Here is a 144,179-nt window from a genome sequence, read left to right as displayed (position 1 = left end):
GATTTTCACATTATAACAAAACTAAGAATATGACGGATGAATTTATAGTTAGCTGTTTAATGTCCAGTGGCAACTATTATATGTATCATTAGGAGGACATTTACAATGTTATACTAACACTAGATGTATGTGTCATTATATGTTGTGTCACATACTATAAATATGTAGTTTTATGGCAATAAAGATTTGAATTGAATTATAATACGTTATTCTGATTGGCTACACTGCAGTCTTGCGTTATTCCTTAATCAATTTCATTACACAATAAAATGTATCATTCAAGATTACACGAGGTCCCAAAATAGAGTGCACAGGTAAATTAAATAAATACTTGATAAAAATCGTCTTTTGATAATCCTAACTAAAAAAATGTATTTATAAGTATTGAATGCTTCTTTTTGACCTATAGACCTATAGACCGTGTGTATCATATGTATATTAAGGGTGGGTTGCTCCGAATTAAGGAGGTATAAATACAGGAAAATAAAGAAAAAAAATTACAAAATTAGAATAGTCTAAGAGTATAACGGGCAAAATAAAGAACAGAGGAAAATGATAAAAGGAAATTAAGGAAAATGGTATAAGAAAAATCAGGAATAGAAGGAAATGGTCTAGTTTTTTGCCGGACAATTGTTGAATGATGATTGTTTAAAGTAAAGGGCATTATAGGTAAAATAACACTCAATCGTTTGTACATTGGTAGGGATTTATGTTTGGAGTTGATGAGGCACATAATCAGTTATTGTTTTTGTTTGAAATTTCTCGAATATTTTGGCTTTTTTTGTCTGATTTTAAAATGAATAAACAAATCTATGATACAAAACTAAATGGTTTAATTACGACATATATAGATAAAACTGCTATTCAGTCGATTTTAAAAGTATGCTCTAAAAGAGAATACATAAAAAATATTTAACAATCTTTTTGAACAAAAAATCAACCTTAAGACACGGAATATATTTTTGTAAGAACATTATTTAATTTCGACTTCCATCTAAAATAACTTGAACTGTTCATTTGAAAACAAAGGGTGATACTATAGGCTATTTTCAAAAAAATGTTGATTGATCCGAATTTTACGCATATTATCACCTATATAAAAAGATTTAACAGAATACAATTCATGTTTTATATTTAAAAAAAAACATATACGCTAAACGAAACTATGAACGCCAAGAAACGGTGTACGCTAAACGATACGATATACGCTAAACAAAACGATGTACGCTATACGATACGGTATTACGATTAACGCAAAACCATAGGATATACGATAAAAGGGCGCTTATGATATCGTTTATGGTATGGTTTATGGTACATGGTTTCGTTCGTACATCATTCGTTCAGCGTCCGTACAACGTTCGGTCAGCGTTTCGTTTGCATTCGTACACCGTTCGGGAAGCGTACGTACATCGTTCGGGCATCGTACGTACGTGGTTCGGGCATCGTTCGTATTGTTAACTTTTACGTTACACGGACTGTAATAGTAAGGTCAACGACATAATTGTTATTGTTGTCAACAAATAAAGCTTGAAGTTAAATATATCACTACTCACCTTTCAAGTCTCTTTTGCCTGAAATCATAAAAAGTATTTTCCACAATTAATAAATAATATAATCATGTTACTTTGGTCTACAGTATGATTCATTATATGAGTTCAATAATAACATGTCACTAAATACAGATATGTAATTCCCTAAATATCATTACTTTAATGATGTTTAAAATACATAGACAATACAAAGAGAATAAACAAATCCTTCTGTGATACATCACGTACAATTGTATAATACCGATTGGTTTTATTTGGACATCGCTGAAAACATCTCACCAGACACAATGATCTCATATATTCATGTAATATTGCTCAAGCTACTAACTACAGCCGTAGAGAAATATGAAGCTAATGTGCATGGTGACGTAAACGAAGATAAGGGCGTTAAATAGATAGAAAAGCTCCGTTGCTTTCAACATATTAGATATTTCAATAATGAAATTTTATTTTAGAGTATACTTAACAGTTTTATTGACGATGGATGAATGGAAATATATCACTCTCAATATATTCTTGAATGGCCATGTTTACGTAGGTCGAAGGTGTGTAATACGTTTAAACTTTATTAGTTGTTATATTGCAGACGCGAGTCATATATATTAAAGTCAATTACAGAATGTTTAGCAATGTCATCGAATAAAGCTTAAATTTGAAAATATCACTACTGATATTTGTTCAAATCTGAAATCATAAAAAGGATAATCGGTGATTAATAAATTATATATCGTATCTTGATCTATAGTATGATGCATAACATGAGTAGCATGTTAACATGTTACTAAATACAGATACGTGATTCCTTGGACAGTATGACTCTTTTGATTTAAAAAAAAAAGATAGAAAAGAATAACTTAATCTTACTATGATATATCACGTACAATTTTAAAATAGCAATTTTTCTATGTCTGTTTGATTTAATATCATAGATTTAAAAAATAAGTACATTATCGTTTCATCTGTATTTAAAGGATTATTGTATTACAAAAAATCCAACACAAAGGTCTTCCCGGTGGCTTGCGTATCTCACTGCTGACACTATTTCCTTATCAATAATTAAACATGCTTATCCCATCCCCATGTAGGTTTTAATTAAAGTTCGCATGAATACCGATTCAAAAGAGTTGAATTATTGACTCCAAATCAATAAACCATCATCGATGTTTAAGGCTGAATTTGACAAAGTTCTATAACTAACTTTTTATAGTGGAAGTTTATTTCATAATTCGGATGTGTTATATATGTTTGAAAGAACAAAAGCGCAGAGAATAAGAATAAAGCTTCACATCGTATTGAAACTCTATTATATATATAAATATATATATACGTAAAAAATCTGAGAATCTGCTTATCGTATTTTAACATTGTATTTTTCTACCTCCTATGACAGTTTTACACTAAACAAAAAAGCTTGATAACGTTTTCTTTTACATTGTATCTGTCTAGCTCTTGTGTCAGTTTTACACATGACGTAACATCTTCTTATTTAATCTAATTTCGCTGATATCTTCTCCACAGACATAATGACGTCACTGATTCATGTAATACCGTTATATTACTCACGCAAGTAAAAGCCGTACTTAATTATGTACCGACTGTGAATTGGAATGTATATAAATAAACTCATCATAGATACCTGGATTAAATTCTGTATGTACGCCAGACGCGCGTTTCGTATACAAAAAGACTAATCAGTGACGCTCGATTCCAAAAAACAGTTGAAAAGGTATACGAAGGTAAAGGGCATTAAATAAATAGAAAAAAAATTGTTGCTTTAAATAAATTATATATTTCAAAAGTACAATTTTGTTTTTAAGTATTCTGACCTACATTCTCGCGGATGGAGGACTAAACAAGAGAACACTTTCATAAGTTCCTTATGGGTCATGTTTGCCTAGAATGGATGAGTGTAATGTGTGGACAATTTCACATGTGTAACAGGTAACACTGTAGGTATTATAATATCCAAAAGGTGATCGGATAGGCACAGTAACATATCAGAGACGTGATTCCCTGAACATCATTACTTTAATGATGTTTAAAATAATCAAAAGGATAATAAACCAATCCTTCTACGATATATCACGTACAATTGTATAATACTGATTGGTTTTGTTTGGACATCGCTAAAACCTTTTCCACAGACATAATGATCTCTCATATTCATGAAATACCGTTATATCACTGAAGCTAATAACAGCCGTAGAGTAATATGAAACTTATGTGCATGGTAACGCAAACGAAGATAAAGGCATTAAATAGATAGGAAAGCTCAGTTGCTTTCAACAAATTATATATTTTAATAATAAAATTTTATTTTAGACTATACAAGTACCTAACAGTATTCTTGAAGTGGAAGATTGGAAATATATCATTCTCAAAAAATTGTTGAATGGCAAGGTTTACCTAGGTCGAAGGAGTGTAATGCGTTTGAACTTAAATAGTTGTTCCAGTCTGAAATCGTCAAAAAGATATAATAAGTGAATGATAAATTATATATGTTATCTTGATCTACAGTATGATATATTATATGAGTAGCAAGAAGAAAAACTAATTAAGGAAAGTAATTTTTTTGTGCACTTAAAGTGAAAGTCAATATTACATAAGCATTCTCTGTCTGTTTACTTGTTTACTTGTTTACTATAAAAAAAAATTGTATTGACAATGATGAACTGTAAAGTTCAAGGTAATAAAGAATTTGAATTTGAATTTGAATTTTATAATAATTATTTTTCTATGTCTGTCAGATTTAAAATTATAGATTTAAAAGATAGATAAACCATCGTTTTAACTGTATTGACAGAATTATTTTATTACAAAAAAAGTCAACACAAAGGTCTTCCCGTTGGCTGCCGTATCTCACTGTTGACATTATTTTCTTATCAATAATTAAATATGCTTAACCCATCCCCGTTTAGGTTTCAACTGTAGCTCACATATATACCGATTCACATGAGTTGAATTATTGACTTCAAACCAATAATAAATCATAAGGTGAATTTGAAAAAGTTCTTTAACTAACTTTTAATAGCGAGTAGGTTCAGTAAGACCCCTTTTTGGCCCCAAAATTAAGCAGTTTTGCAAAATTGTGAAAATGTAATCTTTTAGCTATTTTTTGGAAAGTAGAATGCTTCTGCTACATAAATATGTGCTGTTTTTGACAATACAATACACATATATCGTGTACTAGCATCATAAAGTCATGCTAAATTACTGAAATCTTCACAATTATAGCATTTCAGTTAAATTTTAGACAGTTTCCGTCTTAAATGAAAGTGGCCGCATTCGTGTTCATTCATAATATTGAAATGTAAGTTGTATTTGATGATAATAAAGAACATATATAAAGGTTGAGGATGAACACGGATGCGGCCACTTTCATTTTTGACGAAAACCATCTGAAAAGTGACGTTTTTTGGCATATGTGATAGATTTTTCATATTTAAGCTTCAATCGGAGCGTTTTTAATGACTGAAGTAGTTAAAATCTTTTACATAAACTAATTGAATCAATTGAAATAGACCCTTAAGTGTTTGAAAAGTGTCCTAAATATCTCGTTAGATGAAACTGAAATTTGGGGCCAAAATCGGCCCTTACCGGACCTACTCCTTTGAAAAAGTTCTATAATTAACTTCTAATAGTGTTCATAATTGGAATGTTTTATAAATAGTTAAAACAACAAAAGCGCAGAGAAACCGAAAAGAAGCTTCACATTGTATCTACACTCCATTGTATCTATACGTAGAAAATCTAAGAATCCGCTTATCATTCTTTCACATTGTATATTTCTACTTCTTGTAATAGTTTTGCACATGACGAAAACAACCATTATAACATCTTCTTATATATTTTAACGTCGCTAATATCTTCTCAAAAGACATAATGATCTCACTGACTAAGGTAATACTGTTATAATGCTCACGCAAGTATAAGCCATAGGAAAATATGTAGCGACTGTGCATGATAATGTATACGAAGGTAAAGTCGTTAAATAGATAGCAAAAAATTGTTGCTTAAAAAAAAATGATATGTTTCAATAGTGTTATTTTGTTTTTAAAGATTTTTAACAATATTCTCGAGGATAGAAGATTAAAAAGGATAACACCATCATTAGAATCTAGAATGGCCAGGTTTCCTATGACCAGAGAAGTGTAATATGTGGACACTTTCACAAGTTTTTTTCATTTCAGACGCGATTAGTTTATATTTTGGTTAATTACAGAATCGTTATCGTTGTCAACAAATAAAGCTTTAAATTAAATATATATCTACTCACTATTGATAATCTATCCGACTGAGATTATATACAAGTATTTTCAACGAATTATAAATTATATAATCATGTTACCTTGATTTACAGTATGATTCATTACATGCGTTAAATGTTAACACATCACTAAATACAGATATTTAATCCCCTGAACATTATTACTCTAATGATGTGTAAAATAATAAAAAGAGAATAAATAAACCCTTCTATGATATATATTACGTGCTATTGTATAATACGATTGGTTTTATTTGGACATCGCTAAAAACTTCTCCACAAACATAACATTTTGCATAATGATCTCACATATTCATGAAATACCGTTATATCACTAAAGCTAATAACAGCCCTAAAAGTATATAAAACTTAGGTGCATGGTGACTCAAACGAAGATAAAGGCGTTAAATAAATAGCAAAGTTCAGTTGCTTTCAACAAATTATATATTTCAATAATGAAATTTTATTTTAGAGTATACCTAATAGTATTCATAAAGGGGAAGATTGGAAATATATCACTCTCAATATATTTTTCAATGGCCATGTTAAACTAGGTCGAAGGAGTGAAATGCGTTTGAACTTTAATAGTGTTATATTGCTGACGCGATTTATTTATATTACAGTCAAATACAGAATGTTTATAAATGTCATCAAATAAAGCTTAAATTTAAAAACATAACTAATTATTCTTGTTTCCGTCTGAAATCATAAAAATGGTAATCGGTGATTAAAAAATTATATATGTTATCTTGATCTACAGTATGATGCATAATATGAGTAGCATGTTAACCAGTAGGACAACCGGAAGCGCCTGAGTAAGGATTTCGGTGCTCAGTGATACGGTTCACTGGACGACGTTGTCAACACGTAATGGCGGCCATTATTTGACGTTGGATTTGGCATTCCACGCTGAAAAGTTGCATTTATGACATTCTTGGATGCTTAAACTTTATGCTAAGTAACACAAAAGGTAAAGGTTTATTCCAGATATTTCAGTTAATTATTATCAAAAAAGTCGGATCCAAAGAAATGATTTAAACGGCAAAAATAAAATGTGAAATTATATCAAACATGAAAATTAAAATCCAATATATCATCATTTCCTTTTCATATACTAGTATTGAATGAATAACATTCGGATTTCGAACCTAAGGTATCCGCACTTGTCTCCGAAAATATTACACCCACACAAGTTGTCAACATCCGTTTTTAAACTGGTCAAGGTGTTCTTCGTTCTTCACGATCTCCATGGAAAATATTCACGCTTTCACTTTTTGCTCAGATAATAGAACATTGTAAACCTCTAACTGCAAATACTGACCAAAATGAATCAAATTCGAAAGCACGTATGATCCCGTTTCATGCCGATTGTAAGTTCTCTAAAAAAGGGGGGGGTAATTTCCAGGCCCCAAAAATTGCAAAATATAGGCTACTTAGGCTAAACGAATTTTGCTGAACGTCGTGGGTTCAACTCAAAAGTGGACCCACTTTTACTGTTGGATATTTTATACCTGGTATAATATTTCATTTGGAAAACAAATATTTGTGTCCCTAATTTCATATAATATGTACAACAAAATGTACATGTAATATTCATAAAAATTAAATCTTTCATAAACATAAAATACAAAGGGAAAGCGATTACAGGCACAGACTCCTCTTTCCCATATAAAAAAAAAGACAGCCATCATGATACATGTACATCCTCTAAATTCATATCTCATATTTTAAAAGAAATTTACACATTGAAATAACCACTGAATTTCCATCCCATTTCAGAGCTTACACATGCATTAAAATGTATCCCCATGACCAGGAACTATTACAAATTTACGGTCTCACTAATTAGCGATAAGAAGAATTTTAGCGACAAGAATTATTTTAGCGACAAGAAACTATTTAGCAACAAGAAAACATTTTTTTTCCTTAAAATTACTTATTCCAAATAAGTATTAAAAGAATATGCAAAAGAAAACAGTTTTAGCAACAAAAAATTTAATATTGATACAAAAAAATTGATAAATGTATTTACATGATATTTTATCATTTATTATGTTTAACAGTATTACGTTTACCCTGTTTATTATGATATTACTTTTACTTGTTTTAGAACAATAATATATTTATCTTATAATTTGTTTTTTTAAAATTCTCTTTGTACAATTTATAATAAACTTGCAGAAAATACAGACACAAATTGTGAAATACAAAGAACTGAAATCAGAGACTTATATATGTCTCTGCTGAAATAAAAAAAAATATCAATTTATTTCTGCCAGTATATTAAAAAAAAATTGAATGTATATATTTCTTTATATTTAATTAAAAAAAGTGTGTTCTTGTCGCTTCTTGTCGCTAATTAGTGAGACCCCAAATTTAATATGCCTGTACAGATTCTTTATATCCATTATGTTATATTATTCCTATAGGCTATAGTCATATATATATATACAAACTAATTATGCTAATTAGAAATGATAATCCATTGATAATATTAATTACTTTCAAAAAATGTACTCTAACTACATTAATATCATAATATTATCAAATTACAAATGTAATGGTGTTATGACAGTGGTGGTTCATGGATTTAAATTAAAACTAGGTTGTGAGTTTCCCCAAAATCAAGGATTTGTATACAAATCCTTGCCAAAATGTATAAAATTTCAGCTTGCATTTATTTATGTACACTATTATAATATGTTTTCTTTGCCTGTAACTTTTATGTATTGAGCAGAAATGCTAGAGGCATAATCATTTATAATACATTATAAATATATAAAATTGAGAATGGAAATGGGTAATGTGTCAAAGAAACCAAAGAGCGGACAACAGCTGACGGCCACCAATGGGTCTTCATTGGAGCAAGAAAATATGTTTTTTTCTTGGTAATTTATTTGGCAAATTTTTATTCGTGTGTTGATAATAACAATGCAAAATTAATTTTGCTTAATTTTGCTTTGAATAATTTAGTATAATTGATTTAGTAGATGCATGTACATTTGCTGTATATTTACAGGATGGAGAAGGATGTTCACTATGAATCAAAAATTCAAAACAGAGGACTTTTTATATATCAACAAAAACACTTGCAGAACATGCACATATATGATATACATACATTTTTTTTGTACAGCAAGAAAACAGTAATCAAATGGAATGTCAAAGACAAGTAATGCTGAAAGCAAAATTATTTTGTTTAAAATAGAAAACAATATGACTAGAATATATTTAGGGTAAGTAATCCAAATGTGTCTGTTCAGGGTAACATCAGTGGGTTATTTACAATGCGCTATGATTTCAATCCCACAAATATGAAACAAACATGATAGACATTATGAATTAACACTATTTTGATAACTGAAAATATTTTACATTTAACAGTCAGATAAGAAAATTGGCAATGGAATAATTTTGGAATGGAAGTTAAAATTTATAGTTTATAGGTTCAAGAATTATACACAGACTTTAAGGCCAAATGGTATACTTTAATAGTTTAAAGATTTTATACTACATGTATTATCTAATCTGTATAATTTCAAGATAGTTTCATTTGGATTTAAAACCTAATTTCAAGAATGAAGGGTACAGTAATTTAAAATTAATTTATAAAGATAAAACACAATATAAGGGAGTTAACTCTTACAAGATGTGCATCATATCCATGAGAATATCAGAAGTGTTTTTTAATAAACTTTACCATTTTTTCAGATAAGAGAATGTTAAGGATGTCTCTTGTCATGTTTTAGTAATTTTGTCAGATCTTCGGAATCTTCTGATTTTATCCATTTGAATGCCTTAAAAAAAATTTGGGTCAAAGATGCCCATAACAATGAAATATAATATATTAAATTATCATTCATCATTACTTTTCAATTGAATCAACAAACTTTATTTAATAACAAAATATTTTTTTTATTTTCAGTACACAACACATCCTGTCAGAAGAATAATTTTACTGGAGGATTAAAATGTTGATACCTGGAATCAGCAATGTATATGAAATTTGTTATGAGAGATATATTCATGTACAGAATGGTAACCGAGGTGCTTCAAGTGTTTATTAGCAGACATTTTTGTTGAATTTATGCAGAATGGAATAAATGAAACTTAAGCTGACTATGGGCTCAATGTGTAGTAAAAAGAGGATTTTGAAATATGCGAGACTCATCAACATTAAATGTGCATAAGTGAAATGTCACCATATTTAGTAAAAAAAATCAGATTATTGACTCAGCTGTTTTTGTGAAAAAAAAGTTTAAAGGCAATATCACTGTTGTATAGTTAATAACTATAAGATTCATCATTTTTGTCGAGTCTGCGACTTTGGTTGCAGAAAGCTCAACAAAGGGAAAGTGATCCAGCCGCTACAGCGACGGCGTTAGATAACTACTTAAAAGCTTTATATTTTAGAAGGTTAAAGACCTGGATGCTTCATACTTGGTATATGGATGCCTCATGTTACGAAGTTTCCGTCAGTCACATGTCCAATGTCCTTGACCTCATTTTCATGGTTCAGTGACTTCTTGAAAAAGTTAAGATTTTTTGTAATGTTAAATTCTCTCCCATTATAAGTAATAGGATAACTATATTTGGTATGTCATACCTTGCAAGGTCCTCATGCCCGTCAGACAGTTTTCACTTGACCTCGACCTCATTTCATGGATCAGTGAACAAGGTGAAGTTTTGGTGGTCAAGTCCATATCTCAGATACTATAAGCAATATGTCTAGGATATTTGGTGTATGGAAGGACTGTAAGGTGTACATGTCCAACTGGCTGGTGTCATTTGACCTTGACCTCATTTTCATGGTTCAGTGGTTACAGTTAACTTTTTGTGTTTTGGTCTGTTTTTCTGATACTGTATGCAATAGGTCTACTGTATTTGGTGTATGGAATGATTGTAAGGTGTACATGTCTAGCTGGCAGGTGTCATCTAACCTTGACCTTATTTTCATGGTTCAGTGGTCAAAGTTAAGTTTTTGAGTTTTGGTCTTTTTTTCTAATACTATATGCAATTGGTCAACTATATTTGGTATATGGAAATATTTTATGATCTATATGTCAGTCACACAGGTTTTATTTGACCTTGACCTCAATTTTCACAGTTTGCTGCTCAATGTTAAGTTTTTGTTTTGTGTTTTCTTAAACTATGAGCAATAGGTCAACTATATTTGTTGTATGGAAGATTTTTTTGTTGTACATGACTACCTTAAACAGTTCATCTGACCTTGACCTCATTTTCATGTTTCATTGGTCAATGTTTAGTTTACTTGGTTAATGTTAAGTTTGTGTGACAGTTGTAATAAAGCTTTATAATTAGGACTATCAACATAATATCAATGATTAGTAAAGAAGGCGAGACATGTTAGCGTGTGCACTCTTGTATTGTATACTTCTGAAAAACAAATATATCTTCCCTCTGAACTCAAGTGTTTCCCTTTTATTTTGCATGTGTTTAATTTAAAGAAAGCTCACTTTAACTTTTGGGCTTATTCAAGTTTTACCATTCCAGAATTATTTGACTTTTTTCATGGTAAATTAAGACTTTTACCTTTCACCCATATGTTGTAAAACTCAATTTTGCTTTGATATTTTTTCAAGAATTGAAATACAAGGCTGAATTTGATCAAATAAGCTCACTTTTCGATATTTATCACATATCACATACTTAAATAATCTATTAAATTGAAAATGGAAATGGGCAAGGTGTTAAAGAGACAACCCAACCAAAGAGCAGAAAACATGTCTGACAGAGCGGAACCAATAGTGTGCTTAGATTGATTTCCTTCACTTTTGCCCTATTATTGAGATTTAGTGAAAGAATTTAATTATTTTATCCCTATCAATTTAGGGAGAGGGGAATCAGTATTCAACACTGCATTACTACATGTATATCCTATCACCAGTTACAAATGTATGATACAACCAACCGTACAACATAGCCCCTGTGACTGAAAGGAGAAAAGAGATGCCATATCATTTTAAATATTTCATTGATTTTTTTAAGTGGAACAGGTTTTTGTAAGAAGTTATTTATTAAAGGTACTACAGTTCCCTTTCAGTTTGCCTGCTTGGATCTGCTTGAGGCTTGATTACAATTCTAATATGAAAATAAGAAGTTGGTGTATGGTTGCCAATGAGACAACTCTTCACCAGATACCAAATGACTAAATATATATCTCTGACAGGCTTCAACATTTATTTTAGCAGAACCAATAATGTATAGTAAGCTACATATACAAAAGACCCCTAAATAACATGACACAAGACGACCTGAAAAGGAATAGTCTGCGTCTGTATGCATAATTGAAAAATATTTAGAAATAAAAGCATATGATGCAATGGATGCAAATTAATAAATAGTCAATCCAGAAAAAGATCCTACTATAGATCTCCAATGTTATGGTTTATGCGGTTTATTAAAAAAGTTGGCAACAAACTTTTACATACTTCATTCAAATAATTTACATTAAACAAAATAACAAAAAAAAAAATATGAACAGGTACCGTTGAATGGATATAAAGGTAAAGCACCTAGGACAGACAAGTACTAGTACAGACAAGTACTAGTACAAACACACCAGGACTCTCTTCGAATTACCACCACCTAGTCATACCTAGAAACGCAAATGGTCGCCCCCTCCCTCTATGCATAGTCGTAGGAAGGCGTCCCAGAAAAGAAATTAAAATAGCCTTGCCAGACGTCATAATTATTTGGACTAGATGTCAACAAGTCAATCTCATGATGATGATGTAGGCCTTAACTGTTAGTTTACCAAGTAAGGCCTGTTTTGGTATAACGTTGATATGGATTCAACATATTGCATGACTTTCTTGACATTAAGATAAACAAAATTTATACAAAGAAGAAAAGATTCCAACTTTTAATCACATGACATTTTCACGTTGACATTTTCGGCGCCGGAAATTGACAACGTTGATCTATGTATTGACACAACATCGGATGGGGTCGATTCCGGCATATTCTGTTTAAAAAATCAGTAGCACTTAAAATTTATTGATGTCTTAAAATATATTCATTTTGTTTCAATGATATTTAATTGATAATTAATTTCGAGAGATGAATAGCTATCGTGTACTTCAGAAACAAGTGAAAGGAGGACCACGCCCCCATAGTGGGGACATACAAAATAAAGATGACCGTTCTCCATTTCTACTCGATAGAAGTGCCTAATTTTTTCATAACATCTGCGTTATGTACCAAAGATTCTAAAATGAAAGTATAAAAAAAATCGAGGCGGAGATTTTTTAGAATCATCTAATAATTATAGCAGACCAATAGACGTAATAGAGAAATAGGCGAAAATGGCGCCTTCTTCAATTTCGAAAAAAAACTATAATTTTACAATTAATTGACACATATTGATATTTGTATAGGGGTTATATATATAAGGATTCAGCTATTTTTGTTAGTTGAATGAATAATTACTTTAATAATAGAATATTTTCCAATTTCTAATTCTACCGGCCATGCAAGGAAAAACCTTCAAAAAAAATGAGACCCCTACTTTAAAATGGGTACAATTTTTTGCCCTACTTTGGACACCCCTTTTCTTTACGGATTTTGATGTGACAACCTAGCGAAATTACACTGTAAAAATTTTAGGGTAATTGAAGGATATGCTTTTTTTTGTACCCCTTTTTAATATCGCTATTTAATTCAACAGTGCAGAAAATCGAAATCCAAAATTCTATGTTCAGATGTGAAAAAATAAGATTTTCTTTTATTTTTTTGTTCAAACATGAAAATAATAAGTAAACTCATATATTTTTCTCTTATAAATGTGCTTACAATCAACAGCATTTACCGCCGGTACTTTGCTGTAAACAAATGAATTTTTTTTACAAAAGCGCGCCATTTTTTAGCTGACGTCGGCCGATGCAAAAAAGTCCAATTTTCGGCGTAGGACTACTGAGCGCCGCCGAATCACATTTTGGCCAAAAAGGCACATCCGGTTGTCCTACTGAACATGTTACTAAAGACAGATATGTGATTCCATGGACAGTATGACTCTTCTGATTTAAAAGAAAGATAGAAAAGAATAACTTAACCTTACTATGATATATCACGTACAATTTTATAATAGCAATTTTTCTATGTCTGTTTGATTTAATATCATAAATTTTAAAAATAAGTAAATCATCGTTTCATCTGTATTTAAAGGATTATTTTATTACAAAAAAATCCAACACAAAGGTCTTCCCGATGGCTGCCGTAGCTCACTGTTGACATTACTTTCTTATCAATAACTAAGCATGCTTAACCCATCCCCGTTTAGGTTTCAACTGTAGTTCGCATAGATACCGATTCAAATGAGTTGATTTATTGACTTCAAACCAATAATAGATCGATGTAAGCTGAATTTGAAAAAAAGTTCTATAGCTAACTTTTAATAGCGTTCATAATTCGGATGTTTAATAAATAACTAAAACAACAAAAGCGCAGAGAAAGATAAAAGAAGCTTCACATTGTATCGACACTCCATTGTATCTATACGTAGAAAATCTAAGAATCCGCTTATCATTCTTTCACATTGTATATTTCTACTTTTTGTAATAGTTTTACAAATGATGACAACGAGCATTATAACATCTTCTTATACATTTTTACGTCGCTAATATCTTCTCAAAAGACATAATGATTTCACTGACTAAGGTAATACTGTTATATTGCTCACGCAAGTACAACCGTAGGGAAATATGTAGCGACCGTGCATGATGATGTATACGAAGGTAAAGGCGTTAAATAGATAGAAAAAACTCGTTGCTTAAAAAAAAATGATGTATTTTAATAGTGTTATTTTGTTTCTAAATATTCTTAACAATATTCTCAAGGATATAAGATTGAAAAGATAACACTATCATTGTATTCTTAAATGGCTATGTTTGCTAAGAAGTAGGAATTGAATGTGTGAACACTTTCACATATTGTGCATTTCAGATGCGATAGGTTACAGTCCCTGTAACGTAAAAGTTAACACTTATTTCGTTCGGGAATCGTACGTACAGCGTTCGGTAATCGTTCGTATATAGTTCGGTCATCGTTCGTACATCATTCGTATAGCGTCCGTACAACGTTCTGTCAGCGTTCGTTCATCGTTCGTTCATCGTATGGTAATTGTCACCGTTGATGGTTTTGTATAACGTATGGTTCATGGTATCGTTAATCGTTTTATTTGTCGCATGGTTTATGGTACGGTTTAGCGTTTAGGGTTTCGTTTATCGTATGGTATGTGACATCGTTTAGCGTTTCACCAATCGTATGGTATATCGTTTTGTTAAGCGTCTGATATACACGTATGTTAGGGTTTTATTTCAAAAAGTTATTTCAATTATTATAGTTATGAGTTAAAGTGATTTAATATAAAAAGATGCGGGCTAAAAAAAAAACAATTATTAGTTTGGATTGGATTAAATATAAAACGAATGGGAAACGTTTCCTCCAATAACATTTTGACATGAATAACATGAGACCAAATACCGCGATATAAGTCAGGCTCTCTATGTCTCTCTCTCTCTCCTCCGCCAAACATTTCTCGGATCCAAATATTTCCTTGACACAATAAATTATAAAGAATGTTATATAAATGAGGCTTTATATGAAGTACATGTTTCATATCTAAATGTATTAAAAAAAGACAACACATCCATGGTATTTGTTCTCCTCAATGTGAGAGTCTGATATAAACCGAAAACTGCCAGGGGTATATAAAAATTCATTGGAAATATCTATGGAACCAGCGTTGCTTGTGATTCCTGCTGTCGGTGTTAAAACTGTTTTTTTTACTGAACAAAGTGTTTAAGTCCATTATGATTAAAATACAGAATTAAAAAATAACTCTATACCCTTTTTATATTTCTTTATTTTAGAGGTAAGGTTCTGGCCAAGTTCCATTTATTCTGTCGCAAATCATTTACCTAAATAACCAATCAATTGTATTCTAAAAGAAGTTGATTTGTTCTTTGTACGAATACATGAAATATTTCTCACTGGACGTTATGTTTGCAATCGATGATCAAATACAAATCTACAGTATTTATATGAAAGAGACTAAATAATATATTTTTTTATTACTATTCTACACATATTTGAAGGATCGAAATAATCAGTTCTACAAATGGATGTAATTTAAAGACTTGACATTTTACAATTATCACATGCATCCATGAAATTTTTTATCGACGCACCAAACTTTTCCCTTTCATCGTGCATAACTCATTTTCCAATTCACTTAAGGTTTCTAACTATCTTCTTACTTGTTCATTAAATTCTAAAATTAAAATCCTGCACAAATTGCAAAAAACTTTTATTCTCCGGCTAGACTGCGTAAAAGATGAATACTGTTTTGTTTGTGTACACACAATGTTTTGAAAACCGATATCCAGTTTCGCTAAAAAAGAATTAATTTGCGCCACAAGTTAATTACGCCAATTCCTTTTTCTTTTGCATCACTTTATTGTAAAAACTGCAACATTCATTTGCGCCAATAAAACAATCATTTTTAATTGCGCAAATATTATAGACTTGTTTTCAAATGTTTCTTCTTAGTGCACTGAGGAGGTCCTTTTCCGGTATTTACAGGTACAGATACCGTAAACTGAAAGGGCCTCCTTAGTGCACTTAGAACAAAATAGTGCACTAGGGACCTGATGGAAAGATAGAATTGACACACAAAAAAACATGGCATACGGAAGGAGAAGTACATAATTTCAAATTTTAGTAATTTTAGTAATTATAAAGTTATTTAACAGTTGAAGTCAGTATTCTAATGTTACATGTACGTGTATTAAAATAGATTAATCGTTGGAGTTTAAATTGACACAATTAATAAAATTGAGAATGGAAATGAGGAATGTGTCAAGTTCCATTTATTGGCGCATTTCATATTATAAAAAAGAAGAGATGAGCGCTATTCAAACCTTTACAATATGACAAATTACACCTAACCGTTTTGACAAACAAGTTAAATCTTCGCCCGGGGATATACACCTGACAGTAATCTTCATTCAGTAACTTTAAAATACCCAGCCGTATCATTTCCGTATATTGTACATGTAGATAACACGTGTGATACATGTATATACACCAGAAATACCCATTCAAGTGATTTTAATTTTAGAAGAACTCCATATCGGGAACATAAACATAAATTACAATAATATGTAAAAATTGTATTAATAATTTCAAATTGTTTATTAAATGCTCCTAGGTATGTATTTGTAAACTTATGTTAATTCTTTTTTTAATGTATTTTTTTTTTTGCTTCAATTACTTTTTTATCTTATTGACTTATTCGTAAATCGAAAAACGCACAAATCTGAATACTGTGTAATCTTTTGTTTTACATTGTTTACCGGTTAAAGGTCGTATTCATTTAAAGAGCTACTGTATATATTAGCACTTCAACGCAAAGCTAGATACATGATTAATGTTAGTTTACGCCGTATTTTATTTTTCTCAAGAAACCATTTTTTTTCCTTCATCTTTCTCAAGTAAAACCAGACTTTGAGTTTTCTATCCTGAATGACAAAATCTCGGAAAAGTTTGTGTTGCATTCTAATGCAATAATAAATCATTGCGCATTTGCTCTCGTTGTTATCTACTGTAATGAAGATTTTTAATAAAACGGAAACTTAAGTGAGTATGGTCAAGATAATTGCAGTTCATTTATAATAGACCAAGAGGACAAAGATATCTTTTAAGTTTTGAGTTCTAGTTCTGTTAATATACTGTATCATATGAGTTTTTTGCCGATTCCCGCCGTACCCTTTCCTTTGAGGAAAGAAATCACCCTTTCCACACGTTTATTATGACGTCGTTGAAACACCGTGAAATTACGGGAAACAATAGACGACGGTTACGTTTGTTATTACCTCCCCTGAAACTGTTGGATATGCCCTTAAATTATATTTTTCTCGTTGGGTTCTGGTCCATTAATTGACGTTTACGCTAATTAAGAATCGTGCATAGTCATATGGGGACCTTACTTTAACCAAACTTCACAGAAACAATAAATTCAGGATCTTTTGGAATCATAGATAAAGCCAATAATGATTGGCCCCACTATTTACCTTACATGCAATTCATAGGCAGAACTACAAAAGAGAGAAACATCCCCCCTCCTACCCAAATTCCTTTAGAATATTAGAATAAAAATAAATCTGAATCAAATGTATAGTTTTTTTGTTCTTTTTATTAGAATAAGTTCTTTTTCATAAAACGATGTTAGACAATATAATTATTTTAAAACAACTCGTGCTTTATTTAAAACCTTCAAAACACAATGCTATATCTTCATCATTAAAATGCTATTTGTCCGACTTGCCGGATGAATAGACATTTTTTTACTCTTGGTCCGGCTAGCCGGACGAATAGCCACTGCCTTAAAAGAAGGGGGACAATATACCTCTAAGTAGTAAAACTTTAAGATTGATATTCTTTAATTGTATAACTTTTTTATTCTGGCTTTCTCCTCAATTTTTAAATTATATTAAGAATCACGTTTTTACGCCAGATCTTTTATCATTTGTTAAATCAAAGACATGTAGTACATGTATTCTATTTTCCGGGATAAATTATTCACAATGATAAAGAAATAAGGGATGATTTAGAAATTGGCATTTTGTGTATACACAGGTCTATCTATTGGTGAACACTATAATAATATGTGACCCACTAGCTGTCCTTATGTGTTTTTGTTGTTTGATTGCTGGCTCGTTGTTGTTAAACCCACTATGATCTCCTACAGTTTCAATATATATTTCACTTAAGACTTTGATCAGAGGAAAGTGATAGAATAGGTTTGTATATACATTTTAGCGTTTCACTTTTCAATTTTTAACTCCCCAAAATTTTATTTTAAACTATTAATTTTGAAGACGTGTGTTATCTAAACGAAGTCTAAATGGTCACCAACTTACCAGTTTATTGTTTCCATATTTGGCACAGACCTAAATATAAACCTCATTATAAATACAATTTAATTGGTCGCAGTAAGTTCTATTGATCACAAAACAAATCCACGTTTTTTTTTAAACATGAAAAAAAATAATATTTATTTTTTTTACTTTGAAACAAGGAAATAACACTTTAAATTACATTGTGCAAAATATGTTATAAAATCTTCCTACAAATTAGAAACTCTTTTCTTCATAAAAATGTTTGACATAGTTTACCCTGGACATAAAACAACTTACAATCAATCAACTAAAATATATTTAAGGGATTATTATTATGCATGTATGTATATATGCCGTATACCATATACATATATTGTCAGTTAATTATTTTAAGCATAAAGTTCATAAATCGATCTCTGCAACAAATTATATATATATAGAATAAAGTAAAAGTAAAGATTAAACTTATGCATGGCGAAAAAGAAATATATGAAAACGATAGATGCAATGGGCATGCAGCCTTGCAAATGATATTTAAAAAAATATATATTTACTTTATTAAACTTAGGACTTTAATTTAAGTATTATTGATGGGATGTTGAAGTTTCCAGAACATAGAAAATACACAAGAAAATTTATCAGTACACTATTCTATCAAAATGTGTTTGGTGTCCATTTTACAATATATTTGTTTAAGAATTTAGTGTTTTCTTATTCATTCTGACATCTGTGTCCATGGGTCTGAACATGAAATTGCGAAGACGTTATGCTTACCTGTTTACCTTTTATTTAAAAAAAATGATGAAAACATGTTTCAACAGAATATTTTATATATATAAAATTATTTAATTTTTGTTTGTCTTTGCGAAAAAAAATGGCCCTAAAGATAAATGTCATCGTCAGCATGTATAATGGAAGGCGATAAACACTTTAGAATATACACCACCTGCTGGATCTTTTTACCTGGGCCCAGATCTTGTTACGTAACAAGTACGAATGTAAAATACTCGATATGGTATATTCATTCGAATATACACGATATCTCTGGACTGGGGTATTTAAGGTATTTTGATCTCATAATGTAACATGTAAATTTATTTGTGCTTTATGTAAATAAAATGCATTTGACCATTTTATTTTCAAAACTTCTTTAAAATGAGTTGTCTTTGAGCATTTATTTATTTTCAAAACCCGGTACAAATCACTGATTTTCAATTTTAGACCAATCTCGTTATTATCAGTAGTGGGCAAAGTATTTGAAAAAAAAATTGTATTTAAAAACGTATTTAATCACTTAATTAGTTATACACTGTATTTCAAATGCGTTTCTGTTTCAAGTTCATATTTGCCTTTTGAGAATACTAATGCAGGAGTTCCACAAGGCTCTGTATTAAGTTCCCTACTATTCCTTATTCATGTATATGACAAAGCTGGTAATTTGATAAGTCTAACTCGATTGTGTGCTGATGAAAAATCCTTTTCTTATTCAAATACTAGTCCTAACAAATTAGCGAATGTCTTAAATAGCGATTTAGAACAAATTTTAGTATGGTCTAAGGATTCATTTGGTTTAATGATTTTAATCGGAACAAGACTATTACTATGCTATTCTCCTGTAATCCTTCTCCAGATGATATTAAAATAGATCAAGATTCCAACAATCTGGAACATGTCGTTCAGTTGGAAGCAGGAAGATTAGTAACTGGGTTGCCTGTGTTCGCTAGTCCGGAATTTATATATATTTTCAGTGGTACAAACAGACATTTGCTAATGAACAGAAGAAAATCTAAAAAGCTGAATACGTTCTATTCTTCACATGAAGTGGGACTGCCTGTACGATTTAATGTCAATTTTTCAGTTATAGATAGAATATCAGAAAATCCTTTTTTATGTCCCACCTACATGTACGATAGTAGAGGGGCATTATGTTTTCTGGTCTGTGCCTCCGTTCGTGCGTCCGTTCGCTTCAGGTTAAAGTTTTTGGTCAAAGTAATTTTTGAAGAAGTTGAAGTCCAATCAACTTGAAACTTAGTACACATGTTCCCCATGATATGATCTTTCTAATTTTAATGCCAAATTATAGTTTTGACCCCAATTTCGTGGTCAACTGAACATAGAAAATGATAGTGCGAAGTTCAGGTTAAAGTTTGTGGTCAAGGTAGTTTTTGATGAAGTTAAAGTTACATCAACTTGAAACTTAGTACACATGTTCCCTATGATATATTTTTTCTAATTTTAATTCCAAATTAAAGGTTTAACCCCAATTTTCACGGTCCACTGAACATAGAAAATGATAGTGCGAGTGGGGCATCCGTGTACTATGGACACATTCTTGTTTTCATCTACTACTATCGAATGAAATAGCCTAAACTCTGATATATGTACGTCCAGAAACACGAATAATTATATTTATCTGACTTGACACAGACACAATTGCACGTCATTCTTTATTATTAAGGACAGTTGATTGGATAAAAGTGATGGATTGCCACTCCTATATTAAGACTGAGATCCTATGAACAGACTTCAGATAGCTCCTAGTATTCAAATTTGATAAAAAAAATATTTATATCCTGTATTGTTTCAATATTAAAAGTGTTGGGTAACGTAGTTGAATTTTAGATTAAATTTGGGAAGTCGTGTATACATGTATCCCCATTTGTTAGGTTATTTAACATGAAGAAATAAAAAAAATATCAGCTGGTGTTAAGAGTTGCAAATATTAACAAATTAAGTTTATGATACAGAATTATTTTTTTATTTGTGTTCCTCAACAGTGTTTGCTAAATGTTTTTTCCTCGAATCCCGAAAAGTGAATTCACACAAACGACGTGCATAAATGATCTGTTCAAGAGTTTAATTTCACTTTTCAAAATATTTCAGACACGTTAATAATATATGTTATTAGTAAGAGAAAAAAAATGTTTGATGAAAATCTTCGATAACATTTATTTATTTTTGTTCGTCGTACCATGATTGTAATTCATGTTTAAAGTGACTTATAGACCCAAAGGGTCGGGTGTTCTAATTATTGTTTTTATATCTCACTGTATTATATAATATTTTGTGAAAAACACATGTCACTATAATAAATAATTTACTTACTTACTTACTAACTTACTTATTAGTGCTAGCTTCACAAAGAAAATATCCACTGACATGCATAATATTTAATATTTTATTTTGTCACGCATGGACTGTCTTATTTTATAGGGATGCCAATATGGCACATCAAAGATAAGATTGATCGAACCATTGTAATTGCAACCGATCTTAAATTCACTTGAATACATTAACCTGTTATCTTGTCGACTTTACAGCTAATTTCCCAATGCTTGTAGAGTAAAGCTTTGATATGCTTCCTTGCTTAATTTGTATAAACATGGATTCAAGCTTTGTAAATAACATTGACATCTTCAAACAATATAGAGGTATACTTTAATCTGTATATATTATATTTAAATTTGATTGGACATTATCCCAATTACAATTGTAAAATATACAAACTAAGCAAGCAAGCTAACCAAAGTTTCGCTTTACATGCATAAGGAAATTAGCTGTAAAGCCAACATACAAATAGCCGCTATATCATGAGAAGAGACCACGATAAAATTTGAAAGTTAAACAAATCTTAGTTTTCACGAGAACGATTTTTTTTTAAAGCGTTGTAGTGATCAGATCATCAATGACACAATTTTAAAAATAAGACGACAAGGTTGAAAATAGTTCTAGACGTCTTATAGCAAGAAAGTCTCCTCACTCAGCTTGTGGTTTTGTGTTGGTGGAGGATAGAGGCACATCGACTTACAATTGACTATTTCTCTGCGGTTACAATTAAAGTTTGAGGTCGAAATCAACACTAGGGAGATACCATTAATTTTTTACAGGGTAGGGGTGGGGGAGTTGTGGCCAAGATGAAATATGCTGTCAGACAAACTTTTTCGTGCATGTGACTTCATATTTGAATAGGGATAAGAAATGTCTTACTTTATAAGTTCTGCATTGCATTTAAAACATCCATTGCAAGAATATCGTATAATTAGAAATCATTGTCCGCTGTTGGAAGTTTAGTTTTGCCATGTTTCGTGCTTGTCATAAGACGACATTGCAGGGGTTTCGATTGTTAAACTCGTTAAATCAAATAACGAACATATTCCATCTCAACCTGAGAAAGAGTGGCTCATTTACATTAATTTTATCAATGATTATCGTTTATAAGATGTTGTACTTTCAAAGCTATTTATAAACGCCGAGTAAAATTTTAAATGTTTGGTATAAAAATTTTAAATTGTTCATCTTAAAAAGTATTCAGAAGACAATGGGACACATCGAAGAATCTTTGAGTTCTGACGAAAATTATAGTGTTTTTTCTATCTTTCCACAAAGTATATAAAAGTACCAAGCGTTTTTCTCAATTTTGACAACCTTATTCTGTAACAGATCTTGGCAGAATTTTTCAACGGCAATTTTCAAAGCGCTTAGACTATTACAGTGCACCGTTACGATTCAAATACTATTTAATGGTATAGAAAAACCTTGCAGCTGACTAACTAATGACAAAAACATGCTACATTTGAGAAAAATGGCTGTAAAGATTTTTCATATATCTGCCGTCGCCATATTGGGATAGTCGTAATGCCAGTTACGGTTATCAGTTTAATACCAGTGCAGTTGAGTAAAATGGTGCCGTTATTCAAATGCAGATTTAAATATTATCAATATTAAACCCAATACCGCAAGCAGCTATGGTCATCTTGGTGAGGATAGTATTCACTATTTTGTAATTGCCCTTTTATCAACGAAGCAAGTGAAATATTGTTTTCAAAATTAGAAAGATCTACTATATAAAAAAGAAGATATGGTATGATTGCCAATGACACAACTATCCACATAAGACCAAAATGACACAGACATTAACAACTATAGGTCACCGTACGGCCTTCAACAATGAGCAAAGCCCATACCGCATAGTCAGCTATAAAAGGCCCCGATAAGACAATGTAAAACAATTCAAACGAGAAAACTAACGGCCTTATTTATGTAAAAAAAAATTAACGAAAAACAAATATGTAACACATAAGCAAACGACAATCACTGAATTACAGGCTCCTGATTTGGGACAGGCACACACATAAATAATGTTTATCCATTTTGCTTTTATAAGCTGGTGACGGTGACATATATCAGAAATACACTAAGATTTAGAACATTCAATTAAATTTCGGAATTTCTACTTCTCAACTCTTCACTCTAGTTCAGTTTTATGTATTACTCTTATACGTTTTGTTTTTGAAACAATGCTATATTTTGTCAAAAGACAAGCACAATAACCCCAAAGCGAATTGCGAGAAGTGGTTTCGTATTTCGTTTTCGTTAAAGAAAAAAAATACTAATAGTTTATGTAAAATAACGACTCTTGTACGGTGTTGCGTTTATATCTTTTGAATGCATTGGTGCAATTGGATGCAAACAATAATGACCATAAAATGTCAGATTTCCGAGATCAGAAAGTAACCTAACAACTAAATAATTGAAAACCTAGAGATCAATGTTTAACATTAACAAGCAATGAGCATTTTTCATAAATAAAACATGATTTAGGTGAATACTTTGCGAGTGAAGAAAAAGAGACGACTGTCCATAGATTTTTTATTAACCCCAGATGCTTGATTGGTACAAATTAGTATTCAGGAATTACCACTTTGCATTACACCACATTACAACAGAAATTAGAAAATACATGTAGGGACTCAAAGTATTTCTGAGACATTGCTATTTTCCTGTTCTATGTGGTTTTTTTTTCTGGCAAAAACGGTTTTATAAATGCTGACAGACACTGAACATTGAAAAACAATCGATCTGTTTAAAATAAGAAATGAAAATAATTGGTTTTTTTTATGGCAAATAAGAAAAATGACCGTTTGATTTGAAATTGTTTAAAACTATTCAGAATAGATTGAAATAGATAAAAATAACGTATTTTAATGTGAAAAGGCTAGACTTTAATTTGTGTCGTAGGGATGTGATTGAGTGGTTTTGTTTACAATTATTTCCCATTATTTACCTAGTGAAAATCTGCAATAATTATTGTTTCATCATGTTGTTTGATTTTCACATTATAACAAAACTAAGAATATGACGGATGAATTTATAGTTAGCTGTTTAATGTCCAGTGGCAACTATTATATGTATCATTAGGAGGACATTTACAATGTTATACTAACACTAGATGTATGTGTCATTATATGTTGTGTCACATACTATAAATATGTAGTTTTATGGCAATAAAGATTTGAATTGAATTATAATACGTTATTCTGATTGGCTACACTGCAGTCTTGCGTTATTCCTTAATCAATTTCATTACACAATAAAATGTATCATTCAAGATTACACGAGGTCCCAAAATAGAGTGCACAGGTAAATTAAATAAATACTTGATAAAAATCGTCTTTTGATAATCCTAACTAAAAAAATGTATTTATAAGTATTGAATGCTTCTTTTTGACCTATAGACCTATAGACCGTGTGTATCATATGTATATTAAGGGTGGGTTGCTCCGAATTAAGGAGGTATAAATACAGGAAAATAAAGAAAAAAAATTACAAAATTAGAATAGTCTAAGAGTATAACGGGCAAAATAAAGAACAGAGGAAAATGATAAAAGGAAATTAAGGAAAATGGTATAAGAAAAATCAGGAATAGAAGGAAATGGTCTAGTTTTTTGCCGGACAATTGTTGAATGATGATTGTTTAAAGTAAAGGGCATTATAGGTAAAATAACACTCAATCGTTTGTACATTGGTAGGGATTTATGTTTGGAGTTGATGAGGCACATAATCAGTTATTGTTTTTGTTTGAAATTTCTCGAATATTTTGGCTTTTTTTGTCTGATTTTAAAATGAATAAACAAATCTATGATACAAAACTAAATGGTTTAATTACGACATATATAGATAAAACTGCTATTCAGTCGATTTTAAAAGTATGCTCTAAAAGAGAATACATAAAAAATATTTAACAATCTTTTTGAACAAAAAATCAACCTTAAGACACGGAATATATTTTTGTAAGAACATTATTTAATTTCGACTTCCATCTAAAATAACTTGAATTGTTCATTTGAAAACAAAGGGTGATACTATAGGCTATTTTCAAAAAAATGTTGATTGATCCGAATTTTACGCATATTATCACCTATATAAAAAGATTTAACAGAATACAATTCATGTTTTATATTTAAAAAAAAACATATACGCTAAACGAAACTATGAACGCCAAGAAACGGTGTACGCTAAACGATACGATATACGCTAAACGAAACGATGTACGCTATACGATACGGTATTACGATTAACGCAAAACCATAGGATATACGATAAAAGGGCGCTTATGATATCGTTTATGGTATGGTTTATGGTACATGGTTTCGTTCGTACATCATTCGTTCAGCGTCCGTACAACGTTCGGTCAGCGTTTCGTTTGCATTCGTACACCGTTCGGGAAGCGTACGTACATCGTTCGGGCATCGTACGTACGTGGTTCGGGCATCGTTCGTATTGTTAACTTTTACGTTACACGGACTGTAATAGTAAGGTCAACGACATAATTGTTATTGTTGTCAACAAATAAAGCTTGAAATTAAACATATCACTACTCACTCTTCCTCTTCTCTCCGCCTGAAATCATAAAAAGTATTTTCCACAATTAATAAATAATATAATCATGTTACTTTGGTCTACAGTATGATTCATTATATGAGTTCAATAATAACATGTCACTAAATACAGATATGTAATTCCCTAAATATCATTACTTTAATGATGTTTAAAATACATAGACAATACAAAGAGAATAAACAAATCCTTCTGTGATACATCACGTACAATTGTATAATACCGATTGGTTTTATTTGGACATCGCTGAAAACATCTCACCAGACACAATGATCTCATATATTCATGTAATATTGCTCAAGCTACTAACTACAGCCGTAGAGAAATATGAAGCTAATGTGCATGGTGACGTAAACGAAGATAAGGGCGTTAAATAGATAGAAAAGCTCCGTTGCTTTCAACATATTAGATATTTCAATAATGAAATTTTATTTTAGAGTATACTTAACAGTTTTATTGACGATGGATGAATGGAAATATATCACTCTCAATATATTCTTGAATGGCCATGTTTACGTAGGTCGAAGGTGTGTAATACGTTTAAACTTTATTAGTTGTTATATTGCAGACGCGAGTCATATATATTAAAGTCAATTACAGAATGTTTAGCAATGTCATCGAATAAAGCTTAAATTTGAAAATATCACTACTGATATTTGTTCAAATCTGAAATCATAAAAAGGATAATCGGTGATTAATAAATTATATATCGTATCTTGATCTATAGTATGATGCATAACATGAGTAGCATGTTAACATGTTACTAAATACAGATACGTGATTCCTTGGACAGTATGACTCTTTTGATTTAAAAAAAAAAGATAGAAAAGAATAACTTAATCTTACTATGATATATCACGTACAATTTTAAAATAGCAATTTTTCTATGTCTGTTTGATTTAATATCATAGATTTAAAAAATAAGTACATTATCGTTTCATCTGTATTTAAAGGATTATTGTATTACAAAAAATCCAACACAAAGGTCTTCCCGGTGGCTTGCGTATCTCACTGCTGACACTATTTCCTTATCAATAATTAAACATGCTTATCCCATCCCCATGTAGGTTTTAATTAAAGTTCGCATGAATACCGATTCAAAAGAGTTGAATTATTGACTCCAAATCAATAAACCATCATCGATGTTTAAGGCTGAATTTGACAAAGTTCTATAACTAACTTTTTATAGTGGAAGTTTATTTCATAATTCGGATGTGTTATATATGTTTGAAAGAACAAAAGCGCAGAGAATAAGAATAAAGCTTCACATCGTATTGAAACTCTATTATATATATAAATATATATATACGTAAAAAATCTGAGAATCTGCTTATCGTATTTTAACATTGTATTTTTCTACCTCCTATGACAGTTTTACACTAAACAAAAAAGCTTGATAACGTTTTCTTTTACATTGTATCTGTCTAGCTCTTGTGTCAGTTTTACACATGACGTAACATCTTCTTATTTAATCTAATTTCGCTGATATCTTCTCCACAGACATAATGACGTCACTGATTCATGTAATACCGTTATATTACTCACGCAAGTAAAAGCCGTACTTAATTATGTACCGACTGTGAATTGGAATGTATATAAATAAACTCATCATAGATACCTGGATTAAATTCTGTATGTACGCCAGACGCGCGTTTCGTATACAAAAAGACTAATCAGTGACGCTCGATTCCAAAAAACAGTTGAAAAGGTATACGAAGGTAAAGGGCATTAAATAAATAGAAAAAAAATTGTTGCTTTAAATAAATTATATATTTCAAAAGTACAATTTTGTTTTTAAGTATTCTGACCTACATTCTCGCGGATGGAGGACTAAACAAGAGAACACTTTCATAAGTTCCTTATGGGTCATGTTTGCCTAGAATGGATGAGTGTAATGTGTGGACAATTTCACATGTGTAACAGGTAACACTGTAGGTATTATAATATCCAAAAGGTGATCGGATAGGCACAGTAACATATCAGAGACGTGATTCCCTGAACATCATTACTTTAATGATGTTTAAAATAATCAAAAGGATAATAAACCAATCCTTCTACGATATATCACGTACAATTGTATAATACTGATTGGTTTTGTTTGGACATCGCTAAAACCTTTTCCACAGACATAATGATCTCTCATATTCATGAAATACCGTTATATCACTGAAGCTAATAACAGCCGTAGAGTAATATGAAACTTATGTGCATGGTAACGCAAACGAAGATAAAGGCATTAAATAGATAGGAAAGCTCAGTTGCTTTCAACAAATTATATATTTTAATAATAAAATTTTATTTTAGACTATACAAGTACCTAACAGTATTCTTGAAGTGGAAGATTGGAAATATATCATTCTCAAAAAATTGTTGAATGGCAAGGTTTACCTAGGTCGAAGGAGTGTAATGCGTTTGAACTTAAATAGTTGTTCCAGTCTGAAATCGTCAAAAAGATATAATAAGTGAATGATAAATTATATATGTTATCTTGATCTACAGTATGATATATTATATGAGTAGCAAGAAGAAAAACTAATTAAGGAAAGTAATTTTTTTGTGCACTTAAAGTGAAAGTCAATATTACATAAGCATTCTCTGTCTGTTTACTTGTTTACTTGTTTACTATAAAAAAAAATTGTATTGACAATGATGAACTGTAAAGTTCAAGGTAATAAAGAATTTGAATTTGAATTTGAATTTTATAATAATTATTTTTCTATGTCTGTCAGATTTAAAATTATAGATTTAAAAGATAGATAAACCATCGTTTTAACTGTATTGACAGAATTATTTTATTACAAAAAAAGTCAACACAAAGGTCTTCCCGTTGGCTGCCGTATCTCACTGTTGACATTATTTTCTTATCAATAATTAAATATGCTTAACCCATCCCCGTTTAGGTTTCAACTGTAGCTCACATATATACCGATTCACATGAGTTGAATTATTGACTTCAAACCAATAATAAATCATAAGGTGAATTTGAAAAAGTTCTTTAACTAACTTTTAATAGCGAGTAGGTTCAGTAAGACCCCTTTTTGGCCCCAAAATTAAGCAGTTTTGCAAAATTGTGAAAATGTAATCTTTTAGCTATTTTTTGGAAAGTAGAATGCTTCTGCTACATAAATATGTGCTGTTTTTGACAATACAATACACATATAGCGTGTACTAGCATCATAAAGTCATGCTAAATTACTGAAATCTTCACAATTATAGCATTTCAGTTAAATTTTAGACAGTTTCCGTCTTAAATGAAAGTGGCCGCATTCGTGTTCATTCATAATATTGAAATGTAAGTTGTATTTGATGATAATAAAGAACATATATAAAGGTTGAGGATGAACACGGATGCGGCCACTTTCATTTTTGACGAAAACCATCTGAAAAGTGACGTTTTTTGGCATATGTGATAGATTTTTCATATTTAAGCTTCAATCGGAGCGTTTTTAATGACTGAAGTAGTTAAAATCTTTTACATAAACTAATTGAATCAATTGAAATAGACCCTTAAGTGTTTGAAAAGTGTCCTAAATATCTCGTTAGATGAAACTGAAATTTGGGGCCAAAATCGGCCCTTACCGGACCTACTCCTTTGAAAAAGTTCTATAATTAACTTCTAATAGTGTTCATAATTGGAATGTTTTATAAATAGTTAAAACAACAAAAGCGCAGAGAAACCGAAAAGAAGCTTCACATTGTATCTACACTCCATTGTATCTATACGTAGAAAATCTAAGAATCCGCTTATCATTCTTTCACATTGTATATTTCTACTTCTTGTAATAGTTTTGCACATGACGAAAACAACCATTATAACATCTTCTTATATATTTTAACGTCGCTAATATCTTCTCAAAAGACATAATGATCTCACTGACTAAGGTAATACTGTTATAATGCTCACGCAAGTATAAGCCATAGGAAAATATGTAGCGACTGTGCATGATAATGTATACGAAGGTAAAGTCGTTAAATAGATAGCAAAAAATTGTTGCTTAAAAAAAAATGATATGTTTCAATAGTGTTATTTTGTTTTTAAAGATTTTTAACAATATTCTCGAGGATAGAAGATTAAAAAGGATAACACCATCATTAGAATCTAGAATGGCCAGGTTTCCTATGACCAGAGAAGTGTAATATGTGGACACTTTCACAAGTTTTTTTCATTTCAGACGCGATTAGTTTATATTTTGGTTAATTACAGAATCGTTATCGTTGTCAACAAATAAAGCTTTAAATTAAATATATATCTACTCACTATTGATAATCTATCCGACTGAGATTATATACAAGTATTTTCAACGAATTATAAATTATATAATCATGTTACCTTGATTTACAGTATGATTCATTACATGCGTTAAATGTTAACACATCACTAAATACAGATATTTAATCCCCTGAACATTATTACTCTAATGATGTGTAAAATAATAAAAAGAGAATAAATAAACCCTTCTATGATATATATTACGTGCTATTGTATAATACGATTGGTTTTATTTGGACATCGCTAAAAACTTCTCCACAAACATAACATTTTGCATAATGATCTCACATATTCATGAAATACCGTTATATCATTAAAGCTAATAACAGCCCTAAAAGTATATAAAACTTAGGTGCATGGTGACTCAAACGAAGATAAAGGCGTTAAATAAATAGCAAAGTTCAGTTGCTTTCAACAAATTATATATTTCAATAATGAAATTTTATTTTAGAGTATACCTAATAGTATTCATAAAGTGGAAGATTGGAAATATATCACTCTCAATATATTTTTCAATGGCCATGTTAAACTAGGTCGAAGGAGTGAAATGCGTTTGAACTTTAATAGTGTTATATTGCTGACGCGATTTATTTATATTACAGTCAAATACAGAATGTTTATAAATGTCATCAAATAAAGCTTAAATTTAAAAACATAACTAATTATTCTTGTTTCCGTCTGAAATCATAAAAATGGTAATCGGTGATTAAAAAATTATATATGTTATCTTGATCTACAGTATGATGCATAATATGAGTAGCATGTTAACCAGTAGGACAACCGGAAGCGCCTGAGTAAGGATTTCGGTGCTCAGTGATACGGTTCACTGGACGACGTTGTCAACACGTAATGGCGGCCATTATTTGACGTTGGATTTGGCATTCCACGCTGAAAAGTTGCATTTATGACATTCTTGGATGCTTAAACTTTATGCTAAGTAACACAAAAGGTAAAGGTTTATTCCAGATATTTCAGTTAATTATTATCAAATAAGTCGGATCCAAAGAAATGATTTAAACGGCAAAAATAAAATTTGAAATTATATCAAACATGAAAATTAAAATCCAATATATCATCATTTCCTTTTCATATACTAGTATTGAATGAATAACATTCGGATTTCGATCTAAGGTATCCGCACTTGTCTCCGAAAATATTACACCCACACAAGTTGTCAACATCCGTTTTTAAACTGGTCAAGGTGTTCTTCGTTCTTCACGATCTCCATGGAAAATATTCACGCTTTCACTTTTTGCTCAGATAATAGAACATTGTAAACCTCTAACTGCAAATACTGACCAAAATGAATCAAATTCGAAAGCACGTATGATCCCGTTTCATGCCGATTGTAAGTTCTCTAAAAAGGGGGGGGGGTAATTTCCAGGCCCCAAAAATTGCAAAATATAGGCTACTTAGGCTAAACGAATTTTGCTGAACGTCGTGGGTTCAACTCAAAAGTGGACCCACTTTTACTGTTGGATATTTTATACCTGGTATAATATTTCATTTGGAAAACAAATATTTGTGTCCCTAATTTCATATAATATGTACAACAAAATGTACATGTAATATTCATAAAAATTAAATCTTTCATAAACATAAAATACAAAGGGAAAGCGATTACAGGCACAGACTCCTCTTTCCCATATAAAAAAAAGACAGCCATCATGATACATGTACATCCTCTAAATTCATATCTCATATTTTAAAAGAAATTTACACATTGAAATAACCACTGAATTTCCATCCCATTTCAGAGCTTACACATGCATTAAAATGTATCCCCATGACCAGGAACTATTACAAATTTACGGTCTCACTAATTAGCGATAAGAAGAATTTTAGCGACAAGAATTATTTTAGCGACAAGAAACTATTTAGCAACAAGAAAACATTTTTTTTCCTTAAAATTACTTATTCCAAATAAGTATTAAAAGAATATGCAAAAGAAAACAGTTTTAGCAACAAAAAATTTAATATTGATACAAAAAAATTGATAAATGTATTTACATGATATTTTATCATTTATTATGTTTAACAGTATTACGTTTACCCTGTTTATTATGATATTACTTTTACTTGTTTTAGAACAATAATATATTTATCTTATAATTTGTTTTTTAAAATTCTCTTTGTACAATTTATAATAAACTTGCAGAAAATACAGACACAAATTGTGAAATACAAAGAACTGAAATCAGAGACTTATATATGTCTCTGCTGAAATAAAAAAAAATATCAATTTATTTCTGCCAGTATATTAAAAAAAAATTGAATGTATATATTTCTTTATATTTAATTAAAAAAAGTGTGTTCTTGTCGCTTCTTGTCGCTAATTAGTGAGACCCCAAATTTAATATGCCTGTACAGATTCTTTATATCCATTATGTTATATTATTCCTATAGGCTATAGTCATATATATATATACAAACTAATTATGCTAATTAGAAATGATAATCCATTGATAATATTAATTACTTTCAAAAAATGTACTCTAACTACATTAATATCATAATATTATCAAATTACAAATGTAATGGTGTTATGACAGTGGTGGTTCATGGATTTAAATTAAAACTAGGTTGTGAGTTTCCCCAAAATCAAGGATTTGTATACAAATCCTTGCCAAAATGTATAAAATTTCAGCTTGCATTTATTTATGTACACTATTATAATATGTTTTCTTTGCCTGTAACTTTTATGTATTGAGCAGAAATGCTAGAGGCATAATCATTTATAATACATTATAAATATATAAAATTGAGAATGGAAATGGGTAATGTGTCAAAGAAACCAAAGAGCGGACAACAGCTGACGGCCACCAATGGGTCTTCATTGGAGCAAGAAAATATGTTTTTTTCTTGGTAATTTATTTGGCAAATTTTTATTCGTGTGTTGATAATAACAATGCAAAATTAATTTTGCTTAATTTTGCTTTGAATAATTTAGTATAATTGATTTAGTAGATGCATGTACATTTGCTGTATATTTACAGGATGGAGAAGGATGTTCACTATGAATCAAAAATTCAAAACAGAGGACTTTTTATATATCAACAAAAACACTTGCAGAACATGCACATATATGATATACATACATTTTTTTTGTACAGCAAGAAAACAGTAATCAAATCACTAGTAACCCGAATTTAGCTTGAACGGACAAAAACGTGTTAACGCTATTTAAATGAGATTAATTGTTATTTGATAAAGATTGACAAAAATTAAAAAATATTTTTAATTCATTTCAATTCATTTCAATTCATTTTAACGCCAGTCAAATAGATTTCTTTGCGGTGAATCAATTAAAATCAAGTTGCTGGTAATGTACGTTAAACTATTAGGCCACGCCCCCGTTAAACTATTTCAAACTGGCATCAATTCGTTTTAAACATCGTTGAGACCCGAGCTTTGTACAGGTAAATCACTCAAGCAAGACAAACTTCATTTATTTATCTTTTTTTTCATCAAATTTAAGCGAATTTAGTTATATGCGTGTATTCTCAGTTAAGGCGCATGCTTCACAATTTTTAACAAATGAATAAAAGAAATTTAGATAAACACATTAAAATAGTGATGCACGGTTTAAGAAATGTGAATCTGTTGAAAATAAAATAGTAGTATAACATAATTTGAATTTGCCAAAATGCAGTAGATCTTTATCTCACATATTCGTTTTAAAAATTGCTAATTGCTATGAAAACTCCTGGAATCTAAGTAACGTGTGATACCTTGCAATTGCTTACGAAACTTTAGGTATTCCTGAATATTTATCGTTTCTATTTTTCTGTTTTACTATTTTGTACTCGTAAATTAGATATGTAACGGAAATAAAAGTAACATCACAGAAATTATTGATTGCGTATATAATTTAAATCTTATATTTTCGGTAGACAACAAATATTCACTAGATGTATATTAATATATGAAATTGCTTGTAATGAAAAACAATGTTTTGTTAAATAATAAAATAGATGAAGATAATGTTGACATTTGTTGAATTTTAATAATAAACAGTTAAGTCTTGCTCAAAATTGTAAATAAAGAAACAGATCAATGAGCTTTTAAACTATGTTAAACTGTAATACCGGTCGCTGGAGCAAAACAGGCGTAAATTGTGGAAGAGCATATAGTAGACGAGCATATTGAAGCGTTGTTACGATTCGTATATTATCGTGCTATCATACACCTTGACGTACAAAAATTCTTGTAATAAATGAACATGTATCCTGTATATATGAGATAAATTTTAGTTTGCGATAACAACGGGTAGGTTTAGTTAAACGATCTTGACTGGCTATTAGTCGGCATTCTCTTACGCCTTTTGATATGCTCTAGCGTTAAATCCAGTCTGTTAAGACTGTTTTGGACAAACCTAGACAAATCATAAAAAGTAACGTTTAAAAGTTTCAGATCGGGTCAAGATCCGTTAAGTGTGTCAGAATGATATTAGGAGTTACGCCCTTTTATGTGGAAGATACATTGTATTATAAATGCTAAAATAAAAAAGTATAGTATTTTTAATTATGAAACATAAAATCATTCGTTGATATTATTTAAAAAAAAAAAGGAATTCATTCATTTGATTGTATAGCTCAAATTTTGGGCACCTTGATTGGTTAATAAAATTATCTTATCTTATCTTATAAATTTCATACGTCCAATTCACGTTTCTGGATTTTACTTCATCAGGAACGATCAATAACGCAAAATACAAATATTTTATATGTAAGATCATTTATATAGTTAATTTCGTTATCCTCTTTAGGCCGCATCAAGGAACCGTGTCTCCGTTTGAACTAAGCTTCTGAAACTGCTCTTAGGCCGTGAAGTGAGAGTGATAAAACTATAATAAAAACAGAAATGAAGGACCCCGTCAAGATCCTCATAGATTTAAACAATACATATGTATGACCTAAATTTAAGTGTAGCATTGAGTATATGTACATTTGTTTGTAAATGCGCTTATCCTATCTTTCATTTGAATAAAAAACTTGTTTAATATAAATATAAATATGTATTTATTTATTTGCTTGTTCAGATTGCACTATTATAAACAATTCTTCTTCGTCTTCTAACTCTAAACTGTAAAATTAGCGTATGTATGCGTTGAATATACGGTCTATATAAAGATTAAGTTCGATGGCACTTGTTAATAATCTAAAGGTAATAAAATGAACGATCCATAAAATAACGTGGCAATTACAATGGCTATTTCACATTTATATCATACGTTCACTCGTAATGGTATCATACATGTACCTCCGTATGTGGTGTATACGGTTTTAAATCATGTTTTATAGCTTCTTTCAAACACTATTGACGACGTTGTTCAAACTACATGCACATATCACAAAACCGCAAATTTAATATAGTTAAAAAGATTATACGATATTGAAAATGCATTTTTTTCAATCAAAAATGTAGGGTCGTGTATGTGTAACTCTAAGTGTTTACCTAAAATGCATTGAATTGAAAAAGAATAGATTTGTTCTCAAATATTTGACAAATGAAACATTTATCGAACAAAAATCCACATAATAACGTTTTGTCCTTTAATTCTTTTTTGGGGTGTCCGTTAAAATACCGAAAAAGTCCCCCTTAGTGCACTTAGAACAAAAAATTGCACTAAAGGACCTGATGGAATGATACAATTGACACAAAAGGCATTGCATATATAAGTCAACGTTTTAAAAATAAACAATTTTATAATCACATTTAGAAAGTTATTTTATATTTTATCGACACGCGCCACACTCAGTTGACAGTAATATATAGAAATTCATGTTCATTCAACCTTGACCCGTTTTCAATACACTAGTATACTTATAAAGAATGTATATATTATGTTATTTCATGTTGTTCTTGGTTTTTTTATGGTATAGTTATTACTGTCATGTCTATTTTGCTTTTCTGACTGTTATAGTTTTTACTTCTATGTAAAAGTGTATTTTCTTCTTATTTTTGTTTCTTTTAAGTTCGTTTGCTTGTTCCGTAAGTTCACGTTTTTAAGTTCTGTTGAAATGTTTTATAAAGATATTTTGAAATAGTAAAAAATGTATAGAGATTTTATTTTAACCAACACATACTGATATAATAGAAGATACACATATTTCAAAAAGTATAATAGTTTATTACATTTTTGTTGAGCCTTCCGACTTTTGTTGCAATAGCTATCTACAAACCACAAAAAATTACTCTGTGGGTAAAGTGTTTGAAACTTAAATTACTTTCTTAACTATCCTGGATTTCTAATAAACTAGGACAGAAGCTTGTTTATGATTAAGATAGCTTAAAAAAAATGTTTATCCGTATTTTTATTTATAACTGATTTTTTTGGTTTTCAAGTTTTGTAAGCTGATAAACATGCACTCTGGTTAGAGTTTTAAAAAAATCACATTTTCCAGTCGGGGCCTTTTAGTGATCGGTCGACTATATGGAAGGGGTTTTCTCGTTTTTAAAGGCCGGATTGTTGCCTATAATTGCTTACATCCACTTCAGTTTAGGAGGTTGAGCGTACACACACATGCATGCTTATCACGTCATCTTCTTTCTGTGAAAATCCCAAGTCAGTGGCTTGTAGTTCAGTGGTTGCCGTTGGTTCATGTCTGACATATTATTTTATTTTTGGTTTTTGTAAATTGTTGTTTTTTCTAGATAATGCCGTTAGTTTTCGAATTTAATTGTTCAAAACTTGTTTATGTTGGGACCTTTTATATATATATATATATATAGCCGATTATAAGGTATGGTCGCCTAATATAGCTTACATGTTTACATCCAATTAATTTGATGGATAGTTGTATAATTGCAAATTATATCACATCATTATTGAATATAAGCTTTGATAAGTAGGACAAGCGATTGTACAGGAAAGGCCCAAGTGATAGTACAGTAAACTCGTAAGCGATTGTACAGTCAATTAATTTATCCGATATTGAAAAAAATATAATTTGTGAATCTCTACTGGTGCAATGGCTTTCAAACTTTCAGACAGGTAAGACCATACATCAGAAATAGTACTTTTAAAATTTCTGGACTCAACGATGTGTATTTCAATGATTATTGACATTTTTATCGCTGTTGTGTGACAGTTCTGATCGATATATTAAAAGCTCCTCCATTCGACGAAACACGTTTGTATGCATACGTCGTTTATTATTTGATTGGTTCATATATACATATAGAATGTTTTGAATGTCTAGAAGAAACGTTATATTGTATCATTTGATTCACTATTGGAAAACTTTCCATGTTGCAACTTGTTATATTTTCGAATGTCGAAAATGTAGAAACCGTACAGTTCCGTTCCCACACAATATAATAATGATGTAATCGGGTTTTTAAGATCCCCACGAATGCCACATTTTCCCATCTTAATGTCTATCAATCTCTTATGAAAGTATGTACAAATGTAAACTCCTGTGTTGTTAAGATGGACATAAAATAAAATTATTCTTTCATCGAGTTGAAAATAAACTACGCTAAATCATTAAGTTTATTCTACAACTATCATAAACTTATCAATTAGTAACGATCAAATGACAATTGTTTATTGGATAAGGTTGACTGAACATTGATGTTTGGGAATTTGCAATAAGCCTTCGGTCACATGGCATGCGCTGATAAAAAAGAAAGTCAATTTCAAAATTATGATATATATTGATACCCAAATTTATATTTATGAGTTATATACTTATATCTTCTCATATCCATGTTTGTGGTCTAATAACATCGTTTTAATGTCCTTAGTGCAAAAACTTTGTTCTTAATGCACCAATGATTTGTATAGTCCTTCAGTGCACTAAGAAGTCCTTTGCGGTATTTCTACACACCGTACAAAATTTAGCTGTGATCAAAATGTTAAAAAAAAATACCCATTTATTATAACAATTTTTAAATATTTAAGATTAAATTATGCAAGGAAAAGTGTCTTTGTTTTCTGTCAAAATGATTTACCTTTTTTGACATAAAGTTGTCGATAAATAAATTGGATATGCATTTCAATAGCATATTATCAAATTGCTGAAAGATCACCTACATTTTCTTAACAGGGAATCCGTTAGTATTGAAACCCCCTGTCCTTTAGGGTGAATGGGGTATAGAAATATGGTCACTTGGCCAGTCTTCTCCCGACCGGCAGTAAAACACTTGCCGAAATGGGGCGTCCATTTGGCTGTGCGGGATGTATCAAGTTCGCAGTCACGTCCGGTCAGAAGGGGGACGTGAAATTTGATGCCTCGTGTAAAGAGACTGCAACGCTCTTTGCTCTTTGCACGTTAAGAATCCTTGCAACAACTCTTTTGAGGGGTCCGTAGGTGGCCTGTTGCAAGACAAAATTTCTGTCCCTATACAAGGTATCCTCATTTTCCAGTGGCAGTCCAAATTTCCCTGACCATCATCCCAGATGGCCTCTATCGTATCAACATACCTAGTGTATATATTGTGAACTTGTTCTCGTCCTGAATATGCATGAAATATTTGCCACTGGACGTTAAGCAACAAACAATCAATCAATCATTCAATCAATCCCTGTCCTTAATAATTCAATTTGTCGTTCTGCATTATTTTGGCGTAAGAAAGACGCACACATTCTGGCTGACGCCCTTAAGGTGTATAGAAAATAGATATAGGAAGATGTGGTGTGAGTGCCAATGAGACAATTCTCCATCCAAATTACAATTAATGAAAGTAAACCATGGTAGGCTTATGTACAGCCTTCAACACGGAGCCTTGGCTAGCAACGAACAACAAGCTATAAAGGGCCCCATGATTACTAGTGTAAAATCATTCAAACGGGGAAAACAACAGTTTAATAGTTTTGTATTTTATATAACTTTCCTGCCCTTACACCCACACTAATATAAGCTGTGATTTCTGTGTGAATAAATTTTTTTAAAGTTTCAAATGAAGTGCATGGATGTAAGTAATGATAGGCAACCGCAATGCCTTCAATAATGAGAAAAAAACATAACGTATAATCGGCTTTAAATTGTCCCGCTTGATCATTATACGTTGTTGTTTCCTATAGAGAAATAAATTATCGATTTAAATTATTTTTTACATCATAAAAAAGGGTACAATATCATAAAATCAATTTTGTGAAAAGCGATGAAAATTTAGTGACCCCAATATAAATTTACACCCCTCTTAATCTTTCCTGTGTTTACGAGCACAAAATTCAAGGATCCCTAAATTTTTTAACTGTCTTTATGAAAGTTAGCACCGACTGTTAGCTTTACACTAGTAAGTTTGTCTTAAAGATAATTGGCTTTGTGTTAAAACTATCGTTACGTTGCTGTCTTGCGGACGAATACCCGAAATCTCTGTGTCATCAGCAATCATACAGAAATGACTTTATATCGGGTTATTTGGTTATTTAATACTCTGTTCTTTGCATAGAAATAATTCTTCGTTAATCTGAGCATTGAAAGAATACTTCATATCACAAGATATAAATATGGATACAAAAAAAAATCTAAGCGAAATTGATAATACCGCAAAGCATGAATAAATGTGCTGTATTTCATTAAATAACACTTGTTTTCGTTTGATTGTAAACATGTTGTAGCCCATCATGCATTGTTTCTTGTTTAGTGGATTGGTAAAAAAAGCGCCCAAAAAAAAAGAGTTCAAAATAAATTACGTCACACGTTAATACATTATAACAAATGCTCGGACATACGTATGGTAATTCATGCATATCCTAAAAGGTCGTGTTCTCGATCTATTAAAACGGAAATGACACGGCCGGGTATTGTAAAGGTTTGAGGGACTTTTAATGTCAAATTCATATCCCTGGGCAACGAAATTATCGATTTGTTAAAAAAAAACACCGTGTTTACGCTGGCGTCTTCCTCGAATGCCAACATTTTATATCTTACCTATTCCTTGAATGCCAACAAAAATATTTCTGTTTTTATAAGTATTTAACTTTAAAAAATAATTAGTGAACTTGATGAAATTGTAACATTTTATCCCATTTTGATAAGAAAAGTAGCAAAATTTAAGGGTTAAATAATTATGAATATAAAGATAGAAAGAAAATGATTTTTGTTACTATTTATTAAAAAATAAATAAATTTGGGAATGAACAAGTTTTATTAACATAAGACATATATATATAAATATAACATTTATATTTAGTTAAATATAATTATTTCAAACTAAAAGAGGATATTAGAGATTTATTTTGTTCCATATTATTATAAATATTTATTTGTTACGTATATATACATGAATTATATGAATATTTTAATTAAACAATTAACCATAAAATAGGGTAACAAGTCTATAGCGGATTGATTTTTTTAGTTGTTTGTGGCTTTGAACTAGCTGCCAGTAACTGCAAGTTTTCTCAGAGGATGTACTTTACAAGTGTTTTTTGTTTGTTTGGATATACAAGAACCTGACCACGTCTATTCTGTGTAGTATTTCTATTTATTTACATCTGATAAGTTAAACCTGTTTCATCTGATGTGTATAGTTAGTTCCACTATGTGGTATGGGCTTTGCTCATAGTTGAAGACTGTACGGTGGCCTATACTTGTGAATTTCTGTGTCATTTGGTCTCTTGTGGAAATTTGTCTCAATTCCAATCAAACTACATTACTTTGTTTTATAAGAACACCGATGATTTGCGAACACGATAAACCATTTACCAGTATCATTTTATGAATCACTTGCAAAAAAGTGTGTAGTATTATTACCAAGAAAAATATCCTGAACAAACTGAATATAATACATCAATAGTATTCTAACACGTGATACAAAGTTTCAAGAAATTTAATCAAGTAATATGGTAGGATGTTACAGCACACACAACTATAGAAATATTGAAAACAACCTTCAAAGTCCAAAGAGGCTTCACATTTGTGTAAACTGGAATTTCTCACAATATGCACATGTGATGCAACACTTTTCAAAGTTTCATTTTAAGAGAATCCATATTCGTTCAAGTAGTATCATCAGAAAAAAAATTCAACAACGTAACAAACATGAATTAGATTTTAACTATCTGTTTAATTATGCCTCGTTCACACGGACATTTAATTCGAATAAAAAAGAAGCGTGTATGTACGCGATTAGCGAATTCGATTCGCATTCGATTCGAATTCAATTCGAATTAAATAAAATTGAGAATGGAAATGGGGAATGTGTCAAAGAGACAACAACCCGACCAAATAAAAAAACAGCAAAAGGTCACCAACAGGTCTTCAATGTAGCGAGAAATTCCCGCACCGGAGGCGTCCTTCAGCTGGCTCCTAAACAAATGTAATGGTAATGCGCGCAAACGTAATGCACCGACAAATATATACTAGTTCAGTGATAATGAACGCCATACTAATTTCCAAATTGTACACAAGAAACTAAAATAAAATAATACAAGACTAAGAAAGGCCAGAGGCTCCTGACTTGGGACAGGCGCAAAAATGCGGCGGGGTTAAACATGTTTGTGAGATCTCAACCCTCCCCCTATACCTCTAAATGTCCATTTTTGATAAGCATGCTCTCGTGTTGTGATAACTTTTTGCACCTATTCCTCGAAAGCCAACATTATTTATAGGTAAATTGTCGGTAGATCAAAGGATGTTGGCATTCAAGGAATAAACCTATACGCTGACTTATAAAAGTGTTTTAAAATTAGTCTTTCATGCTGTCTAGTCTGAGCAATGTTTGTAGGACGTTATAAATAAAAAAGGAAAACCGTCAAAACATTATGTGAACGGAAAATACATGGGCGTTGCATACGTGTCTCAAACGATTTAGAAAATCTAGAATATGTGTGAATAATGAATATTTATATTATTTAGACTTTAATATTGTTGTTTTTTGAATATTGTATCTACAAGTTCACGACGATTTAGAGCTTGGCATTTCGTGTAGACACATGTTTCTTGTTGAAGACTAAACATGCGGTCTTGATTTATCTATAGTGTTTTTGTCGTTTGGTTGCCGTCAAATTGAATTATATCCAATATCTCTTATATTATGAGCTTTAACATCAGCTTATAAGAATTCATTATTGAAAGGTTTATTTGTAATTTTATATGAATATGCCGTAATATATTTATCGGTGTGAGCTGTACCACATCATGACTTATATATGAACTTTATTAATTTCGATCTAAAAAAAGTTCCTAGAAATAGATATTTTAAAAAGTCTTAATAAATTCCAATGATCACAAATCTAATCTAAATCCATTTTTTTCCTGATTCTAACATACGTTGTTCCTTTTTTTTTGGTTTAATTTTGTAGTAATTTGCTAGTCAGTCAGATTCGGATTCCGGGTGACATTGCGTACGCTTTGTCCTTTGATTTAAAAATACATAATTTTAGCATTATTATTTTTTTTATCTTTGCTTCGCTCGATGTTTTTGCTTCCGCTGTATCAAAGCTAGTGAATTAGTCAAAATGTCCGTACAATGTATAGTAATATTTCTTTTCATGACTTGTTTATTCTTCAATATAAGCGTTGGCTATTTTTATCTGACAATATCAAATTTGTCTAGAAAGTTCGCTGTAGTGTTCCATAAATGTCTTAGGGCTTAGTGCACCAAAGCGGCCTGGGTGGGTTTTAGACGTACCGGCAAGTCCCTGGACCACAATTGCACAACCGTCCTTTTGATGATCAATTTGTTAAATTGCTGGGACTATCATACTAATAACATAGTAGTCCCCGTTAATTTCAGAGCTCTACCGTTAGATAGTAATTATTATTAATGTTATTATTTTATTTTTACGCTGTCTTAATTTGTAAATAATTATTAAGTATAATATGTATAGTATAGCGTCGTGTAAGTCATTTTTGGGCTAGACATTGTTTGCTTTATAGTGTATTGAATAATTTTTATTGCAATCAATTTATAATTCATTACAAGGAAAAAGTGGACCGTATGTCATCGCACACAAGACAGCTGATTGGATAAATATGATAGGCTGTTACGCCTACATTGATACTGATGTCCAATCGAATACCAGCAAACACCTGTCAGTAAAAACAAATTTCAAGCGTGGATAAATTAGAGAATTATTTGTGTATTCGATATTTGAAAAGTAAGTTAAACTATTCGTTTAATCTTTTTTAGGTGAATTTCAAAAACTGTTTTTTTCACTTTCTTATAGGAAGGTATTCAAATAAGAGAGTACCACATGTAACGGAATTTTACAAGCATTTTATATAGCGAATTGTGTTTTCCGGAACCAGAGACACTGCCGGAACGTACTATTTTCAATATTTCACAAACCTCTGAAAAAATTAGATCATACAGGTTTCATCTACCATGTGCATAAAAAGCACTATCAAATTTTATTTGTAAATTGTAAAAGATTAAGAATATTTTTGTATATGTACTAAATAATCTGAAATAAAACAAAACATATTTCTCTCGGCCTGAATTCAATCGTAATCTGAAATAAAACAAAACATATTTCTCTCGGCCTGAATTCAGTCGTGAGCAAATTTTCATACTTTTTTTTTTATCTATTGCAAATGACGAAGAATTCTCCTTAAACTGTGATTCATTAATATTTAATATTACTTCCATGATTAAACCGACAGACTAACTTTAAAGGACAAAATACAAGCGTGTACTACCAGCCAAGGAAATGAGTTTAATTAAAGTAACTAATCTAAGTGGTCATCGATGTGTAATATTTGACACTGGGCATTATTTGTGGACCAATGCAATAAAAATAATGTATACTATCAATCAAAATTAAATACTTTTGAATGTAACAATATGCTACAAATTCATTTGATTCACTGAATTTTTATATTTTTTTTTTATCTAAATGAAAATGTAATAAACTGCTCCCGTTTAATATAAATAAGAAGATGTGGTATGTGTGCCAATGAAACAACTCTCCGTCAAGTCACATGGTATAATTTAATTAGAGGTCAAAAGTACGGCCTCAACACGGAGCTTTGGTCCTCATTGAACAGCAAGCTATAACGGTCCCTAAAATGACAATACAATTAAGATGGAAAACAAAAGTATAATCTATAAGTACGGTAATTTCTCTACGTTTATTCGTCAATTCCGAATTACAAGTAAGCGTCTCACTGTTTATCAAAATGAGTAGTAACACTTGTGCCTAAAAAAATCTGATTCGAAACTGAAATATAAACCATTAGATTTTATCCATCGTGTCTTAACTAACGTTGTTTGATATTTTTTCTATGATATGATTAACTCCTGTATTTATTTCGTGCTAAAAATATAACGATAAAAAGATCAATGGAGTTATCGACATCGGTCTTTATATGTATATAATGGTCAATATAAACTGTCAATTAAATTTTTAAAATATACTTATATTGTTGTTGAATTTATTTTAAAAATAAAATGATGTTTTTTTGTAAATGTAATAATTAAACCCGGTTGAACCTTTTAAATTTTATATAAAAGATAAAACATGGAACTTCATTCATCATACGTCCATTACGTTCACGAATGGGTAACTGATATTAGAGTATAAGGCAGCATATCATTCGTTAATAAACTTCAGAAAAAAAACGCAATTTGTAATCTGTGGTTTGAATTTTCGTCAGATGTGCCACTGACATAATGGCTGTATTATGGGTGAAATATTTGCCACTAGACGTTTAGTAAAACCCATTCAAATCCAAATCAAACCGCTCTATTTGATGCAAAAGAAACGTGACAGGCAGTGCTATCGAGGTATATGATCAGATTTTTTTCAGCCATCAGTGCACATGATAAATAAGTGATGCACGAAAAAAAAGGAGATGTAAGATATACGCCAATGAGACAGCAACCGAACTACGGAAATAACCGAAAGCCATCTAAAGGGAGACGTGTCGACTTCAACAAAAGACAAATATTCCAACATTATGTCTTATAAGTGCTATCAATTATTTATTTTGGACAGAACTCGGACATGGTAGAGTCTATACATTTGTAACATATTGGACTTTCATGTTACGTATCGCATTGAAACATGAACGCGGACCTCGATGAGAACAAATGGATTGAAAGTTTGCAAGTTTACTATTTTATTTTCAACAGAATCACATTTTTAAACCGTGCATCAATATTTTAATTTTTTTTATTTAAATTTCTTTTAAAAATGTCACATCTATTGTTCATTCATTTGTTAACAATTGTGAAGCATGCGACTTTACTAAGAATACACACCTTTAAATGAATTCGATAAAATTGGATGAAAAAAAACCCGATAAATAAATAAAGTTTGAGTGATTTACCTGTACAAAGCTCGGGTCTCAACGATGTTTAAAACGAATTGATGCCTGTTTGAAATAGTTTAACGGGGGCGTGGCCTAATAGTTGGACGTACATTACCAGCAACTTGATTTCAATTGATTCACCGCAAAGAAATCTATTTGACTGACGTTAAAATGAATTGAAATGAATTGAAATGAAGTAAAAATATTTTTTAATTTTTGTCAATCTTTATCAAATAACAATTAATCTCATTTAAATAGCGTTAACACGTTTTTGTCCGTTCAAGCTAAATTCGGGTTACTAGTGAATGGAATGTCAAAGACAAGTAATGCTGAAAGCAAAATTATTTTGTTTAAAATAGAAAACAATATGACTAGAATATATTTAGGGTAAGTAATCCAAATGTGTCTGTTCAGGGTAACATCAGTGGGTTATTTACAATGCGCTATGATTTCAATCCCACAAATATGAAACAAACATGATAGACATTATGAATTAACACTATTTTGATAACTGAAAATATTTTACATTTAACAGTCAGATAAGAAAATTGGCAATGGAATAATTTTGGAATGGAAGTTAAAATTTATAGTTTATAGGTTCAAGAATTATACACAGACTTTAAGGCCAAATGGTATACTTTAATAGTTTAAAGATTTTATACTACATGTATTATCTAATCTGTATAATTTCAAGATAGTTTCATTTGGATTTAAAACCTAATTTCAAGAATGAAGGGTACAGTAATTTAAAATTAATTTATAAAGATAAAACACAATATAAGGGAGTTAACTCTTACAAGATGTGCATCATATCCATGAGAATATCAGAAGTGTTTTTTAATAAACTTTACCATTTTTTCAGATAAGAGAATGTTAAGGATGTCTCTTGTCATGTTTTAGTAATTTTGTCAGATCTTCGGAATCTTCTGATTTTATCCATTTGAATGCCTTAAAAAAATTTGGGTCAAAGATGCCCATAACAATGAAATATATTAAATTATCATTCATCATTACTTTTCAATTGAATCAACAAACTTTATTTAATAACAAAATATTTTTTTTATTTTCAGTACACAACACATCCTGTCAGAAGAATAATTTTACTGGAGGATTAAAATGTTGATACCTGGAATCAGCAATGTATATGAAATTTGTTATGAGAGATATATTCATGTACAGAATGGTAACCGAGGTGCTTCAAGTGTTTATTAGCAGACATTTTTGTTGAATTTATGCAGAATGGAATAAATGAAACTTAAGCTGACTATGGGCTCAATGTGTAGTAAAAAGAGGATTTTGAAATATGCGAGACTCATCAACATTAAATGTGCATAAGTGAAATGTCACCATATTTAGTAAAAAAAATCAGATTATTGACTCAGCTGTTTTTGTGAAAAAAAAGTTTAAAGGCAATATCACTGTTGTATAGTTAATAACTATAAGATTCATCATTTTTGTCGAGTCTGCGACTTTGGTTGCAGAAAGCTCAACAAAGGGAAAGTGATCCAGCCGCTACAGCGACGGCGTTAGATAACTACTTAAAAGCTTTATATTTTAGAAGGTTAAAGACCTGGATGCTTCATACTTGGTATATGGATGCCTCATGTTACGAAGTTTCCGTCAGTCACATGTCCAATGTCCTTGACCTCATTTTCATGGTTCAGTGACTTCTTGAAAAAGTTAAGATTTTTTGTAATGTTAAATTCTCTCCCATTATAAGTAATAGGATAACTATATTTGGTATGTCATACCTTGCAAGGTCCTCATGCCCGTCAGACAGTTTTCACTTGACCTCGACCTCATTTCATGGATCAGTGAACAAGGTGAAGTTTTGGTGGTCAAGTCCATATCTCAGATACTATAAGCAATATGTCTAGGATATTTGGTGTATGGAAGGACTGTAAGGTGTACATGTCCAACTGGCTGGTGTCATTTGACCTTGACCTCATTTTCATGGTTCAGTGGTTACAGTTAACTTTTTGTGTTTTGGTCTGTTTTTCTGATACTGTATGCAATAGGTCTACTGTATTTGGTGTATGGAATGATTGTAAGGTGTACATGTCTAGCTGGCAGGTGTCATCTAACCTTGACCTTATTTTCATGGTTCAGTGGTCAAAGTTAAGTTTTTGAGTTTTGGTCTTTTTTTCTAATACTATATGCAATTGGTCAACTATATTTGGTATATGGAAATATTTTATGATCTATATGTCAGTCACACAGGTTTTATTTGACCTTGACCTCAATTTTCACAGTTTACTGCTCAATGTTAAGTTTTTGTTTTGTGTTTTCTTAAACTATGAGCAATAGGTCAACTATATTTGTTGTATGGAAGATTTTTTTGTTGTACATGACTACCTTAAACAGTTCATCTGACCTTGACCTCATTTTCATGTTTCATTGGTCAATGTTTAGTTTACTTGGTTAATGTTAAGTTTGTGTGACAGTTGTAATAAAGCTTTATAATTAGGACTATCAACATAATATCAATGATTAGTAAAGAAGGCGAGACATGTTAGCGTGTGCACTCTTGTATTGTATACTTCTGAAAAACAAATATATCTTCCCTCTGAACTCAAGTGTTTCCCTTTTATTTTGCATGTGTTTAATTTAAAGAAAGCTCACTTTAACTTTTGGGCTTATTCAAGTTTTACCATTCCAGAATTATTTGACTTTTTTCATGGTAAATTAAGACTTTTACCTTTCACCCATATGTTGTAAAACTCAATTTTGCTTTGATATTTTTTCAAGAATTGAAATACAAGGCTGAATTTGATCAAATAAGCTCACTTTTCGATATTTATCACATATCACATACTTAAATAATCTATTAAATTGAAAATGGAAATGGGCAAGGTGTTAAAGAGACAACCCAACCAAAGAGCAGAAAACATGTCTGACAGAGCGGAACCAATAGTGTGCTTAGATTGATTTCCTTCACTTTTGCCCTATTATTGAGATTTAGTGAAAGAATTTAATTATTTTATCCCTATCAATTTAGGGAGAGGGGAATCAGTATTCAACACTGCATTACTACATGTATATCCTATCACCAGTTACAAATGTATGATACAACCAACCGTACAACATAGCCCCTGTGACTGAAAGGAGAAAAGAGATGCCATATCATTTTAAATATTTCATTGATTTTTTTAAGTGGAACAGGTTTTTGTAAGAAGTTATTTATTAAAGGTACTACAGTTCCCTTTCAGTTTGCCTGCTTGGATCTGCTTGAGGCTTGATTACAATTCTAATATGAAAATAAGAAGTTGGTGTATGGTTGCCAATGAGACAACTCTTCACCAGATACCAAATGACTAAATATATATCTCTGACAGGCTTCAACATTTATTTTAGCAGAACCAATAATGTATAGTAAGCTACATATACAAAAGACCCCTAAATAACATGACACAAGACGACCTGAAAAGGAATAGTCTGCGTCTGTATGCATAATTGAAAAATATTTAGAAATAAAAGCATATGATGCAATGGATGCAAATTAATAAATAGTCAATCCAGAAAAAGATCCTACTATAGATCTCCAATGTTATGGTTTATGCGGTTTATTAAAAAAGTTGGCAACAAACTTTTACATACTTCATTCAAATAATTTACATTAAACAAAATAACAAAAAAAAAAATATGAACAGGTACCGTTGAATGGATATAAAGGTAAAGCACCTAGGACAGACAAGTACTAGTACAGACAAGTACTAGTACAAACACACCAGGACTCTCTTCGAATTACCACCACCTAGTCATACCTAGAAACGCAAATGGTCGCCCCCTCCCTCTATGCATAGTCGTAGGAAGGCGTCCCAGAAAAGAAATTAAAATAGCCTTGCCAGACGTCATAATTATTTGGACTAGATGTCAACAAGTCAATCTCATGATGATGATGTAGGCCTTAACTGTTAGTTTACCAAGTAAGGCCTGTTTTGGTATAACGTTGATATGGATTCAACATATTGCATGACTTTCTTGACATTAAGATAAACAAAATTTATACAAAGAAGAAAAGATTCCAACTTTTAATCACATGACATTTTCACGTTGACATTTTCGGCGCCGGAAATTGACAACGTTGATCTATGTATTGACACAACATCGGATGGGGTCGATTCCGGCATATTCTGTTTAAAAAATCAGTAGCACTTAAAATTTATTGATGTCTTAAAATATATTCATTTTGTTTCAATGATATTTAATTGATAATTAATTTCGAGAGATGAATAGCTATCGTGTACTTCAGAAACAAGTGAAAGGAGGACCACGCCCCCATAGTGGGGACATACAAAATAAAGATGACCGTTCTCCATTTCTACTCGATAGAAGTGCCTAATTTTTTCATAACATCTGCGTTATGTACCAAAGATTCTAAAATGAAAGTATAAAAAAAATCGAGGCGGAGATTTTTTAGAATCATCTAATAATTATAGCAGACCAATAGACGTAATAGAGAAATAGGCGAAAATGGCGCCTTCTTCAATTTCGAAAAAAAACTATAATTTTACAATTAATTGACACATATTGATATTTGTATAGGGGTTATATATATAAGGATTCAGCTATTTTTGTTAGTTGAATGAATAATTACTTTAATAATAGAATATTTTCCAATTTCTAATTCTACCGGCCATGCAAGGAAAAACCTTCAAAAAAAATGAGACCCCTACTTTAAAATGGGTACAATTTTTTGCCCTACTTTGGACACCCCTTTTCTTTACGGATTTTGATGTGACAACCTAGCGAAATTACACTGTAAAAATTTTAGGGTAATTGAAGGATATGCTTTTTTTTTGTACCCCTTTTTAATATCGCTATTTAATTCAACAGTGCAGAAAATCGAAATCCAAAATTCTATGTTCAGATGTGAAAAAATAAGATTTTCTTTTATTTTTTTGTTCAAACATGAAAATAATAAGTAAACTCATATATTTTTCTCTTATAAATGTGCTTACAATCAACAGCATTTACCGCCGGTAGTTTGCTGTAAACAAATGAATTTTTTTTACAAAAGCGCGCCATTTTTTAGCTGACGTCGGCCGATGCAAAAAAGTCCAATTTTCGGCGTAGGACTACTGAGCGCCGCCGAATCACATTTTGGCCAAAAAGGCACATCCGGTTGTCCTACTGAACATGTTACTAAAGACAGATATGTGATTCCATGGACAGTATGACTCTTCTGATTTAAAAGAAAGATAGAAAAGAATAACTTAACCTTACTATGATATATCACGTACAATTTTATAATAGCAATTTTTCTATGTCTGTTTGATTTAATATCATAAATTTTAAAAATAAGTAAATCATCGTTTCATCTGTATTTAAAGGATTATTTTATTACAAAAAAATCCAACACAAAGGTCTTCCCGATGGCTGCCGTAGCTCACTGTTGACATTACTTTCTTATCAATAACTAAGCATGCTTAACCCATCCCCGTTTAGGTTTCAACTGTAGTTCGCATAGATACCGATTCAAATGAGTTGATTTATTGACTTCAAACCAATAATAGATCGATGTAAGCTGAATTTGAAAAAAAGTTCTATAGCTAACTTTTAATAGCGTTCATAATTCGGATGTTTAATAAATAACTAAAACAACAAAAGCGCAGAGAAAGATAAAAGAAGCTTCACATTGTATCGACACTCCATTGTATCTATACGTAGAAAATCTAAGAATCCGCTTATCATTCTTTCACATTGTATATTTCTACTTTTTGTAATAGTTTTACAAATGATGACAACGAGCATTATAACATCTTCTTATACATTTTTACGTCGCTAATATCTTCTCAAAAGACATAATGATTTCACTGACTAAGGTAATACTGTTATATTGCTCACGCAAGTACAACCGTAGGGAAATATGTAGCGACCGTGCATGATGATGTATACGAAGGTAAAGGCGTTAAATAGATAGAAAAAACTCGTTGCTTAAAAAAAAATGATGTATTTTAATAGTGTTATTTTGTTTCTAAATATTCTTAACAATATTCTCAAGGATATAACATGTATAAGATTGAAAAGATAACACTATCATTGTATTCTTAAATGGCTATGTTTGCTAAGAAGTAGGAATTGAATGTGTGAACACTTTCACATATTGTGCATTTCAGATGCGATAGGTTACAGTCCCTGTAACGTAAAAGTTAACACTTATTTCGTTCGGGAATCGTACGTACAGCGTTCGGTAATCGTTCGTATATAGTTCGGTCATCGTTCGTACATCATTCGTATAGCGTCCGTACAACGTTCTGTCAGCGTTCGTTCATCGTTCGTTCATCGTATGGTAATTGTCACCGTTGATGGTTTTGTATAACGTATGGTTCATGGTATCGTTAATCGTTTTATTTGTCGCATGGTTTATGGTACGGTTTAGCGTTTAGGGTTTCGTTTATCGTATGGTATGTGACATCGTTTAGCGTTTCACCAATCGTATGGTATATCGTTTTGTTAAGCGTCTGATATACACGTATGTTAGGGTTTTATTTCAAAAAGTTATTTCAATTATTATAGTTATGAGTTAAAGTGATTTAATATAAAAAGATGCGGGCTAAAAAAAAAACAATTATTAGTTTGGATTGGATTAAATATAAAACGAATGGGAAACGTTTCCTCCAATAACATTTTGACATGAATAACATGAGACCAAATACCGCGATATAAGTCAGGCTCTCTATGTCTCTCTCTCTCCTCCGCCAAACATTTCTCGGATCCAAATATTTCCTTGACACAATAAATTATAAAGAATGTTATATAAATGAGGCTTTATATGAAGTACATGTTTCATATCTAAATGTATTAAAAAAAGACAACACATCCATGGTATTTGTTCTCCTCAATGTGAGAGTCTGATATAAACCGAAAACTGCCAGGGGTATATAAAAATTCATTGGAAATATCTATGGAACCAGCTTTGCTTGTGATTCCTGCTGTCGGTGTTAAAACTGTTTTTTTTACTGAACAAAGTGTTTAAGTCCATTATGATTAAAATACAGAATTAAAAAATAACTCTATACCCTTTTTATATTTCTTTATTTTAGAGGTAAGGTTCTGGCCAAGTTCCATTTATTCTGTCGCAAATCATTTACCTAAATAACCAATCAATTGTATTCTAAAAGAAGTTGATTTGTTCTTTGTACGAATACATGAAATATTTCTCACTGGACGTTATGTTTGCAATCGATGATCAAATACAAATCTACAGTATTTATATGAAAGAGACTAAATAATATATTTTTTTATTACTATTCTACACATATTTGAAGGATCGAAATAATCAGTTCTACAAATGGATGTAATTTAAAGACTTGACATTTTACAATTATCACATGCATCCATGAAATTTTTTATCGACGCACCAAACTTTTCCCTTTCATCGTGCATAACTCATTTTCCAATTCACTTAAGGTTTCTAACTATCTTCTTACTTGTTCATTAAATTCTAAAATTAAAATCCTGCACAAATTGCAAAAAACTTTTATTCTCCGGCTAGACTGCGTAAAAGATGAATACTGTTTTGTTTGTGTACACACAATGTTTTGAAAACCGATATCCAGTTTCGCTAAAAAAGAATTAATTTGCGCCACAAGTTAATTACGCCAATTCCTTTTTCTTTTGCATCACTTTATTGTAAAAACTGCAACATTCATTTGCGCCAATAAAACAATCATTTTTAATTGCGCAAATATTATAGACTTGTTTTCAAATGTTTCTTCTTAGTGCACTGAGGAGGTCCTTTTCCGGTATTTACAGGTACAGATACCGTAAACTGAAAGGGCCTCCTTAGTGCACTTAGAACAAAATAGTGCACTAGGGACCTGATGGAAAGATAGAATTGACACACAAAAAAACATGGCATACGGAAGGAGAAGTACATAATTTCAAATTTTAGTAATTTTAGTAATTATAAAGTTATTTAACAGTTGAAGTCAGTATTCTAATGTTACATGTACGTGTATTAAAATAGATTAATCGTTGGAGTTTAAATTGACACAATTAATAAAATTGAGAATGGAAATGAGGAATGTGTCAAGTTCCATTTATTGGCGCATTTCATATTATAAAAAAGAAGAGATGAGCGCTATTCAAACCTTTACAATATGACAAATTACACCTAACCGTTTTGACAAACCAGTTAAATCTTCGCCCGGGGATATACACCTGACAGTAATCTTCATTCAGTAACTTTAAAATACCCAGCCGTATCATTTCCGTATATTGTACATGTAGATAACACGTGTGATACATGTATATACACCAGAAATACCCATTCAAGTGATTTTAATTTTAGAAGAACTCCATATCGGGAACATAAACATAAATTACAATAATATGTAAAAATTGTATTAATAATTTCAAATTGTTTATTAAATGCTCCTAGGTATGTATTTGTAAACTTATGTTAATTCTTTTTTTAATGTATTTTTTTTTTTGCTTCAATTACTTTTTTATCTTATTGACTTATTCGTAAATCGAAAAACGCACAAATCTGAATACTGTGTAATCTTTTGTTTTACATTGTTTACCGGTTAAAGGTCGTATTCATTTAAAGAGCTACTGTATATATTAGCACTTCAACGCAAAGCTAGATACATGATTAATGTTAGTTTACGCCGTATTTTATTTTTCTCAAGAAACCATTTTTTTTCCTTCATCTTTCTCAAGTAAAACCAGACTTTGAGTTTTCTATCCTGAATGACAAAATCTCGGAAAAGTTTGTGTTGCATTCTAATGCAATAATAAATCATTGCGCATTTGCTCTCGTTGTTATCTACTGTAATGAAGATTTTTAATAAAACGGAAACTTAAGTGAGTATGGTCAAGATAATTGCAGTTCATTTATAATAGACCAAGAGGACAAAGATATCTTTTAAGTTTTGAGTTCTAGTTCTGTTAATATACTGTATCATATGAGTTTTTTGCCGATTCCCGCCGTACCCTTTCCTTTGAGGAAAGAAATCACCCTTTCCAGACGTTTATTATGACGTCGTTGAAACACCGTGAAATTACGGGAAACAATAGACGACGGTTACGTTTGTTATTACCTCCCCTGAAACTGTTGGATATGCCCTTAAATTATATTTTTCTCGTTGGGTTCTGGTCCATTAATTGACGTTTACGCTAATTAAGAATCGTGCATAGTCATATGGGGACCTTACTTTAACCAAACTTCACAGAAACAATAAATTCAGGATCTTTTGGAATCATAGATAAAGCCAATAATGATTGGCCCCACTATTTACCTTACATGCAATTCATAGGCAGAACTACAAAAGAGAGAAACATCCCCCCTCCTACCCAAATTCCTTTAGAATATTAGAATAAAAATAAATCTGAATCAAATGTATAGTTTTTTTGTTCTTTTTATTAGAATAAGTTCTTTTTCATAAAACGATGTTAGACAATATAATTATTTTAAAACAACTCGTGCTTTATTTAAAACCTTCAAAACACAATGCTATATCTTCATCATTAAAATGCTATTTGTCCGACTTGCCGGATGAATAGACATTTTTTTACTCTTGGTCCGGCTAGCCGGACGAATAGCCACTGCCTTAAAAGAAGGGGGACAATATACCTCTAAGTAGTAAAACTTTAAGATTGATATTCTTTAATTGTATAACTTTTTTATTCTGGCTTTCTCCTCAATTTTTAAATTATATTAAGAATCACGTTTTTACGCCAGATCTTTTATCATTTGTTAAATCAAAGACATGTAGTACATGTATTCTATTTTCCGGGATAAATTATTCACAATGATAAAGAAATAAGGGATGATTTAGAAATTGGCATTTTGTGTATACACAGGTCTATCTATTGGTGAACACTATAATAATATGTGACCCACTAGCTGTCCTTATGTGTTTTTGTTGTTTGATTGCTGGCTCGTTGTTGTTAAACCCACTATGATCTCCTACAGTTTCAATATATATTTCACTTAAGACTTTGATCAGAGGAAAGTGATAGAATAGGTTTGTATATACATTTTAGCGTTTCACTTTTCAATTTTTAACTCCCCAAAATTTTATTTTAAACTATTAATTTTGAAGACGTGTGTTATCTAAACGAAGTCTAAATGGTCACCAACTTACCAGTTTATTGTTTCCATATTTGGCACAGACCTAAATATAAACCTCATTATAAATACAATTTAATTGGTCGCAGTAAGTTCTATTGATCACAAAACAAATCCACGTTTTTTTTTAAACATGAAAAAAAATAATATTTATTTTTTTTACTTTGAAACAAGGAAATAACACTTTAAATTACATTGTGCAAAATATGTTATAAAATCTTCCTACAAATTAGAAACTCTTTTCTTCATAAAAATGTTTGACATAGTTTACCCTGGACATAAAACAACTTACAATCAATCAACTAAAATATATTTAAGGGATTATTATTATGCATGTATGTATATATGCCGTATACCATATACATATATTGTCAGTTAATTATTTTAAGCATAAAGTTCATAAATCGATCTCTGCAACAAATTATATATATATAGAATAAAGTAAAAGTAAAGATTAAACTTATGCATGGCGAAAAAGAAATATATGAAAACGATAGATGCAATGGGCATGCAGCCTTGCAAATGATATTTAAAAAATATATATATTTACTTTATTAAACTTAGGACTTTAATTTAAGTATTATTGATGGGATGTTGAAGTTTCCAGAACATAGAAAATACACAAGAAAATTTATCAGTACACTATTCTATCAAAATGTGTTTGGTGTCCATTTTACAATATATTTGTTTAAGAATTTAGTGTTTTCTTATTCATTCTGACATCTGTGTCCATGGGTCTGAACAAGAAATTGCGAAGACGTTATGCTTACCTGTTTACCTTTTATTTAAAAAAAATGATGAAAACATGTTTCAACAGAATATTTTATATATATAAAATTATTTAATTTTTGTTTGTCTTTGCGAAAAAAAATGGCCCTAAAGATAAATGTCATCGTCAGCATGTATAATGGAAGGCGATAAACACTTTAGAATATACACCACCTGCTGGATCTTTTTACCTGGGCCCAAATCTTGTTACGTAACAAGTACGAATGTAAAATACTCGATATGGTATATTCATTCGAATATACACGATATCTCTGGACTGGGGTATTTAAGGTATTTTGATCTCATAATGTAACATGTAAATTTATTTGTGCTTTATGTAAATAAAATGCATTTGACCATTTTATTTTCAAAACTTCTTTAAAATGAGTTGTCTTTGAGCATTTATTTATTTTCAAAACCCGGTACAAATCACTGATTTTCAATTTTAGACCAATCTCGTTATTATCAGTAGTGGGCAAAGTATTTGAAAAAAAAATTGTATTTAAAAACGTATTTAATCACTTAATTAGTTATACACTGTATTTCAAATGCGTTTCTGTTTCAAGTTCATATTTGCCTTTTGAGAATACTAATGCAGGAGTTCCACAAGGCTCTGTATTAAGTTCCCTACTATTCCTTATTCATGTATATGACAAAGCTGGTAATTTGATAAGTCTAACTCGATTGTGTGCTGATGAAAAATCCTTTTCTTATTCAAATACTAGTCCTAACAAATTAGCGAATGTCTTAAATAGCGATTTAGAACAAATTTTAGTATGGTCTAAGGATTCATTTGGTTTAATGATTTTAATCGGAACAAGACTATTACTATGCTATTCTCCTGTAATCCTTCTCCAGATGATATTAAAATAGATCAAGATTCCAACAATCTGGAACATGTCGTTCAGTTGGAAGCAGGAAGATTAGTAACTGGGTTGCCTGTGTTCGCTAGTCCGGAATTTATATATATTTTCAGTGGTACAAACAGACATTTGCTAATGAACAGAAGAAAATCTAAAAAGCTGAATACGTTCTATTCTTCACATGAAGTGGGACTGCCTGTACGATTTAATGTCAATTTTTCAGTTATAGATAGAATATCAGAAAATCCTTTTTTATGTCCCACCTACATGTACGATAGTAGAGGGGCATTATGTTTTCTGGTCTGTGCCTCCGTTCGTGCGTCCGTTCGCTTCAGGTTAAAGTTTTTGGTCAAAGTAATTTTTGAAGAAGTTGAAGTCCAATCAACTTGAAACTTAGTACACATGTTCCCCATGATATGATCTTTCTAATTTTAATGCCAAATTATAGTTTTGACCCCAATTTCGTGGTCAACTGAACATAGAAAATGATAGTGCGAAGTTCAGGTTAAAGTTTGTGGTCAAGGTAGTTTTTGATGAAGTTAAAGTTACATCAACTTGAAACTTAGTACACATGTTCCCTATGATATATTTTTTTCTAATTTTAATTCCAAATTAAAGGTTTAACCCCAATTTTCACGGTCCACTGAACATAGAAAATGATAGTGCGAGTGGGGCATCCGTGTACTATGGACACATTCTTGTTTTCATCTACTACTATCGAATGAAATAGCCTAAACTCTGATATATGTACGTCCAGAAACACGAATAATTATATTTATCTGACTTGACACAGACACAATTGCACGTCATTCTTTATTATTAAGGACAGTTGATTGGATAAAAGTGATGGATTGCCACTCCTATATTAAGACTGAGATCCTATGAACAGACTTCAGATAGCTCCTAGTATTCAAATTTGATAAAAAAAAATATTTATATCCTGTATTGTTTCAATATTAAAAGTGTTGGGTAACGTAGTTGAATTTTAGATTAAATTTGGGAAGTCGTGTATACATGTATCCCCATTTGTTAGGTTATTTAACATGAAGAAATAAAAAAAATATCAGCTGGTGTTAAGAGTTGCAAATATTAACAAATTAAGTTTATGATACAGAATTATTTTTTTATTTGTGTTCCTCAACAGTGTTTGCTAAATGTTTTTTCCTCGAATCCCGAAAAGTGAATTCACACAAACGACGTGCATAAATGATCTGTTCAAGAGTTTAATTTCACTTTTCAAAATATTTCAGACACGTTAATAATATATGTTATTAGTAAGAGAAAAAAAATGTTTGATGAAAATCTTCGATAACATTTATTTATTTTTGTTCGTCGTACCATGATTGTAATTCATGTTTAAAGTGACTTATAGACCCAAAGGGTCGGGTGTTCTAATTATTGTTTTTATATCTCACTGTATTATATAATATTTTGTGAAAAACACATGTCACTATAATAAATAATTTACTTACTTACTTACTAACTTACTTATTAGTGCTAGCTTCACAAAGAAAATATCCACTGACATGCATAATATTTAATATTTTATTTTGTCACGCATGGACTGTCTTATTTTATAGGGATGCCAATATGGCACATCAAAGATAAGATTGATCGAACCATTGTAATTGCAACCGATCTTAAATTCACTTGAATACATTAACCTGTTATCTTGTCGACTTTACAGCTAATTTCCCAATGCTTGTAGAGTAAAGCTTTGATATGCTTCCTTGCTTAATTTGTATAAACATGGATTCAAGCTTTGTAAATAACATTGACATCTTCAAACAATATAGAGGTATACTTTAATCTGTATATATTATATTTAAATTTGATTGGACATTATCCCAATTACAATTGTAAAATATACAAACTAAGCAAGCAAGCTAACCAAAGTTTCGCTTTACATGCATAAGGAAATTAGCTGTAAAGCCAACATACAAATAGCCGCTATATCATGAGAAGAGACCACGATAAAATTTGAAAGTTAAACAAATCTTAGTTTTCACGAGAACGATTTTTTTTAAAGCGTTGTAGTGATCAGATCATCAATGACACAATTTTAAAAATAAGACGACAAGGTTGAAAATAGTTCTAGACGTCTTATAGCAAGAAAGTCTCCTCACTCAGCTTGTGGTTTTGTGTTGGTGGAGGATAGAGGCACATCGACTTACAATTGACTATTTCTCTGCGGTTACAATTAAAGTTTGAGGTCGAAATCAACACTAGGGAGATACCATTAATTTTTTACAGGGTAGGGGTGGGGGAGTTGTGGCCAAGATGAAATATGCTGTCAGACAAACTTTTTCGTGCATGTGACTTCATATTTGAATAGGGATAAGAAATGTCTTACTTTATAAGTTCTGCATTGCATTTAAAACATCCATTGCAAGAATATCGTATAATTAGAAATCATTGTCCGCTGTTGGAAGTTTAGTTTTGCCATGTTTCGTGCTTGTCATAAGACGACATTGCAGGGGTTTCGATTGTTAAACTCGTTAAATCAAATAACGAACATATTCCATCTCAACCTGAGAAAGAGTGGCTCATTTACATTAATTTTATCAATGATTATCGTTTATAAGATGTTGTACTTTCAAAGCTATTTATAAACGCCGAGTAAAATTTTAAATGTTTGGTATAAAAATTTTAAATTGTTCATCTTAAAAAGTATTCAGAAGACAATGGGACACATCGAAGAATCTTTGAGTTCTGACGAAAATTATAGTGTTTTTTCTATCTTTCCACAAAGTATATAAAAGTACCAAGCGTTTTTCTCAATTTTGACAACCTTATTCTGTAACAGATCTTGGCAGAATTTTTCAACGGCAATTTTCAAAGCGCTTAGACTATTACAGTGCACCGTTACGATTCAAATACTATTTAATGGTATAGAAAAACCTTGCAGCTGACTAACTAATGACAAAAACATGCTACATTTGAGAAAAATGGCTGTAAAGATTTTTCATATATCTGCCGTCGCCATATTGGGATAGTCGTAATGCCAGTTACGGTTATCAGTTTAATACCAGTGCAGTTGAGTAAAATGGTGCCGTTATTCAAATGCAGATTTAAATATTATCAATATTAAACCCAATACCGCAAGCAGCTATGGTCATCTTGGTGAGGATAGTATTCACTATTTTGTAATTGCCCTTTTATCAACGAAGCAAGTGAAATATTGTTTTCAAAATTAGAAAGATCTACTATATAAAAAAGAAGATATGGTATGATTGCCAATGACACAACTATCCACATAAGACCAAAATGACACAGACATTAACAACTATAGGTCACCGTACGGCCTTCAACAATGAGCAAAGCCCATACCGCATAGTCAGCTATAAAAGGCCCCGATAAGACAATGTAAAACAATTCAAACGAGAAAACTAACGGCCTTATTTATGTAAAAAAAAATTAACGAAAAACAAATATGTAACACATAAGCAAACGACAATCACTGAATTACAGGCTCCTGATTTGGGACAGGCACACACATAAATAATGTTTATCCATTTTGCTTTTATAAGCTGGTGACGGTGACATATATCAGAAATACACTAAGATTTAGAACATTCAATTAAATTTCGGAATTTCTACTTCTCAACTCTTCACTCTAGTTCAGTTTTATGTATTACTCTTATACGTTTTGTTTTTGAAACAATGCTATATTTTGTCAAAAGACAAGCACAATAACCCCAAAGCGAATTGCGAGAAGTGGTTTCGTATTTCGTTTTCGTTAAAGAAAAAAAATACTAATAGTTTATGTAAAATAACGACTCTTGTACGGTGTTGCGTTTATATCTTTTGAATGCATTGGTGCAATTGGATGCAAACAATAATGACCATAAAATGTCAGATTTCCGAGATCAGAAAGTAACCTAACAACTAAATAATTGAAAACCTAGAGATCAATGTTTAACATTCGCAAGCAATGAGCATTTTTCATAAATAAAACATGATTTAGGTGAATACTTTGCGAGTGAAGAAAAAGAGACGACTGTCCATAGATTTTTTATTAACCCCAGATGCTTGATTGGTACAAATTAGTATTCAGGAATTACCACTTTGCATTACACCACATTACAACAGAAATTAGAAAATACATGTAGGGACTCAAAGTATTTCTGAGACATTGCTATTTTCCTGTTCTATGTGGTTTTTTTTCTGGCAAAAACGGTTTTATAAATGCTGACAGACACTGAACATTGAAAAACAATCGATCTGTTTAAAATAAGAAATGAAAATAATTGGTTTTTTTTATGGCAAATAAGAAAAATGACCGTTTGATTTGAAATTGTTTAAAACTATTCAGAATAGATTGAAATAGATAAAAATAACGTATTTTAATGTGAAAAGGCTAGACTTTAATTTGTGTCGTAGGGATGTGATTGAGTGGTTTTGTTTACAATTATTTCCCATTATTTACCTAGTGAAAATCTGCAATAATTATTGTTTCATCATGTTGTTTGATTTTCACATTATAACAAAACTAAGAATATGACGGATGAATTTATAGTTAGCTGTTTAATGTCCAGTGGCAACTATTATATGTATCATTAGGAGGACATTTACAATGTTATACTAACACTAGATGTATGTGTCATTATATGTTGTGTCACATACTATAAATATGTAGTTTTATGGCAATAAAGATTTGAATTGAATTATAATACGTTATTCTGATTGGCTACACTGCAGTCTTGCGTTATTCCTTAATCAATTTCATTACACAATAAAATGTATCATTCAAGATTACACGAGGTCCCAAAATAGAGTGCACAGGTAAATTAAATAAATACTTGATAAAAATCGTCTTTTGATAATCCTAACTAAAAAAATGTATTTATAAGTATTGAATGCTTCTTTTTGACCTATAGACCTATAGACCGTGTGTATCATATGTATATTAAGGGTGGGTTGCTCCGAATTAAGGAGGTATAAATACAGGAAAATAAAGAAAAAAAATTACAAAATTAGAATAGTCTAAGAGTATAACGGGCAAAATAAAGAACAGAGGAAAATGATAAAAGGAAATTAAGGAAAATGGTATAAGAAAAATCAGGAATAGAAGGAAATGGTCTAGTTTTTTGCCGGACAATTGTTGAATGATGATTGTTTAAAGTAAAGGGCATTATAGGTAAAATAACACTCAATCGTTTGTACATTGGTAGGGATTTATGTTTGGAGTTGATGAGGCACATAATCAGTTATTGTTTTTGTTTGAAATTTCTCGAATATTTTGGCTTTTTTTGTCTGATTTTAAAATGAATAAACAAATCTATGATACAAAACTAAATGGTTTAATTACGACATATATAGATAAAACTGCTATTCAGTCGATTTTAAAAGTATGCTCTAAAAGAGAATACATAAAAAATATTTAACAATCTTTTTGAACAAAAAATCAACCTTAAGACACGGAATATATTTTTGTAAGAACATTATTTAATTTCGACTTCCATCTAAAATAACTTGAATTGTTCATTTGAAAACAAAGGGTGATACTATAGGCTATTTTCAAAAAAATGTTGATTGATCCGAATTTTACGCATATTATCACCTATATAAAAAGATTTAACAGAATACAATTCATGTTTTATATTTAAAAAAAAACATATACGCTAAACGAAACTATGAACGCCAAGAAACGGTGTACGCTAAACGATACGATATACGCTAAACGAAACGATGTACGCTATACGATACGGTATTACGATTAACGCAAAACCATAGGATATACGATAAAAGGGCGCTTATGATATCGTTTATGGTATGGTTTATGGTACATGGTTTCGTTCGTACATCATTCGTTCAGCGTCCGTACAACGTTCGGTCAGCGTTTCGTTTGCATTCGTACACCGTTCGGGAAGCGTACGTACATCGTTCGGGCATCGTACGTACGTGGTTCGGGCATCGTTCGTATTGTTAACTTTTACGTTACACGGACTGTAATAGTAAGGTCAACGACATAATTGTTATTGTTGTCAACAAATAAAGCTTGAAGTTAAATATATCACTACTCACCTTTCAAGTCTCTTTTGCCTGAAATCATAAAAAGTATTTTCCACAATTAATAAATAATATAATCATGTTACTTTGGTCTACAGTATGATTCATTATATGAGTTCAATAATAACATGTCACTAAATACAGATATGTAATTCCCTAAATATCATTACTTTAATGATGTTTAAAATACATAGACAATACAAAGAGAATAAACAAATCCTTCTGTGATACATCACGTACAATTGTATAATACCGATTGGTTTTATTTGGACATCGCTGAAAACATCTCACCAGACACAATGATCTCATATATTCATGTAATATTGCTCAAGCTACTAACTACAGCCGTAGAGAAATATGAAGCTAATGTGCATGGTGACGTAAACGAAGATAAGGGCGTTAAATAGATAGAAAAGCTCCGTTGCTTTCAACATATTAGATATTTCAATAATGAAATTTTATTTTAGAGTATACTTAACAGTTTTATTGACGATGGATGAATGGAAATATATCACTCTCAATATATTCTTGAATGGCCATGTTTACGTAGGTCGAAGGTGTGTAATATGTTTAAACTTTATTAGTTGTTATATTGCAGACGCGAGTCATATATATTAAAGTCAATTACAGAATGTTTAGCAATGTCATCGAATAAAGCTTAAATTTGAAAATATCACTACTGATATTTGTTCAAATCTGAAATCATAAAAAGGATAATCGGTGATTAATAAATTATATATCGTATCTTGATCTATAGTATGATGCATAACATGAGTAGCATGTTAACATGTTACTAAATACAGATACGTGATTCCTTGGACAGTATGACTCTTTTGATTTAAAAAAAAAAGATAGAAAAGAATAACTTAATCTTACTATGATATATCACGTACAATTTTAAAATAGCAATTTTTCTATGTCTGTTTGATTTAATATCATAGATTTAAAAAATAAGTACATTATCGTTTCATCTGTATTTAAAGGATTATTGTATTACAAAAAATCCAACACAAAGGTCTTCCCGGTGGCTTGCGTATCTCACTGCTGACACTATTTCCTTATCAATAATTAAACATGCTTATCCCATCCCCATGTAGGTTTTAATTAAAGTTCGCATGAATACCGATTCAAAAGAGTTGAATTATTGACTCCAAATCAATAAACCATCATCGATGTTTAAGGCTGAATTTGACAAAGTTCTATAACTAACTTTTTATAGTGGAAGTTTATTTCATAATTCGGATGTGTTATATATGTTTGAAAGAACAAAAGCGCAGAGAATAAGAATAAAGCTTCACATCGTATTGAAACTCTATTATATATATAAATATATATATACGTAAAAAATCTGAGAATCTGCTTATCGTATTTTAACATTGTATTTTTCTACCTCCTATGACAGTTTTACACTAAACAAAAAAGCTTGATAACGTTTTCTTTTACATTGTATCTGTCTAGCTCTTGTGTCAGTTTTACACATGACGTAACATCTTCTTACTTAATCTAATTTCGCTGATATCTTCTCCACAGACATAATGACGTCACTGATTCATGTAATACCGTTATATTACTCACGCAAGTAAAAGCCGTACTTAATTATGTACCGACTGTGAATTGGAATGTATATAAATAAACTCATCATAGATACTTGGATTAAATTCTGTATGTACGCCAGACGCGCGTTTCGTATACAAAAAGACTAATCAGTGACGCTCGATTCCAAAAAAAACAGTTGAAAAGGTATACGAAGGTAAAGGGCATTAAATAAATAGAAAAAAAATTGTTGCTTTAAATAAATTATATATTTCAAAAGTACAATTTTGTTTTTAAGTATTCTGACCTACATTCTCGCGGATGGAGGACTAAACAAGAGAACACTTTCATAAGTTCCTTATGGGTCATGTTTGCCTAGAATGGATGAGTGTAATGTGTGGACAATTTCACATGTGTTGCATTTCAGACGCTATTGGTTTATATTAAGGTCAATTACAGAATCGATATAGTTGTCAACAAATAAAGCTTGAATAAAACATATCACTACTCACTCTTGATCTATTATCTCCCTGAAATCATAAAAAAGCATTTTTACGATCAATAAATCATATAATCATCATGATCATGTTACCTTGATTAACAGTATGAATCATTACATTAGTTCAATGTTAAAATGTCACTACTAATACATGTAATACAGACATGTACTTCCCTGAATACCATTACTTTAATGATGTTAAAAATAATAAAAAGAGAATAAACTAATCCTTCTATGATATATCACATACAATTGTATAATACTGATTGGTTTCATTTGGACATCGCTAGTAACTTCTCCAAAGGCATAATGACATCACTGATTCATGTTATATCGTTATATTGCTCAAGCTAATAACAGTCGTACATTATTATGAAGCTAATGTGCATGGTGACGTAAACGAAGGTAAGGGCGTTAGATAGATAGAAAAGCTCAGTTGCTTTCAACAAATTATATATTTAAATAATGAAATTTAATTTTAGAGTATACATAACAGTTTTCTTGAGGATGAAATGTTGGAAATATATCACTCTCAATATATTCTTGAATGGCCATGTTTACTTAGGTCGAAGGAGTGTAATGTGTTTTAACTTTAATAGTCATTATATTGCAGACGCGATTCATTCATATTAAAGTAAATTACATTACTTTTATAATAGATATTTTTCTATGCCTGTTTGATTTAATATCATAGATTAAAAAATAAGTATACCATCGTTTCATCTGTATTTAGACGATTATTTTAATACAAAAAAAGTCAACATAAACGTCTTCCCGATTGTTGCAGTATCTCACATATGACATTACTTTCTTATCAATAACTTAACATGTTATCCAATCCCTGTTTCGGTTTCAACTAAAGTTCGCATGGATACCGATTCAAATGACTTTTAATTATTGACGGCAAACCAATAATACATCATCGGTGTTTAGCTTATTTTCACAAAATTAAATCAAAACTGACTGCTGATAACCAAATATTATTTCATAATTCGGTTTTCATAAATGTTTGAAACAAACAAAATCATAATTTAATTTTTTTTTTCACTTCATCGATTATTCCTTTTTAAAGATATCTACACTAAATTCAGTTAAATCTGTTTTTTCGATACCATGTTTATTCCAATAAATATAACAAAGCAAACACACTAGTTGATCTTCATAGTTAGAAAGCATTGTTAAATATCAGCCACAAGTCACAATGTGTAACATTTTCGCAAGTGATCGCAACGAACGAGAAATGAAGCTTCATATGGTATGAAGAAACTCATGATAGATACCAGGACTAAATTTTATATATAGGCCAGACGCGCGTTTCGTCTACAAAAGACACATCAGTGACGCTCGAATACAAAAAAAAAAGATTCAAGAAGCCAAATAAAGTAGGAAGTTGAAGAGCATTGAGATCCAAAATTCTTAAAAGTGTTGCCAATTACAACTAAGGTAATCTATGCCTGAGGTAGTGATTGATACTCTTCTATATCTATAGGTAGAACATCCGACACTTTTTTTTCGTATGAAACCAGATGTGACGTACTATAATTTGGTGGTGTTACACCTTAAGACTTCAAATGTATGCATTAACTGGGTAACATGTTTTAATGTAGAAATATACAGAAGAGTAATTTCCTGAACGTTATAACTCCTCGGGTGATAGAAATAGATAATAAGACAACTAAATTATTCTTGATATAATATGTAAACTCCAACTCTGTTAGGTGATAAAAACAATAAACATAAACAAATCATGTTCTCTACATTGTTTGCTTTCATGTGACTTGATAAATAATGTTAGAAGTAAGCATAGTTTAGAACTAATAAATACCTTGGACACGTTTTGCCTATCATAATTAATGAACTTTCAATTATATTACGCTGAGGCACATACCTGATCAAGGGTAGTAGTTAACAAATACGAAAATGTAATATGATTTGTCAATTAGACCAACTGATAGAGGCTCATACAGTTTCGTATACGGATGTTTAAAATAAGCGCATCCAATTATAAGCTTTAACATCCCAGATATGACAAAACAAACATTTATATTATAACAAGAAAATCAATCGATGACGAAGTCGTTAACGACAGAGTACAACACCATATTTGCAATGAACACACAGACCACTGAGCCAATTAAGCTGTTATTATAAAATAACCATATTCCAATGGTACCGTTCTGTTACAAAATATATAAACCGTAGCTAATAATATAATGATACATCATTTCAGTTATTGTTGTACTTACTGTAAATCATCGATGAATCCCCAAGGCTGTACTAAATCGGCAGACACGTGATTGGTTGAATGTTCAAGACAACGATACTTTTCAGTGATTAACTCATGCATTCTCCTTCGATTTATATTAAAGTCACCATTTTTACATTTGAATGATTTTGTATATGATATCTGTAAACTGTATCTTTTTTCAATTTTATTAACGAATTCAAATAGTTTTTTGGCTAAATTTCCAAATTGTTGACCGGCCATTAGTGTATCCCATACCTGAATGGCAATGACATTTGGTCCTTCACAAACCACTAGTTGTTGACAACGAGAATGATCTAAATCAAATACACCAATCTGACGATAAAGTGCTTTCCTGTTGGTACGAGTCCCTTTTTCAAATATAGCACTCACAGGATAATTCTTGATGTACCACGCAAGAATGTGATTGAAAAAAGCTGGGGGAAGAAACTCAAACTCTAAGCATAACCAACTAGTAATGTTTACGATTTGATTTGTGTTCATTAACTTTTTCTTAATTTTGTTAAAAGAGCAGGAGTCCATCATGCATGGCATGTATAATGCGTTTGCATCCAACAGCTTCACAATAATATCGAACCGTTTCATAACTTCAAGTAAATGTTTTTCGTTCTCCAAAAACTTCAATTTTGGTTCTTTCCGAAACAAAAGACATATTAGTTCGGAAGTCAGTTCTCCAGTTTCTCTTAGTGTTTGCCAGTCATTTGAAAGTTCGATAGAAAATTCTATTTTATCAGATACAAGACATCTAAAAGCATCAATCAGCCATTTTGAGTCCAAAATAACATGATCTTTTAAATTTTCCTCATCAAAGTAAATAACTGTTCCGATGTCATTAAAGTATTGCAAACATCGTTTAAATTCATCATCATTGTGTATGCCAATGCTGTCATGTTTTGCAATTGTAAGTAAATTCGTAGTTGTGGCAATGGGCACTTGACTGTCTTTCAACCTTGCTATAACTTGCTGAAATAAAAGCCATTTAAGTGGACAGTTTCTACCCCAATCTTTCATAGTCATAGCATGGCTTGATATTTCTTTTCGTATCTCTTCAAACACAAGGTCGTCATCTTCAATATTCGAAACAAAATAAATGTTTCTCAAATGTTCTTTTTGTTGTTGTTTCAGAATCTTGAATAAATTCTTTTTGAATTTGTTTTGACGCTTTGTACGTTTGTGCGGATCCTGTAATATACATATGTGATAACTAATATACAATTGTCTTTACTAATATTGGCAAATATGTCATTTAATACCACAAATCTAGTAATTACAGTTTGTCAGAGTGTTTACTATACAATACGCATTAAATTAGCTATGACGCTAGTAGCTTGATGCTCTAATGACTTTTAGCAAACAAACAATAACTGTACACGTGTAATTTCCTTTAAATTAAGGCTAATTGTATTGTCTTTGGAGCTTTGTGGACGTCCATCAGTAATTTTAATGTCGCAAATTGAGCTAACAGGTTAACAGATGTTTGCGAAAGTAAGACTGCCTATGGATGTTCACAAAGAATCATACACTATACAGTTATCGTTATTTCAATGCAAAATTCTGCAAAATCTGTTTTCATCTGTTGCATCAAAAACAATGTGACGTCGTATGTATGGTTCTGGTGTCAAACGTAAAAGAACGAGCGCTTACTGGCTTCTTTTCCTCCTTAGCATGTATTAATACTATATCAAAAGAATCCTTCAGTGTACATATTGCATATCTATGAGTTTGATTGTCCCTCTGGTATCTTTCGACCCTATTTTTAATACATTCCAAAATTCAAAATTTTGTCTCAATTTAGTTATAGATATGAAAATAACGTATTCACGCTAATTTTCAATCAATCAGAACCATTGTTATACAATTGCTTTAGAATGGCATGTTGACGTTAAAGCTTCAAATAATACAACATTGTACCTTCAGTATGCTCTATTGTGTATCAGTATCCAATATTAAAAGAATATTAATCAATTCGATTTTATGACAGTATTGAAAATAAAAATCATTTTCGAAAACACTATCATTCATTTGACAATTTCCTAAGTGTAGATTGAACCTTGTTGATGTTTTCTAGAGTTTCCTTTTACTGGTCAATTATCAAAATAATACAAGCTTCTGGTATTGCGTTAAGTTGATAAAAACAGTACATATTGTATGTCAACACACAACTGCAAATATCCCTAGTTATCTCTGGCACAGATATATTTGAATAGTCAACTATATAGATTAATATAGAGTTCGTAGTCAGTATGATCGCTACTATGATTTTAAATTGAGTATGATGCGCTCATAATTCAAAAGATACATTGAATGCAGCTTTGATTGAATGACAAATTATAAAAGGAAACCCACGTAAAATACTGATGCTGTTTAGATATTGTTTTCCTAAATTATTTCTTCTGTGTACATAATAATATCATAGATACATTTTCAATATGCATGATGACAACACATGTTTTTCCTCCGTAATATCCGTATTCAGCAATCAAGTTTGTCAACCGTATTATATTTTCATATCGACACCAATGGGAGAACTTTAGTAACACATCATTGTATATCTATATGTATCACACTCTATGGCCAAATTTATTTAAGAACATTCTAGATTCCGAATAACGGATATATTCAACAACATATAACGCTATCTTCATTTGGATTGTGTAAGATATAGTTCAAAAGTTATGCAAATAAATTTCAATACTTATGTTAACCTATATTGTGTTGACAAAATCTCTATACATAGTATGTAACTGTTTGAAATTAACTTGTTATAAGAACTACAAAACAGACCGAAATTCATCTTTGTTGTACTTGAATGTTCTACAATCAATCAGTTCTATAAGTGTACGTTTATACTTCTTTAGATAATAAAGCATGCTCTGTAAAATATGGCTAAATTTTCCCAGAGGTGACTAGTCTCCAGATTCCTACTTGAAAAGAACTTTTACCCCTTTTTCAGGAGCCACATGTTAACAGGTTTTAGATGGGGTACTTCATTGTTGCTTACATGTACTCATTTGTTTATGTGTTGCTGTTAGCGGGTAAAATGTTGATCATGTTTTGTTCTGTGAAGGAATTTGAGATTTTTCTATGAACTTTCGTCATGTTCTAGGCATTTTCTCTAATGAGTTATCAGTTTGAAAATGTCTTAGAATTAAATTTGACATATAAGTCTTATTTTCTGAGATGAAATACCTCGTCACACACCATAAGCCATTGCAATTCTGACAGGCATCGCAATGTGTGTTATGATCGAACATGGAAATTCAATTCAATGCTACGGATCTATGTTAAGTCGAGTTTTTTTTTAAATGATTGATTGTAATCTTATTTTTTTATTTTTTTATTTTTGGCATATTTTCATTTGGCAAATTTATTCTATTTATCTTTTCTTGCTTACTTTTGTTACTAGTATCAACAAAACTTCAGTTTTGTTTGACGTCCTTATGCATTTTAAAAATATCAAGAAAACGTATTGTTAAGCAGAACTGTACCTTTATTTTGTCTTCATTTGTACATACAACTATTATTGGAGGATCTAATCTGTTTTCTTTCGTAGTTGACCAGTAACAATGAATAGCGTCAAACCAAAATCTGACATACTCTGTAAAAAAAACAGTCGCTCTACAATGGAACATACCATTAGCACATACATGAACAAAATGAATACTAATTAATTCTGATAAAAAAATCTTCTTTGACATAAGACATGACACATTTGCTAACAATAAAGGAGCACCAATAGAGCAGAACCTTTCTAATTCTAAAATGTAATCCATGAAAGAATGGATATAGTGTTTGTTTCAACTAAAGTATTTTTTTTCTGTCATGTTATGATGTCAATATACGGTATATTAAATATTGCTAATAACCGCGATATTTGCCTAGCAAAAAACTAAGATCCACCTACGATTTTTTTCATAAATGTCCTGTACAAAGTCAGGAATATCGCAATTATTATCTAATAGTGCCTTACTATGTTTGTTGCATTGGCGTTTGATTTGTTATACTTCAGCGTTTCCGTTTTTCCGTTGTTTTCCTCTTGCAGTTTATGTGTTTCTCTCTGTTTTAGTTTGTAACACGAATTTGTGTTCTCTCATTCGATTTATTACTATTGAACAGCGTTATACTACTGTTGTCTTTACTAAGCAGTACCTGACTATGGCTATCAACAATAAAAACCACAATTGTGTTGGCGTCTTTTTGTATTTATTTGTATGCTTTATAAACATCTTTTGTCAGTTGTGTTTTATGTTTGTGATGTAAGTTTACACAGTTTTAGCGGTTATATCCCAAGTGTTGTCATATTCACCAATTACATGTATTAAGTTGTTTGCATGAAGCCACCAATTTTTTTTACTATAACGGAACAATTTTAACTAACTCTCATACATGTTTGGGGTTTAATTAGCTTTAAAACTAGGTTAACTCGCCAATTTCAACAATTCATGTACCAAGACATTTATAGGACATTCGATGTCCACTCGTTCCCGTAGTTGATAACGTTCAATTCTATGAGTTTTTTATGAACTTTTCTTTTTATAATGACCTTGTAGCTTTTTTTTTTGTAATTTTTCTTGTACAGGAATGTGAAGATTTTATTATGCATTCAGAAGGGTTAAACAGTTGTACTTAACTAATTAAACAGAAACAGAAACACATTATATTCGGTCGTTTATAAGTCTGTAAAACGAAATAGATTTGTTTGTTTTTTTTAAATTGAAACTCAATTGCGATTTTCAAATCTCAAAAAAAGAATTAAACTTAATTCCATTCAAGAACTTACGTGCTGTGTCTTGGAAATCAATCCATAATTTTTCAGCACAACTAGACTCTAAACTGTCTGTCACTAGTAGAAAAACTGCACACTTTGATAGAAAGACTTGATGCGTAGCATAGAAATCTTTCTGACCAGCAAAATCCCACAATGCACAGAACGCCGACATATCATGCGAATCATTTGCATTAGGACGAACACATGATTGCATGATGGAATTAGTCATTTGGACTATCTTCTCCTCACTTTGTATATCTCTTTCATTTTCAATTTCATTGCTTTTCATTGGATTGTTTTCAAACCTTTTGAATTGATTTGTTTTCCCTATGTCCGGACCATCGTTCATCGTTTTAACGTTTTCATTACTTTCGTCGATAACATTATTTGTATTTTCCTGTTTTATTTCATCAACAGATGTGTCAATCATATCGGAACTATCTTCTGTAAAATTACTAGTTCCAACGTTAAAACTGCTTTCAAAATCTTCTATTTGATCTGTTATATCTTGCCATGACTGGATACTCACTGTCATTTGATCGTCATTGGTCATTTTCTTCTGTAGAACGAGTGCCTGGTTGATGCCAGCTTTTGAGTCGTCTGAACTGAAGCTTGAATTCCTTTGACCAAAATAGGTGTGTTCAATATTTTGTTCGGACGCTTCGTTTTTATTCTCTTTCTTCTCTGTATACACCTGTTGAATCAATCTGGCTAGATCGTGATCTATCTCTGTGAGAATGATAAAGAATAAGCAATCAATCTTTAGTTTCAGCGTGCTTTTTTTCTGTTGTATTACAATGCAGAGCATAATAACTCTAGTGTTGACGATACACGTATAAAGAAGAAAAAGATGTGATACAAACTTTACTGTTCGTATGTTATTATGTGACATTCGTCAGATGCACAGTTCATTATTCTATTGTTCTGTATATGTTTTAAGTTGTAAATCATGTGTAGGTGTTCGTAGTAATTCTGTGGTTTACATGTTGAAATGTACTTTTCTATCATGCATTAATGTATTTCTCTGTCCTGAGTGTGCTTGCATTTATTTATACCATATTCCTCTCACGTAATGTTAATTTCAGCGGGGTTTTTAACATTCCCATATACGTGGAAGATTTGGCTAGCCAGAAAACCAGGTTCAGCCCACCAGTTCTCTTAAAATGTCCTATACCTACTCAGTAATATAGCAGTTGCTGTCAAATAGCCCGTTTCTATATATTTATGCGTTTGTTTTTTAAAAGTTTCTGATTTTCCGGGTTTTCTTTCCCCGTAAAATTGATGTGTTTACCTAAGTTTTTATTTGTGACCCGGATTAGTTTTAGAATAATCGATTTATGACGATTAAACGGCAGTAATTTATTATTGCCTTTATATACATCGATTATTATACGATACCATGATATGTGTCGATCAAAAAACATGACTCATTGGACAGAGATTATTGTGTGGTTTTATTATCGACTGCTATTGTATTTTCGTTTTTTTCATTATCTACAGCTTTCAAGAGAAAAAAATAAATTTTAGTATTAAAGATTGCAACTAAAATACAAAAAGTTATGAACCTTGAAAATATTCCTACTATACGAGTTAATAAAAACAGTTTAAGCAGGTTATATTTTAGGCATATGAAAGTATTCGTACGTATTCATTTGAATTCATTTAACATGTATTTTACAGAGCAGTAATTGAATATGTGGATGAGACACTTGGGTTGTTAATATTTGGTTAGAAACGGAATCTAATTATGCCCAGCGTTGATATAAGTAATGACATTTTTTAACAATGGAAAAATCAAATCTGAAATAGATAATTTGAAGATTGATTTATTTAAATCATGAAAGGAAGATAAGAAATATTGAACTGCTAAAACGGAAATAAGAACGTAAAGTATTTGCTGTCTCAGTGCTTGTTGACAATCGATACATCACGTAAGTGTTTGGTGTTCAACTGAGCTCTGCAGTATTCTCGAATATATCACCTAAGTTATCATTGTAGAAGACAACACTTGAATTGTATGTTTATATACAAATAATGAGATGTGGTATGATTGACAATGATACAACTATGCACCAAAGATCAAATTAATTCTTACGAAAGTAAACAATCACTGGTATATTATTGAGTTAGGGATTTCGTAACCATAAATTATTTAAAACATTTACTTAATTCATTCATAGATACAAAGAATTGAGATGTGAATTTTGCTGTACCTGAAAAAGTTGTTAAAAACGGCATTTAACATCCTAAAATACACGGTAATATTTCTGTAATGCAATAATTACGTCCCCGCTAGGAGTTAATTTTTTGAAACTCTGCGTCTGGCGTATATATAAAATTTAGTCCTGGTATCTATGATGAGTTTATTTACAACCACTGGGTCGATGCCACTGCTGATGGAAATTTATTTCCCCGCGGGTATCACAAGCCCAGTAGTCATCACTTTTGTGCTGACATGAATTATCATTGATGTTGTTATATTTATAAATTAACTGTTTACAAAATTTTGAATTTTTTGAAATACTTAGGCTTTTCTTCCTCAGGCATAGATTACCTTAGCTGTATTTGGCAACACTTTTAGGAATTTTGGATCTCAATGCTCTTCAACTTCGTACTTTTATTTGGCTCTTTTTTTTAAACTTTTTTGGATTCGAGCGTCACTGATGAGTCTTTTGTAGACGAAACGCGCGTCTGACGTATATATAAAATTTAGTCCTGGTATCTATGATGAGTTAATTCATATACCTTTTTATTACGACCCGTACAGTCTACGTTATATAGGCACCCACGTTTTTTTAAATTGTTTTGAATTGTGTCATTGATTAATTTGTTTCGTTAAGTGTCTGTTTTCTTTTTTTGTGTAAATGTCTATTTGAGAAGACTAGTGGATACACAAAAATCACCAAAAATTGAAACATTTGTTTTTTGGGGGTTTTTTTTCACAACAAATTTTATTTATCGCACTAGTATATGTTAATTAATGACATGGTACAAAAACAATTCATTCTGGCTCCAGGTGACTTTTAAAAAATTTGAATCATTGAAAAAGCTCCAAATCATCTCCCTCTTGTGAAAAAATGCCTTTTTTGCATCAAAATTAAAATAAATTTTAAAACTCATCGGTGATCTGTATTTGTTATTATCTTTTGCAAATAAACTGTACTTAAACTAAACTATTGTAAATTTTAACCGATTTCTGTAATTTAGTCTTTTTTTATTTTCGTTATTACTTTTTTTTTCTCCTATTAGTTCAACAGAAAAAAAAATATCTCAACAAAAATGCATGCTTATTTCGAAGGAAAATTGTGAGCATAAATATACGGTGACCCCGTATTTTTATTTTATTCTTCCATTTAGAATAGGATAAAATTTATTTATAGAAAAAAATAACATAATCCTATATTTGGAAATTAAAGAAAAAAATTAGTTATACCCGCGAGCCCCCTTAAGCCATTTCAATTGCTATTTTATAGTTAGTCATTTACATTTCTTATGTTACATTACTTTCTAAGGGCGAAGATCTTTTTTATATAGATAAGACCGTTGGTTTCCTGTTTGAATTGTTTTACAATAGTCATGTTGGTGCCCTTTATAGCTTGTGGTTCTGTGAGCGTAATGGCACTGTGTTTAAGGCCGTACTTTGATATTTAAATTTTATTTGTTATACATTGTGACCTTGACGAAATTTTGTCTCATTTACACTTTACCAAATCTTCTGATTTATATTGTTCAATTGTATCATTATATTTGTATTTTTAACAATTCCTGACGTGTCCATGTAAAATTTATCTCTTTGCTTTCAAATGTTAAGGTTTTAGCGTTCTTTATGTTTAATCTACAAATGCACTTTGTACACACGACATCTATAAATAAACTCATCATAGATACCAAGGATTGAAATTTTATATTTACGCCAGACGCGCGTTCTACAAAAGACTCATCAGTTACGCTCGAATCAAACAATTTTTAAAAGGCCAAAAAAGGTACGAAGATGAAAAGCATTGTGGACCATAACATTCCATATTAACATGGCTACCTAGTGAGAAAAACCTGTGTACTTGAGACGCCCAAGATATAAAACAAAATACATTAAAATTAGTGAAGTTGAAGAATATTTAGGAACAAAAATCCTAAAAGTTATGCCAAACACAGCTAAGGTAATCTTTAACTGAGGTAGAAAAGCTTTATTATTTTATGTATTTCAAAAATTCAAAGTTTTGTTAACAGTTAACTTAATTATGAACATATCAATGATAAATCAAGTCAACACAGAAGTGCTGACTACTAGTCTGGTGCTACCCTCGGGTAATTAAAACTACACCAGCAGTGGCATCGACCCTTTGGTTGTAAAATAAACATGTCATAGATACGAGAGTTGAAATTTTATATTAAAGCCAAACACGCGTTTAATGAAGGGATATTATTTTAGGTACGTTTACATGATTATATATCTAAAACAAGATTGTTAAATAAGTTAATCGTCATCAACCTTCACACAAACGTCCGCTTCAAATTATTTGCGAAAATCATGACAAGAAAAAGATTGATATTTTTCTCGTTCGCAGTTGTTCGACATTAACGACTTGGTTGACAAATGTAGAAAATAACACAGCTTCAGTAACCTAGTTGTGTTTTTCGACAGCTCTTGAATATAGTAAAAAATATATATCTGTTAACAATAAATCTAACGATACCAATTTCACTGCACAGGCGCGAAAACTAATGTCTTTTCATCAATGAACGATGTAGAAGTTGAAGGGCTTATTCACCATAATGGACATCAATTATAATCATAACCAGAAAAAAAAATAAGAGCTTAGCATAATGAAAGTATATTCCTGAATATAAACGTATCACCACAATTTTACAACAGTTCGTTTCAACTATACAATATCTTTATAACGGAACCAAGGTTTTTGCTGTTCGGCTAGTGATATTATTACGGACTAACAGTCCACAAGAAGACAAATCGACCCATTGGTGGTAATAGCTTTAACCATAAATGTTTTATTACACAAGCTTTGCATTTCGCCATATAATTTGTCTTCGGTGATGTACGAGGTCAAACTATTTTACAAAAGTAATTCTATAGTTGTTTTATTTTTTATTTATATTATCTATTATGTGAATACATGATAATTAGAGAATAATACATGGCAAAATCTGTATCATATGTCGTATTATCCCGAGACATCAATACCAGCCCAATGGCCTTTATGCCCGAGGGATGATATTGGTCGAGGATGATACGGCATGTGTTACGGATTTTGCCATGTTTTATACGCTTTATCATATATTTCAAGAGGAGAGTACTATATTATATGAACTGTTTTCTGATCCATACCAATGGGTTACCTTCAGTTCTACCTTTGTCTTGTTTTAAAAGCCTTAAAAGAACTGCTCAATTACTTACCAAAAGCTCTTGGGTTACCTTACAATTTGCGTGTGTTGTTTTAAAAATCTTTTTTTATTATTGTATTTTTTTGTGTGTTTTGTATTTTTTATAGTTGCATTTAGTGTGCCAAAAAATATGAAAATTTGACGTTCATGACGTCACATGTACATACCAAATAATGACGTTATTCAATAAATTGTGTCATGCCCGAATGACCGTTCTATTGGACCTATTTTGAAAATATTTCACAAAATGACTTTATGTAAAAAAAAAAGTAGGGGTATGATAAAGGGTGTGATAAAGGGTATGCGATAAAGGGTGCGCATCAAAGTTGCGCGATATGGATTAAACAGCAGGCTATTTATCAAATATTCAACACTACTGTTTTTACTTCTAAACATATGATAAAATAGTATAATTTTAATAAGAGCTTCTTACTATTGCATGGGTACCAATTTCCATCTTCAATATTGATATTGCATTTCTTAATATCGATCCCGTCTGTACTTTGGGTAGACGATGACTGGTCTTTTGTCCCCCACAGTAATCTACGCATTAAACTGGTTTTCCCGACTCCATTTTTACCAATAAGAATAACTCTTGCAAAATAATGTTTTCCACACTCTTCATTTTGAAAAAGTTCATGTATATCCGTTTGTATATCTTCATGTGTTGATGACACTAGAGGCTCTTAAAACAAAATTAAAAAGAAGAAGTTCGTTTGAACAAGGAACTCATTTTTTAATCTCTAAGCTTTAAACGTTTACTTATAATGAACAAAAAAAACGTTATGCGATTTTCTAGACCAAGTCCTCCCTCTTTTTAGTTGTTATTTTTTGGAAGTTCACCCTAAAATTATCATGTTGTTCTGAAGATTATTGACATTTCTCTAGTAATTGTGTTACGGAATTGTTGCTGTTCTGATGGCGTTGTGTACATAGTCGAATGATGATACATAATTTATATTTGTATTGCTACATTATATCATGATTATAACCAATAATACATACCGTCATTTTCTTTTTCTTTCAGCTGTACAGGTAGACTTTCCACGGTGCCAATTATATTACTAGCCTTGCATTTGTATGAAGCGGATTGAAGTGCCTCAGATGTCTCAAAGATAACTGTCCTCAGTCCTTTGCCGTTCGATTCCATACTTGACTCTTTGTCCAAACATTCTTTATTCGAAAGAAGTCTACACCATACAGCAGACGTAAGTGGTAAATAAGACCGCACATACCATTTTAATACAGTTGTTTTTCCTCCTTGATCATATGTGATGGTTTCTTGAGAAAGAATTGTTGGCGGGACTAAAACGCAAATAAAATGTTAAGTGTACTTTGCATATTCTGTTTTTAAAATATGTTATAATGAGAAAAGATATATCAAAAAGTCGCAAGAAGGTTTACAATGATAAGATATAAAGATTATGATTAAACATGCTTTAAGTTCCACTTACATATTATGACTTAAGTGTAGTTCATTTGCTTTCACAATGTGTAACCCTTAATTTTTACATTAGTTGTGAAATATAAAACAAATGTATCATTATCTTTTTACGAAATTCAGTTTGTTGTTTTGTATAATTTGAAAGAGGATTGCTGCTCACTAGGATTAAAATGAGAATGGAAACGGGAAATGTGCCAAAGAGACAACAACCTGACCATAGAGCAGACAACAGCAGAAGGTCACCAACAGATCTTCAATGTAACGAGGAATTCTCGCACCCGTGGGCGTCCTTCAGCTGGCTCCTAAACAAATATATACTAGTTCAGTGATAATGAACGCCATGCTAAACTCCAAATTGTACTCAAGAAACTAAAAGTTAAAATAATACAAGATTAACAATGGCCAGAGGCTCCTGACTTGCAACAGGCGCAAAAATGCGGCAGGGTTAAACATGTTTGTAAGATCTCAACCCTCATTCTATATCTCTAGCCAATGCCGAAAAGTAATTGCATAACAATACCCATATTAAAATTCAGCTCAAGAGAAGTCCGAGTCTGATGTCAGAAGATGTAACCAAAGAAAATAAACAAAATGACAATAATACATAAATAACATCAGAATACTAGCAGTTAACTAACATGACAGCTCAATTCTTCAATTAAACTGATTGAAAAAATTATTTCTTCATAATATGAATGTCAGGCACAATCCTCCCCGTGAGGGGTTTAGTATCATACCATCATAACATATATGAGAAGAACATAACCCGTGTTATGCAAAAAACTGGTTTATTAATAATAAATGTGTTTAGTTCCGATGCAAAGACCCTATAAGTGAATCAATATTAACGCCAACATATGCAATCTTTAATGACCTGACAACAGTAACGTAACTATATCCCTTCTTAATAAGTCTATTCAAAGTTTTGTTTAGCATATGTGAGAAGAACATAACCCGTAGAAAGCTATTAAACCAAGATTTTGAAATAGTGAAGTTGGAATCATCCCTTCGTAAATTTTACAGTCGACATCACGAGTTGGTTGACTGTTATAGAATAACCGTTTCAAAGATCGGATATGTTCATTATTTTCGTAATTTCAATACCCTTTCCTTTTCACGAAATTTACCAACCGAATTAGACTATTTATCGGATTTGCAATAACATAAGCAACACGACTGATGCCACATGTGGAGCAGGATCTGCTTACTCTTCCGGAGCATCTGATATCATCTCCAGTTTTTGTGGCGTTCGTGGTGCTTAGTCTTTTGTTTTTTATGCTGTGTCTTTTGTACTATTATTTGTCAAATTTTTGATCTATGAGTTTGACTATCCCTCTGGAATCTTTTGTCAATTTTTTGTAAGTCATAGTAATCTGTTACATCGAACATATTAGTGCATTTATGTCACATACCAAGTTTTAGGTGAAAAGAAAGATAAACATAACAAAATATCTCTGCGGATACGAATCATGTTAATATTTGACTGGCTAATATGGCTTGAATATCAACGGTCTTTTCTTATATAAATTCACACAAAATTGTAATTCCAATTGAAAATGTTGTATATAAATGGATTTAAACGAAGCACCCTTTAAATGGGAATCATACGATTGTCAAAATAGGCAAGTGACACTGAACGTTAACATTGTCTATCAAAACCATAAATAAAACATTACATTAGTATATAGTTTCAAAGAAACACATTAAGAATAAACACTTATAAACCTGACGTAACACAAGAAACTTAGGCTTACAATTATTCAAAATTATAAGATATAATACAAATTGAGGTTGTCTTCCTTCGCCGGTTTCTGTATTTCAGATTTCAGTCGGATAGTAATAATATTGTTTTAATTCTAAAATAACATTCATGTTAGAGGCACGGACCTTTCGATTTATTTTTTTAGGGAGGGGGAGGGGGCTTTGAATTTAGAATGAAGATATTTCTTCCCGTAAAAGTTAATCCATGCACCCCCTCCCTTAAAAATAAATGGGTTGCATTCTTATCAAAAACAATGGACATTTATTTACCTGAACAAAATCCATGTGTACACAAAATAGAAAATAACACATTTATAGCAAAATAATTTACCACAAAGTTAACGTTTTTGGTATTTGAATGTCAATATTATCCATTCCTTTTTATCCGTCTTCAGTCTTCTCGGGACTGAGGGAGTTATCGACCTCATTATATCAGAATACAAATAGGTCTGCGTGGTAGGCATTCTATCGAACTGACAGAAAGGAATCTACCTAACTATACCTCGTAAGATTGGGTCAATTAATATAAACGGTACTGTATTTCCGTCGGTTTAACATGTTTAACTTTAAAAGAACTAAATCTGTTTAGTCACGTTTGTACATAAGTTGACAGAGTAACAAGTCAACAGGTTTACACTTGAAATGTTGACAAATTGGCCCTAGAAAGGTCTACAAGGTTGACAGGTTTAAAGGTCGACAGGTTGACAGGTCGACATCTTGAAAAGTGATGAATGCACGATAGGTTGACAGGTTGACAAGTGTAAAGGTTAAAAGGTTAACAGGTCGACATGTTGAAAAGTCGATAAATGCATAGGTCCACAGGTTGACAAGTGTAAAGGTTAAAGGTCAAAAGATTATGAAGTCGACAAGTTGACAAGTGTGAAGGTTAATAGATTAGGTTTACAGGTCGACAAGTTGAAAGTCGATAAATGCATAGGTCAAGAGGTTGACAAGTGTAAAGGTTAACTCTCGTATATTGTTTAATTATGTGTTGAACTTGCAAAGAGAAGGGCTGAATTTATAAATTATCTTGGTAAAGAACAAGATGTTCCTACGGTTTCAGAATAACGCCATGCAAGATTTGTTTTTATTTTGTTCTTACTAGATAAAATTGTCAATATTTAAATAACCTTTTCAGTCCATTTTTCAAATTACGGTCATTGCGGTAAATTAAGAAAGGACTATTCATTTTCATTTTTCATACCAACTTGCGTAGTGGAATGAAACAGACTTAACTCATATACATTACAGCACGGACTGTTATCTGAAAATTGGACCGTAGAAAAATCAAACATTTTTGTTTCTCGGTCATTTGCATGTAGCATGTTAAAGACTTTTCAGTTCGATTTGGCCGTTTCATTCTGATTATTTGTAATTGGTGGCAAGTGTTTTGTCGTCACTACGAAATCATTTTTGTGCATCAAGTTTAATCTAAAATAAACAAATTTAATAACTTAATCGTTTGTCTCATGGTCGTATCACTTGAAACACAATAACTATTAGACACCTCGAGGAAAAGAGTTATACTGAACAATATAATGATATATTATTTATAAAAAAAAATTAAATTATGACTCAATAAAAAAATGAACATCAAAAACCTATTAAAAAAAGGCAAAGGTCAGGGTCATTAATTATGGAATTCTGCGCATTCATTTCAGTTGATCACAAGAAAGTCGAATATCGTTGGTAATACTCGGTAGTTTGCCTGCAGACCAAACAAGCCTGTCATGTACAACAGATACAAAGTTACAAATCATTTACACAGTGGCCGTACCAGGCGTAGGGTCTGTGATTGGATTCTAACTTTTTTTTGGAGACAACAATTGTTTTGTTTTCTTTTATTCTGAAACCCTTCTTTTTGAAATTTCTGGTTCCGCCCCTGTTACTTACCACTTTAGAACCACGGTTTTGCTATATATCCAAGTGTGTTGTAGTCTGGATAATTTGCAAAACCCTTCCCTTTTCACGAATGTGACCTACCGAAGGAGACAATTTTGCGGATTTGCAATAAGATAAGCAACACGACGGATGTTACATGTGGAGCAGGATCTGTTTACCCTTCCGAAGTACCTGAGATCACCCCAGTTTTTAGTGGGGTTCGTGTTGGTTAGTCATTAGTTTTCTATGTTGTGTCTTGTGTACTATTATTTGTTTGTTTGCCCTTTTGTTTTCAGCCGTGTCGTTGTCAGTTTATTTTCAATCTATGAGGTTGACTGTCCCTCTGGTATCTTTCGGCCCTCTGTATCATGAAGCAGATATAGTCTTATATATACCCAAATTGAAATGACAGAAATTTCAAACAAATCAAATATGATGCTTCATTCAGCTTTTATATGTCGCTTTTGCCTATAATTTGGCTCCAATATTTTAGGCAATGTAACAGGAAAAAATATCCTCTTTCCGAAAACCCTACTCGGCATAGTACACCTGTTATGGTAATGTATTGTTTTGATTGACAGCTAAGCCAGTATAACATTGCCTGTGACAGTTTCTTAAGTTTATACTCTGACAATCCCAAAGGGTCAAATAATCATAGCATCAAGTCACGCGTCTTTGAAATAAATGGTTGAGATAGTATAACCCATTTTGTATCATTTGATACCGTTTCTCGCCTTGGATAACATGAATGTCACTTTGGATTTTTTTTGTCGAAACGCCGGCCTTTCTTTTCCTGTGACAGCTATCTTTTTTTTGGAGTAATAACCTTTCACCAGAGATGCTTCGAAGGACAATAGTAACACAATACTATCTTCAACAGCGTTGTCGGTCCGTATATCCGTCCGTTCGTAAATCCCCTGTTGACACTCTTGAATATGCATCCTTCAAGGGATTCTAAACATGACAAATTTATCACACCGCGATATGTTTTTTTTTTCACTTGCCATAATGAAGTTTACAGGTAGATTGTGAGACACACGACTCTGATCATTCATTGAAAAAATACACAAAAAACTTATGTTAGGTATTCTTATAAATATCATCAAGAGCGATTACTCATATAAATGACAATCAAAGAAAATAACACCCGAATCGATCTGATGATCAAATAATCCGGGTTTTATGATATGCCTAAATATTAGAAAAACACTCTAACCTACACATATACATTTATCGTAATAAATGAACTTGTACAAGGTCCTTGATCTTGGATCAACTTTATCCTTTTTTTTTTTTAAATGTTCAAAAACTTATCCTCTCGTATACTCTCTGAAAGCTACTTGCCATATATTCACAAACTACATATAATTAGTTGAAAGGAACCCTTTGTATATAAAAATAGGACAAATTGTTAACTGTATAGCATTCAAAATATACCTATGTCCCCTGCGAATAAGGTTGGCTTTTTCATGTATTCAGATATTAGACAAGTGTAAACTCTCGCTCGTGGAATACGCTACTTTAAATAGATTTGATCTAAATGGAAAAAGGAAGACAAACACTATTTTACAACGACCAAGTTAAGGTGTATTACGTACGTCAAAATCTATGATTTTTGTTTAATTTACAAGTTAAATGGTCAACAGGAGATAACAATGTACATTTTTTTTTTTAAATGTTACGTATTACGTCCGTCAAAAACCTAAAAATCTCTATTATGTAAAATCGTCTTTCTATTACAGACATATTAATCTTTGCATAATGTATCAATTTGGGAATAGCAATGGAACCAGTTAGAAGCTTTGAGCGTGCATTACATAGTTGAAGATTCAATATACTTAACCACTTTGGGAATTACGCCATAATCAAGCTTTGCTTTGGAACTGAAAATTTGGCTCACAGAAATGACAAAATTCCCAATGACAGCATGTAAAAACATTATTCAACATAGTAAGATTGGAACCAACGTGCTGGATTATGATATTCGGCTCATACAATACATGTTATAAATCCTTCTGAAAGTTACAATGAAGTTTTGCCTGGACAATACGTAACATACCAACACCTGAAAATGCATTTGGACCTTATAATTGAAAGCATTCTCTAAATAAATGTGCAATTGCATGTACCTAAGTTTATTATAGTAATGATAACATATGCTCTTACCTAAGACATAACACTTCAAAGCTGTACTGACAATAATGACAATAGTAACTGGAATTTGAAATGGTTATTAAATATAAGTATTATATATATTTCTGATCTAAAGTACCTTTACTATTAACTCATTAGAAAAACTTTACATATGTGTTACCTATTTTAAACAGAATTAAAAAAAATATACTTATAAGGTCTATAAAATCTGACAATAATGTGTATTGACACATTTTAGAAATATGTTTGTGTGGTTTCAACAGAAATGCATTTTAAAACATCACAGTATTTTTTAGGCACGAATGAATGTGGTATGCAGTTAATGTTTTTAGCACAAAAGAATTTATGTAATACTAAGGCTTTTCTACATCAGGAATAGATTACCTGAGCTGTATTTGGCATATTTTTATGAATTTTGTCCTCAATACTCTTCAACTTCTTATTTAATTGGTCTTTTTAACTTTTTTGGGATTCAAGTGTCACTGATGAGTCTTTTGTATACTAAAACGCGCGTCTTGCGTAATGACTAAATTTAATCCTGGTACCTATGATGACTTTTTTTACAACCACTGGGTCGATGCCACTTCTAGTGGAATTATAATTCTCCGAGGGTATCACTAGCCTAGTAGTCAGCGCTTCTGTGCTGACATAAATTATCATTGATATGGTCATATCTATAAATTAACTGTTTACAAAACTTTTGATTTTTTGTAATACTCAGGCTGTTCTACCTCAGGAATATGTTACTTTAGCTGTATTTGGCAAAATGTTTAAATTTTGGTCCTCAGTGCTCTTTAACTTCGTATTTTATTTACTCTTTTTAACTTTTTGGCATCAAGCGTCACTGATGAGTATTTTGTAGACGAAACAAGCGTGTGGCGTAAATACTAAATTTAATCCTGGTATTAATGATCTGTTTAATGATATGCAATATACTATCTACTCACCCGCAATTATGAAAATAATGATATATGAAACATATTGTGCATAGGAGACTCCTGAAAGTACAATGTATTGAAATATTTCATTTTGATAAATTAGCATTTCATTTGTAAAATGAGATTAGTGATGTTAACACTATTTATTAGATTCATCATGTTCATGAAGAATATTTTTTTGTTATTCATAGTTACAATTCTTGAGTTATAATGAATCACATGGTATGACTAACGGTTATAATGCATGCTTCCTCACTGAACAATGCAATCAATGCAACATTCAGCTACATAAAGGACATTGTTACACTACTTGCTACAAGGGTAGATAACTCCGTTCAATTTCATTAAATATTCATTGCACTATTTGTAAGCCACTAAGAAACTACCTGCTTTATTAATGAGCTTGCATCCTTATTTGTTTCAAGCAACTGACGAAAATCAAGAAATATGAACAGAAATGTGGATTTTTTATATAATCTAGCTAGATATTTAGTTATAATTAGCATCACAACATCACAAGAAAAGCAAATGCGCATACATGAAAATATATAGTGTCTGCCGTCTATTGTTGTCATTTATGCATTCTTTTCGGATTAAAAGAAGTTATTTACACTTAAATATTCTATTATTCGCCTATTTCAGTTCATATTAAGTTGTAATTTTATTTAATTTTTTTGTGTGTTTTGTACTTTCTAAATTTGCTTTTGAAACAATCTTTCTTCAATCGAAAACGCCAGTTTTTGAGAAAATATCCAAATTGGTATCATAGAATTAATTCCGACAACATCAAACACATATCATCAATGCAGTAAAATGAATAAAAACAGTAATCGATCCGTGTAATGTAGGCTTTCGCGCATGCTCAGTCGACGTACTGCCCACAAAATCGAAGTGAACGTACAAAAATAAGGAATAAACCCTCCTCAAACACGGGGAGAAATATCATAAATTGCCCCTCCTATATTACTTGCTTAAAAACAAGAATACCTTAGATCAGAAACTTGATGGCGTAAATATCATGACCTAAAATAACTTTCCTAATATAAAATGTGTAACTCATTTTGATCCCTTTAGTTAATGTCAACGCATTTTACATAGCTCATACGGTTTTTGAGTTAAAAGGGTAAAAAACTACTAAAAAATCACACTTTGCCACACTTTTCTTAGGGTATTCAATACATTTATTGTCCAACCAAGATAAATAGGGTCTTTTGCATTATGTTCCTCATTTTCATCTCTTTAAAGAAATAGAAGTAAATGTATTTAAAATTGTGTTCAAATCCTTACTGTGCCCTCCTTATAACTATGCCCACACTCTTTGTTTTAACACTTGCCGATTTGTACCGGGATGTGGCAGGCATCTTCTTGTATATGTAAAATTAGAGAGAAAAACTAGGTTGAAACCATTGAGATAACAAATTGAAAACTCCATTTGTTCCTAAATTAAAATTAAACTTAATAACTTAAATATCAAAATTAATCAATACGAAAAAATCAAATTTTACAAAAGCATTAAAATGGTCAAAAATAATTCTTCTCGAATCAGACCATAGATTTACAACTGGAAATTAAATAGTGAAACAAATGTTGTGAACGAATCATGTCATGTAGTGATATGTGCATGCTACATCGGAGGACAAGCATTATATTGGTTAATGTCTATATTGAATTGAGTGGATTGAAAACTATGTGGATGTTTTCCTATATTCATATCGGTTATCATGTACTGTCTAAATTAATGTTGATCGTCATTTTCTAATTGAAATTGTTATGCATTTGTCATAGATCTACTAATAAATATTTTATTGACAATTGTTTACTTACTCATGTCACTGTGTTTTTTACTTTCTATGAACTGATCTGTTAAGTTTTCTTTGTTGTGCAATCTGAAAAGGGTAACAACAAAATACATTCCAAATATACAAAGAATAAAAGTCGCTATGGACGCCATGGTACAGTGACACAATATTGTCTCTATTATTAAAATTTCAATTTTTGATGAAGGGTAAGGATAAAATGTGAAAAAGAAACATCGATAAACATATATAATGATGTTTTAGAATATCTAAGTATTAAGCTCAGGTACAAATGCTTATATATTCTAAGAGTGTAAATACCATCAATTAATATACTTTATTCGACTATATGTATGATTTTAGATGTGTTTATATAATACCATGGTCTCTTGTGTTGTAATTGACACGGAACATGCAAAAACACGTAATAAACGAGTGTCTACTTAAATAACTGATAATTTTGTTATTTTTATTCATTTTACTGCATTGATGATATGTGTTTGATGTTTTTGGAATTAATTCGACGATACCAAATAAAGATTAAAATCCTCAATTAAGATTTGAGTTTTCAGTTTTAAATTTATTTATTTATATTGGATTGAGAAACAAGTTATCAGGTTATTGCAACTTATATTAATCCCTTTCCACTTTGCGGGTGCAAGTGCTGCCTTGTTAGTTGCCGATATAGCATAACGAATCAGTTTCTTAACTGCAGAGCAATATGTCTTTGCGATCTTAAATCTTAAGAAGCAAGAAATTCTTCAAAGTTGAACATTAAACGGTTTATAATTTGTGTCATATTTACTATCGTAAATTTTTTTTTTTTTGAAAGATCTGGCTTATTCATGTTATTTTCTCTATTGATTTAATTAAGGTCTGAATATCATCTGAACAAAAAATAATTAAGTCCAGATATGTCTTTCAGTCAATTTTCCGAATTTTCCACTGATGCAGGTAAGACACAACTACTGAACAGTTTTAAGCGATTTGCCTGAACAGAATATTGTTCCGTCTTTAACTAGCATTCTCATCGAAATGGACGATCTGTTGAAAACCGATTTTCTAGTATATGGAAATTACCGAAAAAGAAGTTGGAGATCCATAACATGTCGATGTTACCTTTCTTTTTGCGATTAAATATTTGATTTTTATTACCATGTTTTATATGCGGAAACAGATTTACGATATATAATATTACAAACTCAATTAATAAACAGCTTTCGCCTAAAAATATACAAGCAAAATGTGTAGTCATTACTGGACACTATGTTGTTAGATGCACACATCAATGTTATTGGCAGGTATAAAAGTTAGATTTGTTCTGTCTTTCTGCAAATTTTCAATTTGACGTTAAGCAAGAATCAATAAATCAATCTACTAATTTTCAGACATATCAACTTTCGTTAGGTCATTGTACATTGTACGTTTTTTACCATCAATAATTATTATGAATTCATATTGGTCATTATTGAAAAAAAGGTGAATTGAATATGTTTGATTTTAACTTATTTTCAATTTGAAACAAACAAATGTATTCAAGCAATTACATACTTGAAACAGTGTTTCGGTAATAACTTGCCGTACCTTACTCAGTAAAGTGTAGTGTGGATATTTTTGTATACTCTGAATGGTAAAAGGTACCAACAAACATTTAATGCAAGACCTCATGCATTCAACAGGTTTTCATATCTAAATAAATTGCTTACCTGAGCGAAGCTGAATACGACCCCAAAGGTCCAATCCTGAACAGTTTGGGCAAAAATGGATACAATATTCGCGCTTGATACATGTCTGAATTTGAATTGTAATTAAATACTTGACACATAATAGGTTTCTGACACAGTATAAGTGTAGTCAAAGAACGTATAATTGGTTATATAATTTTGAATTTATATTCAATATTTTGCGTTTGTGCAATACACTATGCTGTTGCGTATTGAACTCCTAACCCCGGCTCTTTTTTTTAACAAAACAAATTAAATGTTTGATGAAATTTTCTTTTTAATTTCTGAAATTTGAAATGAGAAAAAATGTTCCCCTCCGACAATTTCTTATATTATCATAAAAGTCTTAAAATAGAAAATGACATACATAACCAAAGCTTAAATTGATATTAATTAATAGTGACTTCTAAAGATAAATTAACAGCTAATCACCTAGAGACAATACATTATTTTCTTATACATAATTTACAACCGGTGTAAGGGAGGTAATCTAAAACATACACAACAATGTTCTTTAAATATGTTTGGATTACCTCCTTTACACTGCTTTAAATTTGTATTAATTGTCCATTCACCAGGAAACCCTTGTTTTCCCCGTTTTTTGTCCTTAATTCCTAAATGGTTTGAGCCATAACCCCCCCCCCCCAATTTAGTCCTAACCAACCTTTGTGGTATGTACACTTGTAGTATAATTTCAGAGAGATTCATTCACTAAAATACAAGTTATTGTCTGGAAACTACAGAAATGCTTATTTGGGCCTTGTTTAGCCCCTTATTCCTAAACTGTTGGGACCATAACCCCAAAAATCAATCCCAACCTTCCTTTTGTGGTTATTTTCATAGATTTCTAGTCACCTATACTAAAGTTGTTGTCCGGAAACCCACTGTTTTCGGACGACGAGGACGATGACGACGTGATACCAATATACGACCACAAAAAATGTTGGCGGTCGTATAAAAATCATATTGTCTTGTAATAATGTAACTTACACTTGTTGGTGTATTTCCTGACATGTTTTCTTCGCTTTTATATCTCCATCGGTGATGCATTGATAATCTGTAGGAAAAATACCAAGTAATGAAGTTGATCAATTCATTCATTCTTCACATGAAATGTGTATTTCTATGTTTTATTTGTTTTTTCCTCTTGTTAATGTACAGTGATTTTCCTTTAATGAGTACCATTCTCGCAATTAGTTAGATGTAGCCATATGTGACGATAATTTTGATTTCAATTAATGTGGTCTGTGGTCTGTTGAGACTCGTTACATTAAATAAGCAACAACTTTTCGTCAAAGAAGGTGAATTCAGCTTTGCTACAACATAATCTCCATTTCTAGTTAGCAATATGGTTGTATTCTTTAATATAGAGTATATATGTATATCTTGTATTTGAAACAATGTTCCCGAGATTATGTATCCAAACTGTATTTCTTTGTCTATATACTCATCCTATATACATGATATACTAGCATAAAAAACATTACATCATGTTTTATCAATTTTCGAACACTTTGTTCATAGATTAATTAACTTGTGTCTAAACATTCAAAAGTAATGTTATCAATTTTGGTCGTCTGACTTTATCTTTTGGAAATACTATAACGTCATTTTCCAAAATTGACGTTTATTGTAATAATTTGAAGCTCAAACATTGTGTCGTCTAAACCAGTAGAAAAACAATTAATCTGAAAACGATTAAATTCAAAGCTCAAACACAACAAACGAACGGACAACGCTTGGTAATAAAAAAAAATACATAAAAGGTGACACGTTATCCTTTAACATGAAACGTTTGAATTGTTTATAGCAACAATTATGTCAATTGCAAATTACACCGTAAAGTTAATTTCAATTGTTGCAGTACGTGTCATAAATAAAGATAAGACATATATGTTTTTCGTCTTTCTCACTCGCTCATTGAAAAACTCACCAGATGACAGATTTGGACATTTAACTCTGAAACACGAGCAATCTTCCGTTGATGGTTTACAGAAACAAGTGTTCTTTGGTCTTGAAACAAACGTATATCCCTTCGTGTAGTCACAGTGACAGGTTATATCTTTGCTAGAAGACTCATTACTGTATACAACTTGTCCCTCTCCAGCACACTTTGATTTTCTAAGGATACATTCACTGTTTCCATGGGTGGTGAACACAATAGGTTGATATCTATCAGCATTACATATTGCTAGATTGAACAACGGTTGGAACACTAGCTTACTTCCTTAAAGTAGAACACCTACTTTATATATTGTTGGTTATGTACTATCGAAGACTTCTGTGCATTTTTTTTAATTATATGTAAAAGGTTGTTATATTTAATTAAGTTTATTTTTATGTACACATTTCAATGATACAAACAAAAAGGACATTAGTTGATCGTTGTCATACGAAGCTTAGGATTAAGAAAACAACATGAACTGCTGATACTTTAAATCATGCTTTTAGTAACTTATGCATATTTTGTTTTGGCAAAGAAAACCCCTAACATTTTATAGGATAACCAAAGTATTGTTTTTGTTAAAATTTTGTTTCAGATCCGAAATAAATTTGAAAACATTTATCATAACTATAACAATCTATCTATTTGAAAAACAAATCAAATCTATAAATAGATAAGGCATATATTCAACAGAGACTTAATAACAATTTATAACAAAATACTATGGCGAACATTTGTAGTCCGAAAATAGGGCCTGCTTTACACACACGTTAAGAAATCCAAAAAGTCTACAATATGGTAAAACTATAGTTCTTTTTATCTACTTATACATGTTATACAAGTATTATAACGTTGCTATCGTATACGTAATTAGTATTTGAAATTTGTATTTGAAACTAGAAACATACTTGAATGAGTAGGTTATATAGGGAATATACTAACACATTTATATCATAAATCGTATAACGTTAATATTGGTTATACTACACGATGGAGATCAGAATATACACTGCATACCATTTTTATATCAGGATGTGAGCTTATAAAACTGGGGAGCAAGCACAGCCTTCTTCGACTTCTTTCAAATTAAGAGAAATAAGATGCTGGAAATGACCTTCACATACTTCATTCTTCCGCTGTTGGTATAATGCCACTTTCAGTCAACACAATATGAATTTCCTCTTTACTTACAAAGTCATGATAAAAAGGTGAACATTCTACATCAGAATGGTATCTATGAAATATGGCAAACCATGCTTTGAAATTCTTAATCATTAGATAATCTAGGGTCTGTAGGGTTAACTTGTGGTTACCATAATTGTCATTGTAACAATTGTTATTGTTTGTGCAGAAGACAGGAGAGTATTAAGGTATGGGAGGGAATGAGCTTGAGTATATCTGTTTTAAGCTGTTATCTTTATTTCTCCTACTATCGGAGAACCTATTTGATGATTGCAAAACAGACAAACTAAATATAAAGATATATAACAGGCAAGATTTTAAATAAGAAAACAAAACTAGAAACTGCTATTTTAAAAAAATTATTATAAAATTTTGCTTGACTATATAACAATTTTATGATGAAAAATCACCATAAATGTTACCATACCAACAGTAATATGGGAAAATAACAGCAAATTGTCATTAAAATAGTTGCAAACATATTGAGATACAAAATTTAATGCTAAAAAGAAGTAAATAATTGGCCTGCAACAGACAAGTATGATTTTGTCATAGCACCCTTTTCATCAATTGTTGCTAAGGTAACCACTTTTAAATGAAAATATCTTTTTTACCAAATAGTTATCAAAAGTACCAGGATTATAATTTTATACGCCAGACCCGCGTTTCGTCTACATAAGTATACCATCTCCAATTTTTTTACACATTTTAAAAAAAGGGGTAAAAGTTAATGGGGAGCTATACTATACTTTTCTTGATGCCTGCATTTTTGCTTGAAATAATTTTAAAAATTGTTATTAACCTCAATTTTCAAAATCCTGATTTTTTGCTATTTTTGTCCATTTTTTTTACATATTTTAAAAACTGATTTTATTGATATTCCATCAAAAGGAGAAACCTTAAATATGTATTTTTTTTAAATCCAAGTTGAATTTTGAAAATATTACCGAACTATCATATACAAAACGCATGAAGTCGGTCCACTTTTGACATTGTAGATCATCCTTTTGCAGCAGATATTATGAATGTGTGGTTACCATAGCAACCACATACTAGAAAACCAAAACAAGACCATTTTCAATGTTAGTATATGCAATTGAGGCTACATACAAAATTTCATCAAATTTGGTGACATGCAATTTCCATGTCACTTTGATGCTCACAGAGAATTGCTCTTAAAGACTGAATTAAATTAAGGAATTTAAATAGTTAATGGGCTATTACAACAACTGTATTCGAATATAATACGTGCAATTAATTAAGAACTAGTTAGTTACATAAAGTAACTGTCCTGTTTCAATTAAATCAAGATTTAAATTTAAGAAACGTGTTTACAAATAGATTTACCTATACTACTTCGATCTGAACCTAAACAACTCTCCTCGTATTCTCCTTCAAGTAAATGGAACAAACAAACATATTTGGATTCCGAATAACACGAAATGTTTGCTCTCAATCTCCATTCTGCTTTTGCTGGACATTTGAGGTCGTATCCAGTTACTGTTCCAATTATCTGCAAAAAAAATATCAATTAATGATTTCCTCCACTTCAAATCATGTGAGCAGAAAAGTTTTACTTATTTAATCATACAGCATGTGTCTTTTTCACAATTATTTGAAAAACAAGTCTGGTATACTATTTTATTTGTTTAAGCTATTTTTGTATGATTTTGCACTGAGAAAACATTTTAATGCAGTAAATTCAAATGCTAGGTGTCTTATTCAAAGTTAAATTCAAGGTCTGTTCGTAGACGTATATAATGCCTACTATTCACTGTAAATTGTACTTATCTGGCATTTATTTATCAACGATGGAATGTTTCCACAAACGGGTATTAGTTTACCTATATAGGTCCTAAATTTCATATATAGACTGTGATATTTTGTGTCATAGATCAAATTTGTTTACATTGTGTCATAGGTAGAATTATTCGTTTAACGTATATTCATTTGTTTTTATTATGCTTCACGTTAAAGTGCCATATTGTGATTGGCTCATACAAGGCTGTTAATGTACTCTAACACATGACTGAGTAGTTGAACATTTTTTGGGATGTCACCCTCTCGTGCAGACAAATCACATATCGACCATTCAAAGGACACTGAATTGTATTTACATAAAGTTATTAAAGACAATGCTCAGGTTCTACATGTTTAGCTCATTTTGTATTATTTGACTGTCAAAATAAAAGAAATAACACATTTTGCTTCACTACTGTTGATATTTCTAATACCCGCGGTTGACAATGTTATTTCGGGTAACAATCTGATATATCACACTCTCAGCTATGTGTAATTTATTGTAATGTTATAATATGTCTTTTGATTCTATTAAAACGTTTAAATGTGTTCAGTGGTTGTCATTTGTTGCTGTGGTAAATATGTGTTACTCGTTTTATATAAATTAGACCGTTTGAATGGTTTTATACATGTCATTTTGGCTTACTGTTCGATGAGAGCAAGTCTCCGTGTTGCAGACCGTGTTTTGACCTATAATGATTAACTTTTACAAATTGTTTCTTGGATGGAGTGTTGTCTCATTGACACTCATACCATATCTTCTTATACATATGATATTCACACTGTCAGAATTTACGCTTGCTGTGTTTGAATATTGTACCTAATGCATGTATTATATCATTACCCTCTAAAATGAATTGCGGGAATTAAAAATATCCAATGTACTTGTAACAATGATATGAATATTGTTGTCTGACTTCCGCTGGCTATGACAAACTTGAAAATTTCCTACTAGTAAATATGGTTTGTTTTATCAAGTGATACTACAACTAAGTTAAAGTCATAATTTTAATCGGATAATATAAGTTGATATATATTTTTGATTTTTCATACAGTCAATGGATTGCAACGTCAAAAAGTTTAATTGTTGATGTAACTTATGGAATAACTTTGATCAAACATTTACCAAGATCAGAAGGATAACCATTTTGCCTCATCATATGTCAATGTACCATTATTTTACTGTTCTCTGTCAAATCTGAACATCTGTATAGGAAAAAAAACTAAGTTAATATACATTATATACAAAATAGTCGGGATCACTTGCATCATCATCACATTAGGTATGTCAATCGTTTATTTGAGATCCAAATAAAAAAGCATCAGTATAATTTAAATGTCTTTTGTCGTTTATATTTTTTTCATTGCGATAAAAACATTATTGAGTACATTTTATTAGAAACAAAGATTTTCCAATCAATGAAACTTCAACTGGACCAGTTTTGATTATATGAAGAACCGTAGTGTATAGTCTGTAAGATAACGTACGTCTTTCATGTCGACGTCATCGCTTCAAAATATTGAAACAATTGCATTTGAATGTCTTGTTGGAGACGTGTTAAGGAAATATGTGTTAGATGAGTGGCAATTATTTAGATATATGTTTTTTTTTTTTTGTATTTGTTAACATAAATACGTTTTTTTGCTTTTTTTAGCCATGGCGTTGTCAGATTATTTTCGATCTATGAGTTTGGCTGTCCCTCTGGTATCTGTCGCCCCTCTTTTAAAGAAATACGGTTAAACAAAACTGATTTTACAAAATGTTGTATCGCTAATCTGTGTTTTGATACAGTTCAGAACAAACTCACAACAACAAAGATCATTCGTGCCAATTTATCAGGGATGCACTGTAGAAAATGCAGGTTGACAGGCGTTTTTATTTTTCTATTAAAGTCTGCTTAAACATTGGTTTGGCCACACTTAAATTTCAAAATTGCATTCTTAATTTGAATTGACACTTCAATATTGACATGAAATACTATTGATATAGTCATAAACATAACACAACTGTTTACAAACGTGTTTTTTTTTTTATATCTGGGAACAATTTTCAGATAGTTCCAAATGATATTTATCTTTGCACTGTTTTAGCCCTTACACTTTTTCCATTAAAACGTCACAGATGAGGATTTCATAAACGAATCGTGCAAATGGTGTAAAAAAGTAAAGCAAATTGTCCTGAACGAATTTTTCAAATATACATGTATGTTTGAATTTCGCACACTATATCCTGCACCATCAAACTTATCTTTAAAAGGATAGAATAATCCTGGTTTTGTTTTTTTCCCGAAAAGCAGACCTTTAAAACTGACAAACAAGGACTACTTGTTTCTCTTTTAGTATATTTGATTTAGAGAAGAAGGTTAGATTAATTGCTATTTTCAACGTTGCCTAGCAATGTTAATGATTTCTGCTAGATGTATATATGTTTTAAAACAGTTGCAATTACCAATTTCTATGAAAGAGTTTGTTTGTATTGCTCTATTATTATACCATTTTATTTTTAGTAATTTGTGTTGATGTTTGAACTTGATATGTTAAATTTTTAACTCTATATGCCATGGGTTATATGTAATACAACGGCACCAATAACAAAACTACCTCATAAATAAAAATACAAAACAATAGCCGTTATGAATGTCAATTAGCAATGAAAGACTATTTACCAAACTTATCACAACAATTTAGTGATTTAAGAATATAAATTTTAAAGTTATTTTAAATCAGCATTTATAGTCGAGTAGTATCATCACGAACAAAGGACTAAAATCCCACAAGTTTGGAACCCGAATGTGTTGAACGTTTTTCAGAGGCAAAAGGTTTATGGGCTAATAGCTAGAATGTAACATGTAACAAGTTAATATTGGTTGACAATGGATTCTTAAAAAATAATAGATCTACTATGCAATCATCCATAAATTACTCATTCGAAAAATGTTATTCTACAAAATATTTAGATCTATATCTTCAATCAAACTTACAATGGGATAAACATATCGATTACAGGACATCAAAAGCAATTTTGCTTTTTGGCTTTATTCGCAGAAACCTTATAATAGGCTCACCTAAAGTTTAAGCTTTATTTCACCTGCAAATGTTTTCACAGCACCACTTCAGTCACTGAATTCACATTTCAAAAATTTCCCTTCGTAAATTTTACGGACGCCAACACGAGTTGGTTGACCGTTATGGAATAACCGTTTCACAAATGATATCGGATATGTTCCTTACGTCGTAACTACAATTCCCTTCCCTTTCATGAATGTGACCTACCGAATTAGATTATTTACCGGATTAAAATTTTGTAATCACATAAGCAACACGACGGGTGCCACATGTGGAGCAGGATCTGCTTACCCTTCCGGAGCACCTGAGATCACCCCTAGTTTTTGGTGGGGTTCGTGTTGTTTATTCTTTAGTTTTCTATGTTGTGTCATGTTTACTATTGTTTTTCTGTTTGCCTTTTTCATTTTTAGCCATGGCGTTGTCAGTTTGTTTTAGATTTATGAGTTTGACTGTCCTTTTGGTATCTTTCGTCCCTCTTTCAATTGGTAACACCTAAAAATTAGACGATTAAGATACACATTTGTTTTCTTTCACTAGATAATGCATGAAATTATGGCAGTCCATGCATGTAACCTTTTGATTCCATTAGATATAATAACAAGACATAGCAATCCACAATCATTTAAAACAAATACAAACAACTCATAAACATACATTTTATTCGCGTACAACTGTACCTTTGAATAGATTGCTACAACAAATTGTTTCATTCGGTACAGTAGATTGGTTTAAGTGTGTAATACCTGAATCTCCTCTGAATTCTATTTTCTACCCTTAACTTTTATGGTTATGAATATAGTTTTATCTAAATGTAATTGTAATGTAAATTTTTAGTTTTTATCTTATCTTTTGTTTTCATCTTGCTAATTACAAATAAATTTTTATAGTCGAAGCCCTGCAAATAATCTTCAATTACTTATAAACGTTAGCCATCAACTGAAGAAGAAGAAGTAGGTTGTTACTTGGATGGAGAGTTGTCTCATTGGCACTCATACCACATCTTCCTATATCTATAAACACTAATATCATTTTGCATTTCTTTAATAAGTCTGTTAGATGTAACTAAATAATAACATGAATAAGTTGGGGTTTGTTTTGTTTTTTTTTGTATTATTAACGCGTATTTACATCTTTCAATTGACTTCTCAGTTTGTTTTATTTAATTGATTTCCCTAAACTGTTCGTCTGTTTATAGTTTGAACTATAAATGTAACAATATCATTATGTTTTTTTTTCTTTTGCATGACTATTGTTATCAATATCTCAAACTTTATTTTCCATGTATAGTTGTGTTTATTCATGTTTACACATATGATTCAAATAGATTTAGTCACAATTCTTGGCATATATGAATGTATTATGTGTAGTATCGATAAGTTTGACTTAATTATTTTCAGATTTTCATATTTTGCAGTCAGATCGTTCGTTTTTCCTAATGATTCTTAAAAAGATATTTGTATTAAATTTGTAATGAAAAAATTATGTGCTCTGTAACAATTAACTTTTCATTAACAACAAAACGATAATCACATGTGAAGATCAGGCTAAATATTTAAATGTATTTCATTTCACAACATGTACAGGTATTTTAATTGTGTGGATCTTATTTAAAATACATTTAAAACCATTTACCTTTCATGTCTAATCAAGTGGGTCCATCGTACGATTTAACAGATCTATTTTGGATTTGTTTTGTTTGAAAGATATTCATTCAGGTTAGCGTAATTTAAACAAAGAAAGAGGGTCTTGATATAGGGGTCTTTTATTTATGTCATCTTATTAATCGTTAATGTAATTTTAATTTGCTTCACTCGTTGATGGGTTTTGCCATCTTTTTTTAATTTTATTAAACACGCCATTGTATCTATTTAATGTAATTTTGTGTATTTTTGTCGGTTTTTCTCTATTCTCTTGATTTGTGGGGTCTATTTTGGAAGTGGTTTTAGAGATTTGTCCCAAAATTCATTATTCTGTTAAGTTAACCCAATCTAAAACTCAACAAAATATAGATTTTAATTTGAAAAATCAAGAAATTTGCGTTACGAACCTGTTCTGCTAGTTTACCAAAACAGTCATGAAATCATAACAAATCATGCTACATTACGCTAAATTGTGTAGTTAAATAACGTATGCATCTTAGTTTTTATATGAACGTCACATGCATCGTAAAACAAAAGAGCAACAACAATTCATAAACAGTATTGACAAATAATCAATATACTTACTATTAAATTTTGCTCATAAACGATTTCCACAACTGACTCTGAGTCCTCTCCAACTCAAAACATGTCTTATTTGGTATAATTACACGCATCGATTTTTTAAATATTTAAAACGTCCATGTATGCCACATGACTACCTAAGTTATCTCCCTTTATCATGTCTATAATGATTGTATTGTTCTAGACCAGTTACTATAAAACTAAAGCTACTACTGTTACAACTGTATCAAATGGTTTATAAAGTAAGGAAAAATAATTAGCGACAATTTTCAACAAATACTTGAAATAGAAAAACTTGTTAACGGTACATTTTCAAATCAAAAAGAGTCTCCACGAAATGACCAAATATAAATCACATTATGATACCTTGGAAATTAAATATCATAAACACCTTGGAATGCAGTTTGCTAAATCAGTTGAAATCATCCCTTCGTAAATTTTACGGACGCCATCACGAGTTGGTTGACCGTTATGGAATAACCGTTTCACAAATGATATCAGATACGTTCTTTACGTCGTAACTACAATCCCCTTCCCTTTCAGGAATGTTACTACCGAATTAGACTATTTACCGGATTTGTTATCACATAAGCAACACGACGGGTGCCACATGTGGAGCAGGATCTGCTTACCCTTCCCGAGCATCTGAGATCACCCCTAGTTTTTGATGGGGTTCTTGTTTTTTATTCTTTAGTTTTCTAAGTTGTGTCAGGTGTACTATTGTTTGTCTGTTTGTCTTTTTCATTTTTAGCCATGGCGTTGTCAGTTTATTTTTGATTTATGAGTTTGACTGTCCCTTTGGTATCTTTTGTCCCTCTTTTGCAACATTTTCAAATCAAAAAGAGTCTCCACGAAATGACCAAATATAAATAATATTATGATACCTTGGAAATTAAATATCATAAACACTTTGGAATGCAGTTTGCTAATAATTAGCAATTTAGAATGCCTACTGCTATTTTTGTTGGGTATTTTTTAATCTGGTAATTAATTTCAACGGAGTGTTTTATACAACGGGTATACTTGACTATAAAAAAAAGACTGATCTTTTTTCTAGGTAAGTAGAGTTTGAAAGGCTTATCAGAAATTTTTTTTTTTGGCTTCAAATCTTGATTTGTCATTTGGCTGAAATCTTATAAGTAGATATCATCTTTTAAATGAGTTCTAAACTCGTGATTTGAATTTTCTGAAGAAAAAAGTAATGTTAAATAACACATTTTTTGTACTAATCTGATTTTTCTACGTCTTTAATATTTTTTGCTTAAATAAATATTTTGATGTTACTTTTAAGTTCTTAAAGGGTGACCAAGTACGTTTGTTCTTCAAATCTATTCGAACGTCATGTTCAATTGATATTTCAGTCTAATCTAACGTAGATGTCAGACGTAAAAACTACCCAACTAACCAATATGTTTAATGGATATTTGCAACCTAATTTCATTAACTAACTAGTGTTATGCCATTCCATCCCCACATTGATAAACCAAATTAAATGCCCTTTATAGTAGTTGATTTTACATAAAGGTATGATTCCGTTTACTGTATACGAAATAACGTTACTATAAGTTAGATAACAATACATTTTTAGTTTTCTAGACGTTTGATATGACTGTTTAAAGTAGGTCTCCTGTACATGTATTTACAGGATTGTTCATATCTAAGTAATCAGTCAAAATATCGACACGTTGAACGTGTGCATTGTGTTCGTCACTCTCCCCTACATACAACCTCTGACTTGTATCTGTGTTCAGTGATTTATCGGTGTAGTCGGTGTCATCGTTGTCTGCATTTAGTGATTTCTCTGAAACTCCACGACAAGCATCCCCTATTGTTTGTCCAAAGAATAAATGTGCATTGAGCTGTCCTTTTTCATTATCTATTTCATCTGCTTCCTTCCTATTTAGCAAATCGATAGATTCTATGTCCTTACTGACTTTACAATCCTGTATCTCATTTGTCTTACTCAAATTAATATTCATTTCTTTCGACGTTTTTGTTGCTTTCTCATATTCATGATTCTGAGTACTTAGATCTTTTTGCAGTTGTTGGTAAACGTGAGAATATTTATAACTAGAACTCATTTCTTCCGACGACTCGGATCCAGTCGAACTATCGGAATTTTTATGAACAGGAACCGTAACTTCATAGCCATCCGATATTAGTTGCCTTTCACGAAGAGGTTGGTAGGGATTAAGATATCCTGTATGATCTGGAATGATAAGGTCCAAGTTTGAGGAATGATTTGAACTGGATTCCTTAGATGAACTTTTATTATCGGTTTCTTCTGCTGTAAAACATGGCTCAAGATAACTCGATGTATCATCGTCGTAACTATTTGATGTTTTATCAGTATGCGCCTTTGACACAGTTGCATTTAAATTTCTTAATGGCTGTGTTACTGCGGTGTCACTGTTGTTCTCTCCAATTAAATGCTCGTCAATTTCATCGTATATTTCAATGTATTCTGGTTCAACTATTTCTTGTCTCAATTCTACACGTTCTCTTACATTTTCCCTTGGTATGTTAATTGAAGATCGTTTTCGATATGAACGAATAAAATGACTTAATCCAATTATTATCAGAAATCCAATAACGCAGAGTGTGTAAACAATCAATTCCATGTTTGAAGGTCCTACAAGATCAACAAAATAAAGCGTTATGATAAAATAGCAGAACTCAAGAAGAGTATAACGTTAAAAGTTTAATGACGCAGAATTTTTAACATAACAATAAAAATTAAACCAAATATAGGGGAAGAAATAAATTTTGTGCTGACGTCATAAGTTTCAGTAGAAGTTGAAATTGATAATGGAAATAGGAAAATGTCAAAGAGACAACAACCCCACCAACGAACAGACAACAACCGAAGGCCACCAACGAGTCTTCAACGCATCGATAAAATACCGCATCTTGAGGTGGTCCTCAGCTGGTCCCCATATAAAATTGTGTACTATTTCAGTGAAATTGGACCTTACTCTAAACTCCCAAACATATAAATAAACTCAAATAGAAAAGCATACAAGACTACCAAAGGGTCAGAAGCTCCTGACTTGGGACAGGCGCAAACATGCAGCGGGGTTAAAATGTTTTGTGAGATCTGAACGTTCCCCATTACCTCTAGCCAATGTTTTTATCTATATAACTATGAATGTGTATTCATCATCGATCGGTTTTTCATTTTTCAAATAAATTTCAGAGATCTTCGACGAAATATTTATAGTTTGTACATTATGTATTTTTATTTGTTTTTGATCGCTTCTACTTGGAATTGTTTTAGAAATGTTTAATTGTTTTTTCAAATAAACTTAAGTAGTATATTTTGTCTTGTCTTGTCATTTTCTTAAATTGCAGCTTTCAATAATAAAACACACATAAGGATGCATTCCAAATCTGTAATTATAAAAATGCTACAGGTAGATTACATGGTTTACTACTCTTAATGGTGTTATAATACTAAAGTTGAGGTATAAAAAATGCAAAAGCAAATTCAACTGCTTGTTGCATAATGTTTTGCGTTCCCGAACATCCTATGAATAATACAATTAAAACTTTTTGGATTACAGAAATGTATTTTACCATAATTTAATTAATCACTAGTTTCTTAGAGACAACAAACTCTGTGTGCACGTCTTTGGATAAAGATAGGCCCTATTCCACAAAATTTCCTTTTTCAGATTACCTTAGCCGTTTTTGGCACATTTTTGGGGAGTTTAAGGGTCCTCAACGCTCTGCAACTTTGAACTTGGTTTTGCTTCTTGCTAAAATGTTTTATCTTAGCCTCACTGGTGAGTATTATATAGACGAAACCAGCGTCTGGCATATCAAAATATAATCCTGGTACCTTTGATAACTATTTGTACTTTTTAACTGTGTCTTTTATGTCTGACTATGAACTTTTTGAAAAAAATCCCTTTACTTTACATTTCACTGGACTTACGTAAGCACATGAGAAATGAATGGCATGCGTAAAAATTAGTACATGATACCTGCTTAATTGTCTTCAGATATAACAAAACGAGTTTGTTTCGAATTTTCCTCAGATTTCAGTTTTTTTGTGATTTTACTTATTTAAAAAAAAATGTTTAAGTATCACATCATAGGTTTACACCTAGCCTGATAGATGAACAGTCGTATAATTCTGGTATCTTTCGTCCCTCTTTTAATGCAGAATAATAACCAACTCTCGTATTTTCCTATATATAGTCATAAGTAACATACATCCAACTAATACAATTTAGAATGCAAATCGAGACAACAACCGACTTCAGAGCTAAGAGCAAATAACAGCCGATGGCCATCAACACAGCGAGAAATATCTTTTTATTCCAATAAAATGCATAAAATTTCTGACCTTTAAGTTGTAAACTCAAAATAGTTTTTCTTCTCTTATTGTAGGCCTTTCCAATGACTATTTTAACTACACCCGGATTTAGAGAACTTTTATCATTAAGGAAAACAAAAATTCCATATGTTCAAGCTTCATATAAGAAATAACTTTACGGTGCCAACCAAAAGAAATTGTATAATGACATGTTTTATGCAAATACTGTTAATTCATTTTTTTTCGTGGATGCAAATTCTCGTGGTTTGAGGAAAGCTTGCATTTCGTGGATATTTATTTTCGTGGTTTTGGTAAAGTCTGCATACATTTCATTAGAAAATTTGAAATTCGTTGAATATTTAGATAAGTGGTTCCCCAGCACCCACGAAATCCACGAACATTGGTATCGAACTAATATTAATGAATCCACAGTGTATATGTACTTACCATTACTGTTTGAAGGATTGTCTCGGAACAGATAAGTGGTAGTAACATTCTGTGATGTGAAGCTAAATTCTACTAATAAAACAGGCTTATGTAAAATGTATCCTTACAAACTTTATCAGCTTTTATAACAAACTGGTTTTTTTTTATATTCTTATGTTTCGTTTTCAATGATAGATGCTTCTAATGGAGAACATCATATTTTTTAAATGAAGTGCCATTTATGGTCTGAAATGTCTTGTCCTGCCCAACACACCAATTGTGTGACAATAGTTTTCAATACATCAAAACTGACAATCCTCTGAGAATATTAGGAATACAGAATAGTTTTTGTTTTTATTTTCGAATTTTCAATGAACCATGGCAGTAATCTTTAACATTGTACAAGTGATCTTTAAGTTTTCATTGGATCGTACGTTTTAGTTTTATCTATAAAAGTGTTGACCAAAGACTCCGTATGCCAATTAATGAGATTATTCGATAGCATCATTAACAAGAATTCGACTGATATTCTGCATGTTCTTTAAGGAAAGCGACAGTAGTCAACCGGTTGTCGTTATTAATGGCTGCCATATTGTTTTTCGTAAATTTAAGGTTTCTAGTTTGAATTGTTTCACATTTCTCATTATGTTGCCTTTTATTGCCGAATATATGGCATATGTTTAACTCATTGCTTTCCTTATAATTGCTAAGATTCATATCATTTGAACTGTGGTAGATATTTGCCTCAATGGTATTCATGTCACATATTCTAATTTTATATGAGCTGCCAAATGCTAATCTCTGTACTAAATCAAGCGTTTAATTTGTTTATATAAACTACTAATCTATTTGCCATAATTTCAAAAGAATCATATGAAAGTGCACCGATGACATAAAATTTTCATAAAGTATCTTTATTAAGTTTTCCGGCTTAAACAAAATTATTCTAACTGGCCACCAATAGCGAGCTAGTTATCAAATACAATGTTTTAATACAAAAAAACTTCAATATTTTGTTTCTTAAATGAATTGTACATATAAGATCTTCCAGTTGTATATGTGTAACGGTTAATTAACTAGTTTTGGCACATAAAATATTTCATACTAATCCATTCACCTGTTTTAGATGTTTTTGTTTTTCATACACAAAAAAGTTTCAGATATGTTCGTTCCGCTCTATTTAAAAGTAAATACCTTTATTTCCGGTGTCTGTTGTTGTTACTGTCATCATAATACATCCTACTTTTGCATCGCACCTTGAAAACATAAATAAGAATCGCAATCTCAAATGGTTTTAAATTTAAACGATCAAAATAAGAACATAATAAATTTCTTTCTGATTTATCCAAAATCAGCTGCCTTCCATTTTGTGTATTTACCTTACACCGTTTACTCTGCGCTACGTATTATCATGGGTTTAACGTGCAACATAAGAGGTATCGACTCAGTAGCAGTAAGAAGCGTTATCGTGTCTGAATGTTCTGCTCGAAATGCTTCAAATTTCGTAAGAAAAAAATGATTCCGTTGATGCTTGAATCTTGAAGTCAAAATTTTCAAAATTCAAAAACGTAATTCAAATTTTGAAGAGTTCTTATAACATAACTAGAGGCTCCCAAGAGCCTGTGTCGCTCACCTGACTGTACTTTTGGTTTTGAAAAATCATGTAAAAATAGACAAAAATCATAACAGATACCCAAATTATGTTTGAAACCAAATTTGGTTTAGTATATTGGTCCCGTAAATTAATAAAAACAAAAGTGGTGGCCATCTTGAACAGTAAATCGGCAACAAAGTACTGACATTTCATCAGCACCTCATAAGGAACATTTATGCCCTGTTTGGTTTTATTCCATTCATTGGTTCTATATAAGTCATTTGTATGTATTTCCCATAGTGTCCTATGTTTTACTATGTCTCCCGCTAGCGGCCATCTTTGATGATTGGTAGGCTTCAGAGTAACAACACTTGGTCAGCACCTCATAATGAACATTCATGCGATTGTCTTCCTACTATTTGATGGTTCTTTAAAAGAAACATTTGTACGTATTTACCTTATGGTCCTATGTTAAACTACTTTCCCCCGCTGGCAGCCATCTTGGATGATGGATCGGCTTCAAAGTAATAACACTGGATCAACACATCATAAGGACAATTCATGCGATGTTTGATTTCATTCCATTCAGTGCTTCTCTTAAAGAATACATTTGTATGTATTTCCGATAGTATCCTACGTTTTAGTCCCCTGATGGCGGTCATTTTGGTGGATGGATCGGCTTAAATGTAACAACACTTGGTCAGCATCTCATAAGATGCATTCATTCTATGTTTGATTCCATTCCATTCAGTAGATCTTTAGGAGACGTTCATAATGTAAAAAGTTAACGACGACGGACGACAAGTGATTAGAATTCCTCACTTGGCCCTTCAGACCAGATGTGAATAAAAGAGACAACAGGTAGTGACAATAGATCAAATGTGCTACCACTGTTTCGACAACAATGACGATGGACGTTCGGTCATTGAGGCTACCACTAGCCATGTGTACGTGTGTGTGTGCTTTCATGAATTTTTACAAATGTGGTTATTAGCCATAATAAACTGTATATAAAATATTTATTTCATTCATAAAACCTTTTTGTTTTCTGACACCTGATATCGATAGTCTTAGACAGTTTTTACAGAAAACTTTTGACATTTCATTGATTTTAACACTTGAAGGGACATTCATATGCAGGATATGGCATAGTGGAATATGTTTGCAGGGCGAACAACTCTCCCCTTACCAGAGACATGATTACAACATAAGAAGATAATTTAGAATCTTTTGAAATGGGCTGGATTTATCAGACTAATACAAAGCATCAAACACATAATAACTATTACCTGAAGTACCAATCAAGTAGTAATAACTGTTAATAATCAAAGATAATCCAAAGCCAACTACAAATAATGTTAAAAAATCTCATGTATCCAAGACAAATTATCAATTACTACACACACCCAGTAGTTTTAGATTAACCGATTTTAAAAAAGATTGAACTATATTAAGCATAAAATGCAAACTAACTGAATGTACCAATCTTACAGCAAACATCGACAATTTTAAATGCATTAGATATTTGTGAAAACTTCTTATCTCACCTTAAAATGGAGTATTCACGATAGCTTTGAAACGTCGCAAGATACTGGTGTCACCTAACGTTACACACTGGAAGACGTTATCCAAAATAAAAACGTTAGAATGCACGTTTTTCAGATGGCTTTCTAAAATTAACGGATATTATGAGCGAAATTTATGAACTTTAGATTCATGTTTTCTTAGATAATATACTAAGCTTTTTATTAACAAATAAAAAATTAAAATTGAATTGAAACTATTTGTTTAATTAACATTTTAATTACAAAAGCAATCGATTTTTTTGATACACTACGCACTGCTAACATGGATAATGCACTCATGCATTTATACACTGCAGAATGTCGAGGCGAATGATCTACGGTATATATAGCATGACAGTGCCATTAAGTTCTGCACAAATATATACAATTAACAAAGGAATCAGCGGGAACAATACATGTAGCTGTTTTCTTTTCTATGATTTTGTATTGTAGCGGATCGGCCTGTCGATCATTATAAATTCCGGAAAACACTTCATACAGTTCCGCGAGGAATTATTGCCCCCTCCCATGGATCGGTATTGAGCTTTTACTTAAAACATTTTCTCAACAAGCAACAAAAAATACCCGTATTCTGAAACGTCTGTGAAAACCGCAATAATGACAAGTGACGTAAATTTTGTATATTTTGTTACATAACGTTAAAATCGTTTGTGGGGACATTGCATCGGACATTATAGTTTTATCTGATATCTCGTATTTTAGATTAAATTTATGAGAATTTACTATTAAAATAGAGATAACTTTTTGTACTTTTTTCCCTTATATTTTATTTTATGTAGCGAATAGCACTGTATTAAATAAATATCACGAAAAACAGAAAAACGTAACCCTACGTCAATTGGGTTTGAAGGGGACAAATTGTCGGACATTGATATTCGACTCGAATAAAAATAATTTGTTATTAAAATCCCTGATTATTGCATGAGGCGAAAGTGTGAGCTTTGTACAAAATACTAGTATAATAATTATTTACTTACGACATGGTGATTGCTCTGGTGTCCCTTTTTAATTGGAAAATTTAGAAAAATGACGGCAATTTTTTGTGCATGGGACACATAATTTGTATCATCTAGATCCTTTTTTCTCGAAATTCCGTCTTTTCAAAGAAAAAACCGACATTACATCATCGACCAATTATGTCGTGCTTCTTCTAGACAGACTTTTATACCGTTTGGTGGAATCTTTTATATACTTTTTACAATATTCCGAATTTACCAAAACTTAAAGTGTAACGCGGGACAAGGAAATAATATTAAAAAATGGAGATTTAATTGATTTTTTCTTAATGAAAAAAGTCTGTTACATATACAAAATTGCAATATTCTGAAAGTAGAATTTAAAAGCTTTAAAATGATATATAACACTTTAGAAGATCACTTTTAATGTTTATTAATTGATGATTTGAATGTGTCTTGTCCGCGATTTCACTAAAATAACACCAGTATCGTGCGACGTTTCTTTATGTATATTATGTGTTAACAAAATATGAAATGAAATGCATTAGTTTTATTATTAAAGGTTTTTCTTTAATATATATTACCTCTGTGAATGATTGCAACTACATTCATTCAAGCATTTATAGCCGTACTTATTCTCATTGCATGGAAGACATAGTCCGTCCTGTAGGGAAACAGTTCCAACTGTGCACTCTGTAATTGAGCCAAAACATTTTGTTTACTCAATAAACATATTGACTGGTGTCTATCATACAATTAACCCAGTGTCCCCTCGTTTTCAAAGTGTGCAAAAAGGTGCTTTTGAAGTAATCGTTTTGCCGAACTTGACATTTTAAGATTTTGCTTTTGCTAAAAATCAGTGTTTTTATATGCATGTAGCTTTTGAAAATTTTTATTGATCACTCCTAAAAATCAATACGTATATGGCTTCGAAAGACCGGAAGAGCGAAATGCATTCAATGAAACATTATATCACACAGATATATATTAATGGTTTCATGTGGCATGCCTTTACTTTTAATAGGCAAAATCCATATCAAGCAATAGCATTTTACGCAACCTTCAAACACAAAAATAAAAGGTTTAAAACAATTAAACCTCAGTTAATAATATTAAAACCATAACTAGGCCGATAATGTACGATATTAACAATTTTTTTTCAGAATTCCAATAATATATTTCACAATGATTTAACTATAAGCATAATAACCACTTACCCGTACATACATCGTTGATATTTTGAAAGTTATAACAACATACATCATTACTGTAAAAATAAAATGATAATAAGTATATCGTTTGTTCAATTTTCTAAATTCATAATATCTCTCTTAGTATTTAGTATTTCTGTCCTGTGTTATTCATATATAGCTATTCAGTATAAAAGATTAATGATAAAACGAACTCCAAGTCAAATTAAAAAAGGTAAGTTCAAATCAACCGATATGAATAAACGGAACAAGCTATAAGCAGGTACCATATTCTTGAGTTGTTTCGTTAAATTCCCAAAGAAAGAGGTGGGTTAAAATGGTTTATGGTTAGCTTAACCTTCAACTTGTATGACATGTTTTTGTGCTCGATCATCATTTTAAAAATAATTGGTTTTTGAATCAACCTCAAATGAAGTCTAGATTATGTACGGATATGGCATTTTTGTTAAAACATCTTAACTAAATTGATTTTTCATTAATTCTAGCTTAAATATTTGGGTTGGGGAATCACTTGTAATGTATGGATTTAATGATTGTCTCTGAGACCTCCATTTATGCTGTTCCTTTGTCGCATTCAATCTGTAATTAGACGGATGAATTTTGCGATTTTTTTTATTTATTTTTTTCGGACATACATATTGCATAACAAACGAAAATTAATGTACAAAAATTGAATTCGAAGAACCTCTCAATTTACGCATTTTAAGGTACTAGTAACAAAAGATCCCATTTTCAGCATCTTATCCGTAATTTTAAGCATGGCTTAGATAATTTGATAATCATTCGATAATCATTCTTGACAGGATATAGTTTCCCTTATTTTTACTTATGCCAGCTCTGGATTGAATACAATCATCAATTTGTGACGAAAAATATCTACTCCAATTTGTTTTATATATTTGCACAACTTTTGTCATAAGTGCAAAAACCCAAATTAGCAGCCTCAATTTTATCGGAAAAAAGCATGGTTACCTGTGTTTTATTTTGTGATTTCTTTCATAACTTGTAAAGGGCTACAACACGATTCATATTTATAAAAATTACTATATAATGTAAAACTAGATCGGACACTCTTATGCTTTTTGTGTTTGACTTTCTGAAAAGTCAAATAACAAAAAATACTTAACTCCGAAGAAATATCTAAACGAAAAGTCTCTGCGCAAATTCAAAAGCTCAAACTCATCAAACGAATGGATAACAACTGTCATATTTCTGATATGAAACAGGCATTTTCTAATGTAGAAAATGCTGGGTTTAACCTGGTTATATAGCTAGAAAATCTCTCACTTCTATGATACTCCATTTTATTGACAATGATGTTTGAACAAAACAAACATACAAAATAGGTAAAAATGTCGAAAATATGAGTACAGCCGCCAAAATTGTGTTATTGACTATAAAGACGTACAAATATGTAAACAAACATAATTAAAATAGCATTTTGACGAAGCACATTTGCATAAAACGAAAGACAAGAATACAAAAATTTACCAGAGCACAATAAACAATGACGGAATAAATAGGTACCGAGCCACGTCAAATTAATAGTGTAAAGTATGTTCTGTCTGTTATTTTACCAATCATATCCTATTCCCGCAATTGGCATTTAATTGAGTGCTAATCGTCATGACGGATCATGCATGCGTAGCAGGATACGCTTACTTCGTTACTTTATTTTCCTTTTCTTTTATTCGAACGTCGCTGATGAGTCTTTTTTAGACGAAACTCTAATCCGGCGCAAATACAAAATTTCAATCCTGGTATCTATGAGGAGCTTATTTACAACCACTGTGTAGATTCCACTGCTGGTGGTGATTTTTTCTTCGAAGGTATCACCATCCCAGTAGTCAGCACTTTTGTGTTGACATGATTTATCATTGATATGGTCATAATTATCAATCAACTGTTTACAAAACTTTTCTACCTCAGAAATATATCACCAAAGCTGTATTTGGCAAAATTTTTATGAGTTTTTGGTCGTCAATGCTTTTCAACTTCTTACTTTATTTTGCCTTTTTTACTTTTTTTTATTTGAGCGTCACCGATGAGTCTTTTGTAGACAAAACGAGCGTCTGCCGCAAATACAAAATTTCAATACTGGTTTATATGATGAGTTTATTTACGCTACCGATTCCCTCCGTTTATGTTTGTTACCTAGGTTTGTATCTTTCTAATCAATTAACTTAATAAGGTGCAACGTCATATTGTTTTCTATATAAAATAATACTTATATATGTATCAATTTGTTTGTTATCAGAAATCTACATTACGGAAGAAGGGCGAAAGACGCCAGATGACATTCAAACTAATAAATCCAAAAGAAACTGAAAACGCCATGGTTAAAAGACAAATAGGCAAATAATATTAACAAAACACAACAAAGAAAACTGATGACTAAGCAACATTTTCCATTAAGCACCTTTTTTTAGGAATATATTTCTTTTTAAGGAGGCTCGAGATTACAACAATTTCAGCAAAATTTTAAACATTTGTTTTTTATTACACAATTAGATGTTACTTTATGATATTGTACAAAAATCAACCCAAAATATCGCAAGATGACTTTTAAAATGTTTATATCATTGAAAAAGCTCCAAATTATCTCCCTTTGGGCATTTTTGCATTAGAATTGAAATACCTTTTTTTACTTATCGATGACCTATAAATCTTAATTTTTTTTCAAATAAGCTCTACTTAAACTAAAAAATTGTAAAATTTTAATTTCTGTAATTTAATTCTTTTTTTATTTCGATTTTACCTCTATTTTTCCTATTAGTTCAACAGAAAAAAAAGTACCTTAAGAAAAATGTATGCTTTTTCGAAGGCAGATTGTGAACTTAAATGAACGTTGACCCCATTTTTTTTTATTTCATTTTTCTATAAATTAAGTTCATTTATAGAAAAAAATAGCGAATCCTATATTTAAAAACAAAAATGTATACCCTTGAGTCCAATGAAGGGATGTTTTTCATTCAGCCAGCCTAAAATGTAGATACGACATTCAAGCGAAGTACCTCAGTTTCAATTTTAAATCAGTAGATCGAGTCTACTGAATTGTGATTTTTTTTATTTTTCCTTCATATAGTTCAATTCAATCTAGGGTGTGACGAATGCTAGACTTTTGTGTAAATAGAAATAAGAAGATGTGGTATGAGTGCCAATGAGACAGCATTCCATCCAAGTCACAATTTGTAAGTATTCTTATATAAAAGTTTACATACCCTTTGTCCTTACAAACGCCACCACTAAGTTGCAAAGACAACTTAATTTTACTTAACACAATTAACATATTTGCCAGATAAATAATATTCATAATCGTTTTAGCTATACAACGCAAATTGATATTAACAGGAAATGGAACAAAAACATGTTAGAAAACAATACAATGACAAGGAAGAATTTAACAAGTGTGTCATATATTATATTAGCATGAATAGTGATGCATAGCAACATATTTTAACAACATATTAATATATTACTCATCATTTGGTCAACCAATTGTAATAAAGGACTTGCTATTTTAGATTTTCTTTGCAATACCAATTCATCTTAAGTTATGAAGGTTCATTACTGAGAAATTAACATTTTCTCGTAACCTTAAAAGTTTTGTTAATATATGAGATGGAAATATTAAAATATTAATGAGTACGGTGTTTTATTATGTTAGGGAAATTACTGTTTAAATGTTTAAGGAATGCTCATAAATCACCTTTGGTTTTTTGTTATCATTATCATTGTTATTTTAAACTGAATGATGATTTGATTTGAACCATGGAAAGCAAATATAAAATGCATGATCAAGATGATAAAAGATCATTAAACATGTACATCATTTGAAAATTTCGTGACATGGGTTCTTTTTTGCTATGTTCTTATCGTTATTTCAGTGAACTTAAAAAATCCCGACATATTCATATTTCCTTGTACAATTTTATTATGTATCGACTAGTTAAGCAATATTAAATACAATATTTATTGAAAGTCGAACTATATCTTCTAGATAACATACAGTTGATCCTCCGTGATTGTAACCACTGAACGAATGTACAGTTTACTTTTTGTTTTGAAATATTAGCAGTATATGATAAGTATTTGTTAAACTGAAATGATAATATAGATTTTTTTCTCGCTATTCTCCAATACCACATTCTGACAAACCACTTCTAGATATCTAAGCGCATGAACAATAATGAAGTCAAATCAGTATTAACAATGGTCACGAAATGATTGAAAAATTGGTTGTGTTTACACATAACAAACTACTCAGAGTACAGACTAACATGTGCGGTTAAAAATGTTATATCTACTATCTATATGTATATATATCAGTTCAATTGTATTTTAATAAAATCTGCTTTTTGAGTTTTATTGGATATTTCAATCACTGCAGATGATGGTAAAACCAAAAGCAAAATGATTGCATTTGATACTGTCTTCTTAGTACTTCTAACACAAATTAAAAAGAGAGGCGAAAGATACCAGATGGACATTCAAACTCATAGGTAAAACATCAACTGACAAACGGCATGGCGGAAAAAGAATAAAATCAAACAGACAAACAGTAAACTAAACACAGCATAGAAAACTAAGGACTTAGCAATACGAAACCCACAAGAAAACTAGGAGTGATCTCAGGTGTTCTGCAAGGGTAAGCCGATCTTGCCTCACATGTGGCACCCGTCGTGAACTCGTGATGCCTTCCGTTAAATTTATGAAGGGATGATTTCAACTTCACTACTTAGAACTGTTGGTTTCCACGTGAGTAGCAACCCTCTATCAAGAATATCATGATGGGAAATACAAGCTCCTTAATATTGTATCAACTTAGAGATGTATACCCCGCATGCAGGCGCGACTCAAAAGTTGCTATATAGAAATGGAAAATTCACACACTCTTTTGTCGTAAAGTCTTTTATCAGCAGACCATTATTGTAAATTTTTAGATGTAATTGTATTTATAAGTTTGAGTTTAAATTGGATTGGTATTGGTAGAAGAAAATTAATGACAGGTAAAGACTGATCTTTTAAAAAGGAGGTTTTTTTTCAAGTAAACTGGTTTATGATGAAGGGTAGTAGCAAAGCTGATGACATCGAGGCCTTTATTGTTAAAGTAACGGAATGTAACAAAATAAACATCATTTCGATGCGTTATTGTATTTATTTCATAATAGCGGTTAGTTCAAATAATCATTTGTCTCTTGACATTAGATGCTGACGTAGGTACTGATCCATGACCTGAAGGATGTCAGTCTGGCGTAGACACTTGGGAAGCTTCCAGAGCATGTGCTGATTCCCCAAGACGTAGCTCCAGCGAGATATGGAGTATTTCCAGAGTAGCATGTCATTGGACCACCACTATCCCCCTATAATAAATAAAAAAGATATCAGTTAAATACCTCATAAGATATACATATTTAACACGTATGCATACATGTCGGATTTTATTGTCAATAATTTATATGTGTGGTTTTACAGGAACATTCACGGTAACAATTGTATTGCACCGAATTCAGATTTCAACAAACAATGTCTCTTATATGAAACTCGAGGCCGATATATTTAACCTCCACAAATCAATACAAACGCTTTAAACACCGGATATCCTAATTCTAGTCGGCACACATATTTTTCGAATTAAGGCCTTATTAAATACATTAATGGCATCAAAATATTTTTGCATGGTTTCAAAGCGCTCCTAACATATCATTGCAACAAAAAAGGACATATAATACAGTATATCTCAAAGGCTCTATAAATAGTCCATGGCACTTTTACATCATCTTCATTTTTGTTTATAGATTGTGTTTATATAACAAAAACATAAAATAAAAAATCTTACGGGCTAATACAAAGTTTAACAGTTTTATTTTATTCCGTTCCTCTTTCCTTTGTGGATCTTTTTTATAAGAGTATGGTGTTTTTATTCAACATTTGATTTTTATCTCGGAGCTTCATCTGTAAATGATAACTCAACACAGTGATCGCGGGATGTCTTAATTAATCTGAAAACTTAATACCATTATAAATATCTATAGACACTTACACTGCAGGCGGATTTACCAGTTTCGTGTATACAAATGTGTCCACTGTTGATAGTAGCACCATTGACAGATGCCCATCTTGTTGTACATTCCGAATTGCTGATAACAGTCATCTCGACGTCTTGTAAGACATTTGGGCTGCTTCCACCTGATAAATGGTAAAGCTTGTAAAATCTTGTTTTATTTGTAATTTAACTGCACATGTATCAAATGCTATCTCAAAGTCTGATTTTATCCAGATAGAGATATGAGAGTTCTAACAAATCTTCCAGCATTCATACAGGTTAAACGATTAAATTAAGACGTTATATACATATGCAGTAACATATACATATGCACCGATAGAATGGATGTGTACACCTATAAATCAAGTTAAGGTTAGAACGATGACCATGAATTGCTGGTATTTTGTATTTGCATTCTCATTTTGGGTTGATTTTTATCAAACAGATATTACATTTAATCAAATATGTTTTAATTAAGGCGACCAATGAACATCATAGAAAATGAAAAATATTTAAAAAAAAAAAGGTTCAACATAAAAACTTGTAAAAATAAAATTCTTATTCTATTGATAATATTTAACATACTTCCGCTTAATCGGCCCCATCCTGAAAGGAAACATCTCGATCCGGTAAAATCCTGAGTTGAAGGAACAGCTATCGCAGCCATGTTTCCACCTAATGACAAATACTGTGATAATTCTAACAGAGCAATGTCATTTGGATATCCAGCTGCACTACCACTATAACTTGGATGCTGTAATTTTTATTAGAGTTTGAAATTAGATGATAACAAATTTATTCAAATCTCTGTACATTGCATTTATTGAATGTGCTCCCAAGCACTAATATGTTAATGAAACCTTTTGTAAAACTACTTTGCAATACATGCTTATGTTTTGCTTACACTAAGTTTAGTTATAAATATATTATGTATTCAATTACTTAATATGATCTTTATTTTGATCGTTATGACCAATTTCATTGCGATATAAATCAATACTACAACAATAGCTTGGAAGCCTTAAATTTCGTAACAGTTAAAAAGAATATATAAACTAGATGTTTATAATCTCTGTAGTTTGAATTTATTCAATGTGTATTATCGGCTACTTTTGTTTTTAGAGATGTCATGTACAAGCTTTGTATCGCTTACATAAAACAATTTGATAAAGGTAATATATTTTTTTCAAGTTTTACTTACGTTGAGTTTCGTTTTAAAACTTTTATGTAGTTATTTCGTAATTAGATTCTATAATTATTTCTCAATAAGCTTTGTCACTTGGAGTCTAGCACTACTAACATTGAGGGCATACGATGCAGTAGCAAGGGCAGATAATAATGCATTCAAATTGAACGCCTTGTTTTCGTAACGTTGCTAGTGGTTATCATCCCCAATTCGAAAAACTTTACTTACGTCATCAACTTTGTTATGCGAACGTATTGGATGGAGAAAACTAACATTTTGTATTCTCTAGGTTCGAGCATCACCTTATATATTTGATGGGTAATTACAACAACAGGATTAATCATGTTAATACTACTGTTGTTGGACGTTAGTAACGTTCTTGACTGTATCATACAGGCCTAGTATTATAATTGATGTTGTCATTTTTTTATAATTTCTTTTTTTGGTGTACTTCTTTTCCGTTTGCAAAATGTTGAAATCATCCCAAATATATAGTTTATTTATCTCAAAGCATAGATGGCACAATCAAGTTTCGTAGGCAACTCTTTAATGGGTTTCAATACTTTTCAACTCTGTTATAATTGATCTTGCATTCAAACTAAGTTTTTTTTATCGTCACTGCTGTGTCATAGTTGTTTGACAAAACACGTTTCTGGCGAATTGAATTATGTCTTGTTGACTTTTTAAGGTACAAAAGTCTGCAATAATAGTTACAAAATAACTTACCATAATAATACGGCTCAAGGTTCGTACTGTCCTGGAAGTATCTGACAACTCTGTTGTCCCAGCAGCAATTCGAAGGTTGTTTGTTCTATAACAAGAAAATAAAAAAAATATTTAAAAATGCTTAAGAAGTCACTCAGAGTTAAATCGAAAGAACATTTCACAATAATACTAAAGTAAGTTAGATGAAATCATCGAGCTATAACCTACAAACCCAAAACTGTTTTAAACCTTCCGTATAAACTTAAAATCAGTTACCACATAAACCAATGAATTGAAAAGAAAACTTACGCACTTCCATCAACACAATGAGCTGCTGTAACAACCCAGTTTCTGTTAATGATAGAGCCTCCACAAATATGATACCAACTTCCACTACTTCTCAGCTGTAAGGACACCTGCCAGGGGTACTCACTTATGTCAGCATCACTCCCGCCAACGATTTTACTACTGGTAAGTCCATCTACAGTTTTTACTTCACTCTAAAATAAAAATCTAAGATGAGTAGAACACAGACCCATAAACACCTCGGTAGACTAAGTCTTTTTTGTGTTGGGTTTCTGTCTCACTAAAATGTACACCATATCTTGTTTTATTAATAGATGTTATATAAACATCCTTTATATATCTGGGAAATTGCTCTCCATACATGCAGATCAAATCGTACAGATTATCATTACAAGTTACGCGAGCTTTATTCAAATGGATTCAAGCTGATGTCTAATTCGAAGTGAAAAACAAAAGGTAAAGATCGTTTGCTCGTCAACTTCGTCATGGATTTGTGCTTTCATTGAATTGATTAGAACACCCACTAACGAGCCTTATGTGACGAAATATTTCCGGGGAATTAAATTATAAGTCTGGTGTCCTATTTAAAAAGGGTTAATTTTTCAAATGACAGAATTAATCTAGACGCACATAATTATGATTCACCAATGTTGGTGCCGATACTAAAAATATCAGAATATTCTATTCCTTTGAACTTGCAACATGACTACCTTGGTACAATATTGATTAAAACACAAATTTTGCATTTTATACAGCTTACCGAATGCGAAAATATCTCTTTGATAAGTTCCTTTCCAGGTTGTGATATTTTCTGTGTGCAGACTAAAAAATAAGCATTGTAGGAAAAATATAAATATGACAAACTATATTTAATTTATTTTATCTTATTTATGTGTCAAGCTTGTTGTAACATATATCATGATGATCAACGAAAAGCTGAAACATGTTATACATACCAAAACCTCAAATTTACTCAAACAGAAGTTCTCATTAGCTAAGAATGTGATGTTGTTTATTTAGTCGAGAGAACATTAATGGGTTTTTTTTCCAAAAACGTGTATAAATAATGATCATATAAGGTATACTCGTGTTTTAATTATCTATAAATCTTATAAAAGCTCATACTTAATAACAATAATGCGCATTTCGACAATACGTGCCTCTTCAGTGATGCTCGTGGCCAAAATATTTGAAATCCAAAGCTTATATAAATGATGAAGAGCTATAATCCAAAGGTCCAAAAAGTATAGCCAAATCCGTGAAAGGAATCAGAGCTTTGCATGAGGGAGATACATTCCTTAATTTATAATAATTTCTAACATTTTGTAACAGCAAATTTTAATAACACAAAAGAATCCGTATTTTCATGCCAGTACCTAAGTACTGGCTACTGGGCTGGTGATACCCTCGGGGACTAACAGTCCACCAGTAGAGGCATCGACCCAGTGGAGAAGTAAAATATATAGTTACCTGCAAATCCGAATGCGAGAAGTAGGATAAATGTCTTCATCATTTGTGTTTGATGTCAGTGTCACGGGAATTCGATGTCGTCTGCTACTTTTTGAATTGACTCCTTTTTATACAAAAGATATCTGCTGACTATGTATGTTTTACCAGCTGTGAACGTGATACTCGAGAAATATAATGTTATCTTGACAATGGCAATAATAAATTGTATCTATTATCAAATGTTATAAATATTGAGTAAGAGTCTAATACATTTTTATGAAATTATTATGAGACCATATACACCTGTTTTTATAGTTCGAACGAGGTTACTGCTTCAAAATTGTAAAGTCATATTCGGTAAATCTTCTCGTTTATAGAACGTCGACCTTACAATAATCTAAACTTGCACAAAATATGTTATCTCTTTGGCTTTTACAGATATCAGGCTAGGGCGAGCATTAATCTTTGTTTTTCCTACATTACATTTCATCTATATTGTAAATGAAACGACTTTCGTTATGTGAATATAATTTGGAGTACTATAAGGATTTTTTCTCAGTGATGAACGCCGTACGGTTGCATATAGTTGCTGACATCTACTTCATTTGAACTTGAGTGAATTGTTGTGTCATTGAATATCATACCACATCTCATTATTATATGGTATTTCATATCATCATCAATCAATCAATTAAACTTGTTCATTTTGGTGTACTGTAACTTTTCGTGGGTTTTACTAGCTCTGTATACGTTGCTTATGTACAAGAATTTCCTTACTTTAACATTACTACCGTAAAAATTGTAAGCTAAAAAATGTTTGTGTTTATAAAATAGGAGATGTGGTATAATTACTGATAAGACATATATTCACCACCAATTAATGGACATGGATGTAAGCAACTTCAAGTCATTGTACGGCCTTCAACGTGAAGCAAACACAGACCGTATATATAGCTAAAAGAGGTTTGACCAAATGTAAAATGATTCAAACGAGCACTTTGGTTTACGCTAGCATTATATTTCGTGTCTTTTTTTCGTGTCTGACGTCGTGATGTTTCTTGCTTAGTAAAATATTATTCAAGCTGTTGACGAGTTTGATCATATATTTCAATGTGTTTCTGCAAAGTAAAACAAATTGTGAGATACTTCTGATTGTATTTACAATTTTTTAGACAGTGTGATTTACTGTTCATCGAATGATAGGTAAACTTAATTTATATGGTCATATAGTTATATTATGGTGTATAGATTTTGAGGTATTTGAATACACTCCACATTACTTTGTATCAACATTAATGTTAAAATTGTTTTCTCAAATGTGTATTCGTCCTTTCCTTGTTCTCATAGACAAAACGGAACAAACGTTTGGAGGTTTATGTAAGTTAGCTCTAAAACTATGTTACTTCACCATTTCTACATAAGAAAATGTATATTCCAAGTGAGGAATATGACAGCAGTTTTTTTTATTCGTTTGAAATATTGTGGCTTTTGACTTTGTCAATTGATAAAGAACATTCCGTTTTGAATTTTCCTTGGATTTCGATATGTTTGCTATTTTACTTTTACAAAAATGTTTTACGCACTACGTCTCATCGTTGTTTCATTAGTACATTATGTATCTATATTTTGATTGTTTCTGGTTAATATCTTCGTAAGTTTTGTAAATGCTGATTAGATTACTATCGTCTTATATCGTATCAAATCAATAGTTGTTTTGTGTGAAAGTACTGCGTTGTTAAAATAGGATCCGTACAGAGTTTTTTTAAATCAATAATAAACAACAAAAAATGTGTCCAAAGACCTCAAACAGACTTATACAGAACAATAATACATATTGTACTATACTGATGAATAAGTATTGATATAACATGTGTTCTAGTGCCAGGTTGTTTCATATTAAAGAGTTGTAGTTGAAACCTGAAGTCCTGATTTTCAGTGTGTTATTATTCGATTGTTTTTCATGTCTTGGCGGGAACTATCTGAAAAACTGTAAATAATATTAAACCTAAATGACATATGAAGAACACGCCAAATGATGAAGGTCAATATTCTCCATCTAAAGACGAGCATGCATGTATAGATTATAACATGCCCTTTTCCATATTGGCCCTGGTATCATCCCGAGACTCCCATATCGGCCTCGAGGCTTTAGCCGAGGGACGATATGGGTCGAGGGATGATACCAGGGCTAATATGGAAAAGACATGTTATAATCTTTTTATCACATATTTGATTTCTGCAGAAAAGAGAAAAAAAGGTCAATTATAACAATTTAATGAAAGATGAAAGGTAAAATCTTAAACAATTTATCACAAACGTGTCGTTAAGGACGCAGTAACGTCACGTCATTTCATATCAGGGCACAATATCAATATGCTCTTTTTTGCCCCGGGCAATTTTGAGGTTATTGCATATGCAAAACCAGACGTATTCGTAACAAATATGTGATAATATAAATTATTCAACTTCATTTGTTCGACTTCAAATTATAACCCTGTTTGAACTTACAATGTCAGCTGTTTCAATTCTCAAACAAACTATATGATATAATAAATAAAGAAAATGAGTTTTAACAAACATCATAAACATATATGATATTATTGTAATGTTATGCCAAGGTCATATATGTATGTCAGATGCTCCTGACAACGGCTGAAAATAATTCATTAACGACTTCGATCGTTATGTGTACAATCGGCTGATAAGGTGTCTATAATTACAAAGAAGGGGAAGTTGTTACAAATTTTTAAATAGGTGAAAACAATTTAAATTTCTTGTTAAAGCACTTATAAATTAAAACTCCCTATTTCATTTTTCATCAATATATATTTTATATCACATATGGTGTTTAATATGTTTAAGGTATATGTTAATCTCATTTCCTGTTTATAATTTCTTACAAACTACTGTACGTTAAAAAAACGCCACAATAGGTAAAAATCGTTTTCAAAAGAGAAAGTTATATATTAAACGGCGCAAAAATCTTCATTAAAAAGCCAACACACATAAAGACTAGCTTAAGACCATATAAAAAAGAAGATGTGGTATGATTGCCAATGAGACAACTGTCCACAAAAGACCAAAATGACACAGACATTAACAACTATAGGTCACCGTACGGCCTTCAACAATGAGCAAAGCCCATACCGCATAGTCAACTATAAAAGGCCCCGATAAGACACTGTAAAACAATTCAAACGAGAAAACTAGCGGCCTTATTTATGTAAAAAAAAAAATGAACGAACGAACGAACAAACGAAAAACAAATATGTAACACATAAGACACATTAAGACCATGTTTACTAGTATAGATGTTCATATTAACAGTTTATAATTTCTTTCTATAAACGTGTTCAAGTTTATAGCAGGAAAATTCGATTCTGTACCGACTAAATGGACCTATCGAGGACAGTAATATCAATTGTTGCCTTATTCTACAAAAAAGAGTTTATATTGTGCTTGATTTTCATATGATGAAGGCATAATCTTTCAATCAGTTAAATTGATATCAGGAGCTGGCATTTCAGTAACTGCTAGTAGTCCTTTGACAATTACTTTACTTGGTTTCTTTTGTTACCTTTACTGACATCGGACTTCTTTTAAACTGCGTTTTATTGTGCATATTGCTGTATGTTTGTTTTTCTACATTGCCAATAAATATAGGGAAATGTTGAGATATCACTTAACATGCGCATTTTAGCTGGTTCAAGTCAGGAGCCTCTGGTCATTGTTTATCTTGTATGATCCTTAATTTTAGTTCATTGATATGGTTTGAAGTTAAGTATGACGTCCATTTTTCACTTAACTTGTATACAGTTTTTTATGTACCAGCTGAAGCCCGCCTCAGGGTGCATGATTTTCTCGCTGTTTTTAAGACCTATTGGTGACCTTCGGCCGTTTCTTGTTCTTTGGTCGGGTTGTGTCGGCTCTTTGACACATTCCCCATTTCCATTCTCAATTTTATGAACATAAAGGCAACAGTACTATAACGCTATTGGAAAGTAATAAATCGATGGAGAGAAAACAAATCTGGGTTACAAACTAAAACCGAGGGAAACACATCAGCTATAAGAGGAAAACATCGAACAACAGAAACACTGAAGTGCATAGAAAAAAAATGGTAAAAAAAACCCTAAAGTGATCATTCAAAGGTTGATTCTAGTTCTTTCTGATGTTCGAATGGAGAGGACTTAAAAAACATTATGGCTATGACAGACCAGTACAGACGATTAACAAGCACCAAGTATGACAGTATCTTACAAGAATCTTGGTCCAGGGGATAAATAAGTTTCTCTTAAGATATTGATGTTGCCAATTTGCCTTTTCCGAAGAAACTTGTAACATCCAAGCTATATATAACACCTGATGTGATGGATTTCCAAATGACATTGCTTTGTTTAAGGTTTTGTAATGCTGTCGAAAAATAAATAATACTGCTGCTCCTACTTCTTTCACTGGAAAATGATGTTTCTTGTGAGAATGGTAAATGTCCAACGTCAGAAGCATGTTATTCAGTAGTTGGCTGTTGGTTCATGTCTATCATATTCATTTTTGGTAAAATGCATTGTATAAAAAAGCCACAAGTTTTTCTTTTTCTTTTGTTCTATATTTTTCATGTCATAACCTTTAATAACTTATTATACAGTTTGGGTTTTGCGATAGTTTTAAGTCGTATTTTGACTATAATTGTTTCGTTCTCGTCATTTAGCTCTTGTTGATAGTCATTTAATTTGCAATTATATATATATCTTTTTTTTCATAACATGATAACTAATATGTTATTAATATGATGTCAAGTTTTTCTGGTTTTTCTCTAGCATTAACCAGTTTTCAACATCAAACAGAGAAATACTATGTATTTCTGTTTTTAAGAAAAAGCAATGTCTTCCATCTTCCATTAATATCAATCTTCTCTAAGGTAGTTCAATACACAATATGTATGAGGAAATCCCTAATCATTTTCAAAGACATACAAAAGACATTGTTGTAAAAAATTTAATATGATAACGTGGATTTGTATAATGAGTAACCATGACAACACATTCATAGCAACATTTCTCATAGAGAATATTCAAATTTCAAACATTTCAAGCTAACTGTCATAAGACTAGATTTCAGGTTTGCTATTAAAATACGATGACATATAAAAATTTGCTAGATTTACTTAATATATCAAATGATGATACTGGTTAAACAGTAATTTAAACTTAGAAATATTATCCCCAAAAACACATTATTTTTACATTTTAGTTCCAGATATCTTACTACAAAAAATTAAAACCACTGCATGGAATTTGGATCTGAAAACTTGTTACTGTAAATTAAGAAGTTAGTGTGAGGTTTTACTTAATGTGACTGAATCAGTTTCACAATAATAAGAACTTGTATTCTGATATCTGATTTGTATATCTGTTTGCACAGTTTCCTGGAATCACAATAATGTTAAATCTCATATCTTTGTACATTCTTCATAAATGCGAGCAATAATTTTTGAATTTTCACAGTTATCAGTGATTGCAGACCAATGAATACTAATTGGTGAAAAACAATTGATTTGTGCACCAATTTAGAACACCAAATGTTTTTTTTTAATTCAGTTCCAAATTAAATACAATATAATATTTATTTTTGCTTAGAATAGTTCAATAAATAATTTGTCAGTGTGAATTAGTTATCTATTTGAATAATTTTCAAAAATTTTCAATAACAAAAAAATACTTACATTTTCTCTGCACACAACACAAGTTTAAAAAAGTCTTTCTTGAAATCAATTAAAAAGTAATACACACTGAAATGTAATATATGAATCACTGCAGATATTTAAAAAAAACAAAGAGCATCAAATCAATTATCTTAAAATTCAGTGAAAGAATAGTTTCTTCCTCATTTTTTGCAATCTGCATTCATGGACGTTAAATCTGTAAGTTTCACATTTAAATCATGAGTGATTTCTTTTGACATTATTGTGTGAAAAACTTTATAATATGCATGTGTGAACAACTCGCCCTGTTCCTTTATCATAAATAAAAAAAAATATCATGGGCAAAATTCATAAAACTTTCACAAAATTGTCAAAACAACAGTTCGGTAACTTTATAATTTCATATAATCTTTACATTTATACAAATCAGAAAGTTGTACAACTGAACTGATCTGTCATTTTCATTGCTATAATTTATAATGTGTATATATTTAATCTAAGTCTCCTAATTCATTGGCGTGATTATGAAGAGAATAAAACATTTCATGCTTGAGAATCAGTTAGTGTGAGTCAGTGTATTTAAATTTAAATTCTTGCAAGGTGTACTTGTATTGTTCTATTTAGAAGTCATTCAATGACAACTTTAAATTTCTCCTTGAAAAAACAATCAAATCATTTATTTTTTGTTCAGTTTTCAGGGAGATATTTCAAGTTCCTATTGAATGAACTCTAAATAGAACAATAAATATTTTATTTATTTAATGGAACAGTTCACCTTCCAAATATTTATGCAATGAAAATATGCATAATTTTGCCTCATGACATAAAGAATCAATGACTAAATCAGTTAAAATTGTCATAATGATGTTGAACAATTGGAGTTAGAAAATTCATAGATTTGAAAAAACATAATCTGCCCACTAAGGGTTTATTTGTCATTCAAATACTAATTTCTGATTTGCAATGACCCAAATATCATGTTTTGTAAAAGACATTTCGCAATTATGACAAATAGAAATGTGACACAGAATCAACAATAGACTGTACAAATATGTATGTAATTAACTCTTTTAACCTTAACAACTAAACTTTCTACATTGGCAATACATGGCATTGTTCTGTAAAGCAAAAGAATATTCACTACAAAATAGGCAACATAAACAAGATGTTACATGTGATGTCATGCAAAGTATATTGATATCAATCTCATAGATGGTACAACTCAGCATTATGAGGATCAGGACCAAAAATCAAAGCATTTCTTAGGATGCTAAAATATGGGAATTTTTAATTAAAATCCATATAGGGCAAACATACAGCCAGACACTGGCATTGCAATATATCCTCCATTTCCTGTTTGGGATTGACATATTTTTTTTAGCTTTAAGATTTTTTGGCTTTAAGAGTGATGTTTACAGCATTAAATATGATATTTATATTTATTTATTTTTAAATTTCCATAAAAAAAAATGTATTGCAAAACCAATTGGCACATAGTAACTTTTATACTCTCAAAGTTGTACAATATAATATTTCACCTGATAATTCGGCTATAACTCTATTATACTTTAAATGTAATGTAAGTTATTAACAATGTGGAAACATAGTTGGATTATAGAAAATGATCTTACAGATATTCAAATTAAACTTATGGAAGGACCAATACCACTAAGGCTGAAATTAGCAGTTCAAAAAACTGATAGGAAATGCGATTTGTGTAAAATATTGATAAGTGTTTAACCTTTATTATTGTGTCATATAAAGTGATTGATTGATTGGTATTTAATGCCATTTTAAAGACTATTGTGCTATTTAGTGGTAGTCAATTCTAATGGTTGGAGGAAGCCAGAGAGGACCACCAACCTTTGGTAGAAAACTAACAATCATTGTCCATTAATATTGGAGTCGAGTGCACCTGCCCGCATGCAGGATTCAAACTCACAACCTCAGTGTTGACTGGTCAGTAATACAGTAGTTAGACTAGCTACTTAGTCCACTCAGCCACAAAGGCCCCTTGTCATATAGTGAATCAAGCAGATAAGTATAATCTTCCAAGTTAGAAATTAATGAAAATCAAATGTTTACAAGTACAAATTGGGTTTTTAATTATTTTTTTTTTAAATAAATAAAGAATACATGACTTATATATGAATGATAATTTTTTTCATTTATGTTATGCTCTGCCCTAAATAGCAATTTTCACCAAATATAAGAATTCATATAACCAGAGACTTACTAATTAAAAAAAAAATATGAATAAAACCAAGTAAACTTATTATGTTTTTTTTTTATTTTAAGACTTATAACACATATATATCAGTACAGTGTGTTTATAAATGGGGTGACTAGGTTATCACAATTATTTTAAAGGTGAGAAATAAAAAAAGTTCATTCTATTTCTAGATATAGTGAGATTAATCTTGAAAAAAGTATAAGTTTTAGTTTGTGACCTATGTTTTCAAATAAAATTTTGCATATGCTCATTTTTAAATTGTCTCATCAATTTGAAGATAAATCTAATACATAAATTGCAGAGTATATCAACCTTGAATAATATCTTATGAAGAATTGAATTGTCAAAGTTGAATTAAAAATAAAGGTAATGAAAGGTTCGTATATCTGTCCAGACTAACTTCATACAAGTAGGTTTCTATGACTATGAAAATGTCCCAAAATTATACAATGTGTATGTTTGTGCACACAAATTGAAAAAAATCATTAAATAATAAAACATTATTATGATACAGTTATAAATAATATGAAAGAAAATTTGATTTGTGTAGATAAAACAATGTGGTTATCAAAAACAAAACTATTGAAAGAAATTATCACTCATGCTTTTATGACCACTAGAGATACAAACTGGAGAAAATAAACTTTGACAGCCTAGGGGTCACTTGAAGCTATTGACATGTTAAATAATAAATGGAAAGGTAAAATACAAATAACACTCAATAGTTTTATGGCAATTGACTAGATCTTTATAAATTAACTGAACCTAAATTAACACAATAAATTCATTTGTGTATTTGCATACTCTAATATTATCAAATTTGTTATGATAACTTAAAACTTTTTTGATACAGTCATTGAAGAAATTAAAAAAATACTAAATGAAATATAAACCAAAAAGTATGAACCAAAACAAACAAAAAATACTCATTGAGTGCACACAAACTGCAGCAAACATAAGTTCCACAGCAAACATGTCACTTTATAATTAACATTTAGAACAATGTATGAAAATGAAAATAGACTCTTTATAGTTTTTGAGTAGTTATTGAAGACATAACATGAGTAAATAAACACTTAATGTTTTTGCATAAATTCCTGTATAAGGACTCGGAGAGGTTTCAATCCTAAGATTAGAACCTTTTTATACAATTTGAAATGAGAAAAAAAAATCTAGTTTATACGAAGAAAAAAAATTGAACGCTAATTACCCATGGCCATAGGATGTTTATCAACCCTATTATAAACTGAAAACAAGAATGTGTCCCCAGTACACGAATGCCCCACTCGCACTATCATTTTCTATGTTCAGTGGACCATGAAATTGGAGTAAACCCTCTAATTTGGCATTAAAATTAAAAAAGATCATATCATAGGGAACATGTATACTAAGTTTGAAGTCGATTGGACTTCAACTTCATCAAAAACTACCTTGACCAAAAACTTTAACCTGAAGCGGGACAGACGGACGAACGAACGGACGGACCAGAAAACATAATGCCCCTCTACTATCGTAGGTGGGGCATAAAAAAGGTTATAAATTGGTATTAATGGTGTTATATGATGCTTTCATAGTTGAAGTTAATTATTTAAAAGATGAAATACAAATAAAATAAGACTATCACAATCACTTCAAAACTTTTCATATATGAAATTAAAACACAGACTTCATATACACTGAACTTTTATACATTGCTAACTGACTGGATTAGGGACTCATAATTAAATGCATACAATGAATTAATTTTTTTGGCAAGCCTAAATGCAAGGCATCATCATGCAAGTATGCATTTGTCTAATTACTTAACTTAACTAAAACTTCTACAAAGTCAATACTGACTTAAAATAATTATAGTATGGCTTATGGTGGCAATTCCTTAGAATCAAGTTTCGCTTCTGTAATTTGGAGAAGGATTATATTGAATAAAGTCAGATTAATTAGCATTGTTAAGAAAAATAAGACAATGGCTGTTCAAAGAGCTCCTTTTCATATGTCCATAGCTAAATCATTTCAGTTTCTACTTCAATCTAAAATTATTGACCTGTATAAACATAACAATAATTATTGACACAACTTAACAATAAATAAAACAACAAAAGTCTCAGTTCTTAGTGCTGGACTTTATTACGCAGGTGGCATAATTTGTCAGTATCTATGTCATGTCATATACATGTTAATGACATAGTGCTCATGTCACTGCTAGCAATAGCCCAGAACTTCGCTCAAACCTTGCAAATGGCAGTCACATCCAAACATACACATTTAGTCGGATTCATATTTTGTTGTAATTTCAGCTGGGCGTGCTAGGTGGCTCTGTACTGAAGTATGGTAAAGCGTCCCTTACAAGAATTGTATGACATATATCACAAACTTTTGACGGTCGAGAGTTTGGACCACTGTTCACAGTTTTAGTTACACAGTCACTACAAAATATTCTACCACAATGTCTGCAATGATGCTGTAAAGAAAAAACAAATTGAATACATTTACAGCTTTAAAGGAAGACAGGATGCAAAATCAAATAAGTCAAATAACAACAAACTTCATCATATATATTTACACATGAGTAACTTTTGCTCTGTACTAATTTTTCTATTCTTTTTCTAGAAAACTAAAACACAAAATCACTGGAAATATAAAGAGTTATTTTTGTATCAAAACGAACATGAACCTTTATTAGTATCATCAGTCAGTTCTTAACAGCTTAAAATTCATATAAAAACAATGCTTTAGAACTGCTTTTGCATTCTTATAAGTTTGTTCTTTATTTCACACATGACCAACAACAGTTCTTTGCTCAAGTTGGTACCAAACACTTTGACTAAAATTAATTTGGCTCGTTTAATTTTCTTAAACATTTTGACAAAATATTTACTTTGACCCTTTGACAAAAATATGAAAATTTCAAAAAACTTGAACCACAAACTTTCTCGTAAAAATCTCATTGGATATATAGCAGTTTGACAAACACTTATTTTAATCATTGAGAAGCTAAATATTTCCTTAACAATGCAACATGATTAAAACGTTTAGCAGATTTTACAGATTTATCTCCCTGTTGTGTTAGGTACCATCTTAAGTTTGCATATATATATATAACATTGTATGACAGAATACATTGTCAACAATGCAATTCTAAGGCAACACTAGAATAAACAGGTTATTAAGCCAATTTAAGTGATTGTGTAAGAATATTAAAACATATTTACAAATATGATTAAAATGAGATGTGGGTTATATTCATCAATGAAACAGTTTCCAATCAACACTTGACAATACAACTAAGGAAGACATTTAGAGGTTAATATACATTAGGACTATGTGTCTTTCATCATCCTCTTAACAGACAAATCTTCATAAGTTGTGATTTAATTCAAGGGAGACTACCAAACCCATGCCATACAGTTGACTCATTTATTTCTTAGGTACTAATATTGCTGGATTGAAGAAAAATCATATTTTCATGGAAATTTGATTTTGTAAATTTGCCAAAGTTTCAATATAAAGCTATACATGCTATATGCAATCAATATTTTGCTGAACATTTAAATTTGTGGTTTGCTTCTACCAATAAAATCCACAATAATTGGTATTAAACAAATAATGATTAATCCACAGTACACTCTATATTCTTCCGAGAACAAAAAAACAACCGTTAATGAGTTTCCTTACTTAATTAAGAAGGGCAAATTGACCTTCAATTTTAAGTACTAAACCTTACCACCATCTCATTCAGTACCACACCATCATTAAAATTTCACTTGTGAACTTCAGTATTTTACCTTTCTTTTTGTGACAGAAAATTGTTGTTTACAATTATTGCAATCATCAATATCCTCTTCCTGTTGCCACCGGACTTCTGTTTCTGCCTGTCGAATCTTTTCTAATTGAATCTGTAAAAATATGTAAGTATGTAGAAAATGCCTAATAGTATATATACAACATACAACTTTAAAATTCAAGAACATTGTGGTATTGTGTTTTAACTTGTCTTTGTCAACAAAAGACTCAAATTAAAATACAAACCATAATTATGATGTTCTTGAATTTTACAAGAATTCTATACACCTTATTGCTAATCCCGGCTGACCCGGCTGCTTGAACTTTTGACGTCAACAACAATCACTTTTCCATTGTGGCATCACATATTTTGTTTTATGACGTCAAATTTTACGGGAACCTGTGTGATACCCAGTAATGGCGGACAAATAGCGATAAGGTGTATTGACTAAACATGTATCCGGTGTACAAAATTTTACACCTAGTATCTATGATGAGTTTATTCAATACTTACATTGTATGTGAAGATATCTTAGTTCATGGATGCTTATGTTTCGTATTGTAGAAAAACTATGATGGCTTTTTTATTGTAGTTTCATGCTTTACTTAAACCAATAGATGGAAAGTATACAAGACGCTGTTCTTCTATTTGGAGTATCTGTTGTTTAATACTTACAGTCTCTCTATTCTGAATCCTTGTTATCCAGATATCCTTATTTATTACTTGCAAAAGCAGTTTTCTAGAGTGACTCAGAAGTGTTCAGTCACTGTATTGCCTGTATTGTTATTGAGTGAGCGATTGATTGGAGTTTAACGCCGCTTTCAGCACTATTGTACTATTTTGTGAACGTCAATTTTAATTGGTGGAGGAAGCCAGAGTACATGAAAAGAACCACTGGCCTTCAGTAGGAAATCTAACAATCCCAGTCAATTAACATTGGAGTCAAACGCACCTGGTATGTGCTGGATTCAAACTCACAATATCAGTGCTGACAGGCTAGTGATAAAGTACTTCAACTTATACTATTCAGTCACAGAGGCCTTAGAGTGGATTTTTATTCCGACCGTGAAAGGGCTGTATAGCCAGTCAAGGTCGTTAAAAACTTCCATTTATTATAGAGTGGATTTGAAATGTTCAGTCTCTGTATTGCATGTATTGTTATAAAGATCTGTATGTGGTGACTAATTTATTACATGAGTGACTGTTGCCTTGTTAAAATGATTTTTCATTACACAAAATAAGTGTTTTGATCTTGTCTGAATGCTCATACTCACTGAATCTTTATGGAATACCTTATTTGTTCTAAATCATAATGTGGAGTGACTTGCTTTCTCTTCAGTACATGTATCTATTATTTATTAACATTATAATGATTTATCACTACTTGCAGTAATTTAATGTGATGACTATTGATTGCCTCTGGTGACAGAAATAGTTTTACGATATACAATATTGTTATCTAGATTTTACTGTAGCTTAACTATTACAGAACTGACTGTTTATATATTGTCATACATGTTGGCTGTTGATTACCCATAGTACAAGTTGATTACCCGTAGTGCATGTTGAATACCTGTAGTGACTGTTTGTTACCTATAGTGACTATTAATTACCTGTAGTGATGACTTTTTTTGTTTGTTAGAAGTGAGTGTTAACTAAACCTTAGCACATGTTTATTACCTGCAGTGACTGTGAGAGTTTTACAAAGTCTCTCTGAACTGCTTCACTATTGTCAAGGTCTATCTGTAGCGACTGTATTTTACTTCTGTATTTTTGAACATCACTCTCCAATTTACTCTAAACATAAAAAAATATGAAGCATATAAAAAGTCACAAAAGGAAACGGTTCTCCCTTGCATGAAGTCATCAAGCCCTAGCTCATATTTACATTTTTATTGCTAGGATGTGTTGTCTCCCCTTGTAGACTTCCAACCTGAGAGAGCAGAACTATGAAAATTGAGCTCATTTTGACTGTCAATTACAAAGCAGGCATCATATACATATCACACTACCATGTTCTCATCCTGATTTTAGAATAAGGAGATATGGTATGATTGTCAATGAGACAACAATTTATGAACACCAAGGGACAAGAATGAGCACAACTACAGGTCACATACAGCCTTCAACAATGACCAAAATCCACACTGTACAGTAAGCTGCAAAATACCCTTGAATTACAAATTGTGCAAAAAATCAAATGAGAAAACATGATTAATACTGAAAACAATAGACTAAGGCCATTCATGCATACGGCAAACAGCAACCATTGACTGACAGGCTCCTGGCTTCGGACAGACAAGTGAAGGATGTGGCATAATGTGACATGTTTGTGAGCACTCAATCCATCACCAAATCTTGAACAGAGATGAGACAGTACAACAATAAAACATGTTTGAAAAAAATATCAATGAAATCATTAGAAAGTTTCATACTTACTCTAATCTCCGAGTGCTCTGCAACTTGCTGCCGCAGCGCATTTATAAGTTGTTTTGATTTGGCTTGTATACTCTTTAATGATGCTTCTGACTCTGTTAATTTTTTGCTGAGATCTGCTCTCACAGAAGATTCTCGTTCTAATTCAGATTTTAAACTTTCTTGTACAACTGGAAAAGAAATTTTAATGAGAAAATTATAAGACATAGCTTTAAAAACATGACAAAAATTTTATTTAGAATAAACTGATTATTCTGTAACATTTCAACAATATTTTGGGATTTCTGCAGGATGATTATTTATTAATATAAATTCATCATCAAAAGCTAAGATTATACACTCTGAAGAAATTATTCACTTTACATATAATATTGGCCTGCAAATAATTGAAATTTGTACATTTAAACATATGAAAAGGAAAAAAACTGTATTCTGTATTTTCCTAAGTACAACATTTCTTTTATTATAGCTATGGGTCAAGAAGGAACAAAAATGTATGGTGTTACAGTTTAAGGGTTACATACATGTACATCTTTGAGGGGGGTAGGAGGGGTCCTGATCCGAAATCCCGAGCTTAAAAACCATAATCCCGAAATCCCGGGTTTAAAAACTCGAAATCCCAAAGTCCCGAAATTCGAAATAAAGAATTCCTGAATCCCGAAAGGGTCAATCCCGAAATCCCGAGCTTAAAACCACCCGATCCCGGAGTCCCGATAAAGGTCCTATCCCCCCTCATCTTTGGAACGTAAATGTTCACCAAAATCATCTCAAAGTAATTAAGCATGCAAATCACATTGCACACTCTTTTGTACATTACAGGTTTCATTTAGTAACTTGAAACCAGGCTTAACCCATCATATCCTTTTGGAAACTATTACATATCTTGTTGGTTAGATATTTTGTTGGGTTCATTTTTAAATTTACCATTTGTTTATGCTTTCCAGAAAAAAAAGCTAGCTCTCAGCTGAGTATAAAGTGACATGTATAATCATTTTCCAAATTTATTTTTTCTTATTCTCTCTAGCTTAAAATTTTAAGCTAATTACCAAGTTTTTCCTGAACTGTAGCAAGTTCTTGTGATAAAGATTCCTCTATATTATTTTTCTCCTGTTGTTCAGCGTGTATTTGATCTTTCAGGAACATGATTTCACTCTTTAATGTTTCCTCTGTATGTTCCTTAGCAACCTTACTCTGAATTATCTCTTCACGATACTTTAATAATAATAACTGCATTTCCTGTAAAAGAAAAACGCAAATTATTTTATGTAACTGCTTAATCTTTGTAAGAACTGATACATTAGTTTTCAAGATATCAATTTTCAAAAAATGGAGTTTAAAAAAATGTAACTCTAATCATTTGCAAATATGATTTCCTGGTTTAAACTACAATGAATCGTATTCGCCACAATGAAATGATAAAATACTCAATACAAGATTACCGAGAAAAAAAAATGATATTACAATGGTGCTTAAAAAAAATATCTGGTTAAAAAAAAAAACAATGCTCTTTGAGATGCAATACCTTTTTATGTATTTAATAGGTTGCTATATATTGCAAGGGTTTTATAAATATTTTGTGCATTGTGAATGAGCATGTTGTGAATTAAGGGATGTAACACTGATTCCAACCTTAGCTAGACAGGAGCTGAAAATGGCTTGGGGAATTAGCTTCAGTTTTCATTTCAAGTATGATTTTGTAAAACTGTAGGTGTATAAGAAAAATTATTTTCAATTCAAAATTAAGAAAAAATTTATAAGCAATTCTTCAGTGGAAGAGCGATACTATAAGGGAAGCCAGGGCATAACTTTTTTCATACCATCTTTCAAATGCAATATCAAGGGTCCATACTTACTTTACTTTTCTGCAAAAATAATAATGACCTAAGCATACAAACAAGAATTAAGAACCTAGAAATTATCTGTAAAAAATCAGGTATAATTTTAAATATTGAATAAGATATGTTTGATAGGAAATTTTAGCACAATGATTTATTCTTAAAATTTCAGATAACTCCTGTATTTTATTGTTGCATTTGTCCCATTGCTTGTGCAAAACATTGTTTAGCATAAGACCTACCATAATGAAATACCAGAGGAGTAAACTGCTGCATTTGTAATTTACAGATAGATTGTTTCACTCCTATTTAGATACAATAGTTCATGAGACTTCAGCTAGAAATTAAGATGTAACTTTACATAATTGCATATATATACAATGCATTTAATAAACAAAACAATTTAATTGAAATTGGATGTGTTTGGCAATATAAATGTCCTAAAATGCTAGCTGATTTTAAGAGCTGTAACTCAATAAAAAGTAGTAACTCCTCATTATATAATAAAAATATACTTAATGATTAAAAAATGTTAGCCGTTTGTATAGTTTAGTTTAGAATAACAAAGGAATAATACTTTATAATCACCACTGAGTTTCTGGGCATAATTTTTAAAAAAAACGCTAGATAATGAAATTAAAAAAGCCCAAAGCAAAGATGCCACTACAGAATTAAGCTATTCACTGACAGTAAAAATGTATTAAAATCAATGGTGTTGGAATGCAAATGTACAATATACAGACTAAATGTATCATTGTAAACAGGTTAACAAAATATAACTAGATGCCCTGCAGGGCTTAGCTTTATATGACCGCAGAGTTCAAACCCTGAACATTGGGGCAAGTATGGACACAACATTCACGCTTGATACAGCTCTGAATTTGGATTGTGATTAAATAGTTGACACAACACAGGTTTCTGACACATAATGAATGTGATCTAAGAACTTAAACTTAAAAACTTTAAATTTTAAATTGGACATTACCTATTATGGTCCAATATAAAAAGTCTAAATACATGGTTAGATTCAGCATATCAAAGAACCCCAAGAATTCAATTTTTAATGAAATCAAATAAAGTTCAATTTTGGACCCTTTAGACCTCAATGTGGACCAATCTTATAACCGGGCCCAAACATCAAAAATCTAAATACATGGTTAGATTAAGCATATATCAAAGAACCCCATATATACAATTTTTGTTGAAATCAAACAAAGTTTAAATTTTGACCGCAAATTGGACCAACTTAAATACTGGGCCTTTAATCAAAAATCTAAATACAGATTTAGATTCAGCATTTCAAAGAACCCCAAGGATTCAATTTTTGTTGATATCAAACAAAGTTTAATTTTGGACCACGATTTGGACCAACTTGAAAACTGGGCCCATAATAAAAATTATAAGTACATGTTTAGATTCAGCATATCAAAGAACCCCAAGGATTCAATTTTTGTTGAATTCAAACAAAGTTTAAATTTGTACCACGATTTGGACCAACTTGAAAACGGCCCATAATAAAAAATCTAAGTACATGTTTAGATTCAGCATATCAAAAAAAACCTAGAATTCAAAACTCCCAAAATCATCCCAACCTTCCTTTAGTGGTCATAAACCTTGTGTCAAAATTTCATAGATTTTTATTTACTTAAACTAAAGTTATAGTGCAAAAACCAAGAAAATGCTTATTTGGGCCCTTTTTGGCCCCTAATTCCCAAACTGTTGAGACAAAAACTTCCAAAATCTATCCAAACCTTCCTTTTATGGTCATAAACCTTGTGTTTAAATTTCATAAGATTTCTATTCACTTATACAAAAGTCTTCAGACGCCGACGACGACAACGACGGACGACGACGACGCCAACGTGATAACAATATACGACCAAAAAATTTCAATTTTTGCAGTCGTATAAAAACTAAGTAAATATACCTCTATATTATTAGGTAAGTTGATATCCTCATTTTGAAGTTGCTGTGCATATTTAGAATGTTTCCCTATCAAAGTATCATTTTCTTTCTGTAGCCTTGTCAGCTGAAAAAAAATGTATAACACATCATTAGATACATAAGGAATGAAATTAAACAATTCTTGTTATTTCTAACGAATATGCCTTTGGCAATTTAGAGCTGATATTATTGTTACATCAAAACATGCATAGGCCCAGGTAAGGCATGTCAAAACTTCATCTATGAATGGTTGTTTTTGTACAGTAAAGGTATTAGATATATTTTTTTTTAATTTCCCCTCTTGAAGGTTCTCCAAATTTCAAATTACCTTTTCTCAGTTTCCAGCTATTTTTTTTATGTATAATCAATAAATTGGTCATAAGGCACTTGATATGCCTTCTAGATGTATTTTTACTTTTTTGTGATGTAGGGTTGTTCTCTGATTGAAATATACCATGCATCTCAATTTATTCCTATCTGCATATATGTTATCTTGAAAAAATCTATAGTTGATTACTTAAAGATATAAGAAGATGTGGTATGAGTGCCAATGAGACAACTATCATGTTAATTATGTGTATGTAATTATAATCCATATTACTGACCTCATTTTGAACTTCTTCTCTGGATCCTGTCAAAACTTGCTGTAAAAAAATAAAATAAAATATAAAATAAGAAGTCGTAAAAGTGCAGCTCCCTGTTTCTCTTAAAAACATCTCTTTCTTTTTAAATTTTCATACATTTTTTATATCATTGTCTGATAATATTCCTTGTTTTTCAAATGTTGACAAAATTACTATCATCTAAAAAAACATTTTAAAACAGACTAAACCAAATGTTGTCAATCTCAACAAAATCAAAGACCGTTTTGTATTTACTTTGCAAACTTACAAACTGACACCCTTCCTTTACAAATATTTCTGGAAAAGTGCTTGACTAGTATTGTACTTAAACTTACCAGCTGGTCTCTGAGGTCTACCTGGGACTGTGTAAACTGCTGTTTCATTTCTTCTATATACTTTTCACAATCTTGTAATTTGTTTAAAAGGCTTGAAACCTGATAATAAAAGAAGCATAAGAGATTATTTTTTAAATTGTTCTTGAATTAAAATTACCACTAATACACACCATTGAAAGGTTTTTGGCCATTTATTTTTACTTGATATTTTAAATTGATTGAAATTAGGTCTTTCATTGATAATGCTGGTCAGAAATAAAAATCAATTTCATGGTCTCCAGCTCTGGACTGAAAGGCCAGAAGAGTTTGATCGAGAGCAAATGCCCCCAAAAGGCATTACATAATTTAAACAATTTTCCATTTTATGAATGAATTGCCAAGGTTTTCAGGAAAATACACTGTATTGAAAATCATGTACAACAGAGAAAGAGAAAGAGACAGGCTGAATATTTTAAGTTTCAGAGCAGATAAACCCTTTAATTAGAAAAGTTGAAAGAAATACATTTAAACAACATCATTAACTTTTACAAGGTACTAATTCTTGCTGTACTCAATTGACTTTTTTTTTTGTATAATTTTTAATAACGTAAAATCATAAATCAAATTTTATATGTGATAAAAACGCCTTAAATGGAATTTATTAGTGTATAAGCTGGACCAATTCACTCACAAACAAATAAAAGTCCTTATTATATGTTTGTGAGTGACTTGGTCTAATTAATACAACAATAAATTCCTTTAAAGGTGTTTAATCCTTATGATTCTTCAAAATTACAGATAATAAATTTAATTTCTTCACTTGTAACCTATATGGCACATAAATTATATATTTGTGTCAATGAATTGGCCTGGCACATGAATATATTTTTTGGTTACCGCAAACAAATGTACTCCATGAAATTTGCCATCTGATTTTTATTGGTGAACTGGTTTGTGTCATTATCACCACCATCTTGTTTACATTGGTTACCAAAAGAAGTTCCATCAATGACGTCTATCAAAAAATAAATAATGGCAAGAGCCACTACTGGAAGCCCTTATGACCACTCATATTAAGCAATTCATGTAAGAATTATTGTCAAATAATGAATGTCAATAACAGCTATTACAATTGTCATATTCATGTATTACCTGTTCGTCAGCCTCTGACACAGTCTTTTTAAGCGTGTCCTCCAGTTCTGCAATATATTTTTGTTGACTTTCCGTTGTATGTATCTCACTGTTAAGATTTCTCTCAAATGACTTGGCCCGTACCTGTTCTTTCTTCAGATCGTCCTGAATGTTCTGTAACTGGTCTTCATAGTTATTACACATATCACATGGTTTACCTAACTTATCTCGGGATTCCTTTAACTGGAAAAACAATTCAATATATACATTTAAACCTAAGTATAAAGGTCCGCTTTGAGTTTAGAGAAAAATTGCCATATGAGAGAGACAACCTTTTGAGATTCAAAATGCATAGACATTTCTACGGTGAGGGTAACCTGACAATACATGTATTTACTATTTGATGGTGACCTTTATTGCTATTTTGACTGTATCTGTTGAAGACCCATTGGTTGCCTTTGCCTGATTAGGTTGTTGTCTCTTTGATGCATTTCCCATTTCCATTCTCAAATTTATTATTCGTCCAAGTTTCCCCGTCTAGTATAATTTCTGGATTTTTTTTTATTAAAACTGTATACAGATCTCTGAACATATCTTTAAAACAATGACTAACAGATACTTGCAATTGTTGCACTGAGTAGATATTTATTTCAATGATACATCTGCAGATCATAGATCTTACACAATAACTTGTTTATATTTTATAGCATGTCTTTTTTTTGTTGTTGTTGGATTGGTGTTTTGATCAATGGTGCATCCTTCATTTTTCATTTCATCATTTTGTAACAGACTGATTGAAACACAGATGGTCAGACCTTTTAAAGGTAGGTAAATATACCTACCTTCTAAAACTGATTTATTATTCACTTTTCCATCCTGAATATGCATGTACATGAAGTATCAATGATTTGATGTTAGGCAACCAGCAATCAATAAGTCAGAAAGTTTAGTTACAGTTGAAATAATATAGCATGCCAGCAAAGAATTTAAATGCCTTGCTTGCAAAGGAGAAGGTTCACGAAGGGTTAAAATTGGCCTGGAATTTTTTATGTTTTTTAAATCAGGCCAAAAAATTACAAATTTCACATAGAAATACTTGTGATAATATTACTAAGACAAAAATATTTTTTCTGGCACTTTCCTTTACTATTTATGGAGCAATGACCCCTTAAATGAGCATAATTTGTATTAATAAAAAAGGTCAATTTTGGTACTTTTTGTCCATAATTTCAATCGTTTATGGCAAAATTAACCTTGGCCTCCATCTGCGATCCAAAAAGTTTTAATATTGATGAAATCTATATCAAAATTGGAAACTTTTGGTTAACAACACATTTTGGATCGTAAGTGGCGGCCAATGTGTTTCAAAAGCTTTTAGGTCTGAAAAATGCACAAAATCATCATATTTTGACAAAATGTCCAAAATGTGCTTACTTTTGGTGAATATCTTGTACTCTTATGAAAAGAACTCATATATTTAGCATTTATACTTTTGAAATAGACCCATTTAAGAACTAAATTGAGATCTTTTTGGTGTTTTATGATAAAGTTGATATTTTAGGCCATTTTGTTCAATTAGTGAACCTTGTCCTTTGTTTGGCTGCTTGATCAAACATTGTAATTAAGATTGACACCTACATTCAATGGTTAGGTGGAGTCACAGTCTGTTCACCATATCTTACTATACAAATGATTGGCCTACCCATTTAGTCTAAGACTTCAAAATTCAATATCCACAAAAATCCATTTTTTTCTTCAATCAGCTAAAATCTGTAACCATCAAAATAACAAATAAAAATTTACATATTTTACAAACCTGTTGTTGTAAAAGGTCCCATTCCTTTTGTCCCACCAATCGTTTACCATCTACTGAGATTCTGTCCACTTTAGATTTAGCTGAAGCTATTAATGACTGTCTGAGCTGTAGCTCTGGTGTAGGATCTACCAAATATAGATTTTTATACAATAATTAAAGCCCTTTTTAGATTAACTTGTGTATAACTAATATAAAGACTTGGTTAGGTCAAAGAGCAAACAACTAAAATATTTATCATTTCTATTTTGTGATCCAACAATGTACAGCTGGTAACTCAGAAATTCTTGCTTGCAATTACTTTATTGCCATTTTTTTTAAAAGCAGAGCCAAATTTTGTTAAAGGTTATTAAAAAAGTAAGTCAAGAGAATAATGAACTGTATCATTTATGGCAATAAGGGAAGTGAGCTCAAACACTTGTGTTGCAAAAGAGACATGTGAATATGTGTGTCAAAAATTCAGAAAACTCAGTCAAGGAATCTTAATTTTTTCACGATTCTGCATTCTTCAACATTATCATCATATTGAGAACCTTTAGCAGTATTATGTTTTTTTCAACTATGACTAAAAATTTACTATTCAAAAAAGTAAATGACTTTACCTGTTAGAGCTTTAGTTTGTGCCTGTGATAAGTATGGTAAATTAAGGACTTTTTCTGGACTTATTTGTACACGTAATCCATCAAGTTCCTCATTAGAATTCAAAACACGACTGTCTAAAAATGAATCTCCTTCTGGTAAATCTGAGGCATCTAAAATTGATTTTTCATCGTCAGTCTCATTGTTCAAATCGTCAGTTATATTTGGAGAATTGGCACGTACTAAGTCTTTTTGAGATTGCTGTTTTATCTTTTCTTGCATTTTAGCATCTGCATTCTTGAACTTCTGTGAAAACAAGAATAGAAATAGAATTATTAAATTTTAAAGATTGCAATTTATTATATTTTTTAGTAAACTCATAAAAATATTTGACTACAAATGAGATGATAAACTCTCCACTCAATAAGACTAATTGGTTGTTTTTTGCTGTTTAATGCCACTTGCAATTCTGTTCAATTAAAATCAAGGTCAAACAAACGTTGCAGGAATCAGTGTTCAAAACTCACAACCTTAGTATTGATGAGCTATTGATAAGTCTGCAGATAAAATCCTGATTAGAATCTTTTTTAAGGTCGTACCTAACACTTTCACTAAAATTAATTTGGCTCGTTTAATTTTAATTAAATTTTGACAAAGTATTTACTTTGACCCTTTAACAAAAATATATAAAAATTTCCAAAATTTTGAACCAACCGTTTTGTCAGAAAAAATACACTGGTTATATAGCAGTTTGCCAAACACCAATTTCGATCATTCAGAAGCTTAATATTCCCTATACAACACAACGTAATTAAAACGTTTAGCTGACTTAACAGAGTTATTTCCCTGTAGTGTTAGGTACCGCCTTAAATATAATTAGATATGTGCTATGGTAAAACTGTGAAACAGCCTGTCAACATTACACCGACTATTTAATATCAATTTTTCAAGACTTCCAGTGACTTTGTTTATAAACTAATGATACTTTTTGTAATGCACTTATTCTGATATTACATGAAATTGGTTAGTATTACTCTTTAAAATGTTTAACAAGTAGTCATAATACAAAAAAGTAACAATGAAATTGATCTTACCTCAGAGGCTTCTTCTGCCTTTTTCAATGCCTCTGTAAAAAAATAACGACAAATTACCACCAAAATTAATAGAGTGGGGTATGGGAGGCACTTAAATCAGTTAACATTAGATGTGTATGAGTGGTTGCATGTGGAATTTTCCTTAGGCCAAAGGAAATAACATATGTGTTCTCGCTAACCCTACCTACCTTAACACTTTTTATGCCATTTAGGAACAAGCACTGTTCATAAAGTCAGACGGATTCCCAAGAAGAAACAATCTAAAAAATGTTTTTTTAAAATGATATCGGCTACCAACCTATTCTATTTTTTCAGCACTTTAGCAGAAATACATGTATTATTTTTTTTTACCTTAGAAATTTTGTTAAATCATAAAGAACCAGGTGCTCCACAGGGCGCAGCTTAATACGACCCCAGTGGTTGAACCCTGAACAGTTGGGGCAAATTTGGTCACAATATTCAAAGCTTGATTCTGTCTGAATTTGGATTGTGATCAAATTTTTGACATAATATAGGTTTTTGTCACAAAATTAATGTGGTCAAAGATCTAACAAATCTATTGCACAATACTGTGCAATTGAAGATTTCTTCTTGAAACTTTTCAAAATTCGAAATTTGAAAAATTTTGAAAAAAAAGGAAGCCCTTCAAAAAATGGTCAACAAACCACACACCCCCAACTTTTTGAAACCCCCTTGGAGCATTAACCCTTAAACTCAATCCCATGCTTTCCTTTGCAGTATTGAATCTTGTAGTACAATTTCAGAGAGATCCATACACTTACATTGTAAACACAAGTTATTGTCATGATTGTTTTGAAACTAGAAACATGCTTCTTTTTGGCCCTTTTTTAGCCCCTAATTACTACATATTTTGGGCAATTAATCCAAAACTTAATCCCAGCCT

At 31.1% G+C, this 144,179-nt stretch overlaps 4 protein-coding genes across 5 annotated transcripts in view; all 4 read right to left on the bottom strand.

Moving 5' to 3' along the window:
• Window positions 1-62,959: 62,959 nt before the first annotated feature.
• LOC139526504 (uncharacterized) lies at window positions 62,960-100,130 on the bottom strand. The gene is made up of 16 exons (XM_071321657.1): window positions 100,030-100,130; window positions 95,844-95,923; window positions 94,265-94,430; window positions 91,724-92,017; window positions 90,781-90,847; window positions 88,095-88,156; window positions 86,280-86,330; window positions 85,345-85,392; window positions 79,098-79,397; window positions 78,526-78,777; window positions 72,705-73,421; window positions 71,413-71,522; window positions 67,905-69,106; window positions 65,672-65,689; window positions 63,642-63,659; window positions 62,960-62,972 (listed from the first exon to the last, which is right to left on the bottom strand). The coding sequence occupies exons 2-16, from the start codon at window positions 95,862-95,864 to the stop codon at window positions 62,960-62,962; spliced, it is 3,339 nt and encodes a 1,112-aa protein (XP_071177758.1). The 5' UTR covers window positions 95,865-95,923; window positions 100,030-100,130.
• A 1,077-nt stretch (window positions 100,131-101,207) lies between these two features.
• Window positions 101,208-113,442, bottom strand: LOC139526151 (uncharacterized). Its single transcript, XM_071321284.1, has 5 exons — window positions 113,321-113,442; window positions 109,473-109,581; window positions 105,947-106,008; window positions 104,774-104,845; window positions 101,208-102,637 (listed from the first exon to the last, which is right to left on the bottom strand). Exons 3-5 carry the CDS (start codon window positions 105,981-105,983, stop codon window positions 101,619-101,621), a joined length of 1,128 nt encoding a protein of 375 aa, XP_071177385.1. The 5' UTR covers window positions 105,984-106,008; window positions 109,473-109,581; window positions 113,321-113,442; the 3' UTR covers window positions 101,208-101,618.
• A 1,795-nt stretch (window positions 113,443-115,237) lies between these two features.
• Window positions 115,238-119,962, bottom strand: LOC139527954 (chymotrypsin-like serine proteinase). Its single transcript, XM_071323693.1, has 7 exons — window positions 119,813-119,962; window positions 119,103-119,164; window positions 118,346-118,536; window positions 118,058-118,142; window positions 116,731-116,899; window positions 116,143-116,288; window positions 115,238-115,462 (listed from the first exon to the last, which is right to left on the bottom strand). Exons 1-7 carry the CDS (start codon window positions 119,853-119,855, stop codon window positions 115,304-115,306), a joined length of 855 nt encoding a protein of 284 aa, XP_071179794.1. The 5' UTR covers window positions 119,856-119,962; the 3' UTR covers window positions 115,238-115,303.
• Window positions 119,963-127,383: 7,421 nt separating this feature from the next.
• The window catches only part of LOC139527953 (rab GTPase-binding effector protein 1-like), a 63,671-nt gene continuing 46,875 nt past the window's right edge, over window positions 127,384-144,179 (bottom strand). For both annotated transcript variants that reach the window (XM_071323692.1, XM_071323691.1), the window contains 12 exons: window positions 143,276-143,307; window positions 142,205-142,487; window positions 141,606-141,730; window positions 139,811-140,032; window positions 138,680-138,778; window positions 138,327-138,365; window positions 137,705-137,806; window positions 134,989-135,178; window positions 133,946-134,112; window positions 133,187-133,303; window positions 131,508-131,618; window positions 127,384-130,183 (listed from right to left, as the gene is read on the bottom strand). In XM_071323692.1, the coding sequence (XP_071179793.1) occupies window positions 130,016-130,183; window positions 131,508-131,618; window positions 133,187-133,303; window positions 133,946-134,112; window positions 134,989-135,178; window positions 137,705-137,806; window positions 138,327-138,365; window positions 138,680-138,778; window positions 139,811-140,032; window positions 141,606-141,730; window positions 142,205-142,487; window positions 143,276-143,307 (1,655 nt within the window). In that variant the 3' untranslated portion in view covers window positions 127,384-130,015. The remainder of the gene's footprint in view (window positions 130,184-131,507; window positions 131,619-133,186; window positions 133,304-133,945; window positions 134,113-134,988; window positions 135,179-137,704; window positions 137,807-138,326; window positions 138,366-138,679; window positions 138,779-139,810; window positions 140,033-141,605; window positions 141,731-142,204; window positions 142,488-143,275; window positions 143,308-144,179) is intronic.

Source organism: Mytilus edulis, chromosome 6 (assembly GCF_963676685.1).
Source record: "Mytilus edulis chromosome 6, xbMytEdul2.2, whole genome shotgun sequence".
Lineage (NCBI taxonomy): Eukaryota > Metazoa > Mollusca > Bivalvia > Mytilida > Mytilidae > Mytilus > Mytilus edulis.
This window is presented reverse-complemented; position numbering and strand designations above follow the sequence as displayed.

What these genes read in the sequence shown, in the direction of transcription:
- LOC139526151 (XM_071321284.1), bottom strand. Translation starts at nt 105,983, where the DNA reads ATGATGACAGTAACAACAACAGACACCGGAAATAAAG. An exon ending in AACAGACACCGGAAATAAAG is followed by an intron (nt 104,846 to 105,946) that starts GTATTTACTTTT and finishes CTGTTTTATTAG; the next exon opens with TAGAATTTAGCTTCACATCA. An exon ending in CAATCCTTCAAACAGTAATG is followed by an intron (nt 102,638 to 104,773) that starts GTAAGTACATAT and finishes TTGATCTTGTAG; the next exon opens with GACCTTCAAACATGGAATTG.
- LOC139527954 (XM_071323693.1), bottom strand. Translation starts at nt 119,855, where the DNA reads ATGATGAAGACATTTATCCTACTTCTCGCATTCGGATTTGCAG. An exon ending in CATTGTGTTGATGGAAGTGC is followed by an intron (nt 118,143 to 118,345) that starts GTAAGTTTTCTT and finishes TTCTTGTTATAG; the next exon opens with AACAAACAACCTTCGAATTG. An exon ending in ATGGGGCCGATTAAGCGGAA is followed by an intron (nt 116,289 to 116,730) that starts GTATGTTAAATA and finishes ACCATTTATCAG; the next exon opens with GTGGAAGCAGCCCAAATGTC.
- LOC139526504 (XM_071321657.1), bottom strand. Translation starts at nt 95,864, where the DNA reads ATGGTTATCCTTCTGATCTTG. An exon ending in CAGGAAATACACCAACAAGT is followed by an intron (nt 88,157 to 90,780) that starts GTAAGTTACATT and finishes TACCCTTTTCAG; the next exon opens with ATTGCACAACAAAGAAAACT. An exon ending in TAAAAAACACAGTGACATGA is followed by an intron (nt 86,331 to 88,094) that starts GTAAGTAAACAA and finishes TTGTACTTTCAG; the next exon opens with GAGTCTCCTATGCACAATAT.